General features: G+C 54.7%; 9 protein-coding genes across 16 annotated transcripts in view; 7 read left to right on the top strand and 2 right to left on the bottom strand.

The window, feature by feature from the left end:
* The first annotated feature begins 33281 nt into the window (after positions 1–33281).
* EDA (ectodysplasin A) lies at positions 33282–59186 on the top strand. Of its 5 annotated transcripts, none has more exons than XM_039722645.1 (7): positions 33282–34352; positions 49874–49903; positions 52919–53098; positions 53917–53951; positions 54053–54104; positions 56410–56531; positions 57918–59186. In XM_039722645.1, the coding sequence occupies exons 1-7, from the start codon at positions 34112–34114 to the stop codon at positions 58167–58169; spliced, it is 912 nt and encodes a 303-aa protein (XP_039578579.1). In that variant the 5' UTR covers positions 33282–34111; the 3' UTR covers positions 58170–59186. The 5 variants fall into 5 exon arrangements, with proteins under 5 accessions (XP_039578579.1, XP_039578581.1, XP_039578580.1 ...); XM_039722647.1 differs by having other exon boundaries at positions 56401–56489; XM_039722646.1 differs by having other exon boundaries at positions 33283–34352; positions 56410–56525.
* A 3163-nt stretch (positions 59187–62349) lies between these two features.
* LOC120508771 (transforming growth factor beta activator LRRC32-like) lies at positions 62350–66102 on the top strand. 2 transcript variants are annotated; one of them, XM_039722681.1, is made up of 3 exons: positions 62350–63003; positions 63544–65500; positions 66089–66102. In XM_039722681.1, exons 1-2 carry the CDS (start codon positions 62899–62901, stop codon positions 65479–65481), a joined length of 2043 nt encoding a protein of 680 aa, XP_039578615.1. In that variant the 5' UTR covers positions 62350–62898; the 3' UTR covers positions 65482–65500; positions 66089–66102. The 2 variants fall into 2 exon arrangements, with proteins under 2 accessions (XP_039578615.1, XP_039578614.1); XM_039722680.1 differs by lacking the exon at positions 66089–66102 and having other exon boundaries at positions 63544–65557.
* A 1747-nt stretch (positions 66103–67849) lies between these two features.
* LOC120508698 (protein Wnt-11b-2-like) lies at positions 67850–75872 on the top strand. Its single transcript, XM_039722561.1, has 5 exons — positions 67850–67911; positions 72215–72435; positions 72819–73096; positions 73826–74118; positions 74842–75872. The coding sequence occupies exons 1-5, from the start codon at positions 67850–67852 to the stop codon at positions 75014–75016; spliced, it is 1029 nt and encodes a 342-aa protein (XP_039578495.1). The 3' UTR covers positions 75017–75872.
* Positions 75873–79617: 3745 nt separating this feature from the next.
* On the top strand, positions 79618–84490 carry IGBP1 (immunoglobulin binding protein 1). 2 transcript variants are annotated; one of them, XM_039722640.1, is made up of 6 exons: positions 79618–79847; positions 80338–80637; positions 81803–81998; positions 82832–82917; positions 83532–83635; positions 83966–84490. In XM_039722640.1, the coding sequence occupies exons 1-6, from the start codon at positions 79657–79659 to the stop codon at positions 84112–84114; spliced, it is 1026 nt and encodes a 341-aa protein (XP_039578574.1). In that variant the 5' UTR covers positions 79618–79656; the 3' UTR covers positions 84115–84490. The 2 variants fall into 2 exon arrangements, with proteins under 2 accessions (XP_039578574.1, XP_039578575.1); XM_039722641.1 differs by having other exon boundaries at positions 79628–79847; positions 83969–84490.
* Positions 84491–85606: 1116 nt separating this feature from the next.
* On the top strand, positions 85607–89835 carry LOC120508757 (diacylglycerol O-acyltransferase 2-like). Its single transcript, XM_039722656.1, has 8 exons — positions 85607–85798; positions 87240–87368; positions 87441–87548; positions 87813–87883; positions 87962–88166; positions 88605–88779; positions 88874–89076; positions 89178–89835. The coding sequence occupies exons 1-8, from the start codon at positions 85759–85761 to the stop codon at positions 89330–89332; spliced, it is 1086 nt and encodes a 361-aa protein (XP_039578590.1). The 5' UTR covers positions 85607–85758; the 3' UTR covers positions 89333–89835.
* An 805-nt stretch (positions 89836–90640) lies between these two features.
* Positions 90641–95923, bottom strand: P2RY4 (pyrimidinergic receptor P2Y4). The gene is made up of 2 exons (XM_039722655.1): positions 95784–95923; positions 90641–92308 (listed from the first exon to the last, which is right to left on the bottom strand). Exon 2 carries the CDS (start codon positions 92290–92292, stop codon positions 91177–91179), a length of 1116 nt encoding a protein of 371 aa, XP_039578589.1. The 5' UTR covers positions 92293–92308; positions 95784–95923; the 3' UTR covers positions 90641–91176.
* Positions 95924–96793: 870 nt separating this feature from the next.
* On the bottom strand, positions 96794–105937 carry LOC120508713 (phosphatidylinositol 3,4,5-trisphosphate 5-phosphatase 2-like). Its single transcript, XM_039722591.1, has 26 exons — positions 105696–105937; positions 105121–105541; positions 103901–103964; positions 103230–103362; positions 103034–103151; positions 102821–102958; positions 102614–102701; positions 102406–102492; positions 102151–102258; positions 101948–102062; positions 101660–101766; positions 101365–101467; positions 100800–100996; positions 100469–100586; positions 100265–100361; positions 99960–100098; positions 99785–99884; positions 99338–99426; positions 99036–99117; positions 98854–98943; positions 98655–98771; positions 98483–98571; positions 98070–98157; positions 97713–97868; positions 97511–97598; positions 96794–97432 (listed from the first exon to the last, which is right to left on the bottom strand). Exons 2-26 carry the CDS (start codon positions 105255–105257, stop codon positions 96907–96909), a joined length of 3174 nt encoding a protein of 1057 aa, XP_039578525.1. The 5' UTR covers positions 105258–105541; positions 105696–105937; the 3' UTR covers positions 96794–96906.
* Positions 105938–109338: 3401 nt separating this feature from the next.
* Positions 109339–116838, top strand: ARR3 (arrestin 3). Of its 2 annotated transcripts, XM_039722607.1 has the most exons (17): positions 109339–109375; positions 110606–110655; positions 111050–111080; positions 111394–111454; positions 111802–111846; positions 112184–112383; positions 112485–112544; positions 112786–112853; positions 113139–113274; positions 113355–113439; positions 113547–113619; positions 114125–114262; positions 114664–114747; positions 115007–115030; positions 115108–115160; positions 115555–115564; positions 116658–116838. In XM_039722607.1, the coding sequence occupies exons 2-17, from the start codon at positions 110639–110641 to the stop codon at positions 116755–116757; spliced, it is 1185 nt and encodes a 394-aa protein (XP_039578541.1). In that variant the 5' UTR covers positions 109339–109375; positions 110606–110638; the 3' UTR covers positions 116758–116838. The 2 variants fall into 2 exon arrangements, with proteins under 2 accessions (XP_039578541.1, XP_039578542.1); XM_039722608.1 differs by lacking the exons at positions 115007–115030; positions 115555–115564; positions 116658–116838 and having other exon boundaries at positions 114664–114721; positions 115108–115206.
* Positions 116839–117589: 751 nt separating this feature from the next.
* The window catches only part of RAB41 (RAB41, member RAS oncogene family), a 15960-nt gene continuing 8283 nt past the window's right edge, over positions 117590–125266 (top strand). The window contains exons 1-3 of the mRNA XM_039722592.1: positions 117590–117778; positions 119142–119200; positions 120827–120880. Of these exons, the coding sequence (XP_039578526.1) occupies positions 117700–117778; positions 119142–119200; positions 120827–120880 (192 nt within the window). The 5' untranslated portion in view covers positions 117590–117699. The remainder of the gene's footprint in view (positions 117779–119141; positions 119201–120826; positions 120881–125266) is intronic.

The raw sequence follows: 125266 nt of genomic DNA, 5'->3' as shown, positions 1-125266 counted from the left end.
AGCGGCTCTGCCCCGGCCCTTGCGGGGTGCCCCCGGGCGCGGGGTGCTGCTGCCGGGGAGCCCCGCACGGCTCGGCCCCGCACCCGCCGTGCGCGCTGGGTCCCGGTGCCGCACGGCCTCCGCTGGCTGCCCTCGCTCCTCCGGCGCTGTGTTCCTGATTCCGCTTCTCCCCCAGGCCAGGTGCATCATCTTTTGGGTGATGCCTCGCTGTGCCCCCCGCAGCAGCCGCTCAGCCTGTGCAGGACAGGTGGGCAGCAGCCTCCCGGTTGTCCCGCCGGTGTCCCCAGCCCTTGGCGGGGGTCGCCTGTCGCGAGAGCCTCTGGGAGAGCCGGAGCGGAGCTGGGGCCTCCGCTCGCAAACTTAGCTCATTTTTTCCAGGCACGAAACCTCGCTGCGAGCAGGATAAGCTGGAGGAAGGAGTTTCCTCCCCTCCGAGCCTCCGGAGCGGATGGCCCGCTCCCCCAAGGTGCCGGGTGGCTGTGCCGCGGAGTCGCAGCGGGGTTTCGGGGGAGATGCCAAGCCCTGCCTCGGCACCCCGGCGGTCCTCGCCTTGCTGGTTATCAGTGTGTAGGGGGGAAGGACAAAAATAGCTTTGATAAAGCGGCGAGTTTGGAACTCTTCCTCCCACTTGGCAGCGGGAGCCGTTCCGCCGCGCCGGCCTCGGCTGCCCCCGGGAGAGCCGGGCTTGCGCTGCCCGGGTCCCGCGGCTGCCCATAATAAATCCGAGTCCAGCGTTGAACCGGAGGGAAGCCGAGCTCCCGGGTCATCGCTCTGCCCTCGCTGCCCCTCCAGCAGTGTCAACACAGAGCGAGCCGGAGTGGTTTGATGTCGTGCTGGGATTCCTGGGTTGCCTTGGAATAGCGCGCGGCTGGAGTGCCTTTCGTGTTATCGTGCTGGATCTGTTTAGTCTTTCGAGCTCTTCTTTCCAGCGAGTGTATAATGAAATACCAGGGCAAATACTTGAGGCATTCATAAATTACAGCGTTAGATAATTTGTCTCTGGATGCGGACGGAGCTCCGAGCGTCGCTCGCTGCAGCTGACGGACTCCAGATAAGGTAACGCTAATTATTTATTTCTTTATTCTACATCTGGCCTGTCAGGCTTGAGATGAAATATTCTTTGGGGCACACTGAAGCACTTGGGTTGGAGAGGAAGGTTGCTGGTAGTAGGGACATGGGGAAGGAAAGCTGAGCGTCCCGAGCTGCTCCGGTTGGGAACGGCTGCTGTGACAACGTGTGATTAACGGGATTTGTAGTGGTGCTGCTCACCCTTTCTCACTGATTTTTCTGCCTTGCAGCTAAAAACAAGCACTTTGGGTGTCCTGGGGTCCTGAGTGCATCCCTTCAGTGATTAAAGTAGTGAAATGAGGGGTTTGCAAACAGCTTTATTTAGAAAGTTATTGTCCAGCTTTGGGGTACATGTGGGGTTCCCAGCAGCCCTTCCAAGCTGTGCTGATGATAAATCCAAAGTGGATCCTATACATGTGGTGCTTGCATAAATTAGGTTGACATTCCTAAATAATTCATTCAAGCAATGTGATCAGTGACATTTCTCTCCTGAGGACCATGGTCAGAGTTCATTTGGGGGGGACCAGTGACCACAGTGCTGTGAGCCCTCAAATGTCCTTCAGCTGCTGAGGTATCCTCAGTGAAGAGGCCGAGCGCTGTGTGTGTCGTGATTGTACAAACTGATTTAAACCCAAAAGATACTCCCCGTCCTGACCCTTTTTTCTTTATTTTTGAATTATTTTATTCCCCCCACCCCCTTTCCTGACCTGAGGCAGGAGGAAGAGGAGCATGGGGGGAAGGACGGGGAGCGATGGTCAGCGCTGAGATTTTGGCCGAAACCTCACCTGGCCCTGTGCCAGAAATGACCTCATGACAGGAGTGAGATTTGGCAGCTCGATAACGCCCCGCTTCCCTATCTCACAGGGTATCCAAATATGTAACTCATTTGGGATAGAAGGGCAGATTTTCATGGCAGAGGTTGAGGCATTGTAGTTCCACATCTTTGTCCCAGAACCCGCCGGGTGTTGCATCACCGCGCTGGCTGCGAGATGAGGAGTTTGTTGGAGCTGCTTTAATTCATTGACTCTTCAGTGGCTCAGAGGTGTGAGAGAGGGTTTGGGGAGTGGTGGAGCCTTGGCAGGTGGTGTAAAATCTAAATAATCCCTCTGGATGGATGTGCTGTGGGATGGGAGAGGGATTCTGTCAGGCAGGTTCCGCTCGCGGAGATCCCCATCAGGGCACTGTGTCCCTTTAGAGGATTTTGTGCCTAAATTAAATTGTATTTTGCTGTCAAAAAATCATCCTTGCAATATTTGAGCTGTGCAGAGCATCATTCCCTTGCTTTTACTCCAACCAAATCCGTGTCATGCCATATTTCTGCTGAAACTTTTTCTTTGGCCAGTGCTGGGTGAAATGTGTGCCTGGAGAGTGTCCCAAGATGGGGATAAAAACTTCCAAAGCCTGGGAATGGGATCAAAAGCCATCGGTTTTGTCAAACTAATTGTGAAGGCGCTTGCAGCTGGTGGGGGGAGGGAGGGGAGGTGCTGAGTCATCCAAAAAAATGTGCTGAGCAGCAGTTTGGTTACTGGCATTTCACCTTCCCGGTGCCAAGGTGTCTGATCTCTCAGTCTCCACTTCTCACCTTTTTAACAAGGGATGTTCCCTCTTTGGAGCAGTGCCCATGTCGGTATTCCTGATCCTTGCTTTCATGGAGTAGTTTGGGCTGGAAGGGACCTTCATGCTCATTTAGTTCCACCCCTTGCCACAGGCAGGGACACCTTCCACCAGCCCAGGATGCTCCAAGCCCTGTCCAAGCTGGCCTCGGACACTTCCAGGGACCCAAGGGCAGCCACAGCTTCTCTGGGCACCCTCACCAGGGCCTGCCCACCCTCACAGGGAGGAATTTCTTCCTTTCTTTTCCCTCACCAATGTGAAATTGCAGTTATTTCCCCCCTTTTTTTTTTGTTAATTCTGGCTCCAGAGTGAGAAGCAGCTCTTGGTGTGCTTGGCACAAAGGCTCTAAAGGTGTGGAAGCTGCTCCAGAGGCTTCTCCCACCCTGAGCATACCTGTGGCTCATCCATGCATCTTCATCCCCGTGTCTGGCTCCTGCATCCCAGCTGAAACCTGCCCAGTGTGCTGAGAGCTTTGAGCAGAGCTCCTGTTGGAAGTGCTTCTCCAGCCTCCTCTGGAAGCAGCCTCAGCACAGGTCCTGTGGGCTCTGACCTTCAAATCCCCGCTCAGGGCCTGTGTGTTGGGATTTCATGGCTCTGCTCCCGGGTTAGGGAAAGGCTGGGTGTGTGCAGAGGGAAGATGGTGATTAGGATGTGCCCTCACAGTGGGCATTCCCTCAAATTCCACTTTGTGGTCCTGCTTGAAGCTGGACGAATCTCCCTGAGGGAATAAAGGGAGCCTGCAGAGCTCTGTGGCAAATGTCAGCTCTGGTTACCTTCATTCACAACTCCAATTCTCTATTCCCACGAATATTCCATGCACAATCCAGAACTCCTGCTGTTGAGATGCTGCAGAGTGGCAGGAGCGTGGCAGTGGCTGCGGGATGTGTTGCATCCTTTGGGAAATTAAATACAGTGTGAGTTCTTCCCGAGGCTGGAGGTGCATCCCTGCACGTGCTCTGGGCTGAATTCCTGTGAGGAGAAACCTTTGGCTGGGTGGGAACAGCCTGGCTGGACTTTGGGAATTGTGGAATCACAGAAGGCTTTGGGGTGGAAGGGACCTCTCAAGGCCATTGAGTCCAATCTCTCTGCCACAGGCAGGGACACCTTCAGCTCAGTCAGGACCTTCCCAAAGTCCTTATTCCCAGATTTATGGTGCTGCAAGGGCCTTTCCTTCTGCCTCCCAGCCTCCTCCACTGCTGATCTGGGGTTTCATTTTCTATTTTCTGCCCATCCCATGAAGGAGAAAAACTGTGACTTTGTGTGAGGACCAGGAGGTTTTATCAGCATTAACTGAGTTCCTTGATGGGGACTATTGTTGCCAGAATAAGTGTTTGACTGACCCGTGACCAAATTGCCAGGTTTTTCCACTATTTTTCGATGAGTTCCCTGGCGAATCCTTGAACTTGGGTTTTTAACAACATTCAGTGGCATTCCAAAGTTATCTTCCCCTTAACCCCAGAGTAAATAGTGCCATATCAACCCCATATTATTTTAACCTTTTAACATTATTTTTCTTACCACATAATAACATAAATCTTCCCTGCTCTCCCATACACATGTAGTGTCTTGTAATGCTAATTAAACTGCACACCAGCCTAATTTTGCTCTCAGACTAATCCAATATATTTTTCTTGACTGGAAGCCAAACCCTGAGAGCTTCAGAGCATGCGGAGCTCTCATTCCAGTCTTATTATATGTTAATGGCTTTATATTTTAATATCTTTCAACACTTGGGGAGGATGTTATTTTTAGAGGTGTCTGGCTGCAGAAGGTACGGGTCTGTGAGGGGTTTGGGGGATGTGAAGCACTGAGTAAATTCTGTGCAGTAAGTGGGAAGCGTGTCCCTGAAGAGGAGTAATCTGTCAGGATCCATTATAACCAAGCATGGAATCCCAGGGAGGTTTGCTGTGATTTTTACCGTGGTGTAGTGGGAGATTTGGCTGCAGTTTCACCGTGGTTAAGTGGGAGATTTGGCTGCAATTTTAACGTGGCTAAGTGCCTTTATGGGGCGGTTTCAGTGGTAAGTGCTCTCTCGTTAAACTCTGGGTTTGTGTGCTAATGGTGCCGATGCCAGTCGGGCCTGGATGCTACTACAGCAGGAATAATCACTCCCAGATGGGTGTGGATGCAAACGAGCTCTTTCCCTAAGCCTCAGTGAAACGCTGTTATAAGTGCAAAGCCCTAATGATGCAGGACCCTATTGATGGGGTGCCAGTCCTATAACACCTTCCAAATGGAATTGTCAGCATCCTCCTGCCTGGCTGCACCTCAGCTCCGGGGATGGAGCTGAGATGCTCTTCTTGGGGATGGCTCTTGCAGTGGAATCCCAGAATCTGCTGAACTGGGACGATAACATCAGGATTGGGGTTGAGTTGTGTGGCTTTGCAGCTGTGAGCAATGCGTGACGCGAGGTGGCATCGTGTCATGGGGGTCTGTGTCCCTGCTGTGAGGGTCCGTGTCCATGGGGAGGGTTTGTGTGGTGTGGGGATCATCTGTGATCACACCCATATGGTGTGAGGGTCCGTGTCCATGGAGAGGGTTTGTGTGGTGTGGGGATGGTCAGGGTTCCATGAGGAGGGTCTCTGTTCCATGGTGTGAGGGCCCATGACCACGTGGATGGTCTGTGTTCCATCATGTGAGGGCCCGTGTCCGTGGAGAGGGTCTCTGTTCCGTGGTTTGAGGGTCCATGTCCATGGAGAAGGCCCATGTCCATGCGGATGGTCTGTGTTCCGTGGTGTGAGGGCCCATGTTCATGTCGAGAGTCTCTGTTCTGTGGTGTGAGGGCCCATGTCCATAGGAAGGGTCCATGTCCATGGTGTGAGGTCCCATATCCAAGGTGTGCAGGTTTATGTCCATGTGGAGGGCCCGTGTTCCGTAGTGTGAGGGCCCATGTCCATGGTGTGCAGGTTATGTCCATGGGGAGGGCCTGTGTCCATGGTGTGCAGGTTTGTGTGCATGGTGTGCAGGTTTATGTCCATGGTGTGAGGGCCCATGTCCATGGTGTGCGGGTTTATGTCCATGGGGAGGGCCTGTGTCCATGGTGTGCAGGTTTATGTCCATGGGGAGGGCCCGTGTTCCGTGGCTGTGCCGTGGTGGGAGCCGCTGGCTCGGTGGCTCGGTGGCAGTGGCTGTTGTGTGAGGTGGCTTTGCCGTGGCGGACAGGGCAGGGGTTCTTTGTGCTGTGCGGGGCTGTGGTCGCTGTGTGGTGTGGCAGGACAGCGGCCACCATGGCTGGAAGCTGCTGGACGCTCCCAGGAGGGAGGAGGAGAGACCTGGGGAAGAGTTGTCTCCTGCCAGAGCTGAGCCCTCCTGGCTCCCCTCCTGGGCAGTGCCGGTGCCCCAGGGGTTAAATCGCATCCCTGTGTGACAGCAGGGTTAAATCCCTGTGTGCCAGGCCAGCGGGGTGCTGTCCCTGAGTGCTGCCTTTGTCCTTTAATCCCTCTTTGCAATTCCTGTCACCTCTGGGCTTTCAGGAGGCACCAAGCACTGGGAGGGGGGAGACAGGGAAGGTGTTCCCTGAGCTGGGCTGGAAGTCAAACCCACCTGGGAGCAGGTACGGGCTCCATGGTTGTAAATTATCTGCAGGTGGGAGGCTTGGGGAGATGCTGTGGCAGACAGACCCCATTGTGCTGCTTAATCCCAGAATCCCAGCATGGTTTGGGTGGGAAGTGACCTTAAAGCTCATCCCATTCCATTCCCTGCATGGGCAGGGACTCCTTCCGCTGTCCCAAATTGCTCCAGCCTGGTCTTGGACACTTCCAGGGATGGGGCAGCTTCTCAGGGCACCTTCCCAGTTGTCTCTTCTCCCTTTTCCAATTCTTGTTTTAACTGGATAATTCTGGCATTCCTTCCCAGAGAGTTGAGAAGATTGGAGTGTCCTGTCCAGAAAAAAAAAAATTAAATTAAAATCTTTGAATCTCATTCTTATTTGATAATAATATTTATATATTTTCTAAAAATATATAAATCTTTGAATTTTTCCTTATATTTTCTGATCCTTGAGGCAGCAGCAGCTTTCCCCAGGTTTCCCAGGGAAGTGTGGGGCCAGGGATGTGGGGCAGGCACTGAATGGCCTAAACAGACCTTTGTGATCTTTCCAGTCTTCCCCACGTGCCAGGCTCTGTGAAATTAATCCAGGAAATCATTTCGGAGCAATTATTTCCTTCAACTTTACAAACAAGTTGCTGAGCTACTGGTTCTCTTAACCAGCACTTTATTCTAATTTTCCCATGGGATAGGAAAATAGGATAAGGCATTTAAAGCTGGCAGCTGGAACTGTTGCCAACCCGAGAGGATGGAACAGCTTAGACTGAAAAATCAGGGGGTTATTTTAATTTTTTACTGCGGTTGCTGCTGTTCCTGGGGCTGCAGGAAGGCTCTGCCTGGAAAACTTGAATTCTCACGTTTTCCCATAAAACACAACCTATGACAGAAAATTGGGATCAGCCAGGGAGTCGCTGGATGTGCAGCTGATGAGGTGCATTTGCAGAGCGGGATGAAGGGAAGAGCTGGGTTTTCTACTGCAGCTGTTTGTATCTTTTGAGTGATAATGAACTCAGTGAGTAGCTGGCTGCCTTGGAGCTGTGGATGGGCTTGTTGGTGCTTGCTCTGTCTGTCTGGGGTGTTAACTCTTGCTGGGAAGGGGGGAGATCCCATCCCAAGGCAAGGGAAGCCCATCAGGAATTACCTCCACGTGCCTTCAGAGTAAATTCTGGCAGATTACTGAGGTCAAAAGGGGATTTTTTTTTTTCTGGGGGGGGCAGGAAGGAAAAGTTTAAAGCTGGTAATTGTCCATTTTAAAGGAGTATTAAATCTTCATTTGAGCAATATCTTTATTGCCAACTTGGGGTTTTCTCCTGCTGTTGACAGGAGTTGTTTTGGCTCAGAACACAGCTCCTGCAGAGATTCCTGGACTGTGCAGGACTTGATGGTGAAAGGACAAGGGGTGGTGGGTTTAAACTAAGAGGGTTGATTTAGATTGGATATTGGGAAGGAATTCTTCCCTGTGAGGGTGGTGAGGCTCTGGCATAGATTCTGTGGCTGTTCCATCCCTGGAAGTGCCCAAGGCCAGGCTGGACAGGGCTTGGAGCACCCTGGGACAGTGGAAGCTGTGCCTGCCCATGGCAGGGTTGGCACTGGGTGGGCTTTGAGGTCCCTTCCCACCCAACCCATTCTGTTCTTCATTCTCTGGAAAGGGAATGTCTGCAGGAAAAGTCTTGAACTGAAGGCTTCAGCTGAGCCTTGGGAGCTCAGCACCAATCCTGGCTCAGCTGAGCTTGGCCTCTGTGTCTGGTGAGATGCTGAAACCAAGAGAAAAACTCAACCTTCTGCTGGCAGGGTGGATTTTGCTTAGGAGATGGGAGAGCCTCCATGCTCAGCACCTTCAGGAATGCTGTCTGGTGGAATCCCTGCATCCCCTGGATGGAATCCAGCACTCCAGGCTCAGTCCAGTGCATCTCCCCTGTGTCCCCAGGGACTGCTTCTTATTTCAGGCTCAGCAGCAGAGGGGCAGGAGAATCTCTGTGCCACTGCCACGGATGCTGGGAGCCAGCACATTCCTAATTAAACCAGGATTTCATTTCAGGCACAGGTGCTGGGCAGGTCCTTCACACTCCCCTGCGTGGCTGCAGGGCTTGGACAATTCCAGATGTGCTGTGTCCCTGTCCTGGCTGGGGAGGAGCTGCAGGAGGAGCTCTGGGAAGTTGAGGTCTTCAAGTGTTAAATCCCCAGTGCTGCTCCTGCCGGCTCAGCTCCCATCCCGCGTCTGGCCACGTTTCCAACAACAGCCTGGATTTGCCAAGGAAAATGACGCTGGATGCAGCAAAGAGCTGTCAACTCTTTCCTCCCTACGCTGCTGGGCAGCTTTTCCCCTGCTTTCTGAAATAACTGGGCTGTTGGGAAGTGATAAGGAATTTCCCTCCATCCTCACCCCACTCCAGGCAGCAGCACCTCACACGAGGGCTGTGGGGTCCCTCTGCAATCCCATGGCTGAGGTGAGGGCTGAGGGTCACATTAAGCTGAGATTAACTCAAGGTCTTCTCTTCTGGTACCTAAATGTTGGGCTTAGGCAGATTTTGGCTGGAAAGAGGCTTTCTTTGTTCTTGAAAGAGGCTTTCTGAGCCCAGTTTTGTGCAGATGGGTTCAGGAGAAGACCCCCAGGGACCCCTGGGCTGGTGTACCCCCCACTCTCTGACCTGGGCTTCTCTGTTGGGTTCTTCTGACTCAAAATGCTTTTTTCCCCATCTCTGAAGATGCTGAAACCCCAATTTATAAATGATCATTCTCCTAACTAGGGTTCATGGGGTATTTGAGGCAGCTACCCTTCAGTCAGATCCCTGTGAAGATCCCATGTGGCTTCAAGCTGGATCAGGTACTGAAGGAGTTAAAAATTCCTGCTGCTGGTGCACATGAACAGCGCCAGGTATCTCCCAGGGGATCCAAGTTTGCTTTCTGAAATCTGGCAAATAGCAAAAATTTTGATGTCTGTGAACAGCAATCACGCCCCGAGGCGATGACGGCTGACAGGGAAGGGCTCCTGACATATTTACCGAACAATTTTCTTATCGTGAAGTGCTCAAAAAGCCCAAACCTGGAGAACAATAGCAACAAAAACCCCACTGCAGGGTTTGTCAGCAGATGCAGCTTGGAGATAACAAATGATTTTTGCTTTTTGTTTGACTCCTTGGCATTTAGGGGTTAATTGGAGCGAGGCCAAATGTGGTGAGATAGTGCCTGAATCAGAGTTTTAAAAACACTGGGATTGGAAGGGTTTTAACTTCTAACTTCTGTGAGGCTCTTAGAGGCTGGTGAAGAGGTGGGTTAGAAACAACTGAAGGAAAGCATTTGAGTTGGGCAGTAAAAACTGACTTTGGAAGGGGCAGCCCCTCCTGAGACCCCAAAAGTCATCTCAGCCCAGCTGGGCTTCCCCTTGTGCTGGGGCTGGGTTGGTCTGAACTATTATTAAATGGGAATAAATGGGAATAAATATTTCTGTGAGGGTGTTGTGTCACATGTTCATCCACCAATCCCTCTGTCCTGGTTGTGTGTGTTTGGAGAGTGAAGCAAAACTGCATTTGTGAGAAACAGAGGGACTTTGACACGAAAAATTTGGAATAAAGTTGTAAAGTTGGTCCTGATCCAGCTGCTGCCTTTGATTTCACTCTGATATAGAAAGGCACTGGCCTGAAACTGGTCCAGAGGGTGTCCAGGATGCTCTGTGAACTCTGGCATGAGGAATGCTGAGCAATAAAACTTTGGAAGTTCGGCCTTCGAGGGCTATTGTGGAAGGAAGGGCATAAGAAACATGACACTGGGATTGTGATTCCTGGCAGGAATGCTTTGCAATGGGGAAATTTCAATTTGGTTTGTGTTGCTTACATGCCTTTCTTCTCGCTGAAGGGCAAATGACAGTGTCAGCATTAAATGTGAGGAGCTGACATCTTCCCATGAAATATGCCTGACATCCCCAGAACAGAGCTGGAGTTACTGCAGCTCCAGAAATCCGCCTTCCCTGGATTTTACTTTTGCTCTTACCCCGAAAGGGACCCGACTGAAATGTTCCTGCTGATAAAGAGGTTGGTTGTGGAGGGAATTGTGCTCCAGGGAGAGGTCTGAGAGCAGGAGGAGCCATGGCTGAGCTGGATGTCCCCGTGTCCCTTTTGGCCCCGGGGCTCTCGTGTCGGGACGTGTCAGCCTGACGGGCGCCTGAGATGGAACAAAACCCAGGGCAATTGCTTGGATGTTTGGGGTTTTTTGTTTTTTAAGGCCACTTCTCTGGGTTTGAAGATCTTGAACTTCTGTGGGGAAAATTTATGGCGGTTTAGAGATGGAAGAGATTGGCCATGTTCTCTGTGATGCCCTGTTGGTCCTGTGTCCCCAGCAGCTTCTGTTGTGGTGGCTTTTAGGTTGGTTGGTCCAGCTGGGCTTGGTGTAGCCAGGGCTTCACCCCACAGGGTGAGTGATTTAGGGAGCTCTGTTGACTGGGAGCCAGCGGAGATGTGTGTGGCAGCTGGAGCTGCAGGAGGATGAGGAGTCACTCAATTTATCTTTACATCCAGTGAATTGTGCCGCTTCGGAGATCGGGAATTGCTCGTTGGGCTGGGCTGAGTTTGGGCTCCTGGTGGGCTTTTCCACCAAGATCTGCCAGGGTTGGTGTCCATGGGGAAGAGGAGCCTGTCAGGCTGCTCAGGAGGTGCCGATTGCTGATCTGCAGGAGATCTGCAGGGTTGGGCTTTGTTGGCCAAGAGGTGTCAGGTGTCACCTTGCATGGGAAGGGTTGTCCGGCCCTGGCGCAGCAGTGGTGCAGTCCCCATCCCTGTAGCTGGGTGTGGCACCTGGGGACATGGTCAGTGGTGGCCTTGGCAGTGCTGGGGGAATGGTTGGACTCTGATCTCGGAGGGCTTTTCCAACCTCAATGATTCCGTGATTCTTCTCAGACTTCCACTGTCATTGCTCAGTGCTGACATGCTCAGATTGGCAGAACTTGGGTTATTTCATACAGGATCCTTGTTTTCTTCTTTCTCTCTGAAATCTCCACAACAGAACCATTTGCACGTAAATGAGGCAGAATTTTTGGCCAGCTCTTGTGCGCACCTGTGCACTCCCATCACCCACCAGGAAATTGCTGCCCAGAAATGCTGCTCCTAAAATACTTGCCAAGGAACGGTTTGGGAAAGCTAAAAATTATTGTTTTGAGACTTCTCACATGGTCAGTTGTGAATTAAGGCTGCACAAAAATGAACTGTGTTTAGAAGCAGTGGGGTGGGTCAAGATGGAACCACCCCCTTCACATGGGCAGGAGCACCTTCCACTATCCCAGGTTATTTCATCCTGGCCTTGGACCTTTCCAGAGATGGAGCAACCACAGCTTTTTCCATAAAATGATGGAAAACACTGGGCTGGAGGGGCTGTGGTGAATATAGAGTTATTTAATATATAGAATTATTTAATTTCTGTTTCAGTAGCTCTGTTTGCCGTTGGGGGCTGGGGTCAGCTGGGGTGAGAGAGGAGGATGGAGGGGATGAGGCAGCGAGTCCCTGCTCCAGCAAGGCAGGATTTCCAGTAGGAGAATGCCCTTGGAAGAGTGTGTGTTTGTGCCCACAGCCATTAAGCTCCATAATCTTGGTGTCTGTATCGACTTACAAATGAAAGCTTGCAGTAATTTGGAGCAGCATTTGAATTGTGAGTGGTAGTGATGATGCTGAGCTTGTCTTTTAATGCTGAGTTTAGAGGCTTTGAGGTTTGGATTAAAAAAAACTTCAATGAAACCACAAAAAAGACATTGGAAGCATAGCTGAACAGGTGGAACAAATTTGTTAAATCTGTTATTGGGAAAACAGCAACTTGCTTTTAAGAAATAAATCAATCTGCAGCTCAGTGTTTCATAATGAGGAGTGGGATAGGAAAATCTAAAAATATCTCCAAATGAGAGCTAATGCTCCGAAGGAACAGATCCAAACTAGAATATAATATTGCCCATTGTGGTGACAATAAGGATTTTAAAGTTCATTGAGATTCTTGCTGGGATGCAGATGGGACTTGAAGAGCCAGCATATTTCCCTTGGCCGGGTCCAGTTTTTATTTGCATAATAAGTTATTATATGTATTGCCAGTAGCTCGCAGAGCCCCTGGTCAGGATTGGGAAACCACGATGAGTTCATCCCCCTCTGCCTGCTGAGACAATATATTCCCCAAGAACTGGGAGGGAGGCGTCTCTAGCAACTAAAGCAAGTGATTATGTGCTTGAAGAGGCAGGAAAAAGCAGAGTTTTAACCCTGTGAACCTTTGTGTACCTCGGATCTTCTCACCAAGACCCGTTTCAGGGGTCTTTGTCCTTCGGGTGCCTTTGTCCTTGTCCTTCCTCCTGTGTCCTGAGCTTTAGCAGCTGATTTTAATGAAGTCAAGGAGCTTTTCCAGGTGGAAAATGTGTCCTGGGTTTTCAGGAGATGGGGCATGTGTGCTGTGGTCTCTGTTATTGTGGAGCCACGGAATGGTTTGGGTCAAAAGGGGCCTTGATGATCATCTCATTCCACCCCCTTTTCTGCTCCTTTCCTTAATTCCCTGCGCTGTTCAGGCAGCAGAGCCAGCTCCACTTCCATGTTTCTTGGAAAGCAATTCCACGGCCTCATCCCTCTCTCAGCAGGTTCTCCCTAGTGTTATTCCAGAGTTTCCCTTGCTCAGCAGAGCCTGGGTGCTCTGTCACACCCAGCCAGGCCAGGCTGGGGCACTGCTGTCACCTTCCTGCTCCATCATCCCTTTCTTTCGGGACTTGCTGGGGGCTCCTGGGCACAGGAGGCTTCTTCCAGTGCTGCTGTGGAGTAGCTGCTCCCAACTAACCAAATCCACATGGACAGCTGTTGCTCAGAGGGGAGTGGGTAAGTGCATCCATAAAGTTTGGGATTTTTGCCGGAGGGAGCGCAGCCGGTGCATGGCCATCTCTCTCTGGGAGCCCTCAGCACTTAAACCCAGGAAAAAAAACCAAAAACCTCTCCAACTTCCAGATTCTGGTTGAGGGAAGAGTCAAGGTGTTGTGGAGTTGTGAATTAAAATGGCAGTTTTTCACAGACTGGGATTGCTCAGGGTCAGGGATCGTGTGTGATGGCACAGCTTTGTTTTGGGGGCAGAGAAGATTTACCTGAAACTGCTTTAGGATGGATTTTAGGAAAAGGTTCTTTCCCCAGAGGGTGTTGTGGCACTGAACAGGCCCCCCAGGGAATGGTCGCTGCCTCAAGGCTGCCAGAGCTCCAGGAGGGTTTGGACAACACTCCCAGGGGTGCACAGGGTGGGATTGTTGGGGTGGCTGATGATCCATGGGGGTCCCTTCCAACTCAGGATACTCCATGATGATGATTTTGGTGATGGTGGCAGTGCCACTGACCTCCTGTGTGCCAGGCTGAGATGCCCTCGGGGTGACAAAGGCTGGTGCTGCTGGTGCCTTTGCCATGGTCAGGGTTGACATTTCGCCAGGTCCAACCAAACCATTTGGGCTGCCATTTTCTTTTGGAAGCATTTCTGAGTCCAGGGATGCTTTTCCATGGCTGGGATTCTCTAAATGCATTGTGCCATCACTTTCTGCCCCAAACCTCAGCTCAGACTTCAAGGACTCATTTCTCACCTCACAGCTGCCACCATCCCCAGCCTGGTGACACTGTGCTGGGATCTGGATGGATCCATGGGCTGGGAAGCCCCTCCTGTTGCTGCAGTGCCCAGAGGGGCTCGTGGGGTGCTGATTTGGGAAGCCCTGCTCTCCATCTGCTGCCGTGGTTTGGGAGAGCTGGGGTGTGATGCCCGGGATCTCCACTCTGACCACAACGGCCCCGCTGGCCCAGATCCACCCAGAGTGGCCAGGGGGCAGGGAATTGGCACCCATGGGTGCTGCTGGAGGTGCCAAAGCTTTCGGGAGGTGCCAGGGACTCGCTCCGGCCACGCCGCCAGCGATTTTTCAAGGCTGAGGGGTTGGTGGAGCCTTTGTGTTCCTGCTTTGAAGCCCCGGCCTGAAAGTGTTGTAATGAGATTTTATGATGTATTCTGGCAAGGCCTGGTTATTTTGTGTGTGGATTTATTGTCTAATGAATTGAGTGATTTTGAAATGTTTTGTGCAACGCTTTTTTGGAAAGGACATTGTATTTTGTTTATGGGACGTGTGAGTTTTTATGAAACTTTATTTAGCTTTTAGCAAGAATAATCTTTATTCAACAAATAGTGCAAATAAATCTTTAATTGAACAAATATGTGCCAACTTTCAAGCACAGTAACAAACAATGACATGAAACAGGGAAACTTTGGAACAATATACAACTTTAAACATAGTATTAAGAAAAAAAAAACAAAACCAAAAAAAAAAAAACCAACCTAAAACCCCTAGCAAAGCAGATTTTAGTCTGTGTAGTGGAGCATGGATATGTGGGACCTGCCGAGCTGGAGGGAGCAGAGCAGGGAATGTGGTGCACGGTGGCTTTCCAGAGGGTTTGGAGGGAGTGGGAGCTGCTGGATGTGCTTGGGCTGTGGGAGGAGATGTGGAAACCTTCCTGGTGTGTCCCAGTCCTTCCTGAGCTCCTTCCCTGTGGGGCATCCCCAGCCTCAAGGTGGGATGGGGGCACCCAGGTGTTGAGGATTTCCCCCTTCCAGCCCCACATTGTCTTCTGGCTCTTGGAGGGCACCCGAGGGGCTCTGAGCTCTGTGTTCCTGCAGTGTTCCATGTGAGCTGCCTGGGAGATGGGATGAGCATTCCCTGCTCCTCTTTATTCCTGCCCAGGCTTGGCTGCTGCCACTTCAGTTGGAAATGGAGATTCCCATCCCTTGCACTTCATGTAGCTGGAAATCCCTGAAAATATCTCAAATCCAGCATGAAATGATTTGAAATGAGGGGAGGAAAACGTCAGCATTTGCTTAATTTAATTTTTTTGAGTGTTGGTCTTTAGGGAGGATGGGCAGAGTCACCTTTCTGTTTATTTCCTTATTAATCTGATCCTACTGGATTTCCTTCCTTGTTCCAAGTATGGAACATTCCTTTTATATCCCTGGAAGTGTCCAAGGCCAGGTTGGACAGAGCTTGGAGCCCTGGTCTGGTGGAAGGTGTTCCTGCCCATGACAAGGAGTGGAACTGGATGGGCTTTAAGGTCCCTTCCAACCCAAACCATTCCAGGATTCTTTGCAAATAACGATCCTGCACTATGGAAGGAGTTTAGTACTGAAGATGTTCATACAGCTGCTGCTTTTCCCTGGAACTTCCTATATTGATAACAAAATTACTTGGCAGGAGGAGACCCAGCTCTGCATTTGAGTGACTTCCCTATCTTCAAACCCCAGGAATATGAACCCTGATGCTTCTTCTTTCTCTGGGAAGAGCATTTTCAGCCCTTCATTGCCCTTTTCAGCCCCTGGAATTGGAACAAAAGAGCTTTTCTTCTAAAAGTGAGCCGTGGAATTGGGTGTTAATGGAAACTAATTAATGCTGAATGGAAAATTCCTTCTTGGCTATGTTTTGCCATTCTCTTTTATAGCTCCAACCTAGCAGACCTCTCTCGGGCTGCCCATTCTTTTCCAGGAAGGATAAATGAGGCTTATGTTTCCAGAATGGGAGCTGGAGGCATCTCACCCCTCCATGCACCCTTGGCTTGATCTGACCCAACCATCTCCAGACCTCTGAGTGATCCTAAAAGGGCCCAGTGCTGCTCTGTGCACCCACCTCACCTTCAAGTAACCCCTTTTTCCTTGGATGTGGCCTCATTTTCTGTTCCAGGATCATTCAGGTTGGAGAAGCCCTCTGGAATCATTGAGTCCAGCCCTTCCCCAGCACTGCCAAGGCCCACATCCCCAAGTGCCACATCCCCATGGCTTTTAAACCCCTGCAGGGATGGAGGTTGGACAATCCTTTCTGTAAGAGATTTTCACTAATATCCAACTGAACCTCCCCTGGCCCAGCCTGAGGCCGTTCCCCCTCCTCCTATCCCTGTTCCCTGGGAGCACAGCCTGACTCCCCCCATTGTCCCCTCCTGTCAGGAGCTGTGCAGAGCCACAAGGTCCCCCCTGAGCCTCCTTTTCTCCAGGCTGAGCTCCCTCAGCTGCTCCTGGTGCTCCAGACTCTTTCCCAGCTCTGTTCTCTCCTCTGGACACAGGAAAAGCCCTGAAGAGCAGCAGGACATGGTTGGGTTGGGGATTTTCACCCCGTTCATAAATGGGGTGGTGTTGGTGCTGAGGAGCTCCCGTGGCCAAAGTGGCGGAGTTGACTGAGCCATCATTTTCCTCTTGGATCTCCTGAGCCCAGCCCTGAGCCACCACCTCCAGCCAGAGCTCAGCCTAAAGCTCTCTGAGCTCTTCTGGCCTTTCAAACAGAGCCAAAAGCCCAACTGTGGAGGGAAACACCTGCCTGTGCTTTGTTCTGAAATCCATATGAAATCAGGAGATCAAGGAGTCGCTGTCCTTGCAGAGGGATGGAGGAAAGCCATTGATGTGCCAGATGTGTGGTTGGAACATCTGTGGCTGGAGGTGCTCTGCCCAGGGTTGCTGTGCTGAGCAAAGCAGGGAGGTGGTGCCTGCAGGGGCTTTGGGTGGTGGTCTCCTCTCTGTGGTAAATCCATCTTTTTCCTTGGCTAGGACATGGCTTGAATCCATAGAACAGCCAGGGGTGGTGTTAAGGATAAACTCATTGGATTCATGGTTGGTGTTTTTAACTGCTTCAATTCCCAGTTGGTGAGGGGGGATAAATCCCTGTAGGAGCAAACTGAGCATCAAAGCTGTTTGTCCTTGCTGAGCTGGGCTCCAGGCACTCCCTGTCTCCAGCAGAAAGTGGCATGGGGACTGTGATGTTGTGAGCTGTCAGTGTGGAGATGTTCCACATCCTTGTCTCTGGATGAGCCCAGAGGAAAGGGACATTCCTCAGGCTGTGGCTGCATCCCAGGAGGATCAGGGGGACAATTGCATCTGGCACTGGGGCTGACGTCCTTCCAAAAGGAAGGAGGGAAGGAGCACTGGCAGGATCTTGGTGCTTGGCCAGTTTGGTGATGGATCCCAGTTAAGGATGGCGAGGTCCAGAGCACAGACCACACTGTTCACATTCCCTGTGAGGAAAAGCTTTCCCTTGCACTTGCTGTCCATACTTCCGTTCCTTTCCAGATCTTCCCATCCCTCCCTGGTTGTGGCTGCAGCCATGCCCCTGCAGGGTGAGGGCTCAGAGCTGCCCCTTGGCTGGGAGGACATTCCCACATCCCTGTGGTATGTGCCACACATGGGCACACATTTTTTCCCTGGGATATTGGCTGCTGGAATCCCTGTCAGTGGATCACCTGCTCCCAGTGGGAAGTGGTAATTCCTCTCTGTCTCAGTGTCAGCAGTGTATCAGGCCCACAAGAGAGGCACAACCTTCCTCTCTCCCAGGCTCTTGGATCTCAAGGGGAGGATCAACCAGATGTCCTCAAAATCCTGCGTGTCCTGAGGCTGACCTGCAGCTGGCAGGGAGAACTTCCCTCTGTGTCCATGGAATCTCTCCCAGGTTTTGTAAAGACAGAACCATTTCAGGTCTCCATCCCTCTCCTTGGTCTGTGTTGGGCTCCAGCCTCCTTTGGGGTGGTCACAGTGGAACTTCGTGGAAGACCAGAAAGGTGCTGAGCTTCTCCTGCAGGGACTGCAAGGAATGTGTGGGACACTTCAGCTGGTTTTCCCTGTGGATTTAAGGAAGGGGGTCAGGGCAGCAGGGCTTGGAGGATATCAATGATTCAACCAAAGTAATTCATTTGCACCAAGCTTGACATTTCAATGCTCATGGGTAAGCAGGAATAATGCGTAGGATTCGTGGTACCTGTTTAAAATAGCTCTGTTAAAGCCCCAAACCAGACACGGAGGGTTTGAATTTCAGACCATCCTCTTGCTTCAGGATCTTCCTTTGGAAAGAATGCAATATTCCGTGCCAGCAGCCTGTGCTGCCCCAAAGATCCTCCTGTTTTTAGGATGCAGATTTTGATCTCAACCTGGGAGTCGGAGCACGCACTTGAACAGCATCTTAATGAGCTTATGGTTGAGAGCTATTTATTATCTGTTAGAACAGGCCTTTTATTCCACTGGCAGCCTAATTTGCATGGTTTGTTGTAATTAACACCATAAAATGTTTAAACAAAAGTACAGATAGAAATTAAATTTACAGGCATTGAATTCAATAGCATCAGAATAAACCTTTGATTTGTTTTTTTCCTTTGGCAAGAAAGTGATTCACTCAAATTAAATTTAGGAAAAGCTCTCAACTTGGAAGGAGGGATTTAATGAAAAAAAGACGTCCCAATCTGCCGGAGCAGCTCGGGGAAAAGTTGGGATTTCACTTGGACAAGGCTGCTGAAGGGAAACTCAACTGTTTTGGGTGGGAGAGGTGTCCCAAAATCCTGCATCAGCCACTGCTGGCAGCACATGTGCAGGCAGGATGGTGCCTTTGCTGTCCATCTGTTCCCTTTTTCCATGCTCTGGCAACTGTTTTGGAGGCACTGAGGGGTCACAGTGGAGGCAGATTGATGGGAATGTTCCCTGGAATTGTCCAAGGGTGGGTTGGACAAAGCTTTGGGGCAACCTGGGATAGTGGAAGGGGGGAAAGGAGTGGAATGAGATGAGCCTTCCTACCCAACCCATTCCAGAATTATTCTGTGATAGCTTGGAAAATCAATGTGAGGCTGCTCCATGGGTGAAGGGATTGGGAATTGTGCCGTGTGCCAGACATTCCTGAGGGGCTGGAGGCATTTTCCAGGGGCTCCTGTGGCAGTGCATCCCCTCCTGCTGCAGAGCACTCAAGGTAACTCTGGAAAAGTCTTTTATGGCACTAAAAGAGGCGTCTCCATGTCCACCCCCAAATGAAATCATCAAACCCAGGCCACTTCTGCTGTGATTTATGCGGCAAACATAAAAAACTATATTGTGAGCAAATGGTCTCTGGGTGAGGTTTAGATTCCCTTCTATTGTTTGGAATTTTGGGTTTAGCGTTATGGCTGGGATTTCTATAGTCAGAACTAATTTGTAGCGTCTGGGACCAAGGCTTGGCGTGGTGCAGGAGCTGGGATTGAGCTGCTGGAGACATTAGTGGGGGGGAGCACGTGTTCCCTGGGGTTCCAGTACTGGGATTTACAGCCTGTGGATTCTCAGGAGCTGATCCAGCAGGAATTCTGATAGTCAGGAAACAAACAGGGAGAGTTCAGCACATCCCTGCCTCTCCCTGGATCTTTGAGGTGCTGAGTTGGGGTTTGGAGGGTCATCCTCAGGTTCATGTTCTGCATCCCAAGGGATTTGTCTGAAATTTCTTCAGTGGGATGTTGCTGTAGAGGATATTTCTCAGCAGGCTGGGTTTTGAAGCTTAAAAAAGTCTGTCCCAAAGGTTTGTAGCATGAAAATTGGGGTAATGATGGAGCAGATTGAAAGCTTCAGGTCTTTGCCAGCTCCTGGATTGTTTGATAAACTTTTAGTGGCTTTCCCTTCTTGATTTCCTTCTGAAATCCCTCCTGGACCAGGGTGAAAACCACTGCCAAGGACCTGTATCTGTAGAGGACATGGGAAAACTGAGATAAGTGAACTAAAAGCAACTTTTTAAAATAAATAAAGCTGGCATGCACCAACACCTCGAGGAGCAGTGCTGGAAATCACACATTCCTGGCCAGGCTATACACAAACTAAGACTGATTAATTAATTAATTAATGTTGCTGCAGCAGGGAGTTCTCCGTGTTGGTTTATTCTCCCTTTTTAAGCATTTTTATTTTTACTTCTGGCTCCTATTGCTCCACTGGTTGCTTCTCACTCTTTCCCAACTAAACCTCTCAAAGTTCAAGGATCCATGAGGTTAGTGTCTTGTTTAGGTCTATTTTTATTCTCTATATGATTATTTGGATTGGTTTGCCAGGAGAAATCCATCCCTGGGTGCTGCAGGTTCTGAGCATTGGCTCTACAGAAAATAAGAATAAATTTAGCATTTCTTTGACTTTGGGATAAACTGGGAAGAAGGAGCATCTTGCTGTGCCAGCACCTGCTAAGAGTACACTTAGCTGGTTTAGGAGGGATTTGTTATACCCAAACTGGAGATTTTGAAGAAGAAAAAAAGCTTTTTCCCTCTTTTCTCAGTTGCTTTGTAGTGTAAAGGGCCAGGTAGGGCCCTCTGCTGGGGTTTGCAGTGTTAATCAGTGATTAACAAAAGGAAAGTTGTGAAATTAGGGAAGACACAGGATTTAATGCCTGCAGTTTGATAATTGTGTGGTTTAGAGTTTTTTCACTTCAAATTAGAGGGCTTTCGTAACATGATAAGCTGCTGTTATGTGTCGGAGGCACAGGACTTGAATCTGAAATTTGTTTTTTCTAGCAGTGTTTTTTAAGAACAGATTCTCCTTGTATTTACTGTCAGTTTCTCTAGCCTCTCTTTTTCTTTGGAAATGACACATTGGGAATGATTTTGTTGGAATTTGGGGAGGATTGGAGTGAGGTTTTTTGGTCAGGCAATGGAGATTGAGTTTTTGGCTTGCTATCCCTGGTCAGGTGATGTGCCCTGTGACAAAGGTGACCCCAAATGGGTCCCTTTCACCCCAAACCATCCCGTGAGTGTGAAATTCTGTCTCCACATCAGCCCAGGGGAGCAGCTCAGCCTGGGAGCGTGTCTGGGCAGGGACAGGAGGGAAACGGGGAGCAGAGCTGCTATTAAGTGGATTATTCCCAACATTATTCATCAGCCAGGCTTGAGTGATGGCCTCAGATATGGTTGTGTTTGTGTTGGGGGGTTGTGTGTGTTGCTGATGGGAAGGTGGAGCCTTGCTCTGGAAGGGAACTGGTTTTATATCAGTTTTGTACCAGTGTTGGTAAAGAGGCTGCTGTTTATATTTACATTTGTATATTGTGTACATTACTTGGGTTTTTGGGGTAGGGACACTGTCCATCCTTAGCCCATGGATATCTCCATGGACACTGTGAAATTCGCTGCCTCATCCCTGGAAGTGTCCAAGGCCACACTGGATGAGGCTTGGAGCACCCTGGGATAGTGGAAGGTGTCCCTGCCCCTGGAGGGATGGAACTGAATGAGCTTTAATTTCCCTCCCAACCCAAAACAGTCTGGGGTCCTGGGATTCTTCATAGTCCTCCAGGGTACATGATCTTGTGCTCTGGGCTTTGAGTGTTTGTGAGCAGGTTGTGCCAGGACATTTCCCTTTTCCCTGGGTCAGAGTTTTCCTGGTCTGGTTGTGACGGGAAGAGCTGGCTGCCCTGACTGCTGGTGGAAAGACTCCAGTGCCACGTGAGACGTGTCTCAAAATCTGCTTGTCAGTGAATAACTGCTGCTAAAAGACGTGAGCTGGCATTGGTGTTGAGAGGAGATGCTGGAACAGGGATGGAGCTTTCGCTGCAGCAGAGCTGGGGGTTCAGGAAAGGTGCTGAAGATGATAAGGAAGAAGGTGGAGGAGCAGCTTCTACTGCTGCCTGCTCACACATTCCCTGCCCAGAGTGTTCTCCTTGCAGTAAGTGCTGCTTTTTCACTTCACATCACACAGAATCACTGGGGTTGGAAAAGCCCTCCAAGATCATCCAGTCCAACCAGGGACCACATTGTCACCAAGTGCCACATCCAGACATTCCTTGGACACCTCCAAACCTTCCTGGGCAGCCCCTTCAGTGCCTGACCACCCTTTCCGTGCAGGAATTCCTCCTGCTGTCCAGCCTGCACCTCCCCTGGCACAGCTTGAGGCTGTGCTTGGAGCAAAGACTACTTTTGTTCTCCTGGTGCCTCTGGTGGAGCGCGGGGTGGGACGAGCAGCCGCTGTTTGTTGTCTTTCCCTGCGTTTTCTGCCTAATGCCTGGCTAAGGAATTTTCCTGATGAATACACGGAACAGGCACAGCTCCTGGCTAGAAGGATGAGAGCAGCTAATCCACAGGAGCACAGCCCAGCCTTTTGTTGCTTCCCGTTGTGGGGAGCTGTGCAGAACAGGATTTGTCAACACTCGGGGCCTGACAAAGAGCCCCTGACGGCTGTGGGTGAGGCCAGAAAGCAGGGCCGGAGGGGAAGGTGTTGGGACTTGCTGCTGGAGCTGTCTGCACACAGACAGCTGCTTCAGGAATCCCTCCTCTCCTCTGGGAATGCAAGACTGACAGTTCTTTTGGCATCCCACAAGGAAGCAGGTTCAGGGGGTGCAGGCGGCTCAGGCCGTGGGGAGCTGTTTTTTAGCAGTGAGGTGAATTTTGGGGGGTTTCATCCCTTTCAGATGTTCTTTCTCCTTTTCTCTTTTTTTCTTCCGCTCTAAAAGTTGAAAGAGGCCTTGGGTGGCTTCTCCTTTTGAAAGGTGACCTTGCTGCATAAAGTTGTCTGGCTGTCTGCTGTCCATGCCCAGTGATATATGGGAGCATCTGGGAAGGAGGGGAGGCTGCTCATTAATTCCCTGAATTTCTCTAGGATCACACGTGTACCTCAGGATCCCTTCCCCACACTGGTGAAATGTTCACCCTTTAATCCCAGCCCTGTGTGAGGAGCTGCCATGTGTAGGCAGAGCAAAGAGAAGTGGGGAATGGGCTTTTTTGGGAGTCTGGTGTATTCCAGTAGTGCCAAGTGTGTTTCATTTAGTCCAGTGTGTCCATCTGTTATTTGACTGTGGTCCAAAGCAACACATTCTCCTCCTGCCTCCCTGGCCGTGGTTTAATTAATTAAATTTTAAATTTCAGCCACAAGCTGTAGGTGAAGGTGCTGCTGGGGGAGTGGGAGCTGCTACCAAAATACCATTGTTAAATGATGGTGTCATTCCCAAACAATCCACTTTATAAGGCTGTTTTATTGGTAGTTTCTGTGCTTTGCTACTTCCAGAAGATCTCTCACCAGAGGCTGGTTCCTGCTCTGCTCACTCACTTCCCACCTCCACCCTGCACCTCTCCAGGCTAATAATAAAAATAAAATTGTTTTCTCTGCTGGAGAAAGAAAAGGAGAGTCAGAACTGAGGCTGATGTGATCCAGACCAAGCATTTCCCTCTCCTTTGGGTGCTGGATGTCCGAGTTCTTTGGGAATTAAAACCACCAGATGCATTTCTGCCCTTGGGCGCCCCGAGCTCCCTGCAGCAGCATTCCCAGTATCCTTCTCTCCACATGGGATCCTCAGTCATTTGGTTTTTCCTGTTGCAATGTTACAAATTTCTGCTGCCCTGGATTTTATTTGTGGGTTTTTCAGGCTTAGCAGGTAATGGTTATAAATGGAAATTTGACTGCAGCACGTGGTTTCTGGCTGCAGTAAATTCATTCCCTGCGGGCTTGGGGACGGATCCCATGTGTTTTCTCCAATGCAAATGGTTGTTTCAAACATCCATCTGCTTTATCTGCTGTTGTGTTTACAGTTCCCCTTTGTAGTTCCCAGCAGCATCTCCTCTCTCTCCTCTGCTCTTGTTTATTTAAGGTTAGGGTAAAATATTCATCTCGTTTGGAGCTGTTTTGTGGGAGCGTTTCCCAGCTTGGCTGATCCCAGAGGTCAGGGGAATAAAAATCCTGAACCTGATCACCCCCGGGGAATCCCACAGTGGTGGTTCCAGCTGCTCCCTGGTGTTGTTGCTCCTCGGGAATGGGATTTTAGCCAGATCCTGCCCTTGACCTTCCGGTGCTCTGCAGGCAGCATGGCTGGTCATTATTGAAAAATAAAGGGTTTAATCCACTCAATTTGTAGCAAAAGTTGACCAGTGGACTCATCTTTGTTTGGGTATTGAATTGTGTGATGTCCCTGGTTGTTTGTCTGTCCAGGATGATTTAGAAAACCAGTTTCAACTTTAGAAAAAAAACCCCACCAAAATAATACAACAAACAAACCCAAACCAAGCTGTCTGAAAAATCCTAGGAGGATATATTTGATACTTTTTCCTGGCAAAAGTTAAGCATTTTCCATCCTTCTTCGGTTTCAAGCCTTCAGAAGGTTTGTGGGTCCTTCTCCAGCACGTGGTGATGCCTCTCCATGTCCAGGCAGGAGCCGCAGGGAGCACCCCAAGGCTCCACAGCCTTTGGAGTTTCCCTCAGGTTTTGTGTCCCCATCATGGGCAAAATATGACCCAGGATGACATTTGGAGAGGTTGCAAAATTCTCTCTGTAAACAGTATTTTTTTTTCTTATGCTGAGCCCCAAGCAATGTCACTGCTTGTCTCGCACAGAGAAGTAGGAAAACAGTCCCTGGCTGCAGGAGGGAGTTGTTTTCCTAATTTTCCTTCACCACAGCAGCATTTCCTGTTACTGGTGAGTGCGTGGAGTGCCTGGATGAGAGCCCCCTCAGCTCACGTGTCACCCTAAGTTGTGTGTTGGACTTTTGTGGGACACTGGAGAGTGACTGTGGAGTGGGACTTGGAGTGGCAGGACAAGGAATGGCTTCCCACTGCCAGAGGGCAGGGATAGATGGGATATTGGGAAGGAATTTCTGGCTGTGAGGGTGAGCAGGCCGTGGCACAGGGTGCCCAGAGAGGCTGTGGCTGCCTGGCACATGGGAGTGTCCAAGGCCAGGCTGGACAGGGCTTGGAGCAACCTGGTCTGGTGTCCCCACGGCAGGGGGTAGAGCATGACGAGCTGTAAGGTCCCTCCAACCCAAACCAATCTGGGATCTTATGGTCTTGAATTCCCCACCCTTTGCTGTGGATTTGTCCCTTTTCCAAGGTCAAAAGCTGCTGGCCAGCTCCAAATAGTCCAAGCCAGTTGAACCTCATTTTAGCCCCTGGGTATGGACAGAACTGTCCACGAAATTCTTTTTCTGGCTCCTTTTTTTTAATTAACCTTCCAGTTTTTTCAACCTTCTGGGTTCTTTTAACCTCCCAGTGCCTCAGTTTTACCACAGGATGGAGAACCATCTGCTGCAGAGGCATGTGCAGCATCCAGGAGCTGAAGTACTAAATCCTTTACTACTTTCCTTACTTAAACTCCTCTCAACAAACAACTCAGCCGGCACAAAACTTTTTTCTTTCAGCCTCACAGAGTCAGAACATGTCACAGGGGATGTTGAGCTAGCGCTGCTCCCTCCCAAGAGCTGCCCCAGCCCGACACGAGGCAGCTGTGCAGCAGCTGGCCTGGCTGCCTGGCTGGAAACATCTGGATGGGCTGCGGCGCATGGCGGGAGCCGCTGAGCCGATGCTGCTGTGCAGCCTCGGGCGCTGTTTGAAGACATGCGTCGGGCTCTGCACTTCAAAGCCCGGCTCAGAAAGGCTTGGCTTGCACAAACTCACACCTCTGCCTCTGCTCTGGGGCTGCCGTGGCTCCCACCCGCAGCCAGAGACGCGGGAATGCCGTGGCTGAGGTTTGTTTGCTGGGAAGATGATGGAATTCCTGTGCGCAGCTTCGCGATCCACTTGCTCGTGCCGTGCCAGCTGCTCGCGCTCGCTGGCCAGGCCGTGGGGGCTTGGGATGGGTTGTTTGCATGGAAAATGGAGCTGTTGCCATGTGGAGAGGGAGTGGGGAATGTTGTTCTGATTAGGAACTGTCTGGTGCCTACAGCAGCAAGTGGAGCTGGGTTTGGCGGCCCCAAAGCTGGGCCTAGAGGTGGCGGGGGGCGCGCACGGCGCTGGGACCGGCTGTGAGATAGCGGCTGGTGGAAAGCTCGCATTCCTGAGCTCCTCCCAGCTCCTTTTCCTGCAGTCTCCACAGCACATCGTGGTGTTTCTGCTTCAGCTCATCCCTCGTAGCTCAGGGCTGTGCTGTTCCAGTGCACAGGCCATGGTGGGCAGAGCCAGCCTGGTGCTCGCAGTCGATCCCATGGCACCGCTCCAGGCACTCCACGGAGCCATCAGGGATCCCAAGTGCCTCCTCTGACTCCCTCAGCTGTCCTCACATATTCCAGAGCACATTCCAAGGGTGAGGAGATGGCACAGCTGGCGGGTGGGTCAGGGTGTCACAGGTTTGATTCTGGAAAGGTCTGTCCCAGAAGTGCTGGGGTGTTCTTTTCCCCTCATGCCAGTGGTTTTGATGGGTGCCATGGCTGTGGGAGCTGCTCCAGGTGTCCTCACTTCCAAAGGAAACAATTCCTGCTGCTGAGCTCACACAGGCAGGGGAAACCAGGCCAGGAGGGGACTAAACGATAGCAGAATTTGAGGTTTTTTCCAATGAGAGTGGTTTTACCACCATTGGCACAGGGTTGCCTGGAGCAGAGGTAGATACCACAACCCTAGAAATAGTCAAGGCCTGGCTGGATGAGGCTTGAAGCAACCTGGACTAGTGGAAGTTGTCCCTACCCATGGCAGAGGGATGAGCCAAATGCTCTTGAAGGTCTCTTCCAGCCCAAACCATTCCTTGTTTCTATAATTCAATTTTTGGAAGCAGGGTGTTTACCTGGAGGCAGCTTCTCCAGTGCCACATGCTGAGAAGCCCCTTGGTTCTCCCTGGGAGGAGGGGACATTCCCTCTTCCCCCCATTCCCATGCTGTGTCCATTTGGCTTCCAAGGAGTCCCTGCAGGATCTGGAGTTTTGCAATTCCTGCATGAAGGAGCATCTCTGGCACTGCACCCAGCCCTGCCTTGCGGGGACTTGTTCCCGTGGCTGTGCCCGGAACGGAGCCTTGCAGAGCTCTTAATCCTGTCTGCATGAGGTCATTGGCTCCTTGACGTTAATTGCAGGGGATCTGATTAATTAGGCAACAGAGCGTAATTTATCTGAGCAGATTATTGCATAGAATTAACCAGGCAGTCGCTGTCTCCCACCACAATTCCATGCATCCCTGCAGGTGTGGGAATTGCCATTAAAGCCTTCACCCTTGTGGATGGCTGAATAATAATTGGATTGTTGCCCAGTTGCTGCAGTGGGCTGTTTATCCACACTGTTTCATGGATGCATTATTTTGTGGGTGTCACATTTTCAGCAGACTTGTTTTCATTTTAATTCAATTCAATTTGGACTACTTGATTCCTTCCTCCTGTTTCTTTCCCTTCCGTTCTTCTTCTTCTTCCAATAAAACGTCATAAAAATTAATCCTCACCGAAGGCCAAATTTAACATTCAGACTGAGAAAAGATGATTTTAAAGCCCTTGTGCTAAAAAGGGAAAAAATGCACTCGGACAGGAAGTCTTCGGTTTGTTATGGAGCAAGGAAAAATGTTTTTAAAACTTTATCATAGAATTATGAAATCCCAGGATGGTTTGGCCTGGAAGGAACCTCAAAGCTCATCTCATTCCACCCCTTTTCCATGGGCAGGAAAACCTTCCACTAGACGAGGATGTTCCAATCCCCATCCAACCTGGCCTTGGACACTTCCTTAAACAGCTCAATTATCAGAACAACAGAAATATTTTAAAATTACGAAGATTTTTGAAGATTTCCCCCCCCAAAACCCAATAGGAGGGGTTGTCTGGGAGCAAGGACAGAATGAAGTTCTTTGCTGGAGCAGCTCCTGATTTGAGGAATATTTTTAAGAGGAATTCTGGCTTGAGGAGGATTGTGCTGTTGACCTCATGTTCGGGTGTGCTGGAGAAGCTTCAGGTCACGAGGAGCAAGAGCAATGGTGCATCTGGAGAAAAGAAGAGGAGCTATGGCTGATATAGAATTGCTGAGGGTTGGGTTCCCCCAAATCAAATGTGTGCTGTGTTTTATAAGAAGCATGAATATTTTGGGCATATAACTGCTCAAATAAGGAAGGAATTGCTGCTGGAATGCAGGAGAAGAACCCATGACCCCCATCTGGAGGGGGGCGTAGCCCAGCTGGCTGAAAATTGGCCTGAAAAGGGCTACAAAAGCTAATTAAAATGTGAAAAACTGAGAATTCCTGCTAATAGACAGCAGATCCCTGCCTGGCGCTGCTTCACAGCTAAATTTGATTTCCTTGGGAGGCAAAAGGAACTGATTTAAGTTCCTTACCTTGCTGACATTGATCCCTCTCAGCCTTTAACCAGCCTGTTCCCAGCGAGGAACTTCCCGCGGCTCTGCTGTGCCGGACCCGGGGCCTGCAGCAGGAATCTCTTATTCCTGCTACCAGTAAAAAATTCACTGCAGGTGTCTTCGTGTGCAGTGTTAAACTCAGCTTTGACCTTGTTCTGCTCACATCTGGGTTGTGTTTGAGCTTTCCCTTCAGTGCCAGCAGGTGTAAGGAAGGGGAAGCCTCAGCTGTCGCTCAGCTGGAGCCGTGTCCACCTCCGTGGCATTGTCCCCCCATCAAAGTCCTCGTGGCAGCCACCAGCTCCCCTCCAGCACAAGGCAGCTCCAGGGAAAGGTGTCTTAGGCAAGTGTGTGGACAAACAGCCTCCTTTAACAAATTGTGGTCTTCCAGGCTTGAGGTGGTGCTGGTTTGGGGTCAGATTCGGTGATTTTGGTGATTGAGTCAGGGAAAGTTGTGGGGTGTGTGGAATCCAGGGATTTGGACTGTGGATCTTGTTCCATTTTGTGCTGAAAACAATTTTCTGTGGAGGTTTAGGACAGAAAGTGTTTCTGAGGGTTCCCTAGGTTATTCTCTCTGTCTGAAGGAATGCTGGAACGTTCCTTTTCCAAAGTTGCACTTCACTCATCCCATGAGGAGCAAATCCACCTGCCTGCCCCTCTGCCATGTCCTTACCTGCCAGGTTTACCTGCATCTGCTCCAGGGTCCCTGAGCTGATTGAAAGTAAAAATCAAGTGGTGTGTTCAGTTGGGTCAGTGGTGGAAATGTAAGAATGTGGGATGTTGCTTACTGAACTAAGCTGAGCTTGAGCTGAGGAAGGTTTGGATTAGAGGAAAAGGAGAAAATTCCTGTTTGGACTTGGAGTTGCAGGATATGATTGCTGCTGTCATAGATCTGCGCAGTTCCACATGGAAAGGAGGAAGGGTTTTGGGAAGGGTTTGGATCTGAAGGGAATTTTATAAGGTGTTTTGATTGTTCTGATGGCAATTAATTCCCTGTCCAGCGCTTTGGCTTGGGTTGAGAACTGGCAGTTGGATTTAGGGTTCTGTCCTTCAAAACACCATGGCTTTCCTGGGTACTAAATGTAAAATACCAATAAATCCTGGGAAAACCTGCTCCTTCCTCTTCCATTGGTCTCCAGTTGGTGTCTGTTACTGGAGTGCTTGGAAGACCCAGACTGTCATTCCCTGGCCTTCTCCAAACTGGGATTGCACAGTCCTTGGGAGAGGATTTTGACCCAGTGCTCAGCACGTTGGCAGCATCTCAAATCCTGTTCCCAAAAGTGCTGGTGGCGTGTTCAGGGTGTAGATGTGCTGGGATTGGAGTTCCTGCCTGCTGGCAGGTGCTGTGCCCCAGGCCATGGCATTCCATGGTCCATCTGCAAGTCCATGGTCATTTCTGTGTTCTCTTGGTCAAATACTCCCTTGACTCCTTGGCTTTCATTTTTGTGAAACTCCTCATGAGTGTTGGGAGGGAGGTGGCTCTGCTGTTACAGCTCCTGCCTGGGCCAGAGCTCAAAAATCATAAAATCATAGAATCACAAGATTGGAAGAAAACTTCAAGATCATCAAGCCAAATTCATTCCCTGCATTGCTGGTGTTTTGGGATTACAGAACAGCTTTGGATGGAAAATGCTTTTGAAGTTGTGTCTTAAAACCGGTGAGGATCCTTGAGTGCAAATTGGAATGAGGGAGAGTTGGGATTTTGTATCAACTCCAGGGTGAAGGATTGTGCCTCTGGGATCTTGGGCTTTGGGATGAACAGCTGGATGGAGCAGGAATGTGGCTGGCGCTGGTAGGGAAGGAGGACAGAGAATGAAGCAACAGGGACCAGAGGAGTTCTGGGCATCTTGAAGGTGAGGGCCAAACTGGAGCTTCACACAGGAAAAGCTGAAGGAAGGGGTTTGTTGTGGTGTGGAACCTGCTCCAGAGCCCTGGCAAGGATTCCCACAGCCAGCTGGGAGTACCAGGTTTGGGGAGGAAGGTGGGTAGTGGAGGCTGTACCATCTCTGCTCTCTCCATCTCTGCTCCTCCCCTCATGGTATTGATCACATTCCACAAGTGTTGCAGGCAGGGCTGTGGCTTGTCCTGCAGACAAGACACGGTGTCAAAGTTCCGTCGCGTTGAAATGGGAATTGTTCCCTTGTTTGCTCCTTCCATTTTTATGAGGAGCAAGAAATGATGACAAAAACAATTATTAAAATATGTGGGATGGGGTTTCTTTTCAATAAAGCAAAGCTACTCCTCGAGCTTCTTTCCGAGCTGGTGGAATATAAATTGTCTACTTGATCGCTTTTTTTTTGCACCACGTGTCACCAGAGGCAAAGCTCTGGAGGACAATGGCGCTGATATTCAAGTAGCTGCTCCTCTGAACCACAGGCTGAACTTGAGAGCACCAGAAAAACAACAATATTGCTTGCAGAGAATGTTGCTGCAGAGCCTGGGCTGCTTCTTAGGCTCCTCACACTGCTGATCTCCCAAACTGCAAAGGAAGAAGGAATTTGACGTTAACAATCCTGTTAAACACTCGTGCAAGAGGGTGAGTTCATGGTTTTTTTCTGAGGTGCTTTAAGACATTGAACTGTAGTTTCTGGATGAGATCTTTAGCTGGACTTGCTTTGTCAGGAGGAATTGGGAGCCATTAGAGGCAGAAAATCTTCAGGTTTTTTTCACTTTTCACCCAAAAGTCCTTGTACACCTGAAGGCTTGGGTGTTCTTCCCTTCTGCAGGAAGAATACACTTGTTCTTCCTACCAACTTAGCCTAAGGAAAAATCCACCCTTTGTGCATAATTGCATGGGGTGGGTTATATTTTTCCACTTTTCTTCCTTTGAAGCTGTTTGACCATTGGAAATACATTCCTTTGGTGTCCAGTGGCTCTTCGAGAGACTTTTGACAAGGGTCTGGAGTGACAAGACAAATAATATTTTATTTTATGAAAAATTATAATACCTTTCTTTATCCTTTACTTGTGTGGAGTGTGGAATGTCCATCCTACAAATGAGTTTGAGGCCCTGTTATTTTGGCAGTTCCCACTGTGCTCCCTTGACATCCATCCTCCAGCAGCTTTGTCCAATGTTCCCAGGCAGGTTCTGCAGGGAAAACCAGCTCTGTGTGCCTTTGTTTTGCTTTATTTTGCCCAGAGAAACCGAGGCAGATCCGATTCCCTCCGGCGAGCGGTGCCTGTGCTATTGTTTCCCAGGTTATTTTGAGGAATGCCTTCCCCTGGGATTTTTTCCTGTGTTAGCTTTTTGACCTTTTTGCATCCTATAGTGATTCTCTTGATTAAACCCACGGTGTTTCTAAAATTAAGGGTGATTTGAGGGCTTTAGCTTGGAGAAGGAGGGAAATGGGGATTGTTTAGACCGTGCAGGGAAAATACCTGCTCCCAAAAAAGAAGCTGCGTGTGCTTGACTCCTGAAAAATTCTCAGGCTCTAAAAGTGGACAGGGTGAGAGAATCAGCTCTCTGTGACTTTGAGGATGAGGAGTTTCAGTGAAATCATGGACTAGGTAAGAATTCCTTTTAGGATTGCCCCAGAAGGTGGCACAGCCAAGATGCCCATGAGCCCAGGGTTGATGCAGAAGAAGGAAGGAGCCTTAAAGATGATTTTATTCCACCCCCTGCCACAGGCAGGCACACCTTCCACTATCCCAATGGATAATGGAATCCCCAATGTCCAACCTGGCCTTGGACACTTCCAGAGACCCAGGGACACCACAGCTTCTCTGGGCACCCTGTGCCAGGCCCTGTCAGGGAGGAATTTCCTCCCAGTATCTCACTGCTGGCTCGGGGGTGGTGAATGGAAAAAGCACCCGCGCGGTGCCGGCCGCAATTCCCAGCCAGACACAGACGGGCTCTTCATGGCCCAGCATCCCCGACCTCGGGCAGCTGCAGCCCTGGAACAACAGGGCCCTTGAGTCCCCAGAGGGGCACGTGGCCTCTGGGAGCTTGGGTGGCTGCAGGAGGCTTGGCCACCCTTTCCCTGCCCCTGACCTTCCCTGGGATCTGAGCATTCCCTCCATCCCGGGCAGGACCCCTGAGCCCTCCGTGCCAGTCACTGGAAGGTCAGTGCTGGTGTTGGATAATTCACAGCACTGTGGAAGGTGCACCCTGGGCATGGGCCCCTCTCTCTGCTCCTGGAAAACACGGTGTCATGGGGGGTGTCCCAAAGCAGCAGCTGCTGTGTTCACCGTTGGAGTCACAAGCTGCTTTTATGGGTTTGTTTTCTAAGTGAAAGGTATGATGCAGTCATTCACCCTCGCTGTCATTTCTCTTTCTGACTAGAAATGCAGAGTTTAATGGATAGATTACTTTTAGCCAAAATTTAGTGTTTTTCTGAGTGGTCAGTGGCAAGTGCCATCAGGTTAAAACCTGGAGCAGGGCAGTGGAGTTGGGGTTGTTCAGCCTGGAGGAACAGCCTCTATTTCTGTTACAGCCTCTGTTACCCTGTTCTGTAAAACTCCAGTAATGATCCAGGCAATAACAGCATTCCAAAGCCACGCTGAGGATTTCATTGACACTTTAACCCAAATTATAATGCAATTTGTTCCTGCAATTAGTTCTGCAGTGTCTCAACGTGAGTTAAATAAGGGGTTTAAAGAGAAATTCACTTTTTCTCATCCCTGGCTGTGCTGTGGTGTCAGGAAAGGTGCTGGTGGTACCTGCAGGAGCATCCTGCTCCAGCGTCCCACACCTGGGGCAACGTAATGGGATGTGGGAGCTTTGGGAATGTGGTGCTTTGGGAATTGTTCTCATCCTTTACTCCTTGTTGTAAACGAGAGCCTTCAGTTGTCCAGCCAGCCCTGTAAGTGGCTTTCCTCAGGCAGGTAAGCTTTACTCATCATGGCCTTTTAGGGATGTTTAAAAGCCCAGAAGTGAGAATTTGGGAAGCTGATCCCTGATCATCCCACAGTTTCAGGGTCCTTTCAGCCATGACATCATTGCAGTGACAAACACCCAGGAATTCTGCAGACCTGCCTGCACAGGGGCAGCAGGAAATAGCAGCAGATTGGGAATTTGAGAAACGCTTTGGGGATTCTTTGGAAACTAAAGGGTTTCCAAACATTTGGATGTGTGAGACTGCTTGGAGTAAAGCAAAATGCAGATGTAAAATCTGAGGGACTGGGATGCTGAGGCTGGGAGGGGAGCTGTGCTTGGGAATACCTTGGGAATGGAGGGAGAGGGGAGGTGAGAGCCCTGGGGCTTGTGAAAAGCCGAGGGCCTTTTGCGATTATTGCTCTTGATAGGGACTTTTATGGGCTGGAGCTTAACGAGCCCGGCAATTCAGGGGAGGTGTTTGTTCTTCTCTGCTCTTTCAAAGATGCTTTTGATGCCCCAGGTTTTGTTCTCAGAACAATGATGGGTTCGATAACCTTTGGGGCTGCTTTTTGAAGCCTCCTGGTTCTTGTCTTGGGCTGTGTTTTTGTTTTGCTATGTATTTACAGCTGAAATAAGCAGATCGGGTTTCTTGAGCAAGAAAACCCCATCCTGGTCGGAGCAGCCCTGGCTGTTGGATGCAATAACACACAGAAGGTGTTTGGTCCCTAATTGATCTTTGACTTTCCTTTCTTATGAAGTGGAAATAAGAGGAAAATGCCGCTGGTGATGAGCTGCCGCACCCGGGGGTAGCTGGGATTCTGGTTTCTAACCCCAAATTCCAATTTCTGGGTCGGGATATTGATCTGTAAAAGACTTTTTAAGGCAGCAGTAAATTTTTCCTGAATAAGAGATCTCTACATAAAACTTTTGCCTCCTGGCAAATCTTGTGTTACAAATGTTGCTGTAGGTTTAAAGTGTTAATTTATGTGGCATATTGGGTTGGATTTAAAGGTCCCTGAAGACCTTTGAATCTCAGTAGCTAATGAGGCTTGCAGAGAAGAGGTTGAGAGAGGCAAATCTTACTGGCAGTGAGTAGTACTGGAGAAGGAGATCCAGGATTGTGCAAGTTTTGCAGAGAAAAATTAGGAATTATCGCATCGGCCTTTGAGTTGTTTGATTATTTCCAGCCATAGGTTTCCCTGCAGTCCCCCATCTCTGGAAGAAGGATTCTCCATGCTGAAACCTCTCAGGTGGAGTTTTCCCAAGTCCTAGACCACTTCCAAGGGGACTTGGGGTGAGCTGAGATCCATGAGCAGCCATCTCGCATCCTCCTCAGCTCTCCTGCTCATCCCTGCTGGAAAGGATTTGGCATTTAGGCTCCAGTCTCTCAGCTCGGCTGAACCATGTGTGCAAAGATGCTTAAACTTGTCCTTCTCCTTACAGCTGGCCTTGCTGAACTTCTTCCACCCCGAGGAGAAGCTGCACGTTGGAGAAGAAGGGAGACGCGTCCGTCGGAATAAAAGGAGTAAAGGCAGCGAAGGGCCCGACGGTGAGTCCTGCTCAGTTTCTCCCTGGTTTTGGTCCCCTCCCAGATGAGGAATTCCAGGAGTTCTGATTTCTGCAGCTGTAGGACTTGGCTGAATTAATGCTGCTTAGGAATTCCATCCTTCACTCCTAGAACTGTGCACATTTAAGGCTTTAATTTGTAATTGTTCGCCCTTATTTGTTGTTTGGCATACCCAATTGTGCTTAAAATCATCAAGGAGCTTTTCACAATCCAACAAACAGCTGGGAACATCTGCATCCCAAACTGGTGACTGCTTTAAGGGGGTTTTGATTTGCTGTGGAGTCTCAGGTGGGGCCAAAGCCCATGTGAGGGGAAGGCAAAGTTGTACAAAGCTTGGATGAAAGAGCAGAAAGTTTTCTGATGTCTTTGTGAGGAATTTGATTTCCAGTCCTGCCTTTTCATGATTGTCGTGACACAAAGACAGGAGCGTGAACTCCTGGAAGAGCTCTCATGCTTCCCTATTACAGGAAAGAGCAGATCCCCTTTTACAGGAGTGGAGAAAGGACTGCATGCCAGGGAAAGCAGAGACAGAACTGATGGAGTCGTGGTTCTGTGCCCGAGTCCTTACTCCGCTATCACCATTAGTTTTCCAGTCCAGCTCCGTGAGTTTCCCATCTCCCCTGAAACATTTGCAGTTTCACAGTGGAGAAGCATTTCCCTGTGGCTCAGCTCCAAGAAAAGGCTTGGTGAAACTCCCTGGATTCCTCTTGCCCGGAATGCTGACAAGTCTGATGCATTTGGTACAGACTCCCTGAGTGATTCCAGCCTAGTGTGGGCTCTCAGTTTTGGAGCTGGTGTCGCTCTGGTGCTCATATGGCTCATCCCAGTCCTTTTCCCAGTCTCCTTGAAATCTATCCCAGTGTCTTCACCAGTTGCTTGTGTAGTAGCAAGTTCCCACTGGAGGCGAGCAGAGTTGATGGAAGGCTGCTGGCAGATGTTGAGAGGGATTAACTTCATCCCTCAGGCTGCCTCTGCCTTGCCAGATGTGCAGAGAGCTGCTGAGGAGAGACAGGGAGGCTGAAGGTTGGTGTCTAACAAGGGCTTTGCCCATCACCGTTGTGCCCAGTGTTGTTCTTTCATGACTGGCATTCCTTTCCCTCATTTCCCTGATGTTCCCTGGATGCTCAGAGTTCAGTCACTCCAGAAATGCAGAGCTCTTCAACCCTTATCCTGTCCTGGGAGGGGAATGGAGCTGGAGAAGGGTCTGGAGCAGCTGAGGGAGCTGGGAGGGCTCAGCCTGGAGAAAAGGAGGCTCAGGGGGGACCTTGTGGCTCTGCACAACTCCTGACAGGAGGTAGCAGCTGGGGGGTGTCAGGCTCTGCTCCCAGGAACAGGGACAGGACAAGAGGGAATGGCTTCAGGCTGTGCCAGGGGAGGGTCGGGGTGGATGTCAGGAGGAATTTCTCCATGGAAAGGGTGGCTAGGCCTTAGAAGGGGAACACCCAGAACACCCAGACATGGCACTCAGTGCTCTGGGCTGGGATCGATCACAGGTTGGACTCTGTGGTCTCAGGGGCCTTTTCCAGCCTCACTGATCCTGTGATTCTTACCTGTGTCTTTTTGAAAATTAGGGATTTGACCCTACAGGTGGTGGAGATGGGAAAAACTGCCAGAGTGACAGGTTGTGTCCCTCTGGCTTTGGCAAGTGGTTGCCCCATGTTTGTCTGGGGTGGTTTTAGAGCTGCACTTAACAAGTGGGAGCTGTCAGGGCAGGGCTTGACCTTGTAACAACCATAAAATCGAGAAACAAACAGAGCCACGGCCTTGGGGAACTCAGGCTGTTTGTTTTAGACCTTTGTGAAGGAATCTTGCTGTCAGAGCAGGGCAATGAATCATTAAAGTAATAAATAAAATCATGTCATGGCCCTGATAACACCGTTTTCTTCATGAGTTTCGCAAAGGGAAAGTTGATCAAATCTTTGATCTCCAAAGAGCCTCCCGAAGATAAAAGTGGCTGAACTATAAATTCCCAGAAGGAAGGAGATATGCTTTCCACTTGATGCCTCGCTAATATTTGTCTGGAATTAATTTTATGAACTTTCAAGTGCTTTTACACATGCAGGGAAAGACCAAAGTGATCAGAGCATGGAGGCTGGGCTGGAGGGAGGCTGCTCCGACCCTTCCCAGCTCTTCCAGTCCTGCTCATCCTGGTACCAGCAACAGGCTGTCTTTGATGATTTCTAAACATCAGGGAGAACATGATTTCTTTCCCAAAAGCTTTTTCTTTTTGGAGGATTTGCTTTCAAGCCTTTTGCTGTGAAAGAGGTGATTTTGGGACAGGGCAGAGCTGGTTCTGTGCAGCCAGGGGAGGGTGATGGTCCTGGCTGTGCCCAGAGCACAGAGCCACAGGGATGGGAGCAGCAAAGCTGCTTTGGTGCTTCTTTGTTCAAAAATCCAAGGGAAATTGTGTGCAAAGCCATCAGTTGGATCCTGTCACTCCCCAACAGGACTCTGAAATTTCAGGGTCTCCTTCTTGGAGGACTCTGGTTTCAGCCTTCTGACCCTGACATGTTTTATGGTTGGGTTTGCTCAATCCTGGGTTGTGGCCCTGCCCCCACGGTGCCCTGGGGCCACTTAAAGCAGCTGAGGTCGTGTCCTGGCCAAGGTCCCTCTCCTTGTCCCTGCATCCCTTCAGCCCTGGGGCATCCCATGGGATCACTGGGGGCTGGTGCCTGTCCCGGTCCTGGGATCATTGTCTTTAATCCACTTTGCAGTCCACGCCACCAGACTCAACTTTTGCACAACTTTAAAATCTGCCACCAATTTTTCCAGCTTCTCAAGGCCCAGGATTATCCCTTTGCACTCTGTTTTTTCTGCCTCTTTTCTCCTCAGTGTTCCCATCTCCACCTGTTGTTTCATTTCCTTTAATTCTCCAAAACCTGCCCCTCTCCAATGCCTCTTCCCTATTTTCTCCTTTCCCCCTCCTTTCTTTTTGCCCTGGTGTATTTATGCTGCCGTGGAACTGCTGCTGCTCTCAGATGAACAAATCATTCTGGAGCTGCTAATTAGCAACAGTTGTGCTAAAAGGAACCATCAAGGATGTTAAATTAGTCCACTTTTAAATAAACTGGGTATGAAATGTTAGATCTCTATTCCCAGAGTGCCAGTAAAAATGCTGCTGGCTCTTTGCTAACAAAGCCAAAATCTGGGAGTAGCATGGTTGTAACTCCAGAGACAATTCCATGCTCTGGAGGTTATAAATAATGACAGAGCATTTACAAAGCAGATGTCAATAGGACTCTTTAAAAAACATTGTTTTAAACAAATAAAATAGTTTCTTTTTCTCCTACTTTCATCTCTGTTCCCAGTTAGATCCCTGCCGGGCTCCTTTCCTGGTTTCTGGGTTTTTTTGCATTTTGGGTTTGGAGTTGTTGGTTTGTTGGTTTTTTTTTTCCCTTCCTAGATTTTTTTCATCTTGAGCTTGGTGAGAAACATCAGGGATTGTTCTTCAGGCTTTGATTGGGAGCATGGCAGCTGGGAAGAGGCTGAGCAGATGGCTGGCTTTAAGCTGACAACAATTTGGTTCCTACTACTTTGGCAGTTCTTCCTGCCAAGGAAAGTCCTGGAGGAGAACTCCAGCCCTGCAAATGGCTTTGGGTGGAAAGGAGAATTAAATTCTGGGGGATTTAAAGCTCTTCCCCATCCCTGCTCCTACCTGGAGCTTTGGAAGTGATGCTCCAGCTGCATGGGTCCAGTTTCACCCTCTTAGTGCTTGCTTGGTGGTTTTAGGGTGATTTCACTGTGGTTTTCAGATGGTTTTAGAGAAGGTTTTGAAGAGGTTTAGAATGGTCTTACAGTGGTTTTAGGGTGGGTTTTGGATGTTTTCTGGATGGTTTAGCAGGTAGCTGATGCCAGAGCCTGGCTTTTAGACTGATTTTAGGGTGGGTTTAGGGTAGAATTTGGATGTTTTCTGGATGGTTTAGCAAGTAGCTGATGCCAGCCTGGCTTTTAGGGTGGATTTAGGATGGTTTCTGGGTGGTTTAGTAGGTAGCTGATGCCAGAGCCTGTTTTTTAGGATGAGTTTGGGATGATTTCTGGATGATTTAGGAGGTAGCTGCTGCCAGCCTGGCTTTTAGAGTTTATTTACGATGGATTTTGGGATGGTTTAGCAGGTAGCTGATGCCAGCCTGGCTTTTAGGGTGGATTTAGGATGGATTTTGGATGGTTTTGGGATGATTTATCAGGAGCTGATGCCAGTCTGTCTGGCTTTCCCCAGGCAGCCCCCAATCCCACAGGTGCCCTGTCCCAGCCATCCCCCTTTCCCGACCCGGCAGCGCTGACGATGCAATCAGACTTTTTTTTCTGCATTTTTTTTAATATCCAGCTCACAATAGCAACTTTTCCTGCTGGCTTCCTCTCCTGTGGAAAGGGCAGGTTCGTCCCTCTGCCTCCAGAACAATGGGTGCCTTTGTGCTGGCCCCGTGCAATTCCCAAAGCCCCGGCATTCCCAGAAACACAGATGGATGCAGGGCGATAGAGCCTTATTGTGCTCCGAAACCATGGTGATGAGCACGCAGTAAATACTGCACATTTCCTGGATCCTGGAGCACAGGAGACTGTCCCAGAAGGAAAGGCTCACCACAAAGTGCTTGTTCTTACTGATTTCCCCCAGAATTTCTCCAGGATTTCCCCCTAAATGGGAGAAATTTGGAATAATGTGGTGTTTTAATCTTTGGGGATAAACTCATCCCATTCCCAGGAGGTTGCTGTCAGTATTTGTTATTACTGTGATAAAATTAAGGCTGCAGCTTATTTACATATCCCTATCTCTGTGTTATTCCCAGGCTTATGATAACAGGGATCTGTTTTGCTCTTGTCCCTAAAAACCCAGAGTGGTGTCTAGGTGCTGGTTCCAGCTCTGTTCCAGCCCTGGCACAGCTTGTGCAGAGAGGCTGTGGATGCTCCTGGAAGTGTCTAAGGCCAGGGTGGACAGAGCTTGGAACAACCTGGGATAGTGGAAGCTGTCCCTGCCCATGGCAGGGGGTGGAATGGGAAGAGCTTTAAGGTCCCTTCCAACCAAATCCAGTTTATGATTCTGTGATTGTGCTGAAGTCCAGAATTCCTCCCTGAGCTCTGCTATGTTGCTGTCCCAGCTGGATGTTAAATAGGAAAATCTGGGAGAGGCCCAAGCCCAGTTGTGTGGTGTGCAGGGTGAGGAATTACCCTGGCTCACAGGGATCACAGTGGAATAATGGTTGGTGTGTCCTGACCCATCCACAACCTCCCTTTACCCCTGGCTTCCTCAGCAGCCCTTCCACTTGGGATCTGGATTGTTCCAGAAGGAACTCTGCTTCATTATTTGGAAGTACAAAGCTGTGATGAGGTGCTGCTGATCTGGTCAGCACCTCATCATCCCTGGAGTTGCTCTGGGGGTGTTTGTCCTTCCCTGGTTGGGATGAGGCCACTGGGAGATCTGGAGTTTCTGAGGATGAAAAGGAATTCTTTTATCACTGTCACCTCGGTGGCACTTTCAGACACTTGCCCTGACTGCACTTGTGGGTGCATTCTGAGCTCCCAGGGGCTGTGCTCAAACTTGACCAGAGCTCAGCTCCCTTTCCAGCTGCACTCAGAGCAGCGTTATTGGAAGTGACTGGTGATTCCGTCTGAATTCCACTCCTGAGAGCCGGGGCTTTTCGGAACGCCCCGGGTCACACACTGAGCTTCAGGAATCTCACAGAGCTCCTTGTGTTACAAAACAGGGCCAGCACTAATGAGAGGAGAGCAGATGTTCCAGAGGGGCAGGAATGTGGCTGCAGCTGAGCCGTGAGTGCAGCTGAGCTGCACCGAGCGCTGGAAATGCCGGACTGCTCTGGAAGCTGCTGCTCCCTTCTCGCAGCATGAGAGGCTCCATTGTCTCCCTGCTGGCGGATTTGCAGCTCAGCTTTGATTTCAGTGGATGAACCCTCAGCCAGAGAGGCTCTGCAGGCTCAGCACATGCTCCAGGCCTGTCTGGTCGCTCCAAGTGGAGGAATTGCTGTGGAAGTGGATCAGATCCACCTGAGTCCCCCGTCAGGTCCTGCCCTTGCCACCACAAGGATCCTCCTCCTGCAGGTTTTGGGATGAATAAGCTTGTTTTTGTGTCTGGGGATCTCATAATCCATACAAATACCTCCAAAGGGTGTCAGAGGATAGTGCCAGGCTCCAGGACAAGGGGCAATGCCCATAAGCTACAACACAAGGAGTCCCACCTCAACACAAGGAAGAACTTCTTTCCATGGAGGGGGCAGAGCCCTGGAACAGCTTCCCAGGGAGGGTGTGGAGTCTCCCTCTCTGGAGACATCCCAAACCCACGTGGACATGTTCCTGTGTCACCCACTCCAAAGGGTGACCCTGCCTAGGACTGGATGATCTCCAGAGGTTCCTTCCAGCTATTCTGGGATTCTGTGGACAGCCAAACCTGGAGCTGCTGCTCTGGTGGTGGCAGTTGTGATTGTCCTCACTGTGCCCTCTCTGGGCACTCACTGGAACCCTCTCGGCTGTCACAGAGCAGCTGCACCAGCCCAGAGCTGCAGAGCCCCAGTGAGGAATTCCCTGGGGGAAAAGCTGTGAATGGGGCTGGGGTGGAATGTTTTCATGAGGGCTTTGTTGGCCGTGATGTATGGAGACATTGTTGGAGTCATATCTGATCCCACTAATTCCAGCAGGATTTGGGGAAGTGCCTTAATTGCTTTCAATGGATAAATGCAAGGGTTGGCTGAGCCAGACAGCATTCCCTGTGTCCCAGCTGCTGCAGGGACTTCACTTGAGCTTCCCCAGAGTGGTAGAGTCGCTCCTGGGTTTCCTTTTTCCCCATTTTTTCCCCTTCTTTTTCCCTCTTATCAAATTAATCCAATCCTCACAAAAGCAATGGAGTCTCTCTTGGGTTTCCTTCTTTTTCCCCCTTCTTCCCCTTTTTTCCCCTCCTTTTCCCCAGTTTTTAGATTCATCCAGCTGCAAGTAGGTGTGGATGCATAGGGGCAGATCCTTGGATATGGATCCTGCCTTTTTCCCTGTAATTAATCCATCAGTTCTCAGGCAGCTGCTCAATGCCATGGAGGTTTTCCATCCAATTAGGCAGGATTATGGATGGGAGGAGGAAAAACACATCAAGTTCTGCAGGGATGAGACTGTCAGAGAGGTTTCCTCCCACCTGCCCTCGATTCCTTATGGAAAACCACGGGAAGAGCTCATTTCAAACATCCAGCAAACAATTCGGGAGAGCCTCTCGTACTCCCACTTCAAACCTTGCTGCTGCCCCACTTGGGAATCATTTCTGCTGGAATTCATGACATATGTTCGTTGTTTATCTTAGTGGGATGTGACTGAAAATGTCAGAGTGTTTTGTGTTAGGCAACAACCGAATAAAACAAACAAAATAAAAACACAGCTGTAACGCTGCGCTTCAAATTGTTGGATTTAAATATGTGGGATTGATAAAGGAAGCAAGAGGGTGCAGTGGTGGATAGAAAAATCACCCTGGTGACTCCAGCCAGCAGCCAAAAAAAGCCTTGGGATCCTCGAATTAGAACTGGGAATGTTCTTTGTCAGCTCTGCGCTTGGAATCCAACCGAAATGCCTGAAGGGAAACAAAAGGCACATCACATCCTCCTCCCAGAGCCAGCCAGAGGGTGGAAAATGAAATATGACGGCCACAGGTTCTGGTGTGAACCCCAGGAACTTGGCTGGGACTGGTGATGTGGGAGCAGAGCTGAGGAGGGCGGAGATTCCTGTTTGATTGGCTTTTTGTGTTTCTGAGCAGGCAGTGCAAGAGGATTTTGCCAGCAACAGTGGCTCTGGAGTTAATTGGGAGCAGGATTTTGTCTTTGCTCGTGACCACATTTGTGCTGTGGTGTTCTTGCACCTACTCAGAGGCTGGAGCTGTTTTTTTTAGAGCCTCTGGTACCAGCAGCCACTCCTGGTGCCTTGCCATTGATCCCACAGTGGATCTGGATGGGGTGGAGGAGGCAAATCACCTTGGTTGTTCCTTGTGTCCTGTAAAGCCTTGGAAATTCCCGTTGCAGTGAGCAGGGACACCTCTGCCTTGCTCAAGGAAGTGAGGAGGGATTTTCAGCTGAGCTCTGGCTCTTGGAGAGCAGAGTTAAGGTTGTAGGGTAGAGAGAACCCCAAGAGGTGACTGGATCCAGCCTCTCCTCCTAAATGGGACCGGCACTGTGACAGAGGTGACAACAGCAGAGGTGACAGACATCTAAAGGACAGGTGCTGTTCCATCCTGGTTCTACAGTCCTGTGTTTTTCTGCACCTGTGTTTTTCCTCATGCCAAAAAGCCCTTAGGAAGGAGGCACACAGGGCTGGTGGGGCTCTACCTGCTCCAGCACCTCCCTTCAGACAGCACCTGGTGCCCTTTGGGTCCCATCATCCTTCTGAAGGTGGAAAAACCTGTGGAATGCGTGAGCACAACTAATTCATCCCGCTCCTTTTGTCCTTTCCTTTTGACCTTTACCTGGAGCAAAAATCAGGTTGATGAGTGGTTGTCCCTCAGGTCTGTCTCCTGTTCACACTTTAGTTCTGATCATCTGCAATAATCAGATTTTTTTCCCTTGAATGTGATTAAAGACCAGGGTAAACTACATCACAACCTAATGCCACTACTGGCATTATCTGTAAATTTGAGTTTAACTGCCCTCAGGAGCTTCACCAAATGATTCCCTAAGGAGTCCTGGGTTTTGTCAAGCCAAGCAAAAATCTCTGAGTACTGGCAGGAGAAAAAAAACTTTCAGCAGCAAAAAAAACCCCTGTTCCTGATGAGATCTTACGTGGTCTGAAGCTGTTTGAGAAGAGAGATTGTGGCTCTCTGGCATCTCGTGTCTCTCCAGGGATTCCAGGGATGAGCTGTGACTTCCCTCTGTTTGTTTTCAGCCCGATGAGCTTGAACTGGGAGCTGGTGTTTGGGATCAGAGGAATGGGGAGGGAGCAGGCTACTGATCCATGGAGCTCCTGGAGCAGCATCTGCTCATCTGGATGACACATGGATGGAGGTTTGTCCTTTGGTGGAATGTGAGGAGAGGAGCAGGGAGGCAGCAAAGGCCACTCTCATCCCTAAGCCACACATGGGAGATGATCCCCAGCCCTTGGTGCTGAGCTCTTCTCACACCCTGTGGCCAGGCAGCCCCGGGAGTGACCTCAGTGCAGGACACTGCCCCTGGAGGCACATGGAAAGTCCATCAAAGAGATGAAGAATTGCCTCAAAAATCGGATGGAGCCAAGGGAGTGCCTCAGAAGAGTCCAAAATGAGCTGCAAACTGTTCTTGATCTCCCAGGCTGGTGGAGACTGGCTTTGGGCTGGGGCAGTCCAGCACAGGGCTGGGGGGTCACAAGTGTCACTGTCCCCAAGCCATTTCTGGAGATTCTGCAGCCTCCCACTCCACAGTGGGACAGGGCAGCACAAAGCAAAGACCCCTGAAATTCAGGGCTTGTGCTGTGCAGATGGAGCAGGCTGGGGTGGCACTCTGGTGACTCTGGGAATGGCATGGGACTGAGACCCCACTGGATGAAGGACAGGGAGGGAATGCTGGTTTGTGGGGTGCTGTTGTGGAGCATCTCAATTTAAAGTGCAACCAGGCAAAGACCATTAAGGGTGGCTGTGTTCACACATGAATTTTAAGGAGTTTTAAAACAAGGTTGAAACAAAAGCAGGGAGAGAAGGAAAAGTGGTGGCTGAGGAAAGCTGGAATGCCCTGGGCTCTGCTCTAGGGACTCACACATCCCACAGTGCTGTTTCATCCCACCTCTACTTTGTGTCGTGAATTCCCTCCCCATTCCCTTACCAAACATATTCTCTGTATGCAGATTTGTTGAAGTTAGTTCTAGTTCACACCCCTGGCTTGGGTTTCTCTAAGTGTGGGCAGCACTTTTCCTCCACTCTCAAGAGAGGATCTCCCTTCCTCATCAAAAAGCCACCCTGGGAAGATGTGCCAGAATTCTGGAGTAGCACAGGATGTGATTTACTTCTGGGATGTTTTCCTAGATTTATCATTTATCATATTCTCTAAATATTCTGCAGCAATAATCCCAAAGCTCTTCAGCAGACCCATTATCTTCTCTGGAGTTGGTAAAGAAGCACTTTCTTTTTCAGGGAAAAGGGAAAATATTCTTCTTGTTTCAGTGTTTGTATCACTGACTGATAGTTCAATAGGGTCCAAGAAGCTTTCATCTGGATAGACCAAATTTCCTGAAAATGTTGAAAACATATTGGTTCCAAACCTCCCCCGAAACCACATGTTCTAGATTAGGCATGTGTTGAGAGCTTTCCCCAATCCACTGGAATCTGGCATTAATAACCCCACACTTAAAAATATTTGAAAAGCTTTACATTTCTTCTGCCCATGAGAATGAAGTGAATGTCACTGCACCAGTGCTGGAAAGGCAGCTGCTGAGTTCTGGAGGTTTCTTGTTCATTGGGAAAACTGACATCCCTGATGGCAGGAGGTTCATCACCACCTGGAATGTCAGGGAACACCCAAGCTGCTCTTCCCACCTTTGGTATTGCTCAGATAGGGATAGAGGGGTTGGCTGATGGGTAGGACTTAACCCAGAGTTCTTGAGGTTGGAAAAGCCCTCCAAGATCATCCAGTCCAAGCTGTGACTGATCCCCACCTTGTCACCAGCCCAGGGCACTGAGTGCCACATCCAGGCCTTCCTTGGACACCTGCAGGGGTGGGGACTTCACCACTTCCAGTGTTTGAAAGGATCTACAAGGAGGCCAGAGGGGGACTCATCATCAGGAACGGTCGTGACAGGACAATGAGAAATGGGTGCAAACTGAAAGAGGGGCAATTTTTGGACATGTGGAGGGAAATCTTCCCTGTTGGTGTGGGGCTGGAATTGATTTCAGTGAAGCTGTGGCTGCCCCATCCTGGGAAGTGTCCAAGGCCAGGTGGGACAAGGCTTGGAGCAACCAGGGCTAGTGGGAGGTGTTCCTCCCCATGCCTGGGGGGGGCTGGATGAGCATTAAGGTCCTTTCCAACCCAAACCATTCCATGATTCTGTGACTTAATGATTTAATGTTTATTTTATGGAAGAGTGAGAAGTGATGTGGTGTCTCTGAATGACACTGACATCTCATTAATCACCGTAATTTTGCCTCTAATCTGTGACCTGGGATGAGGATAATTCCTCAGTACCTCCATCCTCTCATCTCCCAGGGTGGAGGGGAGATGGAAACAGAGGTGCTTCAGTTGAACTACCTGGTCTCACGTCCCCAAACCAGTGTCACACTTAGGGAAGAAGACTGAGGATGTTCCATAGTAACTCAGTGCTAGGAAATAGGAGAAGGATCAATAATTCCCAGTGAATGCTGAAAACAGATTGGCACAATGATGGATGGATGGATGGATGGATGGATGGATGGATGGATGGATGGATGGATGGATACCCAAAACTGGTGGCTGCTGCCACGTGTCTTTCCCAAACTGCATGAACACCTTAAAGACATCACTTGGTGTCGTGTCCTGAATCAAATGATGCTGCTAAAACATAGTTGTGGCATTCCATGGCTTTTTTCTGCTCTTGGCAGCAGGGAATTCCAGCCCATTCAGCACCTCTTTAGGTGTATCCTTTGTTTGGCTGATTCCTATAATGGTCAACCTTTTATAGGTTTGATATAAAATCAGCATAATTACAAAGATCTGTTCCCGTCCATAAAACCAGTTGGAACTGTTTGGCAGGAATTTAAACTATTTCTTGTTAATCCACACACACAGCTAATAAGGGAATGCAGGGGCTTTTTAATATCCTATTTATATCAGCAGATGTCCTAAAGAAGTTTGGGATATTTCTGTATTTAGAGTAAATCATAGCAGTGTGTAGCGTGCAGAAAGAGAGATTGGAGGGGGGGCAAAGTCAACTCTATTAATCTTGCTGAGAGCAAACATGTCACATGTAATATCCTTGAGTTGCATCACCATCTGGGATTTTTCTGAAGGCCTTGGAACGGATCCAGCAGATGGTATGGCTGCAGGAACTGGGGCTGGAACCTGCTCCCTGAAGCATGGGGAGATGTCTTCTGCTGCTGGCTGGGCCACAGCTGGGGGTTTGCACAACAAAAACTCATCTCTTGCAAGGGTTTCCCTCAGCTTCAAGTGAGATGTTTGCATCTGAACCCAAAGTGCTTCTGCTAGAAGGGGCTTGGAATTGTTTGGAGTGCCTTGGAATGGTTTGGAGCCTTCCACGTGTGGTGGCTCTGTTTGGGTTGAGGCCTTTTGTCATCATGTAGAGATGTCTTTCCTGCTTGTGCCTTTCCCTCTAAGTTTACCCCTCCTGCAGGCTTGACATTCCCTCCTTTTCTGATGTCCTCCCATTATGTTTTCCCAGCAGTTGTGAAAAATCAGCTTTTGGAGGGGTCCAGCCCTGGAGTGCTGCTCACAGAGGGTGTGCAGTGTGCAGCACTCCTGCTCCCAGATTTCCTGGGGGAATCCTGTCCTGGGATGAGGAATTCAGCTGGTCTGAGTTACTGCAGCAGAGTCAGGGGCTTTTCCTGCAGGAGATCCAGGGAGAGGGAGTGTCTGTGGTAGGAGCAGATCAGGTAGCTGCAATGTTTCCAGCAGCAGCTTCAGTAGCAATGGCTCTGGTGGGTAGGCAAAAATCTTACTAAAAGTAACATTCCAAAGGGACTGTCATGCTTTAGAGAGACTTTCCAACCATGACCTCTGACACAGGAGGGCTCACTCTGAGCCAGAAGTTCCCCTCCAGACCTGTGCTTCTCCTTGGAAGTCTTCTCATTCCCAACTCCATGGTCTTGGGGAGCAGTTTGGATGTGCCAGCACTGATCTGGAAGCCCTCCAGGTCTTCTCCTCCCAGTGCTGGTGGCTACCAAGGCAAGTTCACATGCCCACTTCTTGCCCTTTCCAGGAGCCTTTCTGTGGAATTCCTCTCATTTCAATTCTTCTTTCTGTATCAGATGATCAGGATTGACTTCACTATTCCCAGGATTTCCTCAACCCTTCCCTCAACTGCAGCAGGGCAAAGTCCCTGAAATCAGGGGTGGGAGACGTTGATCAGTCAGAAGTTCTTCAAGTCAAACGAGTTTCCTTCTCCATGAAGGTGGCAGGTCTGTAGACTCTGGAGCAGCAGAAGATATCCTGTAATTTGGTTTTTCATACTCCTGGACAGTGAAGGAACAGAGTGGATACACCTGTGTTCCACATCTTGGAGTGGAAAAAACCAGAGTTTTCTTTTAGGCCATCCTTGGGATCAAGGGCTGTGTGAAGCTACAGTAAATAAATGGTTTGCATAACTTGTAGGTATTTAACCATTAATTGAGAGGTAGCCAGTGAGTCAGATATATCATGGAATCCCAGACTTGTTTGGGTGGGAGGGACCTTAACACTGACCTCATTGCCCTGCCATGGGCAGGGACACCTTCCCCTATCCCAGGTAGCTCCAAGCCCTGTCCAACCTGGCCTTGGACACTTCCAGGGGATGGGGTATCCATTATATTATATTGATATTATTTGTGTGTTCAACCACTGCATTTGACAAGCTTAAATATTTTGAAAAGTATTTTAAAATATTTTAACAAGTTTAATGTTTAAATATTGGGTTGTGACCTCTGAAAACCCTGACAGAAAGGATTTTTAAATTACCATTTTTCTCCTCTGCACATCAATGTTGGGACATCCATCAAGCCAAGTTTTCAAGCCTTATGCCTCAACACCTCACCACCTGAGAGGAATATTGATCTGCAATTTTGATGGCCCTCAGCTTAGACTCTAATTTATTACCATTTTAGCCTAAATGGAGCAGTAGCTAACAAACCTCCCATTTTGAGCAGAACCAAGCGAAATTCTGCTGTATCAGAAGCTTCAGCCCTGTGCTCCAATTAAACGATCCCCCCCTGCTCCCGGGAGGCGAACAGATGCAAACCCCAGAGAGACTCAGAAGCTCCCAAGCTTAATAATCCTGGCTTTTTTTCCCCCCCTCGTGTCAGGAATACTTTTGTGTCTGTCGAAAGCTCCACTTGCAGATCCATAACATCTCTCTCTGTCGTGCCTGGAACAGATGCGTGTGTTGTAATATAGACTGCGAACATTGACATCCCATGTGGTTCTCATTCCTCCCAGTCATCTTTGAAGCTAATTGGATCCAGCCAGCCCAAATGTGTCTGGCTGGCCGCAGCTATTTGTACTTTCACTCTGGTTCTGGTGCTAATGGTGGGATCTATGGAACATGAAATAAACTCTCGTGACTCCGAGGGCTGCCGAGGCACAGCCGCTCGCGTCTCGCTGGGTTGGGATGGGCTGGGATCTTTAAATGGGATTTTTTTTTTTTCCCTCTTCTAATGTTGTTCAGTGGCTGGTGGCTACAATGAGGACTGGTGGGGCTCAGAAGTGCAGAATCAGGAGCCTGGTTGTCCAGCCTGAAGGGTTTTGCAATTTGGTGTGGCTTCCTAGTGGTACACTGGAATGGCATCGTTAGGATTCCATGTGTTGTCCAACCTGTGGATATTATAAAAAATTAGTATAAAAATATTATTAACTATAGGGAATTAGCAGAAATTATCATTTAGATGGCAGGACCTTAAAGCTCATTCACCCCCATGGGCAGGGACACCTTCTACTATTCCAGGTTGCTCCAAGCCCTGTCCAGCCCGGCTTTGGACACTTCAGGGTTTGGGGCAGCCACAGCTTCAACCTGTGCCAGACCCTCACAGGGAGGAATTTGTCCCTTAAATTATATAAATTATATTATCTCCCATTTATAGATAATGTCTTTTACAGATAATGCCTTTTATAGATTATACCATCATTGTCCCATGAGCCAACAGCACGATGTGGGAAAGTCAATATTCCTTTTGGAAAGGTATCAGTAAGGTTGATGGGTAATTTCTCTGGTGCTTTTCCTGTCTTTCCTCTGCCTGTCCATGGGGAAATGGCTTTTCTGTTGGGAATTTACCTTTCCCCACCCCTCAGACTCAAAGCAACCTCATTACTTTCAATTGCTTATATTTTTATCTCATTTAAAGGTGATTTCAGTCATTGCTGTGCTAAATCCCAGGTTTGAGAGGAATTTCCCTGATGAATAGCAAGGGAGTGTTTGGGGATTTTTGCAGTTAATTCCCATACATGATGAATTCTTGGGGAAGCAGAGGAACATGTTTCACACTTCAGCCTCTGCTCACAAAGTCCTGTCATTTCTCAGCTTCACTGTAAATATTTTCTCTCCATGCTCGGGAGGTTTGGGTTCCCATTGTTTCAAACAGCCAGTTCAGAATAATTCTTTGCTTTTGTATTTTTTTAGTGTTTTATTCTTATTTTTAAACAACTTGGCTCACAAAGAGTCAGCAGGGGGTTGGACCAGATGATCTTTAAAGGTCCCTTCAAACCCCAACCACTCTGTGATGCTCTGAAATTTGGGTTACTGGTCTCAGTTGAGACCATTCCTGTGCTGCTGCATGGGCCACAAATACGTCCATTGTCCACTTGGAAAATAAAATGGCAATGGGGATTTTCTCTGATTAAATGATCCCTGAATTTCACTAATTTTCTTTCTTTTTTTCCCCTTTGTAGGTCCAAGTTCAGTGAAAAACAAGAAAAAGGGTAAGTTTGAGTTTTAACTGAATTTTCCTTTCTGTGTTTGTGAATTCTCTTCAGCTGACACAAAGGAGAAACCAATGGCAGTTTTCCTTTCCAGGAAAGGCTGAAATAACACCTACAAGCACCCCTTAAAACTTCCTTAAACAGTGAAAGAAGTTAATTATGTTGTACAGAAGTAATCTTGAAGATTCTCCAATTGAAAAGTTGAGTCAGTACCACATAGCAGGAGCTCTTGCTGTTTTCCAGCCTTGGTTTTCATCCCAATACTGCCAACCTGCAGCTTGGATTCTCCTTCAGACCCACCAAATTCAGCATGAACACACTTTGCATTCTGCTTTTCCTTGTTTTAACCTCCAAATTATCATTTTGTGAGCTCCTTCTGAGTGTTGCTCAGCCCTCAAGGTTTTGTGGATTTTGTGATGTTCCTCAGTTTGCAGTGGTTTGTTGGGATTTGGGTTATTCAGGCAGCCCTGTTGGTGGGGTTCCTGATGCCATCCTTGTTTCTGTAGGACTGCTGGGAACACGTAGGGTCCCACATGCAGGGTCCCACATGCAGGGTCCCACATTTACTTCCCAGAGTTTGAGTGAGTCCAGGGATCCGAGCAGTCGCGTTTTCCATGTCTGTACTACTGCAGCAGCACATCAAATGGCTTTAATGTTTGGATGCAAACTCCAGAGCCACAGCTGAGAGGTGGGAACAGGCCACACTTAGCAATTTTATTTGTATTTACTCCGAGAAGCAGCATAAAATTTTATTTTGGAGAAGTTTGTCCTAACAAAGCTCAACCCACGTCCAATCAGCCCAACAAATAACAACTGAAGGCTGCAGCCTCCGGAGCAATTCCAGAGGGGCAGGGGGATCTCGTGGAGCTGGATTGCATACAGCTGTATAAAGTAGCTTAATTTTATGGTAGTGTCACATTTAATTCTTTTTAGAGTTCCAGTTCATTGTTTGATGAGTGAGGGTTATGGAGAACTCCCTGCTTCTGCCTGCTCTGAGTTTCGGAGCCCGTGGGTACGGACATGGGAGACTTGGCAGGCTGGGATTTGGGTGCTGGGACCCTCCTGGAGACCTGACAGGGGAGCTGTCAGATAATAAATGGAATATCTTTTGTCTTGTGAGGTTTGGTAATGCAGAGAAGTGGTTGAAATGCCTTGAAGGAGGGAAAGGCACAGAAATGTGTGGCTGGGATGAGTGATTGTGTCACTGCTCAAGCAGCAGCTCCCTGAGTAGCAGAGCAGATTTTGGAGGCAGATGAGTTAAACCAGCTGTGATGTGCATCCCTCTTGGGAAGGGAAGCCTGGAGTGACAGCAGCAGCATTCCCAACTCCCTGTCTGCAGTCCTCCCTTGGGATGGCCTGGATTGGAGGGATGTCAGTGAGAGGAGTTTGGTGTTGGGAAAACGGGTGTGGTTCAAGGTGATCATTGCCAAAGCAGGGCCTCATCCTGAAGAGCAGTACTGGATTAGAGGAGGTCTGGATTGTGGCCAGCTCAGGTAGGAAGTCATGGCTGCTGATTTGGAAAGAAATATTGCTGTGGAGATTTGTTCCCTGAAGCCTTTTTCCACTTTTTGTAGGATGCCAGTGTGGCTTTACTCACCCCTGCTTACTTTAACTTCATTTTCTACACATATCAATTATGCCCACAGTTGTCCCACCCTGATGTCCTTGTGCCCTTGACTAGTGGCCATCCAGAAATTCCCAGTCCTGTGCTAAAACAGATTTTTCCTCACGCTTCTGTCCATTACAAGGGTGGATATTAGTAGAGAAACAAGTACATAAATGTACTCAGAGACTATTCCAACAACTATAATTTCATATCCCAACTGCTGCTGTCATCTGAATATGAGTTTAATTCTGTCCTACTGGGGACCTTGTGGCAGCAATTGAAGAGATTTTGCTCTGTTTATGTTCCTTGGCAGAAAAGCTGTTCCAAAGTGGCATTTTAAAAACTACATCAAAAGAACATCATTTTTGTCAGGAACGTGGAAAATCAGGAGAGCAGGGACCAGACTTTCCCTGCAGAGTTTGTTTCATCCCACTCTCTGTGTGTAGGAGTCATTCCTGATGTGATTATGTCATTTCTCTTCCTTGGGATGTGTGAGGTGTTTGAGGATCCTACTAGGGAAGAAGGTTTTTACCACGAGGCTGGTAAAATACTGGGACAGGTTGTCCAGGGAAACTGTGGCTGCCCCTGGATCCCTGGAAATGTCCAAGGCCAGATTGGATGGGGCTTGGAGCACCCTGGGATGGTGGAAGGTGTCCCTGCCCATGGCAGGGGTGGGACTGGATGGGCTTTAAGGTCCCTTCCAACCCAAACCAGTCTGGGATTTGTGATTGTAACAATTCCCCAGTGTTTCCATCCCCTGGATGGGGTTAGTCCTTCCCGAGGCCCTCCCTCCATCCAAAGCCCAAAATATTGAATTATTTTGAGGCACAAGCAGCACAGGGGCTCCTCCAGCAACACTGGGGAAGAGCTGGAGCTCAGCTCTGAACTGCCCTCTGGAGGAGACCAAGCCATGGGGATCATCTCCCAATCCTAATCCTGTGCAGCAGGTAGGAAAGATTATCCCTGTTTTCCATCAAAACCCAGCAAACGGAGTAACTGTAGAGTGGTTCTGGACCAGAACAGCCCAGCCATGGCTGGGTGCACTGGAACGTGCTGTGGGAGCATCCTGATGCATCCAGAGATCATCCCGGGTCCGTAGGGATGTGACCAGCCCCAGGGCTTGGGACTTGAGAACTGAGCAGAGCTGTGGGAAGAGCCCCCTGAGCCTCCATCCCTTGAGAGGCCCCGGAGAGTCCCCGTGCCTCATTTCAGTGTAATTCCCAGCAGGAAGGAGCCTGCAGGGTGGTGACCTGATCCTGCCCTGCTGGCAGCGTTGTCCTCGTGGTGTGGAGCCGTAGGACACCCACCCCGCTGTCCTAGCCAGGAGTGATCCATCCCCAACCTCCCAATTCCTGCAGCTCCAAGCCCACCCCACAGCCCCGGGTGACGCCCGTCCTTGTGTTTTCCAGGTAAAAAGGCTGGTCCTCCAGGGCCCAACGGTCCCCAAGGGCCACCAGGGCCTCCCGGGCCGCAGGGTCCCCCCGGCATTCCCGGCATCCCCGGGATTCCAGGCACCACCGTCATGGGCCCGCCCGGGCCCCCCGGCCCGCCCGGCCCTCAGGGACCGCCCGGCCTGCAGGGCCCCTCAGGTAAGGATCCATCCGTGCCCTCTGCTCGGGCTGCCGGGCGGGAATGCTGGAGATGGCACCGGACATGGCACCAGAGATGTCACCAGAGTGTCCCAATGCCATGGCACAAGGGCCTGGAGCAGGACTGGGGCGTCCTGGGCCGTGTGGGACAGGGCTTGGAGCAACCTATGGAAGGAGTCCCTGCCGTGGTAGGAGTGGAGCTCGATGGGCTTTAAGGTTCCTTCCAGCCCAAAGCATGCTGAATTTCTGGGATTCCATGGCTCTGGATGGCCAGGAGCAGCAGGAGCCCCTCAGCTCCGTGCTCTGCTGCCACGGGCGTCTCCTCCCTAATTAGGATTTGGCTCCCAGGGAAGGGACGTGGAGTGGATGACCTGCAGAGGGGAACTTGGCATCTTGGCAGCCTAGAGGTTTTATTCCTGCTGTGGATCAGGGAATGGGTTGTGCAGTCTTTCTTTCTAGTGGAAAACTGTTGAATAATAAAGAATTTTTGATGGCTGGACAGAAATTCCAGGAATAAACTTGGGAAATATAGGATGTGTCTTTTTCTTCCTTGTATGTTTTTAAATATTTTTTATATTTAATATTTGTTTTATATATTTTAATATTACTTGCACCCCATATCCCTCCTCCTGTTAAAGCAGAGGTTTTAATGATTATTATAGAGTAAGAAAATAAATTTATATGGGGCTTCAGGGTTATTTTGGAGTAAAAAAAAATTATTTATAAGGGCGTTTAAGGGTTATTGTGGGATAAAAGTTGTATTTATGGGATTTTTCACTCAACCTCCCTCTTCAATGATTTGGAATTGCCTTTTGCAGGTGCCACAGACAAGGCCAGTTCCAGAGACATCCAGGTGGGTTGATCTTTCCATGGAAAAACCCAGCTTTGGGGGCATTTTTGTGGACTGGCACGGTGCTTCCCGTTAATCCTCCATCCCTGTGCTCTCCCTTGCAGCCAGCTGTGGTCCATCTCCAAGGCCAAGGCTCAGCAATCCAAGTGAAGAATGGTAAGGATCTCTTGATCATTGTGGGTACTGGGAAGAGCCCCTCCTGCACCCCTTGAGTTCCTGGATGCCAGTCCATCCCATGACACAGCTCCAGGATGATCCCTGCCCACCCCTGCCCTCCAATACCCCTGCCCAGACCCCCCAAGAAGAGTCTTGTGTGGAATCTCCACCTCCATTTCCCCTGAGCTCCTGTTCATCTCCCAGATTATCCCTGCCCTGCACACCCCAGTAACTCTGTCCCACTGGATCTCCTCTCCCTGACCTCCAGGTACATCTTGTGCCTCCCCAGCCCCTCCGTGACCAGGTCTTTTATCCCCCATTCTATTTTAAGCCCTCAGTAGATCCTTGTCCTGTCTCTTCCCCATTTGACCATTTTCCTCCAGTTTCCCAGGAATTTAAGGCAGGGAATACCCAGTGGTGAGAGGACACAGAGGTGTTGTCCACCCACCAGCTCTTCCCTGAGCACCTCTGTCCCTGCCAACAGCCTTTAATCCCAGATCCTGCTGAGCCACAGGAAGCTCCTTGCTCTCCTCCTCCCTCCCAGATCCCCATCCAAATTCTCCTCAAGTTCCTGCTGTCCCTGCCAACAGCTGGGGCTCATTCCTCACCTCCTGCGTCCCTGCTCTGGCTGTGCTGGAGAGGAGCTGGCTTGTCCCCTCCCTGAGTCCCCACGTGCAGCTCCCAGGGACCACAGCCATTCATCCATCCATCCATCCATCCATCCATCCATCCATCCATCCATCCATCCATCCATCCATCCATCCTTAGCCCAATCCCAGACTGGGAAGGCAGGGAATCTCGAGGGTGGGGGCAGCAGGATCCCTGTCCATGAATTCCTGCCTCACACGTGGGATGGGGAGGGCTGGCCACTGCTTCTGTGGAAAGGCAGCTTTCTCTGTGAGCAGTGGCAGCTGGAATTTCTCATGGATAAGGATTTGTGCTTGCAGCTCCCCAGAATGAAAAGGAAACCGCCTGTTCCCAGGAACAATGTGAGGGAAAAGCTGCAGTTTGCTTACATTCAGAAAGCAATTATCCCTTCATTACTGGGGATGCTGAGGGTTTCCAGAGGGAGCTGCTCTCTAAGAGCGGGAATGCCCTGTGAGTGTCCTTCCCTGCTGCTCAGGAACAATCCAGAGCTGGGAGCCAGGAATGCTGCCCAGCTGCCAGCCTGGCGAGCTCCAGCTGATGCACAGAATATTCTTACTTGGAAGGGACCCACAAGGATCATCGAGTCCAGCTCTTAAGTAAAAAACCCATCCAGCAGGGAGAGGAGGGGCAGATAGAGACTGGGAGGAAAAGAGTGGGATTTGACAGACTGAGGCACCTACAGAGATTGGCTCAGTGTGGGACTCACAGCAAAGCCTGTCCCTAGGTTATCCCAGTAATCCCAAAGGACTGGGTGGTGGATCCATAAATCCCTATATTGAGGGACCCCAGTAGGGATTACTGTGTTGTGAGATATGATGCAATTTCCCACTTTCTTGTTTTTCTGGCTTTTTAAAACCTTAAAAGTTATAAAGGCAAAGGTTTTGTTATAATTATCCCAATTACAAAGTCAGGAATGGTGAAGTCAAGGAACAGCAGAATTAAAATCAATCATGTGACCCAAAGCTTGGCCTCCATTTGCCTGGAGAAGAGAAGGCTCCAGGGAACCCCTTCCAGTGCCTAAAAGGACTCCAAGAGAGCTGGAGAGGGATTTTGGACAAGGGCCTGGAGTGACAGGACAAGAAGGAATGGCTTTAAGCTGAAAGAAGATAGATTTAGATGGGAGATTGGGAAGAAATCCTTCCCTGTGAGGGTGGGCAGGCCCTGACACAGGGTGCCCAGAGAAACTGTGGCTGACCCTGGATCCCTGGAAGTGTCCAAGGCCAGGCTGGACAGGGCTTGGAGCAACCTGTGGAAGCTCTCCCTGCCCATGGCAGGGGGTGGAATAGGATGAGTTTTAAGGTCCTTTAAACCATTCCCACCATTCCATGATGGTTCTGTGATGACCATTCCCATGGACACAGTGGGGAACAGGGATCAAAGAAGCTCAGCTGCAGGGTCAGGAGCAGGCAGGTCCATGTCCAGCCCTAGGAGCACAACAGACTCTGCACTGGGTTTTGAGGTGGAGACACAGAGGGTTGGAGGGACAGGCGACCTCACGGTGTGCCCAGAGCTAGAGGGTTCCCTGCTCCCACTCCCTGGTGTGCAATCCCGGGATCCCCCTGTGAATTCCCTGCTCCCTGTCGTGCTGTGACTGTGTTGTGTTTTCCTCCTGACGGGTACTGAGTGACCGCCGTTTTCTCATACTGAGATCTTTCAGGTGGAGTCCTCAATGACTGGTCTCGCATCACTCTGAACCCCAAGGTGTTTAAGCTGCATGCCCGCAGTGGGGAGCTGGAGGTACTGGTGGACGGCACATACTTCATCTATAGTCAGGTAGAAGTGAGTACGGTCCTAGGCTAACTCCTCCTATTCTTGTGTTCCGGTGGAAGCCTTGCATGAACCACGAGAGGGCTCCAGACAACAGCCAAATGCCGGCAGCTGGCGTGGAGCTGTAACCGCTGCGGCTCAGGAGGGGTGTGGGGAGGAGTGTCACACCCCTGTCACCGCCAGGACACCGCCCGCCAGGGATTAGTCACTGAAAGCACACCCCACACCCGCCAGTCCCGGGGTTATCCCTCCATTTATCCATGTCCCGACCCTTCCAAACCTCCCTGCAGGCAGGACGCTGAGCTCAGTGCTGTAAAAGACCCAAACTCTGGTCGTTTGTGGTTATTTTGGAGCTGTGTCACTCTGGAAGCACAGGACTCCCAGTCCAGGTGGTTTGGCCAGATTCCGCCCAGGTGACTCCTTTTGCCTCCCCCTGCTCTGTGTAGCTCCTCCCCAGAACCAGCTCTGGGATGAAGTGGACCACGGATGTCAGGTGCTCTTCCATGGAATTGGTGACACCAGTTGGTGTCCAGTTTGGATGGGGGCAGAAAATATAACTCCACATGGGCCAAAGTATAATTGTTTCCCAAGTGCTTGATGCTGATTGCTGGCCACAGTGTTGGACCAGTGAAGCCTCATCGTTTGTGGTCCATCAAGGAAAAAAAGGGATTCAATGTTCAGGCAGCTCCTGCCTCCAAGAGGGCTGGATTTCCTTTCTCAGGAAGAAGCAGCTCCCTTAGAGTGACTTCTCCTTGGACAGGTCTTCCTCCACAGCTCTTTGGAATCAGAATGTAGGAGAGGGTTAAGTAAGGACAAGTAGAGTCACAGGGCCTTGGAAGAAGTCAGGGAGTTCAGTCAGTAGAAGCACTGTGAGGTGATTTCCTCCCAAGCTGTGGAGGTTGGGAGAGCCTTTTCCCTGTAATAGCTCGTGCCTGTGCAAGCACCGAGTCCAGTTTCCCAGGAGGCAGCTCCCAGGCCACCTTAGGGCAGTTCTGATGTCACCACTAAAGGAGGCTCCTGGCACCAGGAAGCAGGACTGGCCAGGTAAGTGCAAGAGGCCTTCAGTGGAATGTGTGTGTCTGTGTGTGGGGTGAGGAGCTGTTGTAGCACGCAGGGGGTCCTGCATGGCTCTGTGCAGGTGTGTCACTTCCCTGGAATATGCAGGATGGTAGCTCAGCCTCAGGCACATGGATTCAGGGGGTTTTGCATGCTTGGGTCAGTCTGAAGCAGAATAAAGGAGGTTCCTGGTTGGTTTGGGGCTCTCCCTGCCTCGCACACGTCACCTGTGAGTGCAGGTGCTGGGGCCAGCAGGGGCTGCACACACCCCCAGGACGCTGCACTTGCTCCCCACACCCCAACCCCCTCCCTGACCCCTTTCTTCTCCCTGCTTCACATCAGGTCTACTACATCAACTTCACCGATTTTGCCAGCTACGAGGTGGTGGTGGACGAGAAGCCCTTTCTGCAATGCACTCGCAGCATCGAGACCGGCAAGACCAACTTCAACACCTGCTACACGGCCGGGGTGTGCCTGCTCAAGGCCAGGCAGAAGATCGCCGTGAAGATGGTCCACGCTGACATCTCCATCAACATGAGCAAGCACACGACTTTCTTTGGGGCCATCCGCCTGGGAGATGCTCCCGCATCCTAGAGAGGAACTTGGCGTGGCCAAGGACACCCACGGAACTGCCCAGTGCTGCTGTTCATAAAGCGTATCAGTATTTCAGGGGTTCTGTAATCCGGCCATAAAGGAAACTGATCCAGAGCTATTTATTCCTATATGTGAATGCAGGAAGCACAATTGTCCTCTGTGACTCGCGGGGAGACTCGGATCAAACCAAAAAGCTGGTGGGGAGAGCGTTGTGAGGAGGAAAGGCTGTTGGGTGTGCCTTGTCTCAGTATTTCAAGTATTACTGCACTGATACTCTGCTCTGTGACCTTCACACGAGGCTTGCTGGGAGAGCTGGGGGCTCTGCTCGGATGTTGGCACTGGCAAGAGCATCCCAGGCAGGAGCGGGAGGACACGGACTCCTGTCCCAAAATCCCAGCCAGGCTGCTGCATGTGCACGCTCACGACAGCCAGGAAGGGGGTTCTGGCTTCCTGCCTTCCCAGGGGGAGCTGGAAGGGCTGGGGGGCGAGGGAGGTGAGTGAGACAGGGTCAGTGGTGTTTACATTCATCCTCAGGAGGAGGAGGAAAAGTGCCTCGACCTAGAGCTTGGAAGCAAAAGCAGGAAGTGCGAGAGGAAGAGGAATAACTAGAGCAGGCTTAGCAGATAGGAAACTGCCTCCACATTCCAGAAACCACCAAATCCCAAAGAAAACGCCAATTCCCGGGTCCAGGCCTCTGCTCCTTTCAGCTCCTGCCCTTACCCCAGAGGTAACCTTGCCCCAGCGGGGGCTGCCTTCAAGTACTGCTGCTGTTACAGCAAGTTGAGTTGGGTTAGGGGTATTTTTGTTTTGTTTTTTTTGTTTGGTTTGGTTGTTTTTGGTTGTTTTTTTTTTTTTTTTGCAGGGGGGGAGGTTTGTTTTGTTCTTTTTAATTAATATTTTGCAAACCAGAACACATTTCTACAGGCTTCACCGAGCCACGTAGAGCAGCCACAAGTACTTGTGACAACACTCGGAGGAAGTTTGTTATGTTTAAGAATAAAATATTCAAACAGGAAATTTTTTTTCTGTTTTAATAGCAACTGTCCTGCTTTTAGATGTGGTTTTTAGCCTTCCTCCCCCCACCCCTTTCCTTTTGGCACCCTTCTACCTAAAATAAGTGGTGATGGAGACTTTAGCAAAGGAAAAAAAATGGGATTTTAAAATCCGGTCCAGCATGAAGTCACCACTTTTTCTTTTCTCTGAGCCCTGCTGAGTCTAGTCATGACTTGATTTCTGGTGACTAATAGAGGAGCTGGGAAACTATTGTTTCTTTTGGCTTCTTGAGCAACTCTGTCCCGTTACCTCCCCTCAGCTGGGGAGACCTAAAGCCATAAGATGCTCTGAGCCATAAGAGGCACAAATTGCTCTGTTGTCTCAGCCCTTGGCTCACACTTGTTCAGCTTGGTTGGGGTTCTGTTTTCCTGTGTTTCTTTCCACAGCCTGGTTGTGCTTTCAAGAGGGGAGTGAAGTTGCAGCTTGTGTAGAAATGAGACAAATCCCAAAGTGACATCTTCAGCTTGGAGCAGGGAAGGTTTTGGGGACCTCAGTGCCTCAAGGGGCTCCAGGAGAGCTGGAGAGGGGCTTGGGACAAAGGCCTGGAGTGACAGGACAAGGGGGAATGTCTCCCCACTGCCAGAGGGCAGGCAGATGGGATATTGGGAAGGAATCCTTCCCTGTGATGGTGCTGAGGTGCTGGCACAGGATGCCCAGAGAAGCTGTGGCTGCCCCTGCATCCCTGGAAGTATCCAAGGCCAGGTTAGACAGGACTTGGAGCAACCTGGGCTATTTGAAGCTGTCCCTGTCCATGGCAGGGGGTGGAACTGCTTGTTCCATAAGATCCCTCCCAGCCCCGTGCTGTGATTCCGTGGTCTTGGCGCTGGCTCCATGCAGAGGTGCATGGTCACCTGCAGGGTGTGGGAGGGACGTGTCCCAGCGCTGTGCTGTGGCCACGGAGGGTCCGCCCTGCCTGCAGCATTCCTGGCTCCAGCCCTAGCGAGTGATGTCCCTTGCCAAGTGTTGCAGTTATTGGGAGACAAAAATTCCTCGGGGCAGCGGCGTTGGCCGCGGCCTCGCTATTCACAGGAGCCGTGCACTTCGGGAAACAACTGCGTGACAAATGGGCTGCTCTGCCTTTTTAGTGGCTTCTCCTCCCTTCAGCCTCGACATGTGGGATGGGCGAGAGCCTTGGGGGCTCTTCACTGGGCTTTGTGGTTTTCTTTCCTTTCAAACGGATTAAGAGGGACATGTTCCTGTGACAAGAATGAAGCGGGACAACTGTGTACAGTGAGAACATGAAGCAAATCGTTAACAGGATTGCTTTAGAACAGGCCTGAGCAGCAAGGCTGGGGGCAGCCGTAAATAACGGGGGGTTGGGAGAGCCCAGGATGCAGTTTGCATTCCTTGTCCCCCGCTGGCAGGATCTGGGATGTGCTCCATGGCTGTGGGCAGGGGGAGGCAGAGGGAGAATCCCTTTGCTCTGTAAAAGGCCAGAGTGTTGCTGTCCCCTGTGGTGTGTGCTCGGGATGTTGGAGGAGAGCAGGAGACAGCAATTCCTGCATGGAAGTTCTTCCTGGTGCATGCTAGGGGGGCAGGAGGAGGGCAGGAGGGAGCAATTCCTTCATGGAATGTGTTAACAGGCTTTTTCTGGTGCTCACGCTAACCAGAGTGTGAGTTGGAGACGTGGAATTGGCTGCAGGTGGCCTTGGCAAACACAGCCTTTTCCTGCTCTCGGTGTTCCCGGTGGGATGTCCCTCCCCAGGCACACCAGGAGCTCCCATGGAAGGTCTGTACAGCCACAGCAGAGTGTTGGCTGTGCTTTGTGAGGGGACAGCTCCATCCTTCAGGGGTGGGAGAGGCACTGTCCCCTTGCTGGGATCAGAGCTGCTCAGGAGTGACTTCCCAATGCCCTGGGAATGCAGGGAAGGAAGGGCAGATCCGATGGACTTGGATAACCAGGTATCCTGGTCCCAAACAGCCAGGCTGGAGCCCGTCACCCACAGCAGGGATGTGACCTGGGCAGGTGGGTCTGTCCCTGCTTCCTCCTCACCTCAGTCCTGCTGCTCATTCCTCACACCCTTTGGAGACTGCTCCCACAAAACTCCCGGGGGGAGCAGGGAATCTCCAACAGATCTGCTGGAGCCAGCATGGAGGGCAGGAAGGCCTAGAAGCAGAGGGTGGCTGGTTTCAGAGCAGAGTCTCCCTGCTCAGGCCGTGTGGTTCACTCTGCCTTTGTCACAATCCCAGAGAAGCCTCTCGGTGTTTGCCAGGTCTGATCCACGCCCGGCGCTCCCACGAAGGGAGTTCACAGCCTTGGGATGCAAATGCCCTGGGATTCTCTGCAGAAGTCCCAGATCCAAATCAGGGACTTTTCAGCTGCTGACAGGAGCTGTGTCACCGTGCAGAGTCACGTCCAGCAGTTGGGGTGCAGGGGACAGGCCGGGCTTCCCTGGGTGTGGCAGGGCTGGATGTGCCGGTTCTGGTTTTGGGAGGGCCCGGGGGTCATCCAGAGGTCGGTGTTTCCCTGGCAGGAGCTCACATCTGCACAGATGTGCTCTGTGCTCGCTGCTGCCTCATCAGCCCAAAACGCTGTCCCTGGCCTGTCACTGCTGTCCTGTCTGACCTGGATGCTGGGGACAGCCAGCTCAAGGCTGAGTCACATCCTGAGGTGACAAAGTGTCCCCCACCACGGTGACTGTCAGAGGGTGAGGGGTAACTCAGTTGTGTAACTCTCTGTGTGTATATATATATAAATAATCTATATTTATTTATTTATGTATTTTATGTCCATATATTATTTTTTTTCCTGCCAGACACCTCCAGGATTAGAGCATCAGCTCTGTGGCTGAAACTTCACATCCTTGGACAACTTTTCAGTAGCCTGAGTTGCTCCTTCACATGCAATTAACCACTCTGAGCCAAAAAACACCCCAAACTGTGCATTTTGGAGAGTGCCCCCTGAAGCGTGAGGGGCCTGTCCCCAAGGAGTGTGTCAGCACTAGGTGGCACAAGGACACGGAGATACCATCCCAAATAAAATGTCCCTGCGGGTGGGGCGCAGCTCCGGGCGCACAGATCCCACCTGGAGCTGCGCAGGGACGGTTCCCTTCTGCTCCTGCCCTGGGCGAGGAGCTGACCCACGCCGCAGAGCCCTGGGGAGGGAGAGGAGGAGGAGGAGGGGGATTCCAGCTCTGCACATCCCCGGGGAAGGGGCGGTGAGCCCTGGGAAGCTGTTGTTTCCTGACAGAGGCAGAGTCCCCCCGGCCGGGCTGCGCTGGGATGGGGAGGGACTGTCACTGCCTGGGTGTGACAGTCAGGTGATGCCGCAGCCAGGAGCTGTTCCTGGCTCAGGATGGCTGCAGAGCCCTCGCCGGCTGCCCCTGGTGTCCCGGGAGCTGGCACATCCTGTCCCTGGCTCAGGGAATCTCCCCCAAACCCTCTCAGCTTTCCTACGAGCCACCTCTGCCTCCTGGCATTTGATGTCACAGCGGTCACCTGAGCTCCCTCCTCCCCATCCTGCCCTTTCTCTTTCCCTTCCCTATGGCTTTGTGCCGTTTTTCCCCCTCTGCGAGCTGATGTCTGTCTTTTCCCACTTCCGTGCTGCGAACACCCACATGCCTTATCTCCTTCCCCCATCCCATCCCGAAGCCTATTTATACAGAGCCTGGCTCCTGCCCAGCCTGCCAGCGACGCCGCGGGAGCGGGACGGGGCTGGCAGCGCCCGCAGCCCAACATGCTCTGGGCTGCAGGGGGATGGCTCCTGCTCTGCCTGCTCCCGTCCATCCTCAGAGCCCGGGCTAGCCCCGAGAGCGGGCCCGGCTCGCCGCTGTGCCAGCAGGTAAGGCTGTTTTCCAAGGAGCACCTGGGCTGGGATGGCTCCAGCAGCGTGGCTGGGGCTGCCAGCATCGCCCTGGATCTCTTCCCTATGGCTCTCACCTCCCTCCAGCCTCCATCTCTTTAACTTTCCCAGCTTTTCCTCTGTTTTCCTGCCTTGGAGCTGGTTTCCTGTGAGGTGGCATCCAGCTGCTCCCACGTCCCTGCCATGCCTGAGGTGCTCAGAGGATGGAGGGCAGGGATTCCAGTGAGGCAGATGGGAGCCTGGCTGGGGAACAGCAGGTTTCTGTCTCCCAAAAAAAAAAATAAAAATCAGCTGCTCCCCATCCAGGTTCCCAACTCCAGAGGAAACCAGAGTGAGAGGAAAGGTGGAGCCTACACAGCACCCTTCCTGCCTAAACAGGGATGCTCTGGACCAGCTGGGCTTGGGAAGGGGGAGCAGTGCTCATTCCCACTTCTCATGCCCATCTTGGACAGCAGCTGGCTTGCCTGGAGCTGTGGTTTGGAGCCCCCCATCACTCACACCTCTCCTGTCTCTCCACAGAGCCCCACGAAGGTGTCTTGCAAAGGAGTTGGCCTGCAGAAATTTCCCAAGGAGCTTGGCCAAGGAATTAAGTACCTTGAACTCTCCAACAACTTCATCCAAAACCTGTCAGGCAGCAACATGCCAGGATTGGGGCAGCTGGAGTACTTGGATGTGTGCTTCAACCAGCTGGAATCCGTGTCAGCCGCCGCCCTGGCTGAGCTGCCTCGGCTGCGCTCGCTGCTCCTGGGGTCGAACCACCTGGACCGGAATTACTTGGCCAACGGGGAAGCTTTCCATCTGCTCAGGAATATAGAGGTCCTGGACCTGTCTGTGAATAACCTGGAGAGCCACATGGCCAGCTGGTACATCAGCAACCTCACCAGCCTGAGGGTGCTGGATCTCTCTGGGAACACGATGACCAAGCTGCTGGCGGGAACCTTCCGGAACTCACCGCGGCTGCGCCAGCTCGACCTCAGCAACAACTACGTCATGGAGATCCAGGAGGGAGCTTTTGAGCCTCTGGAAGAGCTGCAGGTGCTGAACTTGGCTTTTAATTCCCTCCACTGTATCTCTGGCTTCAGCCTCACGCAGCTGCGAGTTTTAAACCTCAGCCACAACGCCCTGGAGCTCTTCTCTGAGGAGGAGGGAGCGCAGCCCTACCTGCTCCGAGTGCTCGACTTGAGCCATAACAGACTCCTCTCCTTCCCAGAGCTCCCCAGAGCCCATGATCTCACACACTTAAACCTCTCCAACAACCTCATCGCTTCCCTGCTCCCAGGCTCACCCTACCCCAGGGAGTTCATCGTGCCCTACAAGGAGATGCAGAGGTTCAACAGGACCGTGCGTCCCGTGGCCACTCTGACACACGTGGCTGACCTGGATCTCAGCAACAACCGCCTGGAGCTGTTCCCATTTTCCTTCTTCCGCAGCCTGGGCTCCCTGCACAGCCTCAGCCTGGCAAGGAACTGTCTCCAGGACGTGGCCAGGGAGTCTGTCACCAATGGCACGGAGCTGTCCGTGCGCTCGCTGGACCTCCACAGCAACGCCCTCCGTGTGCTGCCACGCTGGTTCTTCCATTCCCTGCCCCACCTGGAATCCATGGATCTGGGCTCCAACAGCCTCCAGCCTTGTGAGAGCCAGGGGAGCGACCAGGGAAGGAATTTGGGAGGGGATTCTCACACATCAGCCCCTGGAGACACCTGCACCCCCTTCTACAACGTGCCTCACTTGAAGCACCTGAGCCTGTCCGAGAACAACATCTCCAGGCTGCAGCCCCACGCCTTCAGCGGGACCCCACTGCTCTCCCTGGACCTGTCAGGAAACAGGGACTTGTCCATGCCCACGGGAGCGCTGGCAGGCTTGGAGCTGTCCCTGCAGGAGCTCTCTCTGAGGGACAACCAGATGGACGAGGCAGCGCTGCCCTGCCTGGGCACGCTGCGGGCGCTGGACCTGTCGGGCAACCGCCTGAGCCTGCTGCCCCCAGGGCTTTCCTGCTCCCCTCTGGAGAGCCTGGACGTTCGGAACAACAACCTGCAGGCCTTGGGAGCAGCGGGGAGCTGGTCCCGCAGCCTGAGGGCCGTGTCTGTGGCTGGGAACCCCTGGAGCTGCTGCTCGCTGGGCTGGCTGGACGCGCTGCGTGCGGCCGGCGTGGCCGTGCCCGACCTGCGCCAGGCCCGCTGCGTCTTCCAGGAGCACGGCCGGAATGTCTCGGCCAGGATCACCGGCACTCCCCGCTGGATCTGTCCCCGAGCCGAGGGCACTGCCTCGCTGGCTCTGCTGGTGGCCCTGATGGGCCTTTCCCTCCTGGTTGTCTGGGTTTTCTGCCTCCTGAGGAAAGGGCGGAAGGCTCCGGGATGTGCGGGACTTGAGAGCAACAGGGTGGGAGTGTCCCAGCCCCATCCCAAAGGACAGGGGCCAGCTGAGGAGAGGCCACCTGACAGCACCACCAAGGTGTAGCCCAGAGCTGCAGCCATCGGTCAGAACTCTAATTATTATTAATAATATTAATATTAATAATATTATTGTGGTTGAAGTCTCGCTGGTAGATGTGTGATTTGTGAAGCTGGTGACAGGAGCGTGGTGGGTGCTGGGCTCTGAGCCACCTCCCCTTCTCCAGAAGGGACATTCCCTGTCCTCTCTGATCCCTGCCAGAAATCAAACGTGGAATTTGGGGTGCCATCACACATTCCCATCTCTCAGCACAGGAAACCAAGCCCTGGCTGCACTGAGCACCCCCTCCTGTACATCACACTCAGCTGGATGGGAATTGTCTCCATTGGGGCCACCTGGCTGCTTCCCAGCTAGCCCAGCAGCCCCTTAAAAGGTTTAATAGCTCTGCTAATGCCCTGCTGCTGCTCCTGAAGCAGGAGGGAATGGGAATGGGAATGGCAATGGCAATGGTGGTGGCTCTCAGGGGTGGGGAGGGGGCTTCTGCGGGACCCTGCCCACCTCTCTGCTGCCTTTCCTTGCTGGGAGGAATTCCACCCTGTCCTCCCCCACTGCGGAATGGGAGAAGTGGGGGGTCTGTGCTGTCCCTGGCTGACACAAGATGTCCCACCCCCAGTGCCAGGACCCCCGAGGTGACAGTGTCAGAGACAGCTGGTCCCAGCACGAGGTAAGTGCTGCCTGAGTCGTGGTCCTGGGTGGATTTGGCACCCTCTGAGCACCCCAAAGCCAGGAATGATCCAGGAGCTTGGCAAGGCAGCAGGAGGAGGTGTTGAGTGGGGTTGTCACTGTGAGGTGGTGTCCCTCTCTCCCTTGAGTGACCTGTCCTGCTTCCCAGGGCAGAGTGGGAGCACCTGCGGGGCTGGGCCAGCTCCAGGAAATACAACACTGAGGCTGCAGTGAAACCTTTAACGTTTCACATCCATTTGGTTCCACCTTGGAAGTCCCCAGCTGGGCCCAGTCACCTCCACACACCTGGTGGGTTGGAGCTGTGTGAACAAAAGGGTTTGGAAGTTACTTAAAATCCCAATTGCTTCATTTTCTCATTTTCTTCCTTTTTTTTTTTTTTTTTTTTTTTTTTTCTTTTTTTCTTTCAAGCTTATCATGGTTTTACTAGGAACCAAAAAGGGCATTTTTGCTGTAAAATATATCAGGGCTTCAGCTTCCTGTCCTTTGCTGGGCATACAGCTCCAGGCCCCCCGTGACTTTGGTGGCCCCACATTTCCAGCCCTGCCTCAGTTTCTCTCTGCAGAGCTCTGTGCCCTGTCACAGCAAGTGGCTGACAGGGAGCCTGTCACTGTGTGTCACCACCCTGCAGGACCTTGGGGGCAGGAGGGAGCCCAGCCTCCTGCTCCAGGGCTGCTGTTTGCTGGGTCTCCTGCTCCCACACCCCGTCCCCCTTGGAGCTCCTGTCCCCGTGTCCCTCTGTGGTCACAGAAGTCCCTGTGCCACAGCCACCACCTCCCTTATCCTCTCCCATCCCGGTGCCCCCTGGCTCCATCCCCAGTGCTGTCCCCAGCTGATGTCCCTGGGTTGTCACAGCCAGCTGGGCTCGGGGCATGGAGTGCACCTGGGGCTTCTCCCAGCACTGTCCCCTGCCCTCGGGTGACACCTGAGCTCCGTGGGGCAGGGACCTGCTTCCCCAGTGTCCCGGGTGAGTTCAGACTGTCCCTGGGCAGGATTTGCTGGGACAGCAGCTGGGTGATGCTGTGCCACCCTCCTGCCCCAGCGCTCGGCGACATCTCAGGGACACTCCAGGGCCCCAAGTGCCTTCGCTGGGTGTTTCTGCTGCATTTTTGTGGCCTTTTCTCCTCGTTTAACCCTTCCCAGGCTGTGGCACCGGAGATGCCCTGGCTTGGTGCTGCTCCCACCCCGGGGCCAGGCGGGGACACGGCGTGCCACCGGCTGCTCAGGGACACCATGTGCTGCCGGCACTCGGTGCCAGGCGCTGCCTCGGGCATCCTGAGTGTCCCCAGCCGTGTTTACCCAGTGCCCTGTCCCCGCGGAGCAGCAGCTGGCAGGGCTTGACCCCTTCAGGGCAGTGGCACTTGGGGACAGCGGCTGCTGATGCTGGAGTTCCTCTGGGGATTGAAGCAGCTGCTGGAAAATGCACTAAAAATAACGGGGGGAGAATCCTGGGGCTGGTTTTGCCCTACAGGAAAAGCTCCCAAATAACTGGACTTGATCTCGGAGGATTTTTCCAACCCTAAGGGTTCTGTAAAGCCCAGGGTCAGGGGGAAGAAGGGAGAACTTCCCAGGCTCAGGAGGGGCTGTGAAGGTGTGGAAAAAACCCAACAGCTTTGCCCTGGCTCAATCACCTTTATTGATGTCTGTGTGCTTTCCTGCCTCAAATTAAAATGGGATTCCAAGCTGTGCCCACATGGATTTGCCAAGAATTGAATCTGAGGGCAATGCCCCCTTCTTCCAGCCCCAGGACGTGAGGTGAGCCTGTGCTGGCCCAGGGTGGGACAATGAGGTGGCACCAACCCTCCTTTGTGTCCCCAGAAGCAGCACGAGGCCAAGAGAACCCCGGGCTCTGTGCTGAGTTCTGCACTGCTCCTCATCCGGAGCTTCCCAGCTTTAGGGGAAATGGTTTCCCTGTCCCAGGCATGTCTTGGCATTTCCAGTGTTTCCTTGATCCAGAAGGAGGGCAAAAGATCTGTAGAATATTAAATTTTGAACAAATAAAGCGGCGATGCCAAAAATGTTGCATTTTCGTGTCAGGCTGGAAGGCGGCAGGAGTGTAAATTTTGGTCTGACAAAAAAAGCAGCAGTGATTAAAATGTGACCATTGACAAATTTTCTAGAGAACTGGTTGAGAAATCCAGCAGAACTCATTCTTTCCAGTGGAAAGCCTTCACATTTCCCTGGATCTGCATTTTCAAAGAAGAATAGATTTTTATCAGAAATTTCCACCGAGCTGTTTCACTAACCCAGGCGGAAATTACCTTCCCTCAACTCACTTCAATTACAGCAGTTTTGCTTTTCCCCTTTTTCTTCTTTTTTTTCCCCTTTTCACTCTTTTTTTGGGCTTTTTTTTTTTTTTTTCATGATCCAGAGCTTCATCTGCTGCAGGAGCTGAAGGATATCCTGGGAAGTGCCTGGCAGATCTCCCTCCTCAGCCATCCCTGCTGGGCAGAGCCAGGAGAGGAGAGCATTTCTCTTCCTCTGCGTTCAGACAGAGCCCAAATTAACCTAAATCTCCCCAGTCCTGATAAGATAAGGAAGATAAGGAGTCCTTTCACCCAGCTGAGGGTACATCCCCTTCCAGAGGGCTGCTGGAGGTACCATTTCTTTTATTTTCCCTGACGTTTCTGCAGCTCCCATTCCCAAATCCTTTTGCTCCCATCCTGGTGCCGTGTCCTGGCTGCCTGGGGTGTCCTCCTGGTGAATGTGGCGCTTTCCCTGTGGCTTTGGGATGGGACAAGAGGCTGGTGGCACCTCCAGGACACCGCCCTGTGTCCCTCCCATCCGTGGGGCTGCTTCCCATTATCCCTCCCTGCCCCAGCGGCTCCGTGACTGGCACAGCTCCCCTGGCAGCGCTGCCCTGCCCTGGGGGAGGCCGGGCGTGTCGTTCATGACACTTCTCCTCCTCTCCAGGGGCTCTGGCCGGGCTGGGACCTCCATCCCGAGGTGCCTCGGGGTGTGGCAGATGTGGAACGTGTCCCCCCGGTCCCTCCTGCCTCTGTCACCTCCTTGGGCCAGGGTGACAGATGTGCCACATGTTCTGCAGCTGGATCCTCCCTCCCAGCTGTGCCAGGGCTGCCCACACGGGGACACTGGCACAGGGAAGTGTCACCCTGTGTTTGTCCCCACGCAGATCCCCTGTCCCTGCTCCCAGGTTTGGGACGCTGTGGGGACAGGTGGCTCTGCAGGATCGGGTCCCTGCCACCCCCAGCCTGTTCTCGTGCTCTCTGGAAAGAGGAAGGGGATGTTTTCCCTGAAGGGAAGCTGAGCTCAGTGGCAGGAAGGGCTCTGGCCACCCAGGGTGGCCGTCCCACTGTCCCCAGCCTGCAGAGGGGACAGGGTGCTGCCAGTGCCCAGCAGCAGCAGGAAGCTCATCCCCAGCCCTGGTCAGTGCCACATGACCACGTGCCACCACGCCCTGTGTCCCTGTCCCCGCGCTGGCACAGCCTCCATCCACGCAAGGGGAGGGGGCTCCCCGCAGGCCGGTGGGGCTGGGGTGGGGAACCCAGGTCACCGGGGCCTCGGGGGACACTTTGGTGGCAGGAAAACCCCTGGGAGGTCCCTGGATCTGCCCCTGCTGAACTCAGAGTCAGGGACACTGGGAGCTGGGACAGTGCACGGGGACCCCGCGTGCTCACGGGGGTCACAATCCACTCACGGGTGTTTGCTCTGGCCCCAGGAGCCAGGGACACCAACCTTTGGCCCTCCAGGACAACTCCTGGCTGTTCCTCCACTAAAGCCTCACGCCAGGAGCTCTGAGCCAGCACCAGCTGTGCCCCTTTAGCCCCTCCTGGAGCTGTCCCCTCCCTGTGTCCCCAGCACCAGGCAGGGGGGTGCGACGGGACCTTTCCCAATGTTCTCCCGGCTCCTTTGGTCTCCCCCCAGCAGTGAAGCCCCAGCTGGGGAAGGGAAGCCTCTCCTGGGCTGGGAATCCCCTCCTGCCCCCCACCAGCCCGGTTGGGAAGGGGAAGGAAGGGGTATTTTTAGTACTCACCCTCTGCCTGTTCCAAGGATCGAGCTAAAAAGAGGAATTGACGTTCGAAGGAGGGCTGGCTTTGCTTTAAAAGGAAGGGTTTGTGTTTTTCCTACTACTCAGTCATTGCAAAACTTTCCTGTGAAGAGGGATTGGTAAAAATACCTCTGGTGGGAGGTGGCAGCCTGTGACATGGGTGACACTGGTTCCCTGTGCTGGCACTGCTTCCATTGCCCAGTTGCCAGGGCGAGCTCCCATCCCAAAGGGAGGCTGGGGTGGGACTGAGCCCCCCTGTCCTGCTGCTGATCACAGCTCCCATCACCTGTGAAGGGAATTCCCTCCATCCTGGAGTGGTGCATTCCAGCATTCCAGCTCTCCAGCAGCTTTTCCTGACCATTCTCATGGCTCTGGAACCCCCTGGGGGGGTTGGGGTTCCTCCCAGCTGCCCCCCAACCCCCTGGAGATCCTCCAGGTCCCAAAACAAGACACCATCCACACCCTGAGGGGGAGTTGAGCTGGAAGCCACAAGGGACAGAATCCCAAACACCAGGTTTGGTGTTTAGGGGTCATCCCTGTGTTCCTGCTTTTCTCTCTGCCCTTTAAGCAAGCCCCTTGTGGCTCGGTGGGGGATTTGGGAGTGACCTGGGACCCTTCCTCAAGGGCCACTGCTCCAGCACAATGGGCCTTGGCATCCCAAGGGAATTGTTTGGGAAGGACAAGGACTCAAGCCCTGTGTCCTGGTTTCAGTGAACATGATCCCAAATCAAAGGAAGGTCACAAGGGGACAATAATCAACCATCCAGGCATGTCCTGTCAAGGTGAGAGGTCACAAGGGAGCAACCACCCCCCGTCTGGGTCTGTCAAGGAAAAGCACCTTCCAGAAAGAGAGGAAGTGGCACGGCCAGGGAGAAAGTGAAAGCCTCAAAAGTGGGTTTCAACCTGTCACCCTTTCCAAAACCTGAGGTCAGCTGGGCTTGTGTCAAATGTCACCTCCCACTGTGGGAAATCCCGGCCTACCTGGTTCCTCACGGGCTCCAGGCAGCACTTTTGGTTTTGTGCTTGTAGGAGAGAGTGATCCCAAGAAATGCACCTTGTGACAGAAACGCACCTTGTGACAGGCACGAGCCAGCCCTGGTGCCCTGCCATGGCAGGAGAAGAAATAGAAATGATGAGCCTGTGCTGACCCTAAAGGAGGGACAGCCAGGGGGGTCAGGTTGTTCCCAGGGGACGAGGGACAGGGCAGGAGGACACAGCTTCCAGCTGTGCCAGGGGAGATTTAGTTGGATATCTGGGAAAATTCCTCATGGAAAGGGCATCCAGGTGGAGTCACACCCCTGCAGTGATTTAAAATCCATGTGGCTGTGGCACTTTGGGGACACGGTCAGCAGTGGCCTTGGCAGCGCTGGGGGAACATCCTGCAGCGGCTCGTCCCTCAACCCCCTCCCAGGTGCAGCTTGGGGACGGTGGCTGCTGATGACAGCTGGCCTCCCTGCAGCCCCTCCTTGTCCCTAACCCTGTGAATGGCACCGAAACCGCCTTTGTTCCCCTCCCCGGGGGGCAGGACCCGCTGCTATAAAGGGGGTGGTGGGGCCGAGGGGCCCCAACCCTGCTCCCAATCCCGTTCCCAGCTGTATTCCAGCTCCCAGCCCCATTCCATTTCCTGTTCCAGCCCCATCCCAGCCCCCAGACCCCATACCAGCCCCATCCCAGCCCCTGGGGCCCCAGCCCTGCTCCCAGTCCCGTTCCCAGCTGTATTCCAGCTCCCAGCCCCATTCCATTTCCCATTCCAGCCCCATCCCAGCTCCTAGCCCCATCCCAGCCCCCAGACCCCATCCCAGCCCCAGTCCCAGCCGCATCCCAGCTCCCAGACCCTATCCCAGTCCCTGTCCCGGCCCCAGCCCAGCTCCCAGACCCCATCCCAGCCACATCCCATTTCCTGTCCCAGTCCCCATCGCTGCTGTGCCAGCTGGGGCTCTCCGCAGCCATCCAGTGGCTGTGAGTAGGGGGATCTCTCCTTTCCCGAGCCCCTCTTGGCGGTCCCTCGGGGCGCTGCGGCCCCCGCAGTGACCCCGGCTGTCCCCACAGCGGGCTGGCGGGCAGCGGGCTGTCCTGGAACGAGAGCCAGCACTGCCGGCTGCTGGGGCCGGAGCTGCTGCAGCTGTGCCGCCGGCACCTGGAGGTGATGCCCGGCATCGTGCGGGCTGCCCGGCGCACCCAGGCGCTGTGCCAGCAGAGCTTCGCCGACATGCGCTGGAACTGCTCCTCCATCCAGCGCGCCCCCAGCTTCGGCCCCGAGCTGCTCACAGGTAAGGGATGCTCCTCCCGCCCGCCCTGCCCTGCCCTGCCCCGGCGGCGTGTCCTGCCTTGGGTTGCTGTTTTGGGGGAAAAATCCTGCCTTTACGTGGTGTTAATCCTGTGCAAGTTCCGTCTGGGGGAGGTGACAGACGGCGACTTCCATTTCAAACAGCTGCCAGGCTGTGAATGGAGACCAGAGGCTCCAAAAAAGCCGGGGAAGAGGTGGGGATACAGTCAATGTAACACAGGGGCCACAGGTTAAACCACAAAACTTGAGAGGCCTTGAGTTTACCCTGCTGCAAGACGAAATAAAGAACCTCCTTGCACTGAGAGATGTGCGAGAGAGGAGCCCGTCCGGGCAGCGAGGAAGGAAATATCCCTTTTTTCTCCGCAGGAACGCGCGAAGCCGCCTTCGTGCACGCCCTGGCAGCGGCGGCCGCGGCGCAGGGCATCGCCCGCTCCTGCGCCTCCGGAGAGCTGCCGCTCTGCTCCTGCGGGCCCGCGGCCCCCGAGCCCCCCGCGCCCGCCTCCCGCTGGGGCGGCTGCGGCGACAACCTGAGCCACGGGCTGCAGCTCGGGGCCGCCTTCACCGACGGCTCGGCCAGAGCCGGCAGCGGCGGCACGCCCGGGCTGCGCGCCGTGAACCGGCACAACGGAGCCGTGGGGCGGGCGGTGGGTGCGGGACCCCCGGGGCTGCGGGTGGCAGGGGGGATATTGAGCCTGCCAGGGCTGCTGCGGTCTGGGATGGGGTGTAGGAGCCCCCTGGGACTCACCGAGCCCCCCCAGGACTGCCCAGGGGGGACACGGTGGGTCCGAGCCCCCCGGGATAGATGGAGCCCAGCACCCCCCACAGCAGGAGCAGAGGTCGCTAGTGTAAGGCAGCAGATGCCACAGAGGTTTTTGGGATGTCCTGAGCATCAGGGGGTAACAAAATGGTTAAAAAGTGTGTTAGCAGACACCCCCCCACACGCACACTGCTGCCCACCCCCAGACGTGCCATGCCCTCTCCACAAGCAGCACACCTGACACTTCACACCAGTACTCCCAGTCCCCTGATATTTCACACCAGTGCTCCCAGTGCTTCTTTCCACCCTTCTCACTGGAAACAGAGCTCATCCTGTCCCAGTCCAGCTGGGCTCCCCAGCCCGTCCCATCTTTGTGCTTCCATCCACTCCTGTTCCCCAGGTGAGGCTTGGGAAGCCTCCAGCCCCACTGCCAGCTCCCCTGGAAGCTCCCCAAGGGTCAGGTTCTTATCAGAAGGGATTGAAGGAGGGCTGAGCCCCTGATTGCCCCAGTATATTCAGCTCTGAGCCCTTTCATGCCTTGAAACTCCCACGGGTGCCCTTGGGAGTCAATCTCTGAGCAGTACCAGGACAGAACAAGCTCACCTGTTTCCTGCAGGTGCTCAGTGACTCCCTGGATACCAGGTGTAAATGCCACGGGGTTTCAGGCTCCTGCTCCGTGAAGACCTGCTGGAAAGGGCTGCCAGACCTGAGTGAAATCGCCTCTGACCTCAAATCCAGGTACCTGGCAGCCCTCAAGGTGAGCCATCGGCTCGTGGGGCCCAGGAAGCAGCTGATCCCCAAGGAAGGGGATGCCAGGCCAGTGACAGAGATGGATCTGGTTTACCTCATCAACTCTCCTGACTACTGCACCCCAAACCCCCAGCTGGGCTCTCTGGGGACACAGGACAGGTAGGAAGGACTCAGCTTCTGATGGCAGGAGTGCCTGCTCCACTGGGTTTGAGAGTCCTGGGCAGCTGATGTGGCTGGGCTGGGGTGAGCCTGCAGCAGATCCCTGAATCCCTGAATCCCTGTCTTGTGAGACCCCTCCTGCACTGCTGCATCCAGGTCTGGGGGCCCCAACACAAGAGAGGCAGGGACTTGTTCAACAAGAGATGGCCGTGGAGATGTTCCCAGGGCTGGAGCCTCTCTGCTCTGGAACCTGGCTGGGAGAGCTGGGGGTGCTCACCTGGAAAGGAGAAGGCTCCAGGGAGAGCTCAGAGCCCCTTCCAGGGCCTAAAGGGGCTCCAGGAGAGCTGGAGAGGGACTTGGGACAAGGAATGGAGGAACAGGATAAGGGGGAATGACTTTCCACTGACAGGGTTAGTTGGGATATTGGGAAGGAAATCTCCCCTGTGAGGGTGGGCAGGCCCTGGCACAGGGTGCCCAGAGAAGCTGTGGCTGCCCCTGGATCCCTGGAAGTGTCCAAGGCCAGGCTGGAGGGGCTTGGAGCACCCTGGGCTGGTGGAAGATGTCCCTGCCCACGGCAGGGGTGGCACAGGGTGATCTTTAAGGTCCCTTGCAACCCAAACCATTCCATGATTCCATAATCCTGCTGCCTCCTCTGCGCACACCAGCTCTGGGAGAGGCCGGGGCTGGGGAGGGCAGGTCCCCAGCTCCCACATCTCTCCACAGGCCGTGCAACAGGAGCTCTGTGGGCAGTGACAGCTGTGACCTGCTGTGCTGCGGCCGGGGCTACAACACCTACACGGAGGAGGTGCAGGAGCGCTGCCACTGCCGCTACCGCTGGTGCTGCTCCGTGGTGTGCAGGCGCTGCCGGCGCAGCCTGCAGAGACACGTCTGCAAGTGAGGAGAGAGCCCTGCTGGCACCCGCCAGGCACGGCTGGGCGCCAGGAGCCCACCCCGAGGGATGCCTCCAGCAAGGAGGAGGCTGTGCAGGAAGCCTGGTCTCTCACGGAAAGCCTCAGAGTGAGAGATTTTTGGGAAGCCTTCGGTCCCTTCCAAGCCAGACCTCGGGGCAGGACAGAGCTGCCCTCCTGCAGCTGGGCCAGCCCTTTGGCTCCAGCTGGGAAAAGCCATTGATCATCCCACAGACCCCTTTCTCCGGGGGGAACGGGGACCCTGGGATGCCATTGTGCCTTTGCAGGAGGGTTCTGACAGCTGCCTGAAAGCCAGGAGTGATGGATGGGAGGGGGATAGATGGATGGGACTGGGAGAGGGCTGCAGGGATGGAACGCTGCTGCTTCGGGTGAGGGGGTCATGGGCAGCTCCTTTGGGAGCAGGATTCTGCTGTGGGCTCATCCAGGGTGCTCCTCCTCAGGGGAGAACACTGCTCCAGGGCCCTGTGCAGCACCCCAGTGGAGATACTTGCACGGAGATGGGGCTGCTCTTGTTGGAGGCAGAGACATCAGGGCAGGAGAGCTCCTGGGGGCTGCCAAAACTGGGCAGCCTGGCAAACCCACCCCTGACTGTGTGTTAACAACCCATCACTGTAGCTTCTGCTCCCATGTCAGAGGTGGGAGCACACCCAGTACATTAAATTCTCGTGGCCTGTCCTTCCTGCCCCTCCTTCTGGTCCACTGAGGTCTTCAGCCCACTCTTTCCACCCTTCGGATACCCTCTGGAATTCTGGAGAGGGGACACAGCTCCAGGGCCTTGGGGAAGCAAGAAATAACCTTTATTTTCTGTACTTCCTGTAAGTGGGATTCTGGTATTGTTTTTAAATAAATGTTATAACTCTCTGTGCCTTGTTTCCTAGGACAATCTCTCCTGCATGTCCTTCCGAGCTGGTCCTGGAGAAAGAGGCTGCAAGGACAGCCTTGTGTCCATAAAGCCCCATTTCCATACTTTTCCTTTTCTGAGGACCAGCTCACTTTCAACTCTTTCTCACTGGCCCAGCTTTGCCTTTAATTACAGATCCCTGCCTTCCTCTGCTCCTGTTTTATCCCTTGCTTCCTCAGGTCTCTGTCTGCCTGGGAACTGTCTGCTGGGATTCAGGGCTGGTGCTGGAAGCTGTGGCAGTCCAGGGTTATTTTCTGATCCTTGGGAATGTGGCTGGATGAGCCAAGGGTGTGTGTGAACAGCAAGGGGAGCCAGGGATGGTGGCTCCCACATTTCCCAGAGCACAAAATCTGGCCGAGCTTTTGGATGGGATGAGATTCCTGCTGGGGCAGCCTTTGGAGAGAAAGGATGAGTCCAAACAGCACCAGGAGGACAGGTAAATGGGATGGGAATCCTGGGATGGATTCCTGCAGCTCCCCTTTATTTTTGGTTCCCATTGACGGGAGTTGGCCGCGCTCAGCCCCAGCCCAGCTGGACGATTACTCATTTCCACATCCATTCCATCACTTTTAATGGTCTCTGCTGGGTCACGGAATCAGCGCATGATTTGTAAATGTAAAACATCCCCTCCCCTTAATGCGCTCCAGGTTTCTGTGGGATCAGGGGAGGAATCCGAGGTGGCCCGAGAGGATGCGGGGCTGGAGCTGAGCCCGAGCTCGGGGGTGCCGGGAGCTAACCCTCGTTATCAGCTGTTAAATGCCACTGTCGGGCCCTGCCTGCTGCCAGCTCCCTTCGGAGAGCGCCTGGAAAGCCGCAGCTGCCCAAGGCCAAAAGCTATCCCGAGTTTTCCTTTTGGAATGCGATTAGGGGTGGGCGCCCGGCATTGCCCAGAAAAAGGAGTTTCGGCTGCCAGGCTGCACAGCAGCAGCGGTTTCTGCGTGCAGGGGGCTGCAGGTACTAAACCAGGGTTGCCTCAATGCCTTCCCTCCATCCGCATCCCAGCGCATCCCAGATCTCGGGGAGGTGACAACGGGAGGGGCGGCGAACTCCGCCGAGCATTGCAAAACGAGCTGGTGAGAGGGGGGAAAAAAACCGGGAAGGATCTTGTGGAGTGAGAACTCCAGCCAGGAGGGTGGGAAATGTGATTTGCATTTGGTAACTACAAACACACATCGCCTGGGGGAGAGGAGAGGAGCCACAATAGCAAGGAATGCCCAGGGGAGCTTCGGGATCCCTCCTAGAGAGGTCCCGTTGGAATTTCTGCCTGGGAAAAGGCAGGGTCAAGTGCTGAATATGCAGAATTCACTCCTCCTCTCCCTCCTTGACTCCAAGCGCGACAGGGGAGCGCTGGGAAAAGACTGGAGGGGTCACAGTGCCGCCGGAATCCTGCGGGAATTGGGAAGGCGCCGGAATTAGAGGGAGAGTGCAAAGGGTCAGGCTGGCAGGGGGTGACAGCTCTGTGACAACGCTCCCAGCGGGGGCTGCTGGAATCCGGGCCCACACCTGGAATTAGCAGGGATGTGAGACCTGCAGGGCCGGGAGCATCCCCCAGGAACCGGGAGCCGGAGGATGGATGCGGTGGAAACGATCCCTGCGTCTGTCCCCAGGGGTTTTGAGGGAGTAACCTGGGTGTGAACGTGGTTATTTGTTGCTGGTCAGACTTGTGCAAACAATACAGTCGGGAGGAAGGCGGGTGATTTTCATGGGTTCTTTTGATTTTGCTGTTAAAACGCTGATTTATTTATTTTTCCTTTTATTCCCTTATTCATTGAGGGATGCTGCATAACTCGTTCCAGCAGGGTAATATGGGCAACAAACATTTGGTAATTAAGTATTTTGGAGGAAGGATGGCTCCAAAAGTTCAGGGATATGTTGTGCCATTCCTTCTGCACAGCCCTGGAGTGCTCCCACTGGAATGTGGATGGAAACCTGCACTTGCTTTTCCGTGTGCTGCTCACAGGGCCGAGCCAGGAGGAGCAGGAAGCCCAGGGTGGGACCAGCTGTGAGATCTCACAGAATTCAGGGAATCCTGGACTGGTTTGGGTTGAAGGAACATTAAATCTCACCCAGTTCCACCTGCTGGGAGCCTTCTCCTACCCCAGGGTGCTCCAAGCCCCGTCCAACCCGCACTGCTGGGAATATTTGGGGGATGTTGCTGTGACCTTTGTGACCATGCACCATCACACCACGAGGCACACACACGCCTGTATTTAAGGAAAAACCCTTCCCTCTCTGTTCTCCTTTATTCCCGGGGTGCTCAGCAGTGGCGGGGTGCTCCAAGGGTGACAAACCAAACAGGGATTGTCCCTGTGGGGATCTTCAGCTGAGGGACAGGGACAATCGGGGTGAGTAAAGCTGTAAGATCGGAGGGGGAAGCAGCTGCAGCCTGAGGGGGTTTGGGTGCAGCTGGAAGGTCAGTTCTGGCAGGGCCTGCGGGGATTTGGAGGGGAAGCAGCTCTCCATCCCTTGGAATCATGGAATTCTTGGATGGTTTGGCAGAAGGGACCTTAACGCCCATCTTGTTCCACTCCCTGCCATGGGCAGGGACACCTTCCCCATCCCAGGTTGCTCCAAGCCCCATCCAGCCTGGACTTGGGCACTTCCAGGGGTGGGGCAGCCACAGCTCCTCTGGGAAATCCATCCCAGGGCCTCCCCACCCTCGCAGGGAAGGATCTGGTCTCTCCCAGGCCAGGCAGCCATTCCAGCAGGACGGGAGCCTGGGCACTCTCTTCTGTGCAGAGCAGACACTGAGGTGGCCGTGAACCCTGCGGGAATATCCAGGAGATCCTCCCGTCACCAAAATGGGGCCAGGCAGGTTTGGAGGACCCACAGCACTCCTGGGCCCTGTGAGCAGCCACTCATTGACAATCTGACACAGGCATGGAGAAAACAAAGAGAGTAAACCTGAGTCGCCCTCAGAGGCTGAGCTAGAATCACTCGGGAGTGAGGAGCAGCGGTTGCTACATCCATGCTTTGCTCACAGCCAGGTCAATCACCTGTGTTTCTAAGGGAAATAACCTGCTCCTAAAAGCACAGATTTAACCCTACCCTGCCTGATGCCTGGTTGAATTGTAGAGATTTTAGGAGTGAAATAAATAAATAAAGAAAAAAGTCACATATCCCACTTGTACTGTAGAAAAAATAGTGAATAGGAAGATGTTGTGCTTAAACAAATAAATTTATACATATTGACATCCAGTACTGTACTATCAAGGATCTCCACTGTTTCCCCCTTTTTATACAGCGGGAAAACTGATATTTTCTGCCAATTTATCTAATTAGCCACATTTTTTCCCAGTTTCCCAGCGCTCCCTGCCAGGACCCTTGCGGGCCGGTGCGCCGGGCAGGACCTAGCAGGGAAAAGCGTGCGGGCACTGGAGGCCTCTGAGCGGTCCCGGCAGCGCCAGGAACCGCTCCTGCCCGCGATTCCCGTCCGTCCTGAGGGTTCCGGGGGCTCCGGGGCCGCGGGGCGAGCGCGGGGCCCTCACGGCGCCCACCGGGCCCGCCGCCCTCAGCCTGCCCTCACCAGCATGGCGGCCCCGCGCCCGTGCCCTCCCCAAGATGGCGCCCGCCGCAGCTCGAGCTGTGACCTCCCCAAGGTGGCGCCCCGTGTTGTGTCTATGGCGGTGACCTCCCCAAGATGGCGGCCGGGGCGGGTACGGTCGCGCCGCACCGCGCCGGAAGTGGCGGCGGCGCCGTTCCCGGCCCATGATGGCGGAGGCGGGCGCGGGCGGCCCCCGGCTGGCGGAGCTGCTGGCGTTGGGACGGCGGCTCTGGGACGAGCTGGAGGCCAGCACCGAGTCCTCCTCGGGAGCCCCGGCCGTGCAGGACAAGGTGCGGCAGGGGCTGGACGCGCTGCAGCGGGCGGCGGCCATGGTGACGCAGCTGGAGCTGTTCAGGTGGGCTCAGGGTGTCTGAGGGGACGGGAGGGCCCCGGGCAGGGCAGAGGGGCGGCGGGAACGGGACAGGATCCCGGAGTCACTGAGGCTGGACGAGATCTCCAGGAGCATGGAGTCCAGCCTGTGAGCGATCCCAGCCCTGAGCACTGCGTGCCCCCTCTGGGCGCTCCTTGGGCACCGCCAGGGACGGGCACTCCAGACCTCCCTGGGCAGCCCCTGCCAAGGCCTGGCCGCCCTTTCCATGGGGAAATTCCCGCTGTTCTCCACCCTGACACTCCCCTGGCACAGCTTGAGGCCTTTTCCTCTCCTCCTGTCCCTGTTCCCTGGGAGCAGAGCCTCCCCGGGCTGTCCCCTCCTGGCAGGAGCTATGCAGAGCCACAAGGTCCCCCCTGAGCCTCCTTTCCTCCAGGCTGAGCCCCCCCAGCCCCTGCCAGGATGAGTCCAGCCCCTTTCCCGTCCCCATTCCTTTTCCCTGCTCTCTCCCTGGCAGTGAGAACGAGGAGCTGGAGGAGATCCCCTCCGCCGACCTGAAGTTCATGCTGCTGCCGGCGCTGCTGGGAGCCCTGACGCTGAAGCAGGTGGACCTGAGCAGGAGAAGGGAGCACCTGGAGAGCGCCCGGGAGCACTTCCTGAGCTTCCTGAAGCTCTGCAGGAGCTACGGGCTGGGATCTTCCCAGCTGCCCCCCGGCACCTCCCGGGAGGAGGAGACCGGGAGCCCCTCGGCCCCCCAGGACCCCACCCAGCCCAACCTGGTGGCCATGGCCATTAACAGGAAAGCCAAAATCGAAAGGTGGGCTCCGTGCACTGGGAATCACTCTGGGTGGAGCAGGAGCCTGAGGCAGTGCAGGGTTGGACAGGGAAGGGCTTCCCTGAGCATTGGAATAATTTGATCATGAAATGCTCGTTTGAAGAGATGCAGCTCGCTCTTTAATGGGTGGGGCTGGGGAGGGGCATTTGTGGCTCCAGTTTCTGGTCTCTGAGGAAAAACTGCTCAAAAACTTAACATTAGCTCTTTAATCTGTCATAATTAATCTTGCAATTAGTTCTTTAATCACTGCTGGCAGCACAAAGACTTCCAGACTGGAAGTTTCCTACCAGTGGGCTCATTAGAGCCTGAAAAAAAGATTGTTATGCCTTTGATGCTTTGGTTGGGATTTTGGCCACTGAATTGCTCATTGTGGCAGCACTGGAAGGTCCAAACTGGGCTGGACTTGCTGGAATTGTGTAGAAAAGCATAGAAAAATATTATTTATATTCTAATTGGGAAGGGTTTCTTTTTTAGAATTACTTCTTAATGCTCCTTGTCCTCTCATCTCCCAAAGGTTTCTTGGCTCTTATTGTTCATTCTTCAGGTGACAGTAACTGAGGGAAGGAGGACACAAGGATTTAGTTTGGAAGTGTTTGATATGAGTGGTTTCCCCTTTAACAGCTAATTCCTGAAAAAGTAAAAATAAATTTACCCAGGAATTTTATTATATAGGGAGTCCCTCCCTTTAATAATTAATTCCTGAATAGGTCAAAAAGTCCAAAAAGGCAAAATTATGTTAAAAAAAATTGCCTGCACACAAAAACCACCTGAGGCAAAAGTTGGAAAAGTGTTTTATTCTGTTTGTGTGACATGGAATCAACCCTAACCAGGCATTCCATTGATTTTCTCAGTCCTGCTTTCTCCAGGAGACTGATGTTCCCAGTCTTGCCCAGTTTTACCAGGAAAACTTCAATTTCCAAGGATTCCTCAGTGTTTAGGAGGAGAATAAAATCATTGAGGCCCCTCTGAATTAAATGTAACTGTACAGCTGCTTTTAACTGACAGGAGAGGCTGAAATTCCAGCAGGAGCCAGCACAACTTCCATGACATTTGGTTGATCCTCTTAGAAAGGGTGGTGAAGACCCCAGGGCTGGGTTGTGCTGCAGAAGAATGATTCCATGATGTGATTTTGCTGTGCTTGAGCCAGGTACAAACAGAAGAAGGAGCTGGAGAACAAGCTGGCCTCCATGAGCAGCTCCGTGGAGAGCGGGACAGCGGATGAGGATCAGGTCCGGGAATTCTACATCCTGCAGATCCAGAAATGGATCGCCACCAGCCTGGAGGAGATGGAGAGCATCGAGCAGGAGCTGCTGATCCTGAAGAGCAGGGATGCAGCCAGGCCGGTGAGGGAGCTCTCCTGGGCACGAGGGGATGAATCCCAGAGGAATCCAGAGTTTTATTCAGTGACTTCCCATTGGAATTGTGCTCGATCACAGCATGAGCTGATGGGTTTTCCTTCATTCTGAATCCTGGGGTTTGGGTTGGGCCCTGCTGCCACACTTCCCCCACAATCCCAGCCTGTGGAATGCTGCAGCCTGGAATATCAGAGCTGAAATAGGCTGTGCAAAGGCTTTTCTGCAGATCCTTAATTCTGAAGAGCAGTTGAGTTTGGAAATTAAAATAAGACCCTTGTGGTTTCTGTCAAGCTTCCATTCCTGGTCTGCAGCTTCTCCAGGTGTTATCAGCCCATTTGGAATGACAGAACACTCCCACAGACCTGCAATGCCTGTGCAGAACATTGTGTCCAGGATTTCTGTGACCTGGGAACAGAAATCCTGATGTGCTGGTTTAGGGGGTCAGGTTTTGGCAGGGTTGGTTTAGGGGGTCATGTTTTGGCACTGCAGGACTCAGCTCCTCAGAGGTGTCCACGGAATGATGGGCTCAGAATGTTCCACTGGAAGAATAAATAACATTTCCTGCTGTGGTCAGAGCTCAGCCCTGGCAGCTCTGCTTTGACCCCAGCAGGTGGCACAGAGGCACAGGAGGTGATTCCTGTGCAGGCACAGTTGGAATTCCCAATTTAAACCAAATTCAGGCCTGGATTTTCCATGCTGGAGCATTGCTCTGACAGCTGAGGTGTTTCTCCTCTACAAGACCTTTAATAACTTCAGGATGGGGAGCAGAGGGGGGATTCTGATCCCCTCCATTCCCTGGTGACTGTTGTTTGCATCCCCAGGCTCCAGCAGGTCCCCGTGGCCCTTCCCGGTCAGCCAGAACTCCAGTGAAACCCTTCATCCTCACCCGGGATGCTGCTCAGGCCAGGTATGGATTGGGATGATGCAAACACACTTTGGGGCAGTGCTGTCATGTCAAGCCTGAAATATTCCATCAAGTGCAGAAATCCAGGTGGTACCTTCATGTACCATTGTGGCACCCTGAAATCCATGCAGGAATTTCAGCACCTAAAGCACAGAATGGGAGAGAAACCAAAATTCCTGTCATGCTTGGCACATGATTTATGCTGAGCTTTCCATGTGTCTGCTTCACTTCCCAGTGATGTCCTGGGGCCAACTTTCTGTGTCCCAGGTTGCTCCAAGCCCTGTCCAGCCTGGCCTCGGACACTTCCAGGGATCCTGGGGCAGCCACAGCTTCTCTGGGCACCCAGTGCCAGGGCCTCCCCACCCTCACAGAGGGGAATTCTTTCCCAGTATCCCATCTAACCCTGCCCCGTGGCAGTGGGAAGCCATTCCCTTGTCCTGCCACTCCAGGCCCTGTCCATCTTTCCCTCAGGCACAGGAAGGCCACAGCTGGGTCACCCCTCAAGCCTGCCTTGTGACATCCTTAGCACAGACTGGATCATGGAACAGCCCTGTGCCTCTTGCCTGTGTTCCTGCTCATTCCAGAGGATTTCATTACCTGCTTTTGTCCCTCTCCAGGGTGTTTGGAGCTGGCTATCCCGGGCTGCCCACCATGACTGTGGATGACTGGTACGAGCAGCGCCGGAAGCAGGGAATTGTGTCCACCCCACAGAGGGTTCCAGGTATGGAACAGAGGTGGGAGCAGGGGGTTTGGGAAGCCTCTTGGGATGGGTGAACCAGGATGTGTGCAGGGTATGGAACCTCTGACTGTGGAAGAATCCAAGCTTTATTAGGAAAACAGCTGGGGTAGACTATGCTTGGCCTGTCCAAGGCCAGGTTGGACAGGGCTTGGAATAACCTGGATCATGGAAGGTGTTCCTGGTGGCACTGGATGGGCTCTAAGATCCCTTCCAACCCAGCCCATTCCAAGTTTCTCCCTCCTGCTGTCTGGCAAGCCCAGCTCCCAGCAGGGCTTTGGAGAACCTGCATCTCCTCCTGTCCCTCTCCTCCAGCAGGTACAAGTGATGAGGAGATGCAGAAGCAGCAGCAGGAGACAGAGGAGGAGGAGGATGATGAGGAAGCTCTTCGGAAAGCTCGGGACTGGGACGACTGGAAGGACACACACCCCCGGGGCTACGGCAACAGGCACAACATGGGCTGATGCTCTGGCTGCCAGCAGGGCCTGGAGATCCTGGGAGAACAACCTGGAGAGGGAGAAGGGAATACAGTGTACATAGGTGGAGCATCCGGGAATTCCCTGGATGGGCAGGGCACAGGATGGCAGGAGGACAGTGACCCCCTGCTTTGGTGTGCATTCCATGTCAGACTGGGGGCACTGGTGGTGCTGGGGGTGCCCCAGAGCTCTGAGGGGCAGCTCCATGAGGGTCAGGCTCCCTCTGCCCTCCCAGGCGGAGGCAGCCTCCAAGGGGAGCTCCATGGATTTGGAAACTGCTCTTTGTATTGTGGGTGGATATATTTATTTTTTTTCCTCTCTATTTTAAGCAAAATAAACTCTCTTTGTGCTGTCTGGTTCTTGCCATGAAATTCTCTTGCTCTTCATCCTGAGCTTTTCCAGGGGGTGAGCCCCAGATGCTCTCGTGGAGCCCACAAGGGACAGAACTGGGACAAATGGTGCCATATTCCAAGACAAAGTAGTGTGTTTTGAAACCCAGTGGTACAATCCTTGAAAAGGGGAAAACTGAATCCCTCAGGCTCCATTCCTGAATGAGGGAGAAGAGGGCTGAGCTGGCACAGAGCAGGTGTGTGCAGGAATCACAGCTGGGAGCTCTGGAAGTGCCCAGTGTGGGCTGGTAGCTGTGGATGGACTTGTTCCAAACCTGGTGAAATACTGGGATGGAAAGCAAAGCATGGCTGGTACTTTGTGTCACCTGGAGCAGTGTCACCTCCATGGTGCTTCCTTACCCTGGGAGAGTGGGATTCTGCAGAAATTTGGTGGCTTTCCTTCCTGTCAGCAGGATTTGGGCCCAGCTGGAGTTGAGGTGTTTTCCATGCAGCAATCCCTGTCCTCAGAACTGATCCACACCCAGGAAACCTGCAGGGACTGTGCTCCTTCCTCCCAGGTATGGAGTCCCTACAATTCACAGCAGCGGTTTGTGGGTTCCAAATCTCCCAGGAAACATTTATTACATCCCCACCAAGATCCTGTGGGTGTGCTCATCCCTCTGCTACACTGATGTTAGCCAGCACTAGGAGCGCCTCTGGACAGCTGGATCCTGAGGAGCAGCTTCAGGGATTTATTCCCTGTGGGTTCTCCCAGTTCCTTGGGCTGTTGGCCTGAAGCCCCACCTCAGTGCTGGCTCCCTGCTGCTCCTATTTCCCTTTCTTGTCATTTTTCCCTTCAAACCTCTCCCTGGGCAGGAGGCAGAGTGCCCATCCCGGGGCTGGGAGCAGCAGGAATGGTCTGGTGGCTGTGGAGCTTCAGGGTGATATTTTTGGGTGGCTCTGGGGCTGTCACATGGCAGTGTTTGTGACATTCCCCCAGCGTGGACGGTACCATTCCCAGGGGGATGCGGCATTCCCAGAGGAATTCAGCCCCTGCCAGCACCGGCAGCAGGGACTTTCCAAGGAACAGCAACCTCCCAGCACAGCCACAGTGCCTCCCCCTCTGTGTGACCCTTCCAGGGACCACCAGTTGCTCTCCATGCTGCTAATCCCAGCTGGAGCAGGTCCCCTCCCCTCAGCAGGGCCGGAGTCCCTCTGGTCACCTGGTTAAAGGCTCTGGACACACAACCCGGTGCCCTCTGATTGCCAAACTCACCTTTCCACCCACAGAGCTCCTGCCGCCATGAAAACCATCATAGCAGCCTGCTCCCAGAACCTCAGTGGTAAGGGATTCCCAAAAAGGGTTGGGATGGGTCCTGGTTCTCCAGCAATGCGAGGAGCTGGTGCTTGTCTCCCTTGCTTGGGAGTGCTGAGGAGAAAAGGGTTTTGGGAGCAATTAGAGAATAGCTCCACAGGAAAACCCGCTGTTGCTCCACAGGGATGAAATTTTGGATGGCTTTGGGAATGTTGCACACAAGATGCTCCTGCAAATTCCAAATGCTGGGTTTGCAGAGGCTGCTGTCGCTGTGGATGGGGCTGACAGCAGAGCCCTGGGGGGTTCTCTGTGTCTGTGGGGGGACATCCATGGGGTTTTTGGAATAGGAGCTAGGAAAGTTAAAAAGCAACTGTTTGGTGGGCACAAGTTTGCTGGGAAGAGCTCTGTGTCTTCCCTGGGGTAAAGACACTGGGTTCTGCAGGTGACTGGGATTTTGGGGATGTGTGGTGGCTGGAAGGGATCACCCAGAGCCCAGCGTGCTGCATGGGAGAAAAAGACAAAAATTTCCCACTGGAAAAATCTCCCATGTCCCAGAGATTGCTCCAGTGTTTAATTTATTTCACTTGTCCCATTCCTGGTTTGGATTGAGCTGGGAAGAGCTGAACCTCCACCAGCTTCCTGAACCAGGGGTCGGTGGTTCTCCTCTGATCCAGGGGTCCCTGGCTTGGGCAGCCACAGGGACAGGGCTGCTCCTGTGTCCCCCTGATCATCTCTCCAGCCAGATTTGGGGTTGTTTTCCCAAGAATACAAGGCTTTTGTGATGCTGGGGTGGCTCTCTGGGGTGGTCTCAGTGTGGGGACCTTTGGACAGGAGCACTGCGCTGGCAGGGCCGGCACCTCCGGGCCATTTTAGGGAGCAGGGATGGGGCAAGGATGGGGCCAGGCTTGGAGTTTGGATCCTGGCTCCCAGCCCGGGGAGGTTAATGGTTCACCAAGATCGGCTGGAGGGAAGGGGTGGCAGGGGGAGTGGAGTGGCTGTGCTGCCAGCAGCGTGTCCCTGTGGGGACAGACTGGGACAGCCACCTCCAGCCACCCTGGCTTGGCCTTGCTGCTGGCCTTGGCACTTGCTGGGGGTGGTGCCTCCCTGCTGTGCCAGCTGAGAAATCCCCAAATCCCCCGTGAGCCTGAGCACACCAAGGAGGGCACAGAATGGTCCTGGCCTCGGGAACTGGGCATGGAGCAGGATGTGCCACTGCTCTCGGCCCCGCTGGTGCACGGAGCTTTTGGGCTTGGGGTGCCCAGTGCTCCCCACCCTGGGGACAGCCCTGATTGCCCAGGGCCACCTCCTGGCATGGTCCAGACCTTCCTGGGGATGAGCCTCCTCCATTCCACCCGCCACATCCCATCCCTCCTCCCCCAGCTGCTCCCCCTTCCCATCCCACCTCCCGGTGACCCCACCCCATCCGAGCCGCGCTGTTTTGGGCTGGGGCCGCGCCCCCCTCTCCGCAGGCAGCCGGGCCAGCATCCAGGCTGCCCTGAGGACGCTGCTGGCCGTGCCCTGGCCCTCGAAACGCGACATCGCCTCTGCCCTCCAGCTGCTGGCCGTGCTGCAGTGGGTGCTCAGCTTCCTGCTGCTGGGTGAGTGAGGAGGGGGCTGCGGGGGGTCCCGGGGGGCTACACAGCCGCTCACCCCCTGCCCGGCTCCCGCAGGAATCGTCAGCCTCGTGCTCCTCATCTACCTGCTGTTCACCAGCCTCTGGCTCATCCCCGTGCTCTACCTGGCCTGGATCATCTTCGACTGGGACACGCCGGAGAAAGGTGTGGTGGCCATGTCCCTGCTCCTCCAGCTTTGCAGCAGGATGGGGGTGGCGTACCCTTTTCTCCAGGTGCCTCCCAGAATTTGGGGAGCACCACATCCCCCCTGCTCCTTCCCCCCACTCCTCCATCATCAGCACCACGGTGGGAAGAGGGATGCAGTGGGTCCGCGGGGAGATCCCTTGGATCCTGCTGCCCACTGGGCTGGGCTGGGCTGGGCCGGGCTGGGCCGGGCATCATCTCCTGGGGCCCCTCCCGGCTCTGCAGGTGGCAGGAGGCTGTCGTGCCTGCGGCGATGGACCGTGTGGAAGCACTTTCGGGATTATTTCCCGGTGAAGGTACGGCGCCGGGACGGGCTGGGACACCCAAAAGGAGGCGCCACCGTCACGTTCCCGTGACTCCTCTTGTCCCCGCAGCTGGTGAAGACCCACGACCTGTCGCCCAGCCACAACTACATCATCGGCTCGCACCCCCACGGCATCCTCTGCGTCGGCGCCTTCTGCAACTTCATCACGGGCTCCACTGGCTTCGAGGAGCTCTTCCCGGGCATCCGCTCCTTCCTCACCACGCTGGCCGGAAATTTCCGCCTGCCCGTGTTTCGGGAGTACCTGATGAGTGGGGGTGAGCGGTGCCTGCCCTGCCCAGCTCCCCATCCCTCCTGAAGCACGGCAGGGACGGTGCTCCCGGCAGGAGGCAGGGCAGGGACGCTGCTCTGCCTGCCTTGTGCCCGAGCCACAGCTTCACCTCGCACCCTGCCCGAGCTGCACCTTCACCCGGCTCGCACCCTGCCCGCACCTTGCCTACACCCTGTCGGGGCCGCTCCTCCGCCTTGCCCGCTCCTTGCCTACACCCTGCGTGTGCCCTCCGCCCTCGCTGTCCCCACGCTGCCCGCACCGCTCCCTGCCCGCACCTTTCCCACCCCTGCCCGCAGCAGAGGGAGCCCTCGCTCTGTCCTCGCCCGCTCCCACCAGGTGCCGTCGCTCGGGGGGACCCTCGGCGGTCCCTGTCGGGTGGCCGGGCACCGCAGTGCCGCAGCCCCGGTGCTCCGTCCCGCCGCAGGGCTGTTCCCGGTGACCCGCCGCGCCATCGGGTACCTGCTGTCGCAGAAGGGCACCGGCAACGCGGTGGCCATCGTCATCGGCGGCGCGGCCGAGTCGCTGTCCTGCCGGCCCGGAGTCACCACGCTCATCCTCAGGAACCGCAAGGGCTTCGTGCGCATGGCCCTGCGCCACGGGTGGGTCACGGCTGGGCCACCAGCGCTGCCACCACCCCCGCGGGTCCCGGCCGTGCCCAGCGCCCCGTCACCACCCACCGTGTCCCCTCCCCAGGGCCTTCCTCGTGCCCTCCTTCTCCTTTGGGGAGAACGACCTCTTCCGCCAGGTGGTCTTTGAGGAGGGCTCCTGGATGAGGAGCATCCAGCGGCGCTTCCAGAAGATGATCGGCTTCGCTCCCTGCCTCTTCTACGGCCGCGGCCTCACCTCGTGCCGCTCCCGCGGCTTCCTGCCCTACGCCAGGCCCATCACCACCGTGGGTGAGCGCTGGGGGTCTCGGGGTGAGGGGACACCGCAGCGGGTGGTGTCCCCACCGAGCCGGGCGTGTGGCCACCAGGCTGACCCCGTCTCCTACCGGCAGTGGGGGAGCCGCTGGCCGTGCCCAAGGTGGAGAACCCGAGCCGGGAGCTGGTGGACCGGTACCACGAGCTCTACATCCGCGCCCTGCTCAAGCTCTTCAACGAGAACAAGACCAAGTATGGGCTGTCCGAGTCAGACGAGCTGCACATCCTCTGAGCGCCACCGGCACCGGCCCCCTCCTGGCTCATCAGGGCTCTTGCAGGGGGAGTTTCAGCCAGCCTGGCATGGGGACATGCAGGGGACAGTCCCCACTCTGGCCTTCTGTTCCTCCAAACAGAAGGATAGGGGGAAGCGAGGGGAGGATTGGGAAAGGCTCCCCCTTGCAAGGGGTTTTGGGGGGGCTGTGGGTGACACAGCTGTTCCCTGCAGGGGGCTGGTGTGGGGCTGGGGCCAGCCATGGGCACGGTCCCCTGGGATAACCAGGTCACCACAAGCTGAGGGTGTCATGGGAGGAGGGATTGACATGGGGTTTGTGGGGTGGCATCCTGATGACCAGAGGGACCAGCCTGGGGCACGGCCCACGCTGGGGTGGGAGGGGGACACTCCTGGACTTGGGGACCTGTGGATGTGTCCTGAGCCAGGATCGTGTGGCCCCAGACGAGCCTTTCCTGCCATCTCCGTGCCCAATACAGATTTTGAACCTCCCAATGCCTGTCTGTGTGTGTTCCAGAGGTTGGGATTGGCAGCACAGTGGCAGTACCCCTGCACTGCCCATCTGGGTGCCCTTGCCACCCAGCATGTCCCCTCCCTAGCAGTCCCACCTCCAGCTGGGGCAGTGTTTGGCAGGGCCCTTGCACCACTCAGGTGCAGCCAAGCAGCTCCCAGGTGCACCTGAGCCACGTTGGATATAATGGGAGGTGAGGGGCAGCTCCTACTGGTTTAACTGGGCTTGGGAGAGATGCCTCCTGCTCTCTCTGCTCTTGGCTCAGTGGTGAGTGAGGGTCTCTCTGGGTGGGACAGGGATGTGGGGCTGGGATGGGCCATTCCTGGGCCATCTCCTTCCCCTGGGCAGCTCCTGTGGGATGTGGCTCTGTGTGTGACTGGTGTGGTGGCTGGGTGTGACACTCCAGTGACACTCAGGCACCCCTTTCTTAGGCATGTGCTGGAAGAACTCACAGGGACTGGTGGGGACAGGGACTCCTGGGGTTCTTGGAACGGGGACAGCCCTGTCCCTGTCCCATTCCTGCCAGGCTGGCGTGGGAGAGTCAACAGCACTGATACCAATCTCAGCGCGCTGCTCTGCGCAGGCACTTGGTCAAACAAAAGGGCTGGGTAAACATTTGAGGAGCAAACACCCATAAAGGGAAATTCCCAAGAACCTTCCTGTCACCACGGGAGCTCCGGCTCATCCCTGCAGACTGCCCCAGTGGATTTTCTCTGGGGTGAGGATGATTGTCTTGTCCCTCTTCCTTATGCTGCAGGGAGAAACAGGCCCGAGAGTAGAGAGGGGAAGGGGCTTTATTGGGGGGCAATATATGGGCAGCAAGTGCCCCAGGCCATGTCCCTCCCCCTCTGCCAAGGCCAGCAGTGTGACAGGGACATCTCTGAGAACCCGCCCAGTGTGGGCTCTGTCCCCAGGTTCAGTCTGGTCCCTGCATGTCACCACTGAGTCACTGGGAAGAGCTGTGCCTGCCCAGGGAGGCACCAGCATCCTTTCTCTTTAGTGACTCGTGTCCTTTCTCTTTAGTGACTCGTGTCCTTTCTCTTTAGCGACTTGTCAGCCCCATGTGTCCCCAGCAATGCCAGGGATGGAACACCAGCCTGCTGCCCCAGAACAGCCTCCTCAGTGTCCTTCCCATTGCCATGAGTGCCCGGTGGCTCTCCTGCCCTGGCCAGCAGCAGCACCCTCCTCCCACGGTGTCACAGGGCAGGGCTGGGACCAACCCGGGGCTGCAGCCCTCAGCCCTGCAGGGCAGGCACAGCTCAGGTCTGGGGATTTGGGAATGCCCACACGGAGGGGCTGCAGCTCCTGGAGCCCAGGGCTGAGGCTGTGGAACCCCTCAGCACCCGCGTGCGGTCCCGGCCCCGCGGGTGACACTGGCGATGTGGCTGTCACCCGTGAGGCTGTCAGCGAAGGGTGACACCAGGACCAGGTCCAGCGTGGGCACGGGCCGGAGGCGCTGGGCGGCCCCGCGGCGCAGCCGGCCCCGGTACTTGTCCCCGGCCATGAAGTAGAGGATGGGGTCGAGGCAGCTGTTGATGCTGGCCAGCGGCCGCGTGATCTTGTAGCTGAAGTTGATGATGTTGAGGGTCCGGCAGTCGGCCTGGAAGTAGCGGGAGGTGTAGTAGAGGGTGCGGGTGATGTGGAAGGGCACGAAGCAGATGGCGAAGACGGCGAGCACCACGATGATCATCCTGATGGAGCGCCTCTTGTAGGAGGGCATGCGGGGGCCGGGGCTGGAAACGCTGGACTTGCAGAGGCGCTTGGCCATCAGGCAGTAGCACAGGACGATGACCAGGAAGGGCACGCCGAAGAGCAGGGCCATGATGGAGGAGCTGTAGTGCACGTAGTGGTCGAACTCCTCGGGCTTGGTGGTGTCGTGGCACAGCGTGGTGTTGCCCTTGGAGCTGGTGGTGACGAAGATGAGGTTGGGGATGAGGCAGATGATGACCACGAGCCAGGCGGCCACGCAGATGATGCGGGCGTGCTTGGTCTTCACCCACTTGAGGGAGCGGATGGGGTGGCAGATGCCCATGTAGCGGTGCACACTGATGCAGGTGAGGAAGAGGATGCTGCTGTAGAGGTTGGCGTAGAAGAGGAACCGCACGATCTTGCACAGCCCCGTCCCAAAGGGCCAATTGTTGCGGTCGGCGTAATAATAGACCAGGGTGGGCAGGGACAGGACGTAGAGCGTGTCCGAGAGGGCCAGGTTCACCATGTAGGTGGTGGTGGCATTCCAGGGCCTCATCCTGGAGATGAACATCCACAGGGCCCAGGAGTTGAGGGGCAGCCCCACCACGAAGACGATGCTGTAGGAGACAGGCAGCAGGATGAACTTGAACTCCTCGTTGAAGACACACTTAGCCTCGGGCGCTGCTGTGGTGTTCCCCCCTGGCCAGGGAGCCGGCGTCGGTGTCCACAGGGAAAGCGGGAACGTCCTCGCCGGAGTGGCCATGGTGTGCCAGCCAGACCTAGGGAGCAGTTCATAAAAGCACACTAGTCACTGATCCCGACCATTGTCAGGCACAAAGCGTGGAAAGGAGCCAAAGCTGCCAGATTTTCTCCCCCTCCAGGAGCTCCGGCCACTTTGATGGTTCTCTGGTTTTTCTCAACTCGCGCGTGGGGAGCCGGGGGCAGGGGGAGCGGGCTCAGCCCCTGCGCTGACACCCATGAATCACCCTTTAATCACCCCTTTGAGCCGGAGCAGGGACTGCCGCGCTGCGCGGAGCCGGGAGCGGGCCGGGGACCGAGCCCCGCGCCGGGGACAGAGCCCCGCCGGCCCCGCCGGGCACAGCCCCACGGCCGCCGAACAATGAGACCCTGATGAGCACCAGCAGCCCCCGGCCGGGGCCGGCGCTGCCTCTTGGAAGCTGCCTCAGCCTAATTGGCACCATCCTGACAATGCCGCTGCTCCCGGAGGGCTCCTTGGGAGAAGAAAGGCGGGAGGAGAAGAAAGGCTTGTCTGGGGGAATGCTGTGGCCCAGAGAAATCCTGGGGGGGCTGTTAAAGGAGCCTTTTGGGGAGAGTGTCCCTGGACAGCCAGGAGCCGCTGGCTGCCGGGTGTTGTCCATAGGGAAGGATGAGCTGAGCTCTGGAGTCCCAGCTCAAGGCAGAGCGAGTTCACAAGGCAGGCAGCACCCTCCTGGCTGGGCTGGGATCAAAGGCTGGGATCTGCGAGCTCCTGGGAAGTCGGGATGAGGATAAGCTGTCAAAGTTCAGAACTCTCTTCTCGAGGGAAAAGGAAGGGTCTGCCACCACCGTGGTGTCCAGCAAAGAATCAGTGAGGGCTGCCTGAGCCTTGACCCCTCCACACCCTCCACCATTCCTGGTAAAACGATTCCTCCAATGCAGGATGGATGCTTGGATGAGTAACCCGGGAGCAGGAGCTGCTGTGCTGCTGGCAGAGATCAAGGTGTAGCCAAAACCATGTTTGATGGAGGGAATGCAGGAGCATCTCCAATTCCTTTTGTCCAGAGCTCATCCGGGGGGTGAGGGGCACCAGGACAGGGGAGGACTCAGGGCTCAGGGATGCGCTTTAGCTGGAGCTGTTGCTGCAAAGTGGAAGGACACATCTTCTCACACTCCTTCATCCCTTGGCTCCCTCATCATCCCCCTCCTGTTTCCCTTTGCCCTGAGGATGTGCAATGTGCAGGCTTCTCCCAGCAGGAATATCTCTGGGGTGTCTCTGCGGGATCATCCCTGCCACGCCCTGCCTGGAGAGATACCTGGGGTTGACAGAGATGCTCGTAAATGACTCAGCAGGCAGATGGGACAGCGGGGCCCCTCCAGCCCTGCTCCCGGGGCTCTGTTTGAGTTGCGGGCTGAGCTCCGGGCCCACATCCAACACCCTGCGGCTCCCGGCCCGCCACAGCTCCCGCCTTTATTGCAGGGATGAGTTCAGAGAGCAACAGGCACGTCCTGATCAAACATTAACAGTGGGGAGAACGTGGTTTGTTCTCTCAGAACCAGGAGGGAAAACAGGTGGTGGGAAAACCTGAGCTTGCAGACGAGGTGTCACTGGTGGTCCTGGCCTGGCAGCCACATGTCCCCAAGCTGCTGGGGACATGAGGGACCAGGAGATTTTGTTTCCTCTTCAACCTCTGAGTGCAAGGGAACTCAAAACCTTGAGCCTGGCCAGACCAGAGCCGCTGCAGGAGCAGTGTCCATGACACAGGTCACCAACCAATTAAGATATGGACAAGACAGTACATAAAAGTTAATAATCAAGTGTGAAGAATGCAAGGGAGAAATCCTGGGCAGCTGTGGACTGCTGGACTGCACAGAGGAGAGCACAGGCACCCGGCCCTGGCAGCTGATGCAGCCTGAGCACAGTCAGCAGAGGGATTTAACCATTCCCAAGCACATTCCTTTGAGGATAACCACCAAAATATAGAAATGCAGAAGATTACATTTGCCAAGTTATGTCTTAACAGGTTTCTTGCTTCCTCACCTTAGTCACAACCGAAATCAGTGATTGAAATTACTGTATCACATCAGTCTAGCCTGAGGACACATCACCACCAGCCCCATTCCTATTTCTTGCTGACATTCCTGGCAAAACTATCCCTGGCTGTGGGCTTTTGAGGAGAGATTGAGGTGTGAGCCAAGAGCTGGGACTGGTTGTTGGGGCAGGAGATGGAAGGCACTGCAGGAAAAGGAGTTGAAGCAGGGAGATGGAAGGTGCTGCAGGGAGAGGTGATGCTCTTGCTCTGCCCATTCTGGGGATGTACAAGGAACGCTGCAGAACCCCTTGTCCACGACAGGGACATCCCCCAGGGATGGTGTCTTTGGAGTGGCCCCTGGTTTTCCCCAGGAAGCAGAAGGGGGGTCCTGCAGAAGGCAGCAGCAGCCGTGGGCCAGCGGGAAGGGGCAGGGCCAGCCATGTGGCACACGTTGAGGGCACATGATGCCCTTGGCCACAGGATTGGTAGCTTTTCCCTGGCTCCTGGTCCTGCAGAGCTTCCCAGCCAGAGCTGTCCTTTGGCCCTGCTGGCAGCACCAGTCCTGGTGGGATCCGAGGTTTCCCCCAGCACTGGGGATTCATGGAGGTGTTGGAAAGGCTCCATTGAAATGCAGGAGTGGGACAACACCAGAGCAGAATCTGTCCTGGAGCCAAAGTCCTGCTGGTGGGGCAGGATGGGTGTTGTGGTGCTGGGGACCATGGAGCAGCAGGCAGGAGCTCGGAGAGGGGAGATGAGAGCGGATTTTGGAGCAGCTGCCAGGGATGGGTGAGCCTGGGACCGGCTGCTGCTGGAGCATGGGAAAAGCAGGGCTTTTCTCCTCGCCTAAGCCCTTGGAAATTGCAAAACAAGGAGAAATTATGCAAAACATCCTGCAGAAGGACCCTTGTCCCTAATCGCCACGTGGTTGGTGCAGCCAAAGCCCCGGCACAAGGGGATGTGACCCAATTCCAATCCTTGCCTTCGCCTGGAAGAGCAGCCAAGGCACGCTCTGCTGGGACACCTCCCCGGGGACAGCAGCAGGGCCGGGCGTGCCCCTCACTGTCCACCCCATCCCCTGCCCCGAGCTGACCCTGGGCAGGGTGGGGGTGAGGGTTCCCTGCCACCCTTGCCGGGCTGGCCCTGTCCCCACCTCGCTGGGAGCAGCAGGAGCCCCCGGTGTCGGGCTGAGCCACGGCAGCACCAGGGCAGCTTCAACCCATGATGAGACAGATTTGGGGGATGGAGAGGAGGATGAAGGAGAGGAGGGGACACACTGGGAAGGATGAAGGCCCTCAGTGGCAGTGGAAGGAGGTGGCATGTTCGACAGGAGGCGGTCCAGAGGGATTTGGGGGTGGTGGAGGGCTGGTGAGAACTGGCTGACCCCCACCCTGCACCCACCCAGCCCCGCAGGTGCCACCTCTGTCCCCGGGGGCCAGCTGGGACCGCGTGACCGTGGCAGGGCTGTCCCTCCCGGCTGTCACCAAACAGGGTTGTCCCGGCTCACCTGCACGCCTGGGCGGCTCTCAGGAGCGGGGCCCCCACGGGGACAGCCTGTTCCCCAGGCGGGACGGGGCCATGCCGGGGCTGCGGGGGCCCTGGCCGCGCCGTGCCGTGCCGTGCCGTGCCGTGCCGTGCCGTGCCGAGCGTGCCCGCTCCCGCTTGCCGCGGCCGGGAGCAAAGTGCCCAGGGAAGGCAGGGCTGGAGGCGGGCAGGGGCGGGGGCAGGAGCTGCCGCAGGGCTCAGCCCCGCTGCGCTCCCATCCCTGGTTTGCCCTCGCAGCCTTTGGGACACCTGCAGCCCCCGGACCTGGGGCATGGTGGCTTCTGCCTGCGGTCACAGCCCTTTCCTCAGGATTGGGAAAGGCTCCTCAACCACGAGGGCATATCCCCTCACCCATGGGCACCGTGTCCCCCTGCCCACTTGCGACCACATCCCTCCACCCATGGGGACCGTGGTCACTCGAGCACAAGGTCCACAGTCCCTCACCCATGGGCTGCGTCCCTCTGCCCATGGCGACCACGGCCCCTCTCTGATGGACACCACAGTCCCTCGGCCACGAGGGTCGCAGCCCCCATCCCTGGGGCCCGTGGACCTTCTCTCGCCCCGGGACAGCCCTCCTGTCCCGCTGTGCCCCGGGGTCCCGCGGCGCTGTCCCGCTGGCCCCCAGCCCTGCGGGGCGATCCTGAGGACAAAGGTGGCCACTGCCACCTTGAGGCCAGCCCGGGCATCGAGATCCCCAAACCGGGGCCACCTCGCGTGTCGCACAGCCAGGACACGGCCGGACAGGCGTGTCCCTGCTGCGTTTTTTGGGGGTGCCCCTCTCCCTGTGCCGGGCAGAGCAGAGCGGGGGGGTCAAGGGCTGTGACACCCTGCAAGAGCAGCCTCGCGGGGTGCGCAGGGTTCCCATGGGATGGGGAGAGCTGGGGGACAAAGGCTTGGTGTTTTCCCCACTTTTTCTCTTTGCCCTTTTTCAGAAGCAGGCGCGCAACACGCACCCAGTCCCTGGCGCTTTATTCTGGACACTGACAGCAAAGGGAAGCAGCGCAGCGGCCTGGGGAGCTGTGCTGGGGGGAAAGTCCTCCGGGAGCAGGGCTGGCAGGAGGGAGCAGGGCCGGGCACTGCTGTGGCTACAGCCTGGCAGGCTGCGGGCCGGCGGGCGGAGCGGGCTGAGCCTCCAGCTCCGGGGCTCCGGGCGCTCCCCGCTTCCCGAGCGGCCGCGGCACCTCCAGGTGCTGGGACAGGCGCGGTGGCAGCTCCTGCCTGTCCCCCCTGCCCTGCGGGGACACCTGCCCCAGCTGGCTCGGGCGAGTGGCCGCACACAGCGAGCAGTCGCCCAGCCCCGGCGCGTCCCTGGCCAGGACGGCCGACTTGGGTCTCTTGTGGTGGCCGGCTCGGGGGGGGCTCAGCGGGGACCCACGGCTCGGGCTCGGGGGCCCGCAGCGGGGCCGGCCACACCACGGCTCCTCCTCTGAGGGCACCGGGAGCCGCGGTCCGGCGGGGCTCCGGCACCGCGGGCCCCCGGCCGGGCCCTCCGCCTGCTTCTCGGGGGCTTCTCCGGGGCCCGGGAGCCGCGCGTTGGGCACCCCCTCGAAGATGAAGTAAGCGGGGTTGGTGTAACCCGTGGTCGGCTCCGGGAGGCTGCGGGGGCGGCTCCTGGGAAGCACAGAGAGGGAAAGGGCTCAGCATCCCCCCGCTGCGGGGCCCCGGCACGGCCGAGCCCACCGGGGCTACCTGAGGCGCTGCGGGGGTGGCTTGGGGCACGTCGGGGGCTCCGCCGCCGGCTCGGCATCCTCCTCCTCCTCCTCAAAGCTGATCCACTCTGCAAAGGCAGCGGGGTCTGGCCTCACCGCACGGCCGGGGGACAGAGGGCAGCGTGGCCCGGGATGTCCCCAGCCCGGGGCAGCGGGAGGGGGCTGCGTGCGGCCGCCGTTACCGTAGAGCCTCTCGCGGGTGCCGCTCCGGCCCCGCGGGACCCGGACCCGCATCCAGCCGCGCACGGAGCCCGTCTCCTCCCCGCGGTGGAACAGGAACGTCTCGAACTGCTGGGCCGCGCTGCCGATGGCCGACCTCAGGGCGAGGCAGCACTCTCCTGCGGGCACAGCGTCACCCCCGGGCTCGGGGGACACGGGAGCCCCCCGTGAGCAGCAACGCCCGGAGCAGGGTGGGTGCCAGGGTCCCTCCTGCCGAGCTCCAGCTACCAAGCTCACACCCAGCAGGCTGTAACCTGGGGGGGCTGTGATGGGCACACCCCTGCGACCATGGTGGCCACAGTGTCACCATCCCCACGTACCGTAGGACTCGCAGCTCTCCACGCCCTTGATGCTGAGGAGCAGGTGCTGGTCCCCCAGGTACTCCAGGTCGGGCAGGATGGGGTTCAGCTGTGCACAGAGAGGGGGGGCTTGGGGGGCTGCCACGGGGTAGGGGGGACAGGGAGGCTCTGTCCTGGGGGGTGGTGACAGCTGCAGCTCCTCTTGGGGTTCAGGGTACAGAGCCAGAGGCAGGGATGGGGATGGGGGTAAGGATGCTGCAGGGATGGGGATGGGGGTAAGGATGCTGCAGGGATGGGGATGAGGATGAGGATGCTGCAGGGATGGGGATGAGGATGAGGATGCTGCAGGGATGGGGATGAGGATGCTGCAGGAATGGGGATGGGGGATGAGGATGCTGCAGGGATGGAGATGAGGATGCTCCAGGTCTGCGCACCACAGGCAGATGCTTGGAGGACCAGCCCAGCTTGAGGAACCCGGGGATGTCACAGTTCTGGAAGGTGTTCTCCCCACTCCGCTGCACCTCTGGGGGAGACAAAGGGGCACACAGCTCCAGCCAGGCTAGGTTACCCCCACAGCCACCCCCAGCACCCCAGGCACCCCCTCACCCTCCAGGCAGTAGGAGTGGAACTCGATGTAGCACTTGCTGCGGCTCGTGGTTTTCAGGATCACCTCAATGCTCTCCCACTCGATGCAGGCCAGCGCCTCGGGGCCGGAGCCGGGGGCTGCAGGCAGGTCCTGGCGGGTCAGGCTGTGCCAGGGCTCACCCCAAACCCGGCCCGAGGGGTGGCAGACCCCAGCCCTTACCCTCCTTGGGCACAAACTGCGACGTCACTCCCACCTCAAAGGTGGCAAAGACAGGCGAGTGGTCGCTGGTCACGATGTCATCAGTGCAGCCTGGGGGGCAGGAGGGGCAGCTTGGGGAGGGTCCCAGAGCCCTGGGAGGCCCTGGCCACCCCTGGCTGCTGTGGCCCCAGGGTCTCACTCACCGTAGGAGTTACACACCACGTGGGTCTCCGGGTGTGACTTCCACAGGATGCGGTCACACCACGAGGGGACATTGATCCGCATCTACAAACAGGGAAAGCAGCTGCTTCAGTGACCTCCCAGGTCTGGGGCCCCCTGCCCAGAAGAGCATCCCAGCACCCCAAAAAGTGAGTTCCCTCCTGCCCAGACCCTGGAACAGGCTGATGGAGCTGTGGGGACTGAGCATCACCACGCAGCCCCCTCAGCACCGTGCTGTCCCTGTCCCCAGAGGTGTCCTGCTTGGAGGGACCCCTCTGGAACTCACCCCCGTGGGCTTGGACTTCTGCCACACGTAGGTGTCCCGGGTGCCCCGCTCGTACCGGTACGTGGGAGGGAAGGAGATGTCACCCTCACCTGGAATCAGGACACGCAGGTGGCATGGGGGCCACGGTCCCTGCCTGTCCCCATGGGGTCCCCACGGGAGGCTCACACCCATGGCTGGCACCCCTGGCCCAGTGCACGCCAAGGTCCCCCTCGTGCAGAGCTGGCCAGAAGAGGGGACCTTGAGAGCTGGGGTGACACGAGGCTCACACCCATGGCTGGCACCCCTGGCCCAGTGCACGCCAAGGTCCGTCCCCCAGGCTCTCAGCACCTCATGCAGGGCTGTGCCAGGAGAGGGGACCTTGAGAGCTGGGGTGACATGGGGAGGGCTCTGGGGACCCTGGTGCTGCTGTCTCAGCAGAAGGAGCAGCGCCCTTGTCCCCACACTCACTGAACTGCAGGAACACCTTGTTCTTCTCCCGCTCCAGGTTGAGCTGGTCAACAGCCAGCAGGGCTTGAAACTCCTTCTTGACAATGTGGCTGAGGATGTCCTGTGCCAGGAAGGGACAGTGACCCCCTGGGCTCCTCTCCCCACGCTGTCCCCAGCCTGGCACTGCAGCTCCCACCTGCACGTCCATGTCCAGGCGGTAGTTGAGATCCCCAAACCAGAAGAGGTGGGTGAAGCGCAGGGTGAGGTCGAAGCCCCCCAGACGTTTGTCCCCCAGGGCCAGGGAGTGCAGGATGTCACTGTAGTTCTGGTTACGCCTGCAGGGGGACAGCAGCACCGTATAAGCCACCCGGGGACACCTCGCTCTGATTCTGTTCCTGCCAGCTGGGGACAGGGGCAGCCCCACAGCCCTCAGGGCTCCTCCAGCCCCCTGAGACACCCACCTGCCCCGTGGCAGCCCCACCCTCCCCATCCCTGCATCACCTGTGGGTCTTCTCGCTGCCAGAGGCCAGGTGGCAGTTGACGAAGCCGAAGGAGGTCCCGTTGAAAAGGAAGGAGACACCCACAGCTCCCTTGTTCCCTGCAGGGGTGTGCCACCACCGAGCTCTGGGGGAGCCCAGAGGTCCTGTGCCGGCCCTCAGGCTGTCCCCTCCCTCGGGGTCACTCCCAGCCCCATCCCCTCCCTACCCAGCGTGTTGGCGATGCCGGTTTTCACGCTGGAGGTGTGGACGTGGCTGATGCGCCGCTGGTGCTCCGGCTTCACCAGCACCACCATCTTGATGCTCCACAGGCACTGCAGGGCCACCTGTGGGACAGGGACTGTCCCCCATCCTGACCCACGGCCAGGAGGATGGGGCTGGGCACACAGCTCGGTCAGCGTGACCCTGACTCCTGGGGACAGCACTCAGGGGGTCTGTGGGGCTGATTTGGGGTGGGGGGCTGGGGTGGGAGCTGGGGGGTGATGGCTACTGGTAGCCAGCCCCCCAGGCTGCCAGGGGCTGGCTGTGCCCGCCGTTACCACTCGGTAGTCGATGGCCATGAGGGTCTTGAGGGAGGCGCAGAGGAACTCGACCCACTCGCGGTCGCCCAGGGAGTTCTCCTGGGTGCCGAGGACGTAGATGTCGTGGGGGATGCAGGCCGTGGTCTCGTCCTGCGTGCGCCCCAAGCCCCTCGAGGTCAGCCAGGAGGCCAGGGAGCGGGGAGGGGGCGTGCTGCCTGCGGGCAGAGACACACAGGGCTCCCAGGTTTCTCCCCAGCACAGCCCAGCCCCTCTCCAGGAGCTGCTGGGGTGGGAAGCAGCGTGCCAGCCCCGTGGATGTGCATCCCAGATTGCTGCTGGGATTTACAGCCCAAAACCCTCATGGTGTCCCTGCTCCTCTGTGTCCCCAGCACCCTCCAAGTGAGTGGATCACCACAGGTCAGACAAAGCCCATGGCAGCCAGATTGGTTCTTCTCCAGCCTCCTCCTCAAACTGACCACCGGCTTGACCTGAGGTTTCCTGAGACACCTCCCCAAAGCCAGCCAGGCTCACAAAGAGCCACAACAGCCTCCCAGGACAAGGCCACCTTCTCCTGGCCCCTTACCCATGTTCCACGTCCCGACATACACCGAGATGATCTCAGGCTCGTCCAGGTTGGAGTGCTGGATCTTCATCAGCTGCAGCAGCTGGCAAAAAGCCTCTCGCTTCTGCAGGATGGTGAGGGTGTCTTAGAGAGATGGGGGCACAGCACCCCAGGATTGGGTGGGCATCACCCCCAGGTGCAGGAGCCAGCTTGCAGAGGTGGTCACAGACCCAAGAGCACCGATTTGCTGCTTCCCCTATTCCCAAGGGTCCCATATTGCCCCAGGACACGCCGTGGGCACGGCGGTGCCGCTCACCCGCGCGTTGGGGAAGATGAAATCCCTGCTCAGGCTCTTCTGGTTCTCGCGGGCACACACCAGCCTCACTTTGTTCTGCACACTCTGGTACTTGATCAGCTGCAGGACTGAATGATGGGGGTCAGGGGGGCTTGGTGACCCCCCCTGCCCACCACAGGGCAGTGTGGGACGGGAGCTGGGGTGTGACAGGGCATGTGGCCCGTCCCCGTGGCATCAGGCCTGTGGCAGGGCACCCTACAGCCCCAAGGAACCCCGCTGGCAGGCAGCAGGAGCACAGCAGCCCCTCACTTTTATCCTGTGGGATCACCTCCTCCGGGGAGCTGCTGCCCTTCTTGGTGACAGTCACTGTCCCCGACTCCACGTCCACCGTCAGGGCCGCACGCTGGCACTTGCCCACCTTCACCTGCACACGGGCACGTGGCTCTGGAGCTGTCCCCACACCCGCCCTGCCCAGCAGTGACACCGGGGTCCCTCCGTGTCCCCAGCCTCACCTCGAAGTTCTGCACGGCCAGGGGCCTGGCAGCTGGCAGGGGGGCCACGGCCACGCTGGGCAGTGCCAGGTTGTGCCTTGTCACCGTCTCCTGCAGCGACTTCAGCACCTGCCAGAGGGATGTGCAGTGTGCTGGGGGCACTGGGACACCTGGGAGCCCTGGGATGTGCTGCCACCAGAGCTTGGGGCAGCAGAGGGGTTAATTTAGGGGAGGGGGAGCTGTGCCTCCCCCTGCACCACGACTGGGGTCAGGCACCTTCTTCTCCAGCGAAGAAAGGAGGTGGTTGACAGTGGAGATCTTGTTGAGGAGCAGCTCCAGGTCTGGGTCGCTGCTCAGGAAACCCTGGAGGGGAGGATGGATAATTTTGGAGCAGCACGGTGGCACTGGAGTGGTGGATTCCTTGCTGTGGGTCGGGGCTGCTCCACAAGACGTGGAGGTCCCTGGGGGCTGTGGGGGCACTCACCTGCTCCCTGGCCGGGCTGCGAGGGGACACAGGGGGGTCGAACACCTTGACCAGGGTCTCCAGACCCACCAGCGTGGAGTCGATCTCACTGCAGGGGAGGGGAGAACGGGCGAGGGGCGGTGTGGGCGTTTCCCGTGCCTTGGTGTGACACTCAGCCACCCAAAGGGGACGGGGACAAGACGGTCCCACCGCCCCCAGGCCACTGACCTGTGCAGAGCCCGGCAGGCAGTGGCGAGCGCCGTGCTGAGGTGCCGCAGCTGCGGCTGCCCGTGGCACAGAGCCTCCAGGTCGTGCACGTGGTGGGTCAGGTACTCGGCCATGAAGCCCGTGAAGTCACTGGCCGGGCTGGGAGAGGGGCGGACATGAGGATCCCCCCTGGGCATGACCATCCCACGGCCCGGGGCGGGCAGGGTGCGTTACCTGCTGTGCACCTGCTCCTGCAGCCTCTGGTGCAGCTGCTGCGGGATGTGGGTCCGGCTGGAGGGGGGAGCACCGGGACACGGCACCGTGTGCCCCCAGCCTCGGGCATCCTCCCCGTCTGCGGGCAGTGTCACCAGCTCAGCGGGGCCGTCCCCGCTGCCAGCCCGGCACAGCCCCCGGCCCCTCCCCGGCTCACCCGAGTCCTCGTCCGGCCGCGGGCGGTGCACGGGGTGCAGCAGCGGGGTCACCAGCCCGTTGTTGGGGTGCTGGTAGGCGCCGATCAGGTCGGGCAGGGTGCGGAAACACTTGGCTTGGATGCCCTGGATGGTCTGGGGAGGCAGAGCAGGGGAAGCGCCATCACATCCCCTCCTCTGCCAGGGCAGCCCCAGCCTGCTGAACCCGGCTGGTCTGCCCCTCAAAATGTGCCCGTGGTGAGCTGGAAGGGCCAGCTGGACACCGGACCCATGGGGTGAGGGGCATGGAGACATCAGCCTCCTCCAGCAGACAGGGATGCTCCCTGTGGGCACCCAGGATGCTCTTTTTAGGGGGCAGAAAGGGCAGAGCTGGGTACCAGGAGAAACCCTGAGGGGACGTGGGGACAGGCACCATGGGGCTGGCTCTGCATGGCCAGGCTGTGACAGGCTGCGTGGCAGGAAGGGACAGTGTCGGGATGCTGTGCGGGAGGAGCCTCTGACGGCCCCGAGCTGGAGCGGCTGCAAAGCGCCCGCATCCTGCAGCTCGCACAGAAAACAAACCACAGGCTGATGGCACCTCCCCGGGGAGCGGGACGAGCACCCCGAGCCCTGCACAGCTGCATCCTGCACACAGCCAGCTCCGAGGCACCGCCCAGGCACCCCCTGCACCCACCTGCACGGAGAGCAGCCCCTCGTCATCGGGGAGGATGCGGTAGGTGTAGACGTGCCTCTGGAACCTGCAGAGAGCAGGTGAGGGCCCCATTCTGCTGCCCTGTGGCAGCGCTGGGGGGCCCAGCCCTGAAACAAACACCCCGTCCCCTCTGCAGGGAGAGGAGCTGAGCCAGCATCTCTAGAAACAAATCAACACCCTCAGCTCGGAGCCTGCGGGAGGATGTGCAGTGTCCCCCTGCTCCCAAACAGCCCGGGACAGCTGTGACTGCCCCAGCACCCACTGGGCTACCCCCAGCACTCATTGGGCTACCCCCAGCACCCACTGGGCTACCCCCAGAACCCACTGGGCTACCCACAGCACTCATTGGGCTACCCCCAGTGAGGAGCTGAGCCAGCATCTCTAGAAACAAATCAACACCCTCAGCTCGGAGCCTGTGGCAGGATGTGCAGTGTCTCCCTGCTCCCAAACAGCCCAGGACAGCTGTGACTGCCCCAGCACCCACTGGGCTACCCCCAGCACCCACTGGGCTACCCACAGTGCCCTGGCTTTGGGCCATGCTGCCTGTGGGGCCAGTGCACATCCCTGCCTGTGCCACCGTCCTGTGCCACCAGCCCGGACTCTGGCTCGTGCCCCGCACCCCCAGCACCCTAATTTGCAATTTGTCCCACACAAAGAGCCAGGCCAGTGAAGGAAAGGGGTGCATCCTGCCAAACCTGCCCGCACAGACACGTGACAAGCAGGCAGGAAGGGGGCAGAGCAGGAAGGGGGCAGAGCAGGAAGGGGGCAGAGCAGGAAGGGGGCAGAGCAGGAAGGGGGCAGGCAGCAGCGCTCTCCGGGGCTGCACACCTGGTTCCAGGTGTGGGGATGGCAAGAGGCCACACCTTGGGGCTTGTGGCCCCATGTTGGGGGCTGTAGCCCCAAATCCCCAGCGTGGGAGATGCTCACAGGCCAGCAGGCAGCCCAAAACAGCTCAGTGTGCCCTGGATTTGGGGTTGTCCATCCAGCAGCCATGGGGCTGGGCAAGGCTGTGGGCCCAGCCTTCACCCTGCTCCCAGCCCGGGGATCACCCAAACCCCTGTGCCAGGGAGCTGCCACCCCACCCACATCCCTGCAGCTCTTCCACGAGGTTTTGGCGGTGCCTGGAGCAGGGAGAGGCACAGAGGGAGGCAGGCAGGGGACAAAGGCACAGAAGCCACGGGCAGAGGGGGGCAGGGACTCACAGGAGGCACAGGGCATATGCCCCCTTCACCGACTCGCTGTCCCGCACCAGGAAGGAGCCGTCCCGCCCAGCCTTGGCCAGCAGCTCCTCGGCCACCACCTGGCTGATGTCGCGGTGGTACCACCGCGCTGCCGCCATCCTGCAGGGCCGTGTCCCCGTCCCCGCGCCGCATCCAGCTCAGCAGGGGACAAAGGCACTCACGGGGGCTGCTGGGGCACGGCAAGGAGGGGGCGGCGTGGGGACACCGCGTCCCCGGTACCCGGGCGTGGCGCTGGCTGCAGGTCGCGGCAGGTGACAGGGAGCCACCGAGGTGATGCTCATGGGGACACGGTGCCCTGCGGCCGGGCAGCGTGGCAGGAGCACCCGGGGGGCGGCTGGGGGAGGCTGGGGGTCCGGATGATCCTCATCGAGGAGGCTCCAGCCTGCAAGGGAACACGGGGGCAGATCAGCGAGCAAATCTCTCCTGCTGGGGGAGTCACAGGAAAAGCGGCCCTGGGCCACCATCCTGCGGGGTGTGCGGCGAGGACAGGCCATGCCGGTGGCACCCAGGGGTCTGTCCTCACCCCACGCACTCACCGTGCCTCGCAGCCGCCGTGCGGGGCTCCCGTGGCTCCTGTGGGGTGCTGTGGGCTGCGAGCTGAGTTTTGGGGTTCAGCCGGGCGGGAGCGGGGCCGCGATGCTGCCGGGCTTCCCCGGTGGGTCACAGCGGCCCCCTGCCCGCCACGCTGCCCATCGGGGTCACGCAGTGCCCTCGGCGATGCCCTCGGTCCCCGTCCCCCGGGCCGGCCCCGCTCGGTGCCGCTCGCTCGGCTCCGCGCTCTTCCTCCTTCTGCGCGCCCCGCTCTCCCCAGCCCCGGAGCCGCCTCCTCGCTCCTCCTCCAGCCCCGCCACCGGGGCCAGGCAGCGGCCACCGGGGCTCGGCACTGCGGGGACAGCGGGGACAGTCCCGCTCTGCCTCCACCCGCTCCCTGCGCGTCCTCCCCGGGATGCGGGATGGCAGAACGCTGGGAGGAGGCGCTGCCGGTGGTGCAGGATGGCAGAAAACTCCTGAAATATGTTTGGGGCAGGGCTTGAGCTGCCCACTCCTGGGGACCTGAGCTGGGGACGAGCTCTGCCCTTGGCGGAGAGAGACAGAGCTGCGGGCACCGGGCACCCACAGTGGCACTCATGTCACCACACCTGAGTGTGCCCTGCCCGCAGCGGGGAGGGAATTTGGGTTCAGGGGCTCCCGGGAAGGGGTCAGGAAGGATGGAGACTTTTCCCAGCAGGACAGGGTTTGGGCAGCACCGCAGTTCCTGGGTGCAGCCCCAGAGGTTTAACTCCTCGTGGCCTGGCAGCTCGAGCAGGCCCACATGCGTGTGGTGGCTCGAGCTGCCAGGGTGATTAACAGCAATTAATTACAGATGAGCAGCAGTCACCGTCTGCTGTCCAAGTGTCTGGCAGCTCCAGAGCTGCTCAGGAGATAGATGGAGAAGCAGATTCCTGCTGGAGGAGGATGAGGATAAGGAGGAGGATGGAGCTCTGTGCCAAGCCACGCTCCTGACTGTTCCCCACCCTTGGCACCACTGCACATCCCTGCAGCCCTGGGCCAGTGCCAAGGGACTGTTCCCCCACCTCCTGCCCCAGCCCAGAAGTGCCAAAACCCCCTGTGAGGCTTCCTCCTGCCTTCCCAGCCTGGAGAGGAACCTGTGGCTGGGCCAGTGAGAAGTTGGGCCGCCCGGTTTATTTTGGGCTGGTGCTCTGGTCACACAGCAGAGGGTGCAACTCTGCCCAGCCCCTGCCGTGGGGACAGACAGCGGTGGCAGGTCTGTGTGGGGCTGGAGGCACCCATCCTGCTGGAGCCCCAGCCCCAGCAGTGCTGCTCCATCCCGTTACTTAACAGCACGGCAGTAATTCCTGGCAGGCGTGGAGGTGCCTGTCTCCTGATTAATGCCGTCCACGCCGCTTCATCCGGATCAGGGAGAAAGCCCAGGAGCTCTGAAGGGCTTTGGGAAATCAGCAGTGCCTGCTGTGAGTGTTTATGTAAGGTGGCTGTGGTGTGCAGTGCCAGAGGCAGAGCTGGCACCGAGCCAGAGGCACCTGGCAGCTCGGCCAGCACTGGGCACAGGTGAGGTTGGGAGGGCAATGTGGGCTCACCTGGGGGCTCTGGCTGCACCAAGGCTCCCTCCAGAGCCTGTGGATGCAGGAGGCCCCATGGCCCTTCCCCGGGAAGGCAGCACTGGCCGTTGGGACAGGGGGTGAAGCCACCAGCTCCACCAGCCCCCCTGGGGTCCTGTCCCTCTGGAAGTGGCTGCTTGAGCAGTGCTCCACACAGTGACTGTGCCTGGAGGGATGGTGGGGTGAGGAGATGACAGGAACCTCTGGCCATTCATTACACAGGAAAAAGGAGGAAGCCTCTTTAATTTCCCGATTATTTTGAACTCTGCTTCCTTCTCCAGTGCTTGGTTTGGAGCACAGGCAGAGCGTGGGAAGGGATGTGGGCTCTGTCCATCTCCCCACTGCTTTGGGGAGGGGAATTATCTGCTCCCCAGATAATGGGGAGGCTGAAGCCACCCAGCTGGGATTAGGCTGAGCTGAAGGGACCCAAGGTGAGCCCTGCTCTCCCCCTCCCCACACTGTGCAGACCCTGCAGAGCCAGTGCGTGGCCCCGGTCACAGGGCTTTCATTAAGAGCGTAACAAAGAGCCACAAACACAAACAGAGCTCAGGATTAGGTGCCCCAGGCACAGAGCTGGGGGCCCTGGCCAGGCCGAGGGTGTCCAAGTGGGGCTGCCTCCTCCTCCTCCTCCTCTTCCTCCTCCTCTTTCACCTGCCAGTGTGAAGGTCACAGTTCACGTGTCCCCCTGACTGTGGCAGAAATAGCACCAGTTAATCTGGAACCTAAGCAGCTCTCCTGTGTGCAGTTAAAGAGATCACAAGTCTCGGCCCCGGGGAACGTGTGCTGGCAGCTAAAGCCCTGGCAGTGGGGCTGCTGGCATGGCATGGCATGGCATGGCATGGCATGGCATGGCATGGCATGGCATGGCATGGCATGGCACGGCATGGCTCCCAGTGGCCCTGGGGGAGCAGGTGAGCTGTGTTTGGGAGGAGTTGGTACCCAGGTGATAAATGTTGTTGAGCTGATGCAGAGGCCTGGAGGAAGCACAGCTCCTACAGGGATATCCTGACCCCAGTGCTCAGCTCTGGGGGTTGAGCCAGAACTGAGTGCAGCCCCAGAGGAAGGGCTTGAGTGGTGCTGGAGGTGAGGAGGGTGAGTGGAGCTTTGCTGGAGCAGTTTGTAGCTGCCCTGGGCTGTCCTTGTGCCCCACCCTAGAGCCAGTCCCATGGTGGGTATCCCACACAATGGCTGTGGCTGGGACAGGGCTGCAGTGAGAATTCTGCTTGCCTGGCAGCCATAAGGTAGAGCCACTCTGGGCTTTCCACAGTGTCCTCTCTGCTGCAGCAAACCTGGGGTTAGTGATGCACTACTTGGGTCAGGCGAGGCCAGCCTGCAGTTATGAAATGATTCTGGGTTGGGCAGGCTGTGCTGGGGACACTGGCAGCTCTGTGTCCCACCCACCAGGGGTGGCTGGTCCTTCCCTCTTGGTTCAGGGAGGGTGAATCCTGCCTTCCCATCCTCTTGTACAGCAGTGTCCCCGTGGGGAGGGTGTCCTCTGTGCCCTGGGCCATGGCAGGTCACCTCTAGGTGAGCAACCTCATAGGCACCTTGGCCATGCAGGAAGCTGCTTGTGCCTCCATCCTTCTGTTATCCAGCCAGGAAGGTGAGGGAGGACTCCAGGCTGGTTCCTCCTCTGCCATCTCCATCCAGCCCCATGCCCAGACCCATCCCGTGTCCCCTTGCCATGGGAGCAGCTGCAGAGAGCCCCTGTGGGAATCCACACTCCTTCCCACCAGGAGCAGAGCTTCCACCTCAATTACCATCACCTCGCTCCTAAGCCCTCTTTGCCAATCCCTCTAAGCTGCTTTCCCAGGGCTCCAGCAAGAGATGTATTTATAGCCCACTCTTACTCATGAAGCGTCTCCCCAATTAATCAACTAATAGGATTCTTCCCTCAAGTCCCTCTCCTGGCCCACAGACACACACAACCCCCCCCAGCCCCGGCCAAGGCCGAGTGGGCGAGATCAGATGCCAGGGGAGGGACAGCCAGGGGGGATATAAGAAGCTGCAGCACTGGGAGCAGCCTGTAGTGACTGGGTGGCACTGGGAGCTGCTGGGAGAGGAAGAGGAGAGCGTCTGTCTGTCCATCCTCCTGCCAGGTGAGTGCTGCCTGCTCTGCTGCCCTGGCCCCGCCACGGCTTCGGGGTTCTGAGGGTTTGGAAAACAGAACAAGGGCACTGGTGCTGGGTTGTGGCTGGAAGGTGGGTGGTTTACAGCTGAGAAATGGGAAAAATGTGGATAAAAAGGATTCCAGTGTGACCAAAGGATGCAGTGGAGGGGTTGGATACTGGTGTGGGACAGCTGAGCCGAGCCAGGGAGGGGCTGAGTTCCATCTCTGGGGCTTGGGAGATGCAGAGCAGGAGTTCAGCGCTTCTCCCTCCACCTTTCATTGCCTCATCCCCAATTCCTGGGGTCTGGAAGGAGCCAAACTCTGCTCCCACTCCTTTTGCATCTTCTCACCCTGTGAGGTTTCCCAAACTTCACATCCCACAGCACCCAAGGACCTCAAAGGTCCTGAGCTTGGCACTAATCCCTTGTATTCCTGTGGGGAAGAGAATCATCCCCTCACTCCCATGGCCATTTCTTCTCTCTCACCAGCTTGCCTGAGGTTGTGTTCAGAGGCAACACTGTCCACGTGCCCCTGGGGCTTAAAATCCTGCCTGGGCTTAAGCTGTGCTCATGTCAGAGCTGCCTATCCCTAAGAGGCTGAGCTCATCCCATTTAATATCCCGGAGAATCAGCTTCTGATCAGTGGGATCTTACAGCTTCCTTCTGGACAGGGCTCGAGCCAGCAGAGCTTGGGCAGGGCTGGGCAGCTCCAGCCCCACTCCCAGCACAAAGGGCTGGGACTGGAGGGATCCTGTGCCCTGAGACCCCTCTTTCCATGGGGCAGTTCAGCTTCCCTTCACCTTTCTCCATGGGTTTTCTTCACCTTCCTGTGAGTGACAGGACAAAACAAGCCCATTCCTACCTCTGAGCCACGACAGCCAATTTCCAGCAGACAGGAAAAACTATTAACATTGAGGCTCTATAAGGCTTTTTGTTCATTTTCTTGCCTTTCCCAGTCTTGAACCTGATCCACTGGAAATCACCCCTGTGCTTCCTCTTTTCTGGAGCAACACTCTCTCCCTTCATCACCTTTTTGGCCAGGAACAAGGAGCTGGCTCAGCTCCCATGCGCTGCCCCAAAGCCAAACCTGGAGCTCCCAAGCTCTGCAGAGGTGGCAGCACCAAATCCTGAGGGCTCTGCAGGATGTTGGATGGTGGCCATGGCTGGAGTTGTCTCTTCCCCACCACCTCATCCAGTGCTTTCCCTGTTTCTCCCCACAGATTTCCTCGTGGACATTCCTGCACTGAGTTAAAATGGCAGACGGATCAAAGTAAGTATCTTTATTGATTTATTACCTGGAATTGGGATGGAGCAGGGCAGGAGCAGAGGGGGAAAGTGAGACCCCAGCTCGACCCAGCTGCTGCTCCCAGGGGCTGGAATGTGAGCTCCCATGGGGCTGTCATGGAGCTCTGCGCTGGCCTTTCACACTTGCCCTTAAGACACAGAATTCCCCCATGGTCACCCTGAGCTCAGGAGCACACCTGGGCAGCCACACAGTGTGGGTTTGGCCCTGAATTTGCAGGACATGGAATTCCCCAGCGACTGGACACCCTGGTGTGGCTCTTGGTGGTGCAGCACATTTGTAGGGCAGCCCATCATCTCCCTGTGCCCCATCCAGCCCTGTCCAAGGCATTCCCAAACATCCAGTTCTGTTTTCTCCACAGGGTTTTCAAGAAGACCAGCCCCAACAGCAAGGTGAGGCTCTGTGCCCTGTCCCCTTGTGTGGCCAGCCCAAGGTTTAGGTTGGGCTGGATCTGCCCACAGGATCCAGGCTGGGTCTGCCTTCCCTTTGAAATCTGATTGATTCCTGGACCTGCCACGATGCTACTGCAGGATTGGCTATTCAAAACAGAAATTAAAAAATACCCTGATATGACCCCTTCGAGGTGATTCTGGTCCAGCCTGGTGACAAACCCCAGGACACAATTCAGGGCTTCGAAATTTGGGCCAATTCCATGACAAACATTAACTTTCTTCCTTCCTCCCTTTTCCCATGTGCTGCTTCCAGCTCTCCCTCTACCTGGGGAAGAGAGACTATGTGGATAACGTGGATTCAGTGGAGTCTGTAGGTGAGTGGGGCTGTGCCCAGCACTGAGGGGGAAGTACAGGCTGGGGAGGCTAGCCCCAGTGTTGTGGGCTGCTGGTAGAGCAGGAGGAGCAGCTCTAGAGGCACAAATGCCATGTTTTCTGCAAATATCCTTAGGAAAAATAGTGGGGAAAGGGACAAAATCCCTTTGCAAAACAACCCAGCCACACTGCTGGAGGAGGCATCACCATCCCCCTTGGCAGCAGCTCCTCTTGTCCTCTTTGCACTTTCAGCTGCAAAGTGATTATTTGGGTTTAAAAAGCTGTGTTTTAGCAAAGATCTTCCCAGCCAGCTGAGCTCACCAGTCCTTCTCCTTTTGCTTGTTTGCAGATGGTGTCTGCCTGATCGACCCGGAGTACCTGAAGGACAGGAAAGGTATTGATACAGAAATACAGCGTGAGGGGAGGGGATGGAGCCAGCCCAAAGCTCAGCAGCAGCCCGGGGCTGTGCTCAGGTTAAAGCTGCTCCGTGTCACCTACAGCCAGCCCAAAGCTCAGCAGCCATGGGCTGTGCCCAGGTTAAAGCTGCTCCGTGTCACCTCCAGCTCGTTGTCCATCAGGGCCATGCAGCAAAGGACACGAGGGATCCTGGTCATGTTAATATCTGAGCAAGTCTCATTTGTGCTGAAGAGTTTTTGAACAGCTTTTCTTGCCTCTTTACTCACCCCCTGTGCCTCCCCTGCCTCCCTGCCCTCGTCCCTGGCCTGGCTCAGTGTATGTGACGCTGACCTGCGCCTTCCGCTACGGCCGCGACGACCTCGACGTGATCGGCCTGACCTTCAGGAAGGACATCTACGTGCTGACCACCCAGCTGTACCCGCCCGTGCCAGACCAGGCCCCCAAAACCCTCACTCCTCTGCAGGAGAAGCTGATGAAGAAGCTTGGGGAGAACGCCTACCCCTTCACCTTTGAGGTAGGGGCTGCTCAGCCCCTCCCGGCTCCTTGGTGTTACCAGGGCTCAGCTCTGAACATGTCCTTTATTCTCTTTTTTCTCTCTTTCCCTGCTCTGGCCAGATTGCCACCAACCTGCCCTGCTCCATCACTCTCCAGCCCGGGCCAGATGATGTGGGAAAGGTGAGCTGCTGTCCCCAGCCAGTGTCCCCTGGACCATCCTCCCTGGGAAGGGGTTGTGGGGTGCTAAAAATGAGAATTGATTCTCATGGCCCTTGGGGTGAGGGGTGGGAAGGGAGGACGGCTGGAGTCAGTGCCAGGATCTCTGGGAATGCAGTGGAGGAAGGAAGGAAGGAAGACAAGGAACCTAAAGCTCAGGCAGCTGTGAGCCCCTCCTGCTCAGTGACCATGTGTGTTCCCCCAGGCCTGCGGTGTGGACTTCGAGGTCAAAGGATTTTGTGCTGAAAATCTGGAGGAGAAAATTCACAAGAGGTATTTTCAGGGGATCCCTTTCCCGCCTTTTGGCCCTAAAACTAAACCACAGGATCTTTCTGGGGTGACCGTCTTAGGGGTCAGGCTGAGGGGCTTCTGTCAGCCTGTGCCATGCTTGAATGGGGAACTCTGCCTGAAACTGGGGCAGTGGTCCCTGTGTCACATCCTAAGAGCCAGGTGAAACGCTCACCCTTTGCCTGGAGACACTGTGAAGTCCCCAGAGAGCCCCTGTGACCCCTTGTTGACGCTGTGGGGGACACTGGGGTGCCACCTGTGTCCCCACAGGAACTCCGTGCGCCTCATCATCCGCAAGGTGCAGTTCGCCCCGCTGCAGACGGGACCGGCCCCGAGAGCCGAGACCACCCGGCAGTTCATGATGTCAGACAAGCCTCTGCACCTCGAGGCTTCCCTGGACAGGGAGGTCAGCAGGGACACTGTCCCCTCTGCCAGGGATGGGGATCAGGATTCCTGGTCACGTCACTCAGCCTGTTCCCCTTGCAGATCTACTACCACGGAGAACCCATCAACGTGACCGTCAACATCAACAACACCACCAACAAGGTTGTGAAAAAAATTAAGATCTCAGGTGAGAGAGGGAAAGAAGGGACATGTCCCAGCACTCATCCCTGACAGAGATGGGGACCGTGAACCCCTGCCACGTCACCAACACGGCTCCCCCTTGTCTGTCCCCAGTGGATCAGATCACAGACGTGGTCCTGTATTCCCTGGATAAATACACGAAGCCCGTGTGCATCGAGGAGATAAAGTAAGGGATGAGGGGCCGGAGGTGAAGTGGCATTTCTGAGAGGGAGGAAGAGAAATGAGGAAGAGGAGGAGGGTGGGAGAGGATGGGGACAGAGGATGTGACAGTTTTACACCAAGCAGCAAAAATGTCTGGGTTAGAAAGCAGGTGCAGAGGAAGCAGAGGACAGGGAAGGCCGTGGACCACATCCCACCAGCACAAGCCGGTGGTGGCTGGGAAGGTCCCTGGGGAAGATGCACAGCTGCTCCCAGGCTTCTTCAACTCCTCACTTTGCATTTTTGAGGCCAGACACAGCCTCTGCCCCGCTGAGAACTAGGAGGGAGCGAGCAAAGGTGGCGGGGAGAAAAAAGAAGTGGTTGTAGAGGCGAAAGAGAGGAGGGAACGAAAGGAGGAAATGGCCCAGCAGCTGCATGGGGAGGGCAGGGCTGGCCCTGTGCGGGTGCCTGCAGTGATGCTGAGCACCCCCAGGCTGGGGCTGGCTCTGAGCTCTTCTCTCCCACCCTTCCAGTGAGACTGTGGCTGCCAATTCCACCTTCTCCAAAACGTACTCGGTGACCCCCCTGCTCTCGTCCAACCGCCAGAAGCGAGGCCTCGCTCTCGATGGCAAACTCAAGCACGAGGACACCAACCTGGCCTCCACCACCATGTAAGGGCTGCGTGGGCTCCCCCTGCTCCCCACCACGCCTTCCCCCACTTCCCCCTGCTCTGGGCTCCCAGCAAGGGCCCCTGAGCCCACCCCATCCAGCTGGAAAATGTAGAGATTTTGTGACATTGTCACCTCTCCATTCTGTAGGAGAGATGTAGCTTCCCAGTTCCAGTGTTGTTCAAAGCTCCTGAATCCCTCTGCAGGGCTGGAAGGGGCCTCCAGAAGCTTCTCTGTGGCTTCACCCAAATCCCCTCCCCCTTTTCTGCTCTCCTCCCCTACTAAACCCCAGTGCATCTCACATGTTATAGGACAAAAATAAACCCTGGTACTGCCGTGGGGGGAGCGGACAGGGTCTGCAGGCAGCACTGTCCTCTCACTGTCTCCCTCTGCCTTTTTCCTAGCCTGAGACCTGGCATGGACAAGGAGGTGCTGGGCATCCTGGTGTCCTACAAAGTGAAGGTCAACCTGGTGGTGTCCCGAGGAGGGTGAGGCTCCGTGGGCAGGGCAATCAGGGATCATCAGCTCGGGCTGTGCTGGGGGGTTTGTACCCCAGGGAAATGAGAGGCCACTCACACCACGGGCCCCCTCATCCCTGCCCTGCTCCCCTGGGGTCACTGGGCTGCTCTCTGACCCCCACCACCTCTATCTATTATCAACCACCTTCCAGCTCAGTATAAAGCAGAGTCTAACACCTCCCCTGCTCTGCCTTGGCTCATTTCTGTCCCTTCTCTCCTGCTGCCACAGCATCCTGGGGGATCTCACTGCCAGGTAAGGGGAGCTGCCTGTGGGGCTGAGAGTGGGGCTGTGCTGGGCAGGATCCCTGACAGAGCTGCTTTTCCTTGCAGTGATGTTGGGGTGGAGATGCCCGTCATCCTCATGCACCCGAAGCCTGATGACTGTGAGTTGTGTGTGGGATGCTGCCGAAAACCAGCGGGAAAGAGGCACTTCTGGTTCAGGGGGGAGCTGGTGAAAACAGCTCTGGGGCAGCTGCCCCAGTGCCAAGGCCCTGCTGTGCCCTCCGTGGGATGGGCACAGCTGTCCAGCTGTGCTGGAGCAGGGTTGAGGCAGTTTTCCCATGGGATGGGCACAGCTGTCCAGCTGTGCTGCACCCATCCTGTGTCCTGGAGCAGGGTGGGAGGTGTCCTCCCCAGAGCACCCTTCCCACTCTCCCTCTTTCCAGGAAAACACCCAAGCATTGAGAAGAGCTGTCAGTTGAAATGTCCTTTCCGTATTAACCTTTTCTCTTTTCTTTTCCCCATCCCTTTCTCCCTGTGCTAATCACTGGAATACAGCTAAGCCAAGGTAAAGAGATGTTCCCTCTAACACACAAACCACACAGATCCATCACAGATGGATGTGCCATCCCACCTTGAGCTCACATCCTTGGATTAATCCACCCAGGTCCCAAAGCCCTGAGCCTGTGTCACAGCAGCCACTCTCAGAGGCAGCAGGAGAGACCAAATCCTGGGATTGCGATGTGTTCTGCAAACTCCCAGGGTTTATTTGACAATTCCCTTTGCTGCAGCCACAGCAGCTGCAAGCCCAGGCCTTGCCCCGTCCCTCAGAAGCAGCTGGCAGTGTCTTCCAGCCACAAGTGCCATCACTGGAGAAGATGTCTCCATGGTCTTGGTCCCCACACAGAGTTCCCTGGGCTGCTGGAAGCCACATCCCTGTGTCCCTGCACATTCCCCAGAGGCCTCTTCTCCTCCCAAACCAGCTTCTTCCAGCTGAAGCCACAGCTGGGACTTCTTTCCTCTGGGAAGCTGCAGTGCCAAACCCATTCCTGAGAGCCGTGGCCCTGCCCAAGGTTTTGTGTCTGGTTACAGCCTGCAGCAGGATGTGAGCGCTGGGATTTGGGGCCTGGAAAACCAGGCTGCAGTCCAGGCTTTCACACTTAGCCCTTTCACACCATCCATTTCCCAGCTCAGTGAGAGCACTTAAACTTCCAAAGAGGAAATCTCTTGGTCTTTATCAGCCATGGCTCCATGTAGGTTTTGCCAAATCATTTCACATTCCCAAGCTTTTGGAATATCTTTTGCTGACTCTTTTTTTTTTTTCTGTTTTCTCCCCCACTTTTTACTTTGTGCTCTCCCTTGCTGGCACTCACTGCTCGCCTTTCTCAAGGAGGTAACTCAGCTCTTTGTTTTCCCTTGGAAATGCAAAATATTGTGTGAAAAAACAGCAGAAGCTGCAGGCCAAGCTCCTTGGGTCAGGCAGGCTCACAGTGATGGGCTGGGTTTGTGTGCTGGGGCTAGGCTGTGCTCACAGTGACCTGCTCTGAGTGGGGTGACAGGGCTGGAGTCACCACTTGCTGTCCCCACCAGGAGCAGGGCTTGGGCTCAGCAGGGATTTCCCCTCCTCCTGTGGGCTCACTGTGCTCTGCTCTCCCTTCCAGCGAGGAGGACATTGTCATCGAGGAATTTGCTCGCCAGAAGCTCAAGGGAGAGAAGGATGATGAAGATGAGAAGGAGGAAGCTGAGAAAGAGGAGAGCTAAGCTGCCGGCCCCCCACGCCCCACTTTGGGACACAGCCACCTGTAGTGTCCCCACTGTGCCACACGTGGCACAGCCCCCTCAGCCCCCCACAGTCCCCATAGGTCCCCCCTCCCCACCCACTCCAAGCCCTGGTAGTGGTGGTGAGAGCTGCTGCAGCTCCCTGGGCCCGCCACGCTGCCAAGCCCACGGTGCTCCCTGTTCCCCTGGGTGCCAGCACAGGGACAGGGACAGGGCGGGATGCAATGGCCCCAACCGAGCGCGTCACCAGCGTGGCTGTCACCTGCCCGTGACATGTTGTGCACAGCTCTGTGACATTGATACCAATAAACCCACCCGGTGGCCCGGTGCAGGCTCTGTGTTGTGCTGGCTGGGGGGGAGCACACGCTGCCTTTGTGCAGGGGAGGGGAGGACGAGGTGCTGCAGGACGAGGTGCTGCAGGACGTGGTGCAGCCACTCCCAACCGGTACAGCCGGGCCCATCCAAGCTACGGCTGGCTGCATCCTGCTACAGCCGCAGGCTGGATCCTACAGTCCAACCCCGGTACAGGCAGACCCACCCTGCTCCAACCCTCCCCGCTACAGCGGGCTCCAGCCAAGCTACCCCCGGCTCCGTCCCAGCTGCGCCACCCCCGCCACCGCCCGGGCACATCCCGCTACGCGCCGCAGCATCCTCGCCCCGGAGCCCGCCCGGTTTCCACGGCAACCGCCCTCCCCGTCGCCATGGCAACCCCTTCCCGTCGCCATGGCAACCGCCCTCCCCGGCAGCCCGGCCCCCGCCGTTGCCATGGCCGCGTCCCTCCTCCGGTCGCCGGGGCGACGCGCCTCCCCGCGGGGCGGGCCGGCGGTGACGCGGCGGAGGTGACGCGCGGGGCGGTGGTACCGGGGCGCTCGGCGCTGTCTCCTTGTCCCCATCACGGCTCCCGCTCGGCCCCCCCGCGCCGCCATGTCCGCGCCCGGCAGCGGCGGCGACTTCGGGAACCCGCTCAGGAAGTTCAAGCTCGTCTTCCTGGGCGAGCAGAGCGGTGAGCGCCGGGTGGAACCGGGCGGGGCGGGGGCAGCGCCCGGGGCCTTGCGGGGCCGTGCCCGGGGTGGGGGACGCGGGTCGGGGAGGGGCGGCCCGGCCTGAGGCCTCCGCGGGCGGGGCCTGGGGCTGCGTTCCCGGCCCTTCCCGTCGGCCGGGGCTCCATTCCCGGCCCTTCCCGTCGGCTGGGATCCCCGTTCCCGGCCCTTCCCCTCGGCCGGGGCTCCGTTCCGCCCTCCCGGGCCCGCAGTGCGCCCGCAGCCCGTGAGGGGAGGCGGCCCCAGGGCTGCGCTGCCCCCTTGGCCGCGGCCTCCCTCCCTCCCTTCCTCGCTCTCTCGCGGCCGCGGGGGTTTTGTTTTGCCTCAAATGGCCTCCCTTTTGCGCCCCTTCCCGGCAGTGGGTGGGTGAGGTGTGCGTTTTCCCTGGAACCGTGGTGTTTTGGCGCTGGGAGTGCCCAAGGCCCGCTGGACAGGGCTGGGAGCCGCCTGGGCTGTGCGAGGTGTCCCTGCCCACGGCACGGGTGGCGCTGGATGAGCTTTGAGGTCCCTTCAACCCAAACCATCGTGGGGTTCTTGCTCCTCACCTTCTCCTCGAGCCTGGAACTGGAGGTCGTGGAGGGATTTCCAGAAGTTTTCTGATTTCACAGCCTTTCCTGTGCAGGATTGACATTGCTGCTGACAGACATTTGTCTAATCTGTTTTTAACCCTCTCCAATGTTCGTAATTTCACAACCTTTTTAGGCAATTTATTCCTCTTTCCTCTTCTATCCATGTCCTTTGAATTTTTCTTGGCTTCCTCCAGCTTCCTGAGCCAGAATTGGAGCTTTATCTTTGTTTTTCACTTCTTATCAGTTCTGCACCTTGTCTCGATGATATTTGGAGATGTAAATTTAAAGTTTTGAGGCAAACCACCAGAGTTTGCTCTGTATCTAAAATCTTGTTACAAAGGAAGGATGGGAGTGTGGAATATTGCTTTTCCACGCAGCCAGAGGCAGCAGAACAGCATCTGGGATATCACCTGCTTTGTTTTGATGTTTATGCCCCAGACTTGGGGATTACATAAGGAGCAGAGCAGGGTAACAAAGCAGATTTATTGCTTGCCCAAAGCAAACAAGCGGCTCTTTGTTATCAACACACCTGATTTGAGGGCCAGGTCATCTCCATGATTAAGTTTGGACCTGCAGAGATTGATCTGCCTCTGTCATTTTGGGACTGAGATTTCCAGCTGGCTGTTTCCCAGGAAGGTGTAGCTGGAATGGCCTGAGATTGGCAGCTGCTGTCACATCAGTGCCACTCCCAAAGCAGTGCTATTTTCCCCCCCCACCCCCAGTGCTGCTTGAAAGTAATTTTTCTCTTCTCTTGTAGTTGGGAAGACCTCCCTGATCACCAGGTTTATGTATGACAGTTTTGACAATACTTACCAGGTATGTGATAGTATTTATTTGCTTTTTTAAAATATATTTATATTAATGAATCCATGCCCTGCTGTTCAAATGGATGCCTGGGAGCCCATTTCTCCATGAGATGTCAGTTCAAGATCAGATAATCAGGTTAAAATGTGCTGTAAAATGGTAAATCAAAGCATCCAGTGTGATGTCAGGAAGTGCTGTGTCCAGACAGGGAACAAGGTTTAGATCCCCTTTGGATGTGGGATAGATCCTGTGAGAAGCCTTGAGGAAAATGGGGAGAAGTTGTTTTATGGTCAGGATTTCTGGTGCTGGATATGAGAGCCTCAGGAAATGGAGAATGAATAAAAACCCAACATATTCTGACATTCTCAGTCTCTGTTATCTTTAGAGCTTCCATTTCAGTCAGGATAGTTGAGTCTGGAGTGTGTAGATGGATCTGCCAGAAGTCAGCTTGGTATATTCTGTCTCTCAATTTTTTTATTACTATTTTTTGACTGAAGGACTAAAGATAGGAAAAGCCAGGGAAGTCTTGGCAGGCAAAGAGGGGGGTGGGGATGAAGAGGCTGCAGATGAAAAGCAGAAGATGTGTAAGAGGCCTGAAGGTTTGGGGAAGAATTAATGGCATCAAAGGCACTCAGAAGTATTTCATGGGAATATCAAATATCTGTAAAGAAGGTGAGATTAGGGTTTTATCTTTTAATTCAGCCTGGAAGAGTTACTGGGTTAGATTGGGGTGATTTGAAGTTGAGGACAAGTCACTGAAAACTGGATTCTCTTGTGCTTCCTGTGCTTTTTCTTCTCCTGTGCTTCCTTTCTTTTCCTGACTCTTGTAAGATGCTCTCATAGATGTATTTATTGTTTGTTGTAGTTGTTATAAGCCATGGCCTGGTTGGAAAATAGACCTCCCAGAAATAAATTCTCCCTCCCAAAACTGACTGTGTTGCTCTTTACAATTGTCCAGTGGTACACATTCACCTGTGAGTGTTAAGAGTGGGGATAATGTGCCTAAAACTCTCAAATCTGGTACATCAGGAGCTCTCTCCTTTTTCCTGCAGTTCTGATGAGCTGGGACAGTCCTTGATTGGAGTGCCTGGGAGTGCACCTAACTTAGTGCATTATTTTAAATGCCTTTGTGCTGGAATTGCTCTGGCAGTGGGAATGGGAGTGGATGCAGACCTGCCTGGGAAATGAAGCTGCTGAATGTCACTGGAAGAGAAGCACATTCTGAAGTGGAAAGGCCTGGATAAACATGGCTTTTTAGCTTTCAGCTGCCCATATTTTATAGATCTCATTTGTTCTACCTTTTGGGTATTTCTAACAAGATAACTCTTACCAGATTGAATTGGGGCAGGCCAAAAGGAGCTGCCAGCTCAGATACAATCTGTGTGGAGATACAGGAATGTCTGAGGTTAAAATCCAGACTCAGAGGCCCTTGTGCAGCTGAGAAGTGTTGAGGAATGCTGTGAAATGCAGCTGCTGCAGATCCCCAGATTGCTTTGTTTTTGTCACTTCAGTTGAAGGCGATTGAAGGCAAATCACTTCACCAGCTTCATAGCAAGTTTGTGAGCATCTCTGAGAGTTTGTGCAGCAAGGGGATGCTGGGAGGCAAGTCACAGCTCCTAATGCTTCTCCTCTTTCCAGGCAACCATTGGAATTGATTTCCTGTCCAAAACCATGTACCTGGAGGACCGCACGGTGAGTGGGGCAGGGCTGGGAGGGCTCTTTCCCCTGACCCTTCCCCAGCAGCTGCTGGAATCCCCCAGCAGCCTCCAGAGAACCAGCCTTGGCTGAGCCCCATCACTGGTACAAGATCTGATTCCTCCATCAGGAAGTCAGAATCTTCCATGGAAAACTGGGGCCGGCTAATGGCCACATCCCACATTTTCCTGGGATGCTGCCTCTTGTGTGGACCTGCTTTAGGTGCAGGTTGCTCCCTGAATTTGCAGCTCTGCCTCTGGGATTGGCAGGATGAAAAGGGCTGAGCAGACCTCAGGTACCACAGAATATTCTGAGCTGGAAAGGACCCACGTGGCTGGTGCAGTGCAGCTCCTGAAGCCAATAAAAAGCCAAAGAGTTGGTGTTCCAAATCTTGAAGTCTTTCATTATTAGACCTCGTTCCTCCTCCTAAGAAGTTCTTGTGGTAACACAGCTCTGACCTATTGCAGTAAAGCAATTTGGGATTTAGCCTGCATGAGATTCCTGTTTGCACAGAGACCTCTCACTCCCTTCTCCTGGACTTCCTTTCAGTATTTGTGGGTTTGCTCGTGTTTTGCCAGTATTTGCCTTTTTCCCATTTTACTGCTGTGTGAGGAGTGTGACAGAGCTGGGGGGGCAGGGAACACTCCTGTGTGGAGCTTTGGGCCTGCTGCTTCCAAAGAAGTCTCTTCCCATTGTGTGTGCTGAATTTCCTGAGAATTCCTCTGCCATTTTAGCAATGATTCCCTCTTAGAAAAGCCCTTCCTTAACCTTTGTTTAAGACAAGGATCCTGGGAATGCTGCTGGACACCTGTGGATGCCTGTGTGCTGTTGTAGCGATGTGAGTTTCTCATGGCTGTGTAAGTCAGGATGTCATTCACCTGCTGCTCTGCTAGCCAAAAAATCCCATTTTCCTCCCAGTGTTGGAATGCTGTGAGCTTTCCTGGTTATGTAAGTGGTACACAGAGCCCATAAAGCCTGTTCAGATAACAGAGGTGTGGAGTGTAGATAAGAGGAGGAAGAAATACAAGCAAACAAGCTGAGAAAATTCAGGCACTGGAATAGTTTCTCAGATGTGGTTAATGCTGGATTTTGCAATAGGCTTTGATTTCTGGGCTGGAAATGAGGCATGCTGAGCCTCCAGCTGGGATGTGTGCTTTGGTGGATTTGATATGGCCTTGCAGCAAAAGCCAGCAGAAGGAATCCTCATCCCTGGAAGCGTCCAAGGCCGGGTTGGACAGGGCTTGGAGCAAGCTGGGGTGGTGGAAGGTGTCCCTGCCATGGCAGGGGTGCAATGAGATGAGCTTTAAGATCCCATCCAACCCAAACCATTCTGGGGTTCCATGAAATACATGTGGAATTTGGCTCTTTAAAACCATCTCCTGTGTGACATTCCCAGATTGGGATGTGTGGCACTACATGAGCTGGAGCCACCTGAAGCCCCATCCTCAGTCCTGGCTGTCAGGAGCCACATCCATGTGCCAGTTCCCCTCATTCCTGACAGACTGAGCAGTTCTCCTTCTCTGTGTGTCCATATCCTCCCAGCCTTGTTGGATTGCAGTGCAGGAGAAGCCAGCCTGCAGGGTGGTTGCTCCTGGGGGTTCCACCAGCTCTGGTTTTCCAGTGGGATCATCCAGGCTGGGATGAGGTGATCCTTGGGGCCAGGAGTCCCACATCTGGCCAGCTGCTTGTGTGGCTGTTCTGGCAGGATCCCTGAGGCCTGGCTGTGCATTTCCCTTGTTAGCTGGTGCCATGAGGAGGGATCTAGGGCTTTCCCAGTTTCTGGTGTTGGAATGTGTGAGATATTCCTGGGTGTGTGGAGGGAGGGATGTTCCCAGAGCTCGGGAAGTGTCGCTGCCTCTCTTCACATTTCTGTTCCATTTGAACTTTCCTTTTGTTGCCTTAGTTTTGCTTTGCAACTTATTTTTATTTGTTTATTTATTTTGATTTCACTTGAGTTTTGGTTTTGTTCTCCATTTTCCTGCTGTTCCCCTTCCCCTTCCCCTGCACTTTTCCATTTCCCAGATGAGGCTGCAGCTGTGGGACACAGCCGGCCAGGAGAGGTTCCTCATTCCCAGCTCCATCCGTGACTCTGCTGTGGCTCTCATTGTCTTTGGCATCACAAGTAGGTATCGAGCCCAGGCTCTGCAGGGACCTTGCTTTTAACACATATCTTGCTCTGGAAGTGGTGGTGGTACCCAAAAAGAGCTAAAATAGCCCATCAGCCAGCTGTGGGTGTTGGCAGGGATTGGGAGTTCCTGTGTCTGTGCTGGTTGTTGGTAGTCTTTGGAAAGCTTTATTGTTTTTCTGTTTTGAATTATTTTTTTTTTATTTTTCTAACTTCAAAATGATTTTTCTTTTTCATTTCTGGGTAAGGAGAGAGGTTATACAAGTAGCAGCTTCAGGTGCCAAAGCAAAGGAACATTGTCAGAGTAGGTAAAACAAAACAGGACCCTTTTAAACAGAAGCTGTGGAATGACTTAAGAGGATTCAAGATTCCCATTTTGTTAGAAAAGAGACCTGGAGACTCACAAGAGCTTTTGAAAGAGGAGAGATGGAACAACCACAATTTCTAAAGAACAAACAAGCTTAGAGGGAAATTCTCTGTAACTTGACATGAATGTTTTAATGCAAGATAGGAAGTTATGAAGAGAATTATTTCATTGTAACTCCTTGTTATTGATTCCACTTGATCTGGTGGGGGTTTTGTTAATCTACAGTATCTGGATTTATATAAATTCCAGTAAAGAAAACAGCACAGGTGGAAAAGCTCTGGCCCAGCTTTATTCTGTTACAAACAAGTATAGAGTGAGGACCAGGCATTTGTTTTGCTCTGCTAGGCTGAAGTGCTTAACAAATAATAGGCAGTGATTTATCCTCACTTTTCAGGGCAAATAATTTCTTGGTATTTCTCCCAGAGAAGTCCTGGGGAATTCCTGGTTTGGTGCAAATGATGTCAGACTGGCCTGTTTGGGGAGCACAGAGTTGTGCAGGTGGTGGCCTGTGCTGAGGCAGCTGGGCAGGATGCACAGCTTGCCATCATTTTTCCCACTGTGCAGGTACAGGATGCTGTTTATCCAAGCAGCTGGAAATATTTTGCCAGTCCAGGCTGTTCTTGACAGCTCCCAGCCATGTCAGAAGAAATTAAGTGACAGCTGATCTCATAATTCTTCAGTAACAGGCTGATGTTTGCAGATAATTTCATTTTTTCACAGTTCTTAGGGACTGAGAGGTTTAAAGTTTTCTTGTGTGGCAGAAGGGACATGCTCAGGTACTTCTGGGGGCACAATGAAATCGTTTAGTTATTGTTGATGTGCTGGACATCCCAAAATGCAGGTGGAGAGATCCATGAGGGGAGTCCATACTCAGCTCAGGCCCTTCCTGAAGGTTGTTCCTAAGGGGAGCTGGGCTCATTCCTGGTGTCCCACAGTGGTTATTTGTATTTTCCCTTCTAAAATGGGTGTACACAAACCTGGACTTGTAGAAATGCAGCACACCTGGGTCACTTCAGGGGTGTCTGTGTGGTACCTGCTCACTGGAGACCTTCCCTCAAATTACTTTACCCTGCACAAATTACAAATTAAACAAATTTATAAAATTAAATAAATTTAACAAATTAAACAAATTACCTGGGCCAGCTGTGTGGTGCTTCCTGCAGTTGCCTTTTGCTGTGAGTCTGAAGGTTTGGGTGGTTCAGTCTCCACCTGGGTGAATGTTCATGGGCAATATTCCAGTGTGACAGCACTGTCCAGGGAGGGTGTGGAAGCTTGGGAAGTCCAGGAGCTGTTGGGATCAGCCTGATCTTCCTTCCAGCTCTGCTGTGACACTGCCCAGGTGCTCCCACTTTGTCACCTTGAGTTTCCTGGCATAGAGAAGAGCCCTGACTTCTGCTTCTGTAATCAAGTCTGCCGTCAAAATGAAGCAAGAGCTAATTGCTTTAACTATAAACCCTAATCTTCCCTAAGCCCCAGGGCATCAGCTCGACATTCCCTGATGGAGATAAGATGTTGTTTTGAATCTGACTGCAGGCCTGTGCTCTATCAGCTTCTCTTCCTCTTCTAAACAAGCTGCTCCTGAAGAAGCTGCTCTTTCCTTGATGAGTTGCTTCATTAAACAGTGCTCTGCCTCCCTGCTGGGATTATTTGTGGCTGTAAACTGGGAGCCAGTGGGTGCCTCCAGAAAACTGTTGGGAAGGAGGAGCAATCCTGTTTTTAGAGACTGTGGGGTAAAGGAAAAGGACTTCCAGTGTGGAAAGCTTTTTCTTTGGAGTGTTTGGGGAGTTTTTGAGCAGTGCTGGTTCAGCCAGACCATGGAGCTGTCATATATAATAATATATAATATATAATTGTAACAGTTTGTGCTTGGGGTCAAGCTCTTCCAGGATTT

The sequence above is a fragment of the Passer montanus genome, unplaced genomic scaffold (genome assembly GCF_014805655.1).
Source record: "Passer montanus isolate IOZ18808 unplaced genomic scaffold, ASM1480565v1 scaffold49, whole genome shotgun sequence".
NCBI classification, from domain to species: Eukaryota; Metazoa; Chordata; class Aves; order Passeriformes; family Passeridae; genus Passer; species Passer montanus.
This window is presented reverse-complemented; position numbering and strand designations above follow the sequence as displayed.

Coding starts and splice junctions, on each gene's coding strand:
- EDA (XM_039722642.1), top strand. CDS start 34,112: ATGAGCAGCCATCTCGCATCCTCCTCAGCTCTCCTGCTCATCCCTGCT. Junction 54,105..56,400: donor AGCAATCCAAGTGAAGAATG/GTAAGGATCTCT, acceptor TCTCATACTGAG/ATCTTTCAGGTGGAGTCCTC. Junction 56,532..57,917: donor TCATCTATAGTCAGGTAGAA/GTGAGTACGGTC, acceptor GCTTCACATCAG/GTCTACTACATCAACTTCAC.
- LOC120508771 (XM_039722681.1), top strand. CDS start 62,899: ATGCTCTGGGCTGCAGGGGGATGGCTCCTGCTCTGCCTGCTCCCGTCC. Junction 63,004..63,543: donor GCTCGCCGCTGTGCCAGCAG/GTAAGGCTGTTT, acceptor GTCTCTCCACAG/AGCCCCACGAAGGTGTCTTG.
- LOC120508698 (XM_039722561.1), top strand. CDS start 67,850: ATGGATTTGCCAAGAATTGAATCTGAGGGCAATGCCCCCTTCTTCCAG. Junction 67,912..72,214: donor TTCCAGCCCCAGGACGTGAG/GTGAGCCTGTGC, acceptor CTGTCCCCACAG/CGGGCTGGCGGGCAGCGGGC. Junction 72,436..72,818: donor CGGCCCCGAGCTGCTCACAG/GTAAGGGATGCT, acceptor TTTTCTCCGCAG/GAACGCGCGAAGCCGCCTTC.
- IGBP1 (XM_039722640.1), top strand. CDS start 79,657: ATGATGGCGGAGGCGGGCGCGGGCGGCCCCCGGCTGGCGGAGCTGCTG. Junction 79,848..80,337: donor ACGCAGCTGGAGCTGTTCAG/GTGGGCTCAGGG, acceptor TCTCCCTGGCAG/TGAGAACGAGGAGCTGGAGG. Junction 83,636..83,965: donor CACCCCACAGAGGGTTCCAG/GTATGGAACAGA, acceptor CCTCTCCTCCAG/CAGGTACAAGTGATGAGGAG.
- LOC120508757 (XM_039722656.1), top strand. CDS start 85,759: ATGAAAACCATCATAGCAGCCTGCTCCCAGAACCTCAGTG. Junction 87,549..87,812: donor CTGGGACACGCCGGAGAAAG/GTGTGGTGGCCA, acceptor CCGGCTCTGCAG/GTGGCAGGAGGCTGTCGTGC. Junction 89,077..89,177: donor CAGGCCCATCACCACCGTGG/GTGAGCGCTGGG, acceptor TCCTACCGGCAG/TGGGGGAGCCGCTGGCCGTG.
- P2RY4 (XM_039722655.1), bottom strand. CDS start 92,292: ATGGCCACTCCGGCGAGGACGTTCCCGCTTTCCCTGTGGACACCGACG.
- LOC120508713 (XM_039722591.1), bottom strand. CDS start 105,257: ATGGCGGCAGCGCGGTGGTACCACCGCGACATCAGCCAGGTGGTGGCC. Junction 102,702..102,820: donor GCCTGCCGGGCTCTGCACAG/GTCAGTGGCCTG, acceptor CCTCCCCTGCAG/TGAGATCGACTCCACGCTGG. Junction 101,767..101,947: donor GGTGATCCCACAGGATAAAA/GTGAGGGGCTGC, acceptor CCCATCATTCAG/TCCTGCAGCTGATCAAGTAC.
- ARR3 (XM_039722607.1), top strand. Junction 112,384..112,484: donor CCTACCCCTTCACCTTTGAG/GTAGGGGCTGCT, acceptor TGCTCTGGCCAG/ATTGCCACCAACCTGCCCTG. Junction 114,263..114,663: donor AACCTGGCCTCCACCACCAT/GTAAGGGCTGCG, acceptor CCTTTTTCCTAG/CCTGAGACCTGGCATGGACA.